Source organism: Hyperoodon ampullatus (assembly GCF_949752795.1).
Source record: "Hyperoodon ampullatus genome assembly, chromosome: 13".
Taxonomy (NCBI): domain Eukaryota; kingdom Metazoa; phylum Chordata; class Mammalia; order Artiodactyla; family Ziphiidae; genus Hyperoodon; species Hyperoodon ampullatus.
The window spans coordinates 16,836,430-16,970,747 of record NC_136926.1 but is presented as its reverse complement, the minus strand read 5'-3'; the positions used below and the strand labels follow the sequence as shown (position 1 = coordinate 16,970,747).

Below are 134,318 nucleotides of genomic sequence, written 5' to 3'. Positions count from 1 at the left end.
AGAGACGCAAGTGTTTCTGGGCTGTTTCCCTGGTCACGATATGGAACAAACTTCTATCAAAATTTCTGGTCAGAGCTGTAAAAGGAAGAAAAATTAAACATGGTGGTCGCAAACTCGCTTTATAAAGGGCCTGAAGTGCTATACCAAAAACAAGGCTTTGCTTATTAATGATGCAGCAGAGATAGAAAGTAGCCTTGTGACTCAGCACTTCTGATGAATAAGACAAGGTGACCTCTGAGATAATTGCTTTCTATGCCTGAGCTGTATATGTCACAGGACTTCCTACTTTCTTGCAGCAGACACGGTCTCATCAGGCTCACTGTAAATGTAGAATCCCAGGGCTGGAAGGGACCTTGAGAGGTCAGCTGAGCTGATCCCCATAGCCAAGGCAGTCAATGGTTACAGCTCTTGGTAGCCATGGTAACTGTTCTCTGCTTCTGGGATTCAGATGGTCATCAGCATCCTCCCAGCTCCCTGGGGCATATGTCCAGCAAGCTGTCTGCATACGCAGTCACCTCTGCCGGTTAGCTGTGGGGAGGCAGATGAAGTTCCTATGTGAGGGGGCGTGGCCTGGGAGACCTCTTTTAAGCCCCTGAGGTAAGTCTTCAGTGTTTCCTCTAGAATCTTTAAAGGCTTATGTCCACCTCTGGTGTTCAGTCCCCAGTCTGAAGTTGGGAGGGGAGCCTGATGTACTTAGAGGTGGAAGACACTCAGTAAGCAAAATCCAAAGGAAAAACACCAGTTCCAGTTCCAGAAACTGGAGGAGGATGAGATCTCTCTGTTCAGGATAGACGGATAAGGTTGATTTACAGACGGAGATGACTCAGAGGCTCCCTGAGCATACTGAATTGTATTTCCTGAGTCTGGAAGGAGGGTGTGAGCTCCCAGGAAACGAGCTGTGAAGGGCTGTCACAGCCATGATGGTGGAGCAGGCAAAGGGCACCCCGTCAGGCCAGAGTCATAGCAGTCCTGAAAACAGCTGCCCAGACTGAACGAACATCCTGGAGGAAATGGAGCTTGGCTGCAGAGAACAAAGCTGTTTGCCCTGGTGGTTGGTTTAGCCTTGGACGAGTCACCCAACATTTCTAGGCCAATTTGCTCATCTGTATAATGAGGAATTTGGGGTAGAAGCTCTCAGTATGTCTTAACGTTATCTTTTGGGCGTGAATAGTAATTATAACATGCCATTTGGCATTTTTTTCACTTAATCCACTCAACCTATAGAGTAGTTTCTCATTGTTTTCCTGAGGAGGAAATTGAGGCACAGAGAAGTCGCAAGGCTAATAAGTGGCGGTCTGTCCCCAGAGCCATTCATAGCCTTTCTCTTACTCCTACTGAACTGGCTAGTTGGGCACAAGCACCTGCCACTCTTTAGACTGGCGCCTGCAGGCCTCTCATATCCTGCAGCACATGAGGTAAAGTGCTGAGGCGGCTCCAGGTGACTGGCCCGGGGCCTGAGCCACCCCAGGCCTCCCCCAGCAGCTCTGCGGGCTGATCCATACCTCGCCCCACGTACGGGACCCTTGCTGTCTTTAGAAAAGACATTTCTAAGACTTCCATGATCCTCTAGAGAGGGCACTCCCGTATTTCTCTGCCATGTGTTTGAAAGGCAGTGACAAAATGGTGTGCCTTTAGCTAATCCAGGGAAAACTAAACTGAGCATTCTCAACCCTTCAACTCTAGGAGCCTCTGGAATCATGGGCGTCAAGACTATTTTAAAATGTGGGGGAGTGTGACATGGTTCACGTCCTTTCTAGGAACCAAAGGTGAGTTCCCTTTGTCCCACTGCTGTGATGCCGGAGGGCTTGGGACCTGCAGGGTCAACACTACTTTACTGGCAGGGATCTGGGGATGTTATTTTACTGAGAGCTGATCTCAAAGCAAGACAGTTGGGAATGTTTTTCTTCTAAATACAGTTCTGTGCAGACTGGTCTTTAACTGCTACAAGCCTTTCTAAATAAGAACAATAAGAAAAACAGGAATCAGCCTAACTTAAAGATCTAGGTTCTAAAATGTTTTTAAGGAAATGCAGCTATTGCTTTAAAAGTCTAGTACAGGGACTTCCCTGGTGGCGCAGTGGTTAAGAACCCGCCTGCCAATGCACGGGACACGGGTTCGAGCCCTGGTCTGGGAAGATCCCCCATGATGCGGAGCAACTAAGCCTGTGCGCCACAACTACTGAGCCTGCGCTCTAGAGCCTGCTTGCCCCAACTAGAGAAAGACAGCGTGCAGCAACGAAGACCCAACGCAGCCAAAAATAAATAAGTTAAAAAAAAAAAAGTCTAGTACAGAGCGCCCTAGTGGAGCTGCACAGACTTGGAAGTCAGGTTTAAACCTTGACCACTTCATATTAAGCCAGAGCATGTCCCCTAACCTCTCAGAGCCCATGTCCTCATCTGTACAGTGACAGTACAGTGACAAGCCCCACAGGCTTGTCTGGAGTGAATGAGGTAATGCCCTCCATACATGGCTGGGTATGCGGGAGGTGCTGCATATGTGGATGATGTGATTAAAGTGAGGTATACTGACAAAAAGGGACTGAACAGTGGGCACGTAGTACCATTTAAGGTGCGTCGCAAGTGCAGTGCTCTTATCCAGGGGGTAATTGCTGGACCCAGAATTAACAGATGTTAATTTTTTGAGTCTGAAGTTTGAAAAGCTATTAACTTAAAATCAGATTCTTCTTGCAGAGTGATTACTGCGTTTGAATATCTAAAACACTGAAAAAGAGGTGTGTAAGCACACAGTTGGGGCTTCACTGTGCCTGGGCTGGAAAGCACTCCCCTGTCATTGCTGGAGCAGTGCTTCCGACAGGAGAGGCCAGGAGCCTATCCCTGTTTTATGAGTACAGTTGAGGTATGGAAGGAAAGGAGCATCTCTGAGGTTGTGTGGCCAGTTGGCTGCAGAACTGGAAAAAACACACATTTCTTGATAACTCTGGTCACCACGTCCCAGGGCCATACTGTAAAAATACTTTTGGAAGGTGAATTTAACAAAGGAAACAGTCAAGTTCTTAGCGTGTGGCTCTCTGGAGTGACTAGGTTTCACCTTTCAGAAGAGGTGGAGCTCAGTTATTTCACTGGGTGGTTCTGAGCTGCTAGGAGGGTTCCCTGCAGGCTGCCTTGGTGGAAGGGTAGTGTTGATATTAACAAAGCTTAGGAAACTAGAAAAACTGGTCCAAGGATTATTAGCTCAGTGGGATTTCTGGGTGAGACTCCTGAGTGTGTCTGCATGGAAACACCGGTCACTGTGATGCTGCTCTGAGCTCTCTGGTTGAGATGGCAGCCTGGTCATAAGCTACGTTAGATCTTTCTTACCACTTAGGTTCCCATAGAAAAGGGAGGTGGGAAGCTGGGCGCAGCAGTATATAACCCAGCGTTGCTCAAACATTTTTGCTTCAAGACTCCTTCACACTGTGAAAGATGATGGAGGACCCAAAGAGCTCTGGCTTATATGTAATTTGCCTACTGATACTTACCATCTTAGACATCAAAACTGGTCAACTTTAAAAGCTTTATTCATTTAAAAAGAATAAATCCATTACATATTAGCATAAATAACCATAACATATCTTTTCCAAAACAAGCCATTTTATTTATTTATATTTTAAAATTAAAAAATTTATTTTTGGCTGTGTTGGGTCTTTTTTTTTTTTTTAACATCTTTATTAGAGTATAATTGCTTTACAATGGTGTGTCCGTTTCTGCTTTAAAACAAAGTGAATCAGTTATACATAGGTCCCCATATGTCTTCCCTCTTGCATTTCCCAAAAGCCCTTTTTTTTTTTTTTTGCGGTATGCGGGCCTCTCACTGTTGTGGCCTCTCCCGTTGCGGAGCACAGGCTCAGCGGCCATGGCTCACGGGCCCAGCCGCTCTGCGGCACGTGGGATCTTCCCAGACCGGGGCACGAACCTGTGTCTCCTGCATCGGCAGGCGGACTCTCAACCACTGTGCCACCAGGGAAGCCCCCAAAAGCCATTTTAATGAGAGTGGCATTGCTCTTCATTTTTGCAAGCCTCTTCACTTCTGGATTCTCATGTCTCCTGTATTGTCTGTTGCAATGTCACATATGCAGGCGCTGGAAAACTCCACTGTACACTTGTAAGGAATGAGTGGGAAAGGCAAATGACATCTCAGTATTGTGAAAATGTTTCAACTTTACAGATCCTTTGAAAGGGTCATAGGGAGTCCCGGTGTCCCCAGCCCATACTTTGAAAACCGTGATCTAATCTCGAAGATGGGAGAAAAATCCTACTGAAGGGTTTAGTGGAAGGGGGTTTGACCCTGATAACGTGAGAGACCCCAAATTTGGCCCACACCTCACAGAAAGCAAATTCCAAGAGAGTTCAACCAGATTCTTTTTTCTTTTGTTTTTAACTGGATTATTTCTGATGTTCCTTCTAACTCTTTAAATTCTGTGTGTGGCTTCAGTTTAACTGAACAGAAACCAAGCGCCTACCATGTGCTAGTCCCCAGTGGACATCAGGATGGTCCCTGCAATCAAGGAACTTCATGGTCACTTGATTTGAGGGGGCTGCCAAAGCGCAGGGCAAGGCGATTGCCAAGTCTCTTGATACGGCCTCAGGCATGCAGGTGAGGGGTAAAGGGCCAATTCCCAGTCCCATCAAAGGGAGAGACCAGATGGTTCCCTTTAGTCCTTCCCTCTTGGACCAGCATGTTGGACGGTGCCCCATCCCACTCCTCATTTGAAGTCCGACATTCAGTGTACCTGCCCTCTCAATTCTCGTTTACACCCAATTCCCCCATTACACGATTGCAGCATATACTTTCTCCTTCGATACCTATTTCAGCAACTTTAGAATCCATTGCTGACCAGTCTGAATTGTGGATTTCACAGGTTCCCTCCAGGCCTCTGCCACACTGGCCCTCATCTCTCCTACTGCTACCCTGAGGCACCTCAGGCATGAGGGTCCCTCTCCTTTACCCTCAGCCTCTGACACCACACCTCTTTACTCTCCTCTTTGCCAGTTGAGCTTCTTAAAGTGCTGTTAACCCATCTTCCTTCCACCCTTACTGCTCAGTCCTTACTGTTCACTGGCTGCCAACCCTCTACCTACGCTATCCTGAAAAATATTTTATTCACCCCACTGTTCTCACCAGCCACTCCATTTCTCTTCATTCACAACCAAACTTACTGAATGAACAGTATATACCCACCCCTCCACGGCGTCACTTTCTGTTCTGTAAACCTGTGTACACTCCTGTCCCCCTTACTCCTTGGTTTTTCCTTTTAACACATATTTATCTGCATTCGCAGAATGTAAGCTCCACAGAAGCAGGGATTTTAAAGCTTTATTTACTGCGCCAGCTCCAGCTCCTCCATCAGTGCCTGGCACACAGTAAGCCCTCAAATGCACGTTGACTCATCTTCCCCAATTGTACCATAACCTCCCCGAGGGCGGGGCTTTGTTTTGCTCCTGTTACATCCTCGGTGCCGGGCACCTAGTAGGCACACAGTACCTACTGAATCAGCAAAGGAATCCAGTTGTCAGGTAAATTTTGTTATTTTTATTTTATTTTTGGCTGTGCCATGTGGCTTGTGGGATCTTAATTCCCTGACCAGGGATCAAACCCGGGCCCCTGCAGTGGGAGTGCAGAGTCCTAACCACTGGACCGCCAGGGCAGTCCCTATGTGATCTTTTAAAAACACTGATTTGGTAGATAGCGTTGGCACCTGTCCCTTCCTGCTGTTACCTCACACCTGGGCTTCGGCAGTAACCCTTAAAGCGCTGCAGCTGAAATCCGTCCTGCATGCTTGCACCAGATAACCTTCCCCAAAGATTCTGATACTGCTGCTCTGCTCAAGAACTTTCAATGCCTCCCTAGTGTAGTTTCTACTGTATGAACAGGTGGTACTGCAAAGCTCATCTGTAAGCTGGCTGTTCAGAACAGTGGAACAAAGTTTCCCATCAGTGGCACATACTGCTACTTACCTCAGATCACAAAAGTTTGTCTATTTCTAGATATAGACTTTATAATCTAGCTACCATAACATAGCTCGTCATTGAATTGTAGTTTAGATAATTTAAAACAATGTTTCTAGAGGGAAATGTGCTCACAGTTTCATTTTTGGGAGCCAGGCACACATCCTGGCCTGCAGGGGTTTCTCCCTCAAAGCTAAAATAGATGATCCTTACGGCTGTGACAGCAGCTATCTAAATACACCCGCCATCCACAGCTCTCTAAATTCCAATTCCATCATGACATTTTTATGATGAAATCCTTTCCCCATCATTCTAGCTGAAAGTGATAGCTCTCCTCTGAAGTCTAGGCTGCTTGACAGCTATTTTCTCTCTTATATTGTCATGTATATTTTATTTCTCATGAGTGTGTCTTATCTCTGATGAGACTGAAAGCTCCTGGATGGGAAAAGCTCTATCCTATAGTCTGTGGCACATAATAAATAGTGAGTACTCATTAAATGGCTACTTGAATAAATGAAGGAATTAATGCCTATTGCTTTCCAGAAGGCAGGCAAGTCAGGAGTCTGGTCTTCATAATGGCCAATTCTGTTGTACTTCTTCAAAGTATCCTATAGCCCTGATATCAGGAGGCTGCCTTGGGCATATGTGCTTGAGTCTGCAACAGGAAATGGCCGAAAGCATGAATGAGTCAGTGGAAAATGACCTTGGTTTAACAGCATTAGTTACTGTTTATCACATGCCTATATGAGCCAGGTAATTTGCAAACATATCTCTAATCTTTACAACTATTCTGAAGAAACTGGGGCTCTGAGACATTGTGATGTGACTTTTCCAAAATCTCGAAGCTTTTAAGAGATGGAGCCAGGATTCCAAAGTCTCTCTGATTCCAGAGCACGTTGAGAAGATGATCTAGAGTGACTTCCTGCCTCACTGGCTGGTCAGGGGAGGATGTGCTTGCCTGGGGAATACTCTGAGGCTTCTTTCTTCCCTTATATTTCCTAAAACTGTTGGATCAAAGGCGATCCCACTAACCTTTCCCAGACCACGAAGAACCATTTTTTCAGTGATCATATGAATAGCTCCCCTCCCAGCTAGCACCTGTGGATCCCAAGTCCATGTTCTTTTGTCATCGCCAGGCTGATTCTCAGCTCCTGGAAGAACAACTCAAAGCTTGAGTCAGACACTCCATGTGCTGTTCAAGGATCTTCCCTGCAACAATGTTTATAATAACAAGAAATTAGAAACATGAATGCCTATCAACAGCAGAGTGGTTAAATACCACCGTATGATGGAGTGCCAGTACCCCGCAGCTGTGAAATGACAGAAGGTTTAAGTATGTTGTTAAAGAGAAAAGGCAACTTACATACACATGTGATTGCACAAAGAAAATTCATTGAAGGACATTTATGCATTCAGAAAATATTTGTTAAGCATTTTAAGGTATCCAAGAAACTTATTAACAGGGGTTACCTGTGAGGAGTGGGTCTGAGGGAAAAACAGTAACTTGTGCTTTTTGGTAAGCTTCTGTACATTTAAAAAAACTCCACAAGCACTATTTTGTATAAAGTCAAGATAAAAAGAAGTTTGAGAAAACAAGTAGAAATATCCAACAGGTACTTGACTAGAAAGGGACAGGGCTGTACAGAACTTGTAAGTAACAAATCTTTTCCCTACAGTTCTACAAATGATGGCGGTAGGCGCGTCCTACTTTTAGTGCAGGTAGGAACTTACTCTAAAACGGGGGAAGAAAAAAACTAGGGCTAATGATAAACCGAATACCGCTTAACTTCTGCGGCCCAGGTCTTCCTACCACGCGATCCGGAGAAGTATTATCTGTAGATGCTGTGCAACTGAAGCCGCGGGAGCTGCTGCTGTCGATCCCAGGGGTGCATCTTACACGCCGGGTCATTCATCTCCCAAGCTCTGCGTCAAGCTGGAAGAGACGCTGAATCTGGAACCACCCATCCCGCTTTACCAACGGGGTAACTTAGGCTTCAAGAGGTCACAGGGCTGGGATGTGACTTCGCCCCGGCGCTGACGTCAAAGGCCACACTCCTAACACGCTACGTCCCGGCTCCTGTCCTGTAAAACTCCGCAGCCTCCAGCCGCCTAGGCGTCCTGTCCACAGCCCCGGGACACGGTGGAGGGCCCGGAGTCAGCACCCCGGAGGCAGCGTCCAGACAGAAGGGAGCGAAGTGTCCGAGTCCCCAGTCCCGAGAAACCGGGAGCTCGGCCTAAGAGCCGCCCCGCCGGTCACTGCCTGCCAGTCTTTCTCTCTCCGCAGCGCTTGCGAGTCTTGAAGATGAAGAAGCGAGTCCGTCCCGGGCCACGGCCGGGCTTCTCCGGCACTCTCGGCTTCTTGCAGTTAGGTTTCGACCGTAGCTCCGCTCTCCGAGACTTCCGGGCAGGGGGCTGCGGAGGTCTGGCGGCAGCGACGTTCACAGACGGGACGCGGGGAAGACCGCTCAGCGCCCGCGAGACCCTGCCAGGGCGCATGCGCAGTGCGTGAGCGCGGAGAGGGCGCGGCTGGCCGCGACCGCGGCTGCGCAGAGGCGGTGCCAGGAGCTGCGCCTGCGCAGTGGCGGGGCGGGGCGGGAAGGAGGGAGGTGGTGGCAGCGGCCGCGGCTGCTGAAGAGGAGGAGGAGGAGGGGGAGCGGAGGGAGGTGTTTCTGTCAGTTCCGGCTGTTTGTTCGGGAAGTGGATCCGCCGCTGCCGGAGCACCCCGGAGGGAGCTGCGGATCGCGAGGCCAGCACCGACCCCGCCCGCTAGCGCTCGCCTCCCCCGCCCGCCATGGCCCGGGACTACGACCACCTCTTCAAGCTGCTCATCATCGGCGACAGCGGTAAGGGCCGCAGCGGCCGGAGGCGGCGTGGGCCCTGCCGGGCGCGGCCCGCAAGAGCCTCGGGGAGGACAGGCGGGCGGGGAGGTGCCGGCCCGCGCGGGGCGGGCGGGGCGGCCGGCGGCCCCAGGGGCGCGCGGAGGGGCTCCGGGCCGCGCCGAGGTGAGGCTGGGGTGCCGGGCTGCGGAGCCGGGTGCGCGGGGCTTGGGGCTGGGCGCCCGGTCCACTCGCCGCGCCGGTCCCTGCCTCACGTATGACCTTGGTCAAGTCGCGCGATCTCTGGAGTTGGAGGGACCTGGGTTCGAGTCCTAGGACTACCAGCTTCCTCACTCTGACCTTGGGCGAGTTGTTTCGCCTTTCTGAGCCTCAGTTCCCTCATCTGAGAAGTGGGGACTTGCCTCGCTGGGTGGTGTGAGTATTGGATGAGATACAGCTGGGAAAGTGCTTAGTACTCGACCTGGCAGAAAGTGAGCTCCAGATAGATGTTAGCTGTTGATGTGTTATCAGTAGCCTTTGTAAGCCTCGGTTTCTTCCTCTGTAAAATGGGCATATTCCCAGAACCTGCCTCATGGGATTCCTGTGAGGTTTAAATGATGTAAGATGGGTAAAGCACTTTGTGCAGGGCCTGGTACATTCCTGCTGCATTATTACCTCTGTATGGTTCCATTTCCTCATCTGTAAAATGGAATAGTAATAGGATCTGCCTCACTGGGCTGATTGAGTATTCAGTGAAATAATGCACACACAGTGTTCAGAACAGAGCCGGGCACATAGTGAGTGCTCAGTGTGTGTTTGCTGTTACATACTGTCTGCTAGACGGGTGTTGGAGGTGGGTTGGCCAACATTACAAAAGTGCTTTGACCATTTATACACTCCTGTAGAGCTCCTAGCTCCCTCTCCAGTGCCTAGTGCAGTGCCTCACACCCAGTAGATGCCTAATGTATACTTATTGAATGAATGAATGAATATCAAGTGTCTTAAGAAAAGATAGGCTGGTTTCTGAGAAAGGGTGGAGGATTTTTTAAAAACATTTATTTATTTATTTAGGCTGTGTCAGGTCTTTGTTGCGGCAGATGGGCTCCTTAGTTGCAGCATGCGAACTCTTAGTTGAGACGTGTGTGGGCTCTAGTTCCCCGACCAGGGATCGAACCCCGGCCCCCTGCATTGGGAGCATGGAGTCTTACCCACTGGACCACCAGGGAAGTCCCAGGGTGGAGGGTTTTAGAAGTGTTTGGAGTGTGGCAGGTAAACAGGTTTACGGGGTGACCAATGGGTCAGGGAGGCAGGCCCCAGGAGGTTTATGGGAGCATAGCAGAGGTGCTGGGATTTTATGATGGGGAGGGAGGCTTGGGAACGTGCCAGACTTATAGACCAGACCTGAGTTGAGTGTTGGCAGCAGTGTCATGTTACTGGAGGCAGGGGCCAGGTTGGTGGTGGAACCCATGGATTGTTAAGGAAAGAGGGGACCAAATCAAAGGGGTTGTCAGACCCTGATGTGGGAGTGCTGTGACAGTGTCATAGCTGGACCAGGAAGGTGGGTGGGTCGTGGTCTCACCGTGGAGCTGAATTGGGACGTGGCTGGTGGTTTGGATCAGGTGAAGGGTGGCTGAGGCTTCTGAGGCTGCTGGTGGAAGGGAGAAAAGTTAGGGGCTAACTAGGGAGATGAAGAGTAGCTGTGGCTGGGGGAGGAGTTAGAAAGGTGGAGGATGGATTTATTGTGGTTTGAATGAAAGAAAACCAGACAAGCTGTGTAGCCTCGTTCTTGGAGATGGCCTCGGGCATTTCATGGGGTCCTGAGGCTTATGCCTTTCAGGTTTTGATTTCAGCCCTCACCTTGGTTCTGAGGGGCTGGCACCAGGGTGATTTCTCTCCTTTTGGAGTTAAAGTCAGGCTACCATGGTCAGGGTCCCTATCTCTCTGCAAGACATCTGGGGCCTGTGTGTTGATATACAAAAATGAAAAGCATAAGCTTAGCCAGAAGATGCACCCTATTGGCTTTTCTCCCTGGTGAAACCCAGGAGATGGTCTTGGCCCCTTTCTCACTGTACATTTTGCATGGTGTATTGATTTTTCACTCAGAAGTTAGGTGTGGAAGAAGACTCACTGGGTCAAGATTTATGTGACCTGGTTCCTTGTTCAGTCCGAGCGTGTAGGACTACGTTGTGTAGAGGAGACGGATGTTTTACAGTTTAATTTCTCCTGACAGTGAGCTGATACTCAAAGCCCAATGCTTATGAGGCTGGGAGATGGTAGCCATGGAAGTTCAAACTAAGCTTTGGCAACTGAGCAAGGAGACTAACATCACGCCCTCCCCTGAACCTGGCTCCTTATGTGATGCTTCCTTAAGGTTTTTCAAACGATTTCATAGATACTCTCTCATTTGATCCTTACACGTTGCCTGTGTGGTTTGTCAAATAAGGAAACTAAGGCTCAGAGTAGCTGACTGTCTTGCCCCAAGTCACACAGCTCTTCAGAGGCAAAGCCAGGAGTTAATGCACATGATGCTTTGTGAGCAGCTGGTGTGGGGCCTGGCAAACAGTAGGCCCTCAATGAGTGTTAGTTTCTTTCTGTATAAACCTAGAGCTCTTCTTCCCACTCTGCCACATTGTACACGCTTCTGGAATACAACCCCTCAGCTTTTGCAGCTCTTGTTTGTGCCTAAGGTTGTATACTTTCTCTTATGCTCTTCTGACATTGGCTCTGATTTGTGACAGCATTACATCTGATCCATGGGGCCAGCCAGACTCATCCTTAGAACCTGGAGGCCGCAGTGGCTGTTGAAGGTCTAGTTGAAGCTTTCGACCTCACAGATGAGTGAACTGAGGCTCGGAGTGGGGGTGACCTGTCTGAGCCTATACAGGGAATTAGTTCCTGAGCCAGGATTAAACCTGAGAACACTTTACTCAAAGGTCTAAGGGTCTCCAGCAGTCTAGAACCGAAGCAAAGGGGGATGAGGGAAGTAGAGCCCAAGGGAGGAGCACGGCCAAGGGTGGGGGCTTCTGTGGAGGCATTTTGAGGACCAGAGCATCTGTGTAGGGCAAGAGGCAGAAGGCAGGGGCAAGAAGGAGTTTGATGCAGGGAGAGCAGTGGTGACTGAGAGTGGTGGGTAAGCTTTTTGCAGAGAGAATCTGTCTCCCCGCTACCAAGAGGCATCAAGGGCCAGGGCCTGTGCTCTCTGCAGGGTCGAGGATGATGGGGCTGGCCTGTCGGGGTGCGTGCTGGACATGGCCCCTGGAAAGCTGCTGACTTCGGCTGTGGTGAAGGCAGATTGGTACCCGTCACTTCCTCCCCTGGGCGGGTGCTGCAGGGTGAATGGTAGCAGCGTGTGTTCCCAAGGTGGCTTCTTCAGGGATATTTAGGAAACGGTGTTTCTCTGGGTGGGTGTCCCTTCCTTTCGGGGGGAAGAGCGAGGCCAGAGGTGGCTGCTGGCCTGAAGAAGCCGTTGACGTGGTGACTGTAGTGGTTTTGAGCGGCTCTGCAAACGATCTTGGGGTGAATGAAGGGCCCCTGGAGAGGCCAGGCTGGGGGGACGCTGCTGCTTCCCTGCTTCACGCAGAGAGCACCCCCCGCCCTTAGAGGTATGCGAGTCAGATACCATGTAACTTAAAAAAAGGATTCTGCCGCCCCCCGAAAGTTTCACCACCACTGCTTGGGCTCCTTTTACTGCTGCAGCCGTAGCGTTGGGTAGCATGGCTGTCTGTGATTGGCATTGGCTTAGTCATAAATTCACTAAAGTGTTTTGTTGGCCCCTACTGAGCGCTAGGCCCAGCTTCCAGCCCCGTGAACGTGCAGGGCAAGTGAAGCGAGACCTCCTTCCTAGAGGAACTCATGGCCCAGTGGCCCAGACACAAGGTTTTTGCTGAGTAAGCGGGCCAGGAGTCTCCAGGAGGAAGCAAGGAGCCGGCGGGGCCGATGGGGTGTGGGCGCTGGGCAGAGCGCCGTGAGGGACTAGCCCAGGACTGGGGCTCTCCTCAGGCTGGGCAGGAAGCCTCGCAGAGGAAGTGGCCCCAGCGCGGCAGGCTGCGGCTGAGCGGCGGGGACCGGGGCTGCGGCACCTGTCTGCTCAGAGCTGCGCCCAGCCTGTCTTCAGGATGGTCAGACCCTGGTTCACTCCATGAGACAAGTTCTTCTGGGCATCGCTGGGCGACTCACCCACTTGGAGAGGTCCCCAGAGGAGATCGTCAGAGAGGACGCCTGGGTCCACTGGGAATGGGGCAGCGGCAGCGCCCTCTGAGTATCTGGTGAGCGCGCGGGTTCCTCCCCACAGCCAGGCACACGCACTCAAAGTTCGCTCTTAGCTGGGGGCGTAGGCGTGGGGCCTGAGACCCTGGGTTAAGGTCTCCTCTTGTCTAGCTTTGATAGCACTGCTGCTAAGACTCTGACAGGCATGGGACACAGGAGCCACTTTGGGTTTTTTTGTTCCACTTCCCAAAGCAGATGCAAGAAGACCTCCCAAGCAGCATGTATTGGCAAGAGCCATGGAGCTCCAGGGTGGACAGCCCTGGATTCAGATCCAGCTCCATGCTCCTGCCGAGGCCCCTAGACCAGCCGTGTAGCTTCTTGGAGCCTCTGATACCTCATCTTAAGAGATGCAGCTGGACTTGCAGGAACATCCAAGTGCCGGCCACACGCAGTGCACTGTGTGTGCTAGTGCTTTCCTTCTGTGCTCAGTTGACCCAGCTGGCTTGGGGGGTGGGGGCAGGGGCAGGGACAGGAGGACACAGGGCGTAGGACAGGTGCACCTGGAAGCTAAAGCTGCCATGTGTTGAAGTAAAGGGAAGCCACCCTTACGACGGTTCTGCCTGTTCTTGGAACAGGAGAGACTGTGGGAAGTGAAATGGTCTGAGCACCCTGAGCTGTCGGGCTGGGGGGTGTCAGGCGGACGTCGCCCTCGCCGCCCATGTAGCCACCCGTGGCATCAGCCGGGGTGAAGGTGGCCGACAGTCGGTTCAAGTTGTCTGCGCCTCACTTACTTCGTGTGCAGAATAGCCCTGAGGATCTCCAGGGTGCTTTGCAGCCATGCAGCCCCTTGTCTCTCACCAAACCGAAGCTCCACATGTGATGTGCGTTTTCCAGGGACTACGTCCTAGACACACCTTGGGACCAGTATCCCTTGGTCGGCCTTCCCCTGCTTCGTGTCCGTCGTTGGGTCTCTTCCTTGGGGTTGCTGGGCCTGGCCCTCACACGGGCCCAGCTCGTGTCTTACACTGAGATGGAGGAAGAGGTCAGAGATCCAAGGGGAGACGTGTTCTGGTGCAGGCTGGTTGGGGAGGGAGATGGGTGCTGCTCTGCCTCTGAAGAGTTAGGACTCGGGACCATCTCCCTGAAGAGGGGCAGGGGTTGGAGTGGGGACCCGGGCCTCCTCTCATCTCCTGCTTTCCTCCCCTGCAGGTGTCGGCAAGAGCAGTTTACTGTTACGTTTTGCAGACAACACTTTCTCAGGTGAGTGTGTCCCTGGGATGCTGCCGGGTGTTTTGGTTTTAACATCCCTTCTCCTGGCGCCAGAACACCCTGGCCTCTGCCTAATGTCAGAAAAGTCCTCATTCTGATCGCCAGACAGGGAAGGAGGAGGAGGGGGCGTGGGTTAGAAGCCTCTGTGGTCGGTCTTCATCTCTCTTGTTCAAAACAATCCTTCTGCAGGCCCATCCTTTTTCTACTCAGGGTCTTTTTTGTGTCCTAACATTTAAAAAAGAAAGAAAAAACGACAAGTTAGGACATGCCTGTATAAAGTGTCAAACAGGAAGGCTCAATACAGTGAAAGCGGAGCGCTGCTCCCCAACCCCCGCCCCGCCCCCACCTCGGGTGCCCTGGTAGCCTCTGCTCGGTGTGATGTGTCTCTCACTCGACTCCACACGCTGTGGGCCGGCCACTTGCCTTCCCCTCGGCATATCAGGGATCATCCTTGCACGTCTACATGCAGACTTGTGGTACTTTTGAATGGCTGTGCAGCTTCCTGGGCTGTTCAGGGATGCACGTCGTTCATAAACAGTGTTCTTGATGCGTGCATGCTTTCTGGTTGCCTCTATTTTAAGTGGTGCTGTATTTCTTGGGACACACTGTGTGTTTATTCTTGAATAGAAGTGGAGTTACTAGGTCAGGGGGTATGTGCTTTTAAATTTTTCACAGGTACTGCCAGTTCGCCTTTCACAGAAGCTGTACTAAGTTGAAGGGGTCTAAAGAGCCCCTTGTCAATGCTGATCGGTACTAGGTCTTAGTGGTGTTCATTTTTGCTCAGCTGATAGGCAAAAAGTGCTGCTCGTTCAATCTTGTGTTTCCCTGATCACTGGTGAAGTGGGGCACATTTTCATTGGTCGAGCACATCAGGTTCAGTGCAGAGGCTTCGGGGCTGTCTTGGCCTCTCTGATCGAGGACTGATGCGTGACTACCTCTGGGAATTCCCGTGATGCAATTGAGGGGCGAGCCTCACTTAGGAAGTGATTACGTGGTGGACGCCTCTCTCTTGAGGAAGGGAGACGTGGGTTTCTCCTGACAGTGGCCCTGCACACCCCTGGTGGCGTGACATTGGAAAGAGTTGTCTTCTCTATGTGACCATGAGTGTGACCGAGTCTCAGCTCATCTTTAAAAGTGGGACCGATCCCCATCCCTCCCACGTAGGGTTACTGCAAGGATTCCCCAGGACTACGTAATCTCTCAGTAAACACCAGGGGTTTGTCGTTGCTGTTGTCTCCTGTTCGAGAATGGTGACTAGTGGGCACTTCTCACTGTGCTGGAAAACATTCCTCTTCCTCCTTATGCCCCTCCGATTCCCCCTCCTGTCAGCTCTCAACCCTTGGAGGGTTCTCTTTTGCAACCTCTCTCCTTTCCATTTCTACTACCAGTTCAGACTGCTGTTGGTTGTAGCCTGAAGCATTACAGCAGCTCCTGCCCATCCCGTACCAGACTGCTGAGTTCATCTTGCTCATGCATGTCTCTGGCAGGGTTTCCTCTGTTTAAAAACCTCAGCGGTCCTCTCTTAAGTGAGCAGAGTTCACAGCAAGGTTTCTCCACTGTAGCACCACTGAAGCTCTGGGCCCTGTAGTTCTTTGCTGTGGGGACTGTCCTGTGCATTGAAGGATGCTGAGTGCATCCCTGGGCTCCACCCACTAGATGCCAGCACCCTTCCCCCTCCCAGTTGTGACAACCGAAAATGTCTCCAGACATTGCCAAGTGTCTTCTGGCGGGGGTGACTCAACAATCCTCTGTTGAAAACGACTGGCCTTCATAATCTATCTATCTTCAGTTCACCTTTCCAGCTTCCTGCCTCATGCTGTCTGTTCATGCTTTTTTTTTTTTTTTTTTTTTTTTTGCGGTACGCGGGCCTCTCACTGTTGTGGCCACTCCCGTTGCAGAGCACAGGCTCCGGACGCGCAGGCTCAGCGGCCATGGCTCACGGGCCCAGCCGCTCCGCGGCATGTGGGATCTTCCCAGACCGGGGCACGAACCCGTATCCCCTGCATCGGCAGGCGGACTCTCAACCACTGCGCCACCAGGGAAGCCCTGTTCATGCTTTTTTGTGTTTTCACTAGCTCGCTCACTTATTCAGCCATCAGCTGTGTATCAAGTGCCCACAGCACTAGGTGCTGGGCTGCTCTCCTTGGTGTAATCCAGTCCCTGCAGAGAGCCAGATGCCGCCTTGTCCTCTGTGCTGCCTCAGTTCTTTTCTTCTGGGTGGGATGTCTTTCCCCCAGCTAATCTCAGCCTTTGAAATCATACCTATTCTCTCAAGCCAGGTCTAAATGTGACTTGCGCCCAAGAGCCTTCCTTGATCTCCACCCCACTTTGAACTTTGACCTTTCCTATCCACTCTACACACTTGATAGAGTCAGTTGTGTGTGTGTCATGGCTGCGGCACCGGGTCACACTGTCAGCTCCAAATGGAGTGAGAACATGGGCTCTTGTAGCATTCGGGCCTTTGTAAGCCTGGACAGGACTATCCTGTTGCCAAAAATTCTCTTTAACTCCATCTTTCACACAGATGCCCCAAGAGAGCTATTTACAATGCAGCTCATGCTTGGATGAAACCCTTCAGTGCCTCCCTGTCACACACTGAGGAGAAAGTCCAAGCTCTTGAAAATGGCACCAAGGCCAAGACCTGGCCTTTGGCCTTGCTCACCGCCCCCCGCAACCCGCCTCCCTCCGTGCGCCTGACCTCAGGCCACTCCCCCCTCCCCCCACCACTGCTACGTTTGCTGCCGTCTCCTCTGCCTGGAGCAGTGTTTTTCAAATTGCAGGTGGGGACTTAGTTTTATTGTTTTAGTTTTTATTGGAGTATAGCTGATTTACACTGTTGTGTTACTTTCTGCTGTACAGCAAAGTGAATCAGTTATACAAATACATATATCCACTCTTTTCTGGATTCTTTTCCCATACAGAATATTACAGAGTATCGAGTAGTTTCCTGTTTTATATATATAATAGGTCCTTATTCGTGATCTATTTTATTTGTATATAGATATATATTTTTTACATACAGTAGTGTGCATATGACTTGTTTATGTTTTAGGAAGTTAATTTTGTGGGTCATTTAAAATGTTTGGACTAGAAAAGAGAAACCCGGAATGCATCATAGGCTCCCACCGTTCCCAGGCCACAGTGAACGTGTCCATGCCCCGGCCACTCTAGTAGAGGGGCGTGTCCCCTCCCCCAAGTCACGTCCCGTTTCATTTCCTCTGTGGCACTCATTGCTCTTGAAGTTGTCTTCTTTATCACTTTGTTTCATTGTATCCTGTCTGTTGCCCTCACCTTGGGGCTCGGACTTTGTCTTTTTTGTTCAGGGCGGTGTCCACCAGGCACTTGGAGTGAGCGGGGCGGGACGGGACGGTGGAGCCCAGGGTCACCTGTGCCATTTAGGGCGTGGTCTGACCAGGGCGGCCTGTGGGCCCTGCTAACATCTGTGTGTGTGCAGGCAGTTACATCACCACGATCGGAGTGGATTTTAAGATTCGGACTGTGGAGATCAACGGGGAGAAAGTGAAGCTGCAGATCTGGGACACGGCCGGGCAGGAGCGCTTCCGCACCATCACCTCCACGTGAGTCAGGCCAGCCCCGCTCCCACTCAGACCCCTTGCCACCGACATTCAGACACAGTTGAGCCACTAGTGCCGGGTCACGATAGAAATGCCACTGGGGCGGGCCCCCGCGACTGTTGGGAGGTGAGCTCCTTGCTGGCTGCAGTGGGTGGTGTCGAGTGGGGCCCTTCCTCTTCCTGAGGCTGCAAGAGGAGGAGGGGGCGTGGTGGGACAGCACGCGCCAGTCTGCTGACCCTCTGGCCTTTGGTTCCTTTGTCTTTAAAATGGGGTAGCAGTGGTGATGTTGGCTTCGCCAGGTGGTGAAACACTTAGGCAATGACAGTGCTCTTGTTAGGTGTCAGCTGTGACAGCCGGGGTCATGGGGTCAGCCGTGTAGGCTCCCGTCACCACCCTGACTTCCGGGAGGGGGCTTCCCTCTGCTGGGAGGCCTGGAAGGAGCACTGGTAGGTAGGAGGCCGTTGGGTGGCCCCTCCTCTGCCTCCCCAAAGCTGTCGACTGGGAACCCAGCTCACGCTGAGGGTTGTCCTCCTTTGCTGCTGCAGTACCTTTGTGATTCTTAGCTGTAAACAGGAGGAAAACCTAGCTGGAGCTCCAGACAGCAGGGGTCCTGTGGAGTGGCTGTTGGTTAATGGAACAGGTTCCAGGAAAGAGCAGGGCTATGAAGGCAGACACTTGGGAATTTACATTTTTGCTCTGCTGTGTGACCTTGGGCAAGTTGCCTCAACTCCCTATGCTTTAGTTTCCCAGAGGGCTTGTCTTTGGGATTTGCTTTAATGCTGGGTCCCGTATGCTTGAGGACATGCACGTGTGAACACGGATGATTCCACTGAGCTCCCTGCAGCTGGTGCTCTCATCATCCCTGTTTTACAAACGAGGGAGCTTCCAAGGGGGTCCTGCTCCCTGTGATGGGCAGCGCCTGGGCTCCACACTGGGGTGTGTGCAGAGCAGGAGCCAGCGCCTGGCCTGGAGGGGTCGCTTCTTCCATCGGCCTCTCCTTTGCCTCCCCCAGCAGAGCCTATGTGAGTGGGGCTCTTGGGAAGGCATGAAGAAGTTTCGTCTCCTCCTGGCAGGGTGAAAATGGGGCAGACCCCCGGCTGGCCACCCATCCAGAGGCAGCTCAGGATCTGAGGGGTGGGAAGTGTGAGGGCCGAAGAGCCCCCACGGTGGTGGCTGGGAGTGTTGGGGTGTCCAGGGGTGCTGGCTGGGTTGGTGGGTGGCCCTGGTCAAGGGGCTTCAAGGGGCCAGAGCCTGAGCAGGCCTGGAGCCGGGCGGGGGGGCTTCTGTCACAGGGCCAGCCCTGTGGTGAGCACATGTGCCGGGATCTGTGACTCCCCGAGACCCCGGGGGTCCCCAGTCCTGGGGGCTGCCCAAGGCAGGTCTCTGCAACTACTTCCCGATGAGCTGCCTGAGCCCCCTTGTGTCTCGGCAGCTGCCAGTGAGGCCTCAGCTAAGGAGGGCAGCTGGGGTCAGGGGGTCCTTGGGGTAGGACAGATATCATGAGCTTTGGGCAGCCCAAGCATCGAGGCCTGAATAAGACCAAGACCTCTTGTCGGGTTCGGGAGGAACGGGCACTGACCCCAGATATCCTTACTCTGGGCCGGGACTGTCGCCAAGGACTTTACCTGCTTCATTTCATTTAATCCTGATAAAAAGTCCCGTGATTATCTCCAATTTACAGACAAGAAAACTGAGGCCCAGAGAGGGTGAAGTAACCTAGCTTGCTTGGTTAGGAGTTGAACTGAGGTCTGGCTGATGCCAAAGCTCTTGCCTTTAACTGGTCCACAGCCCTGCTCTCTGCTGGCCCTCCACCACCAAGGGACTGGGGCTGAGACAGACGGCAGATGCTCTGGTGCCTCCTGTGGGTTAAAACCAGTCAGGGAATTCAGGGCAGCTGAGGATACTGGGCCTATGGCCACAAGAAATGCTCCAGGCAGGGCAGTGTGGCGGGGGAGCCTGAGCCCTTTCAGCAGAGAAGCACAGCCCTGCCCGGCCGGCCATCCTCCTTCCAGGGCATTGGGAAGAGGGTGAACTGCCTCCCTCATCCTCTGGGGGAGAACTCTGCCGCCTGCAGGCAATCTGGGTTTGCACGGGAAGGGGGAGTGCCGAACGCTGTCGGCCTGCCTGGGGGCTGAGGGAAGGAGTCTGGAGTTTGTTTCAGGAGTTTGTTCTCTTCCAAGGATTGGGGCAATCTGGGGGCAATAACGTGGCCTTTTCTGACTCAGGGCATTAAAAGAGAAACTAAAATTGCATCCTGTTAGCCTGCCGAGAACGCCCTGTTGTCCCCCTCACTGTTTCTTGCCTCCTGGTGGCCGGGGTTCACTGACCCTGAGCTGCGGCTGGGGGGTACGGGCTGGGGTGGGGTGCTGAGGGCAGAGGGCGAGGCGGAGGCAGGGAAGCCCCTTGCGTACCTGGCCCTGGGCTCAGGCCCAGGCTGTGACTTGCAGCAGTTCACTCCACTCAGGCTTACGTCCTCACTGGTGACGTGGTGACCCTCCTGTCTTGTACCAGGTGTGGCAAAGATCAGTAAGGTCATGGGTGTGAAGCACCGGCGCTGTGCTGGCATAGAGCCAAGTTGTGGCACGTGGCCGTGATGACTGATGCAGGAGGAGGTGGAAGCCCAGCACACGGTGCCCTCCTCGCCCGAGCTCTGAGCTCCGGACTGGTTCTCTCGGGTGACACCCCCTTGCCTGGGTCCCAGAGAAGGCGGAGGGTCCTGGGGAGCAGTGGGGGCTTGTGCTGGGGCCGCGGCTGTAGGTATTTCTTGGCATCTTCAACTGTCTTCAGCAAAGGAGGGTCTGGAAACACAGTCCACTGCTCGCATGTCCTTTGCTGGTGGGGGACAATCATATGTCCTCACCGGTTCCCGGCATGCTCTCCTGCACGTGCTCAGGTGGGTGTCCACCAGGTGGACACAGGTGATGACCTGGTGCTCTAGAGGGGGCAGGGAGGGGCAGGGCCTGGATGGCTTGATTGTTCGGGCTCCCCAGGGCAGGGCGCTGTGTCCCCAGGAAGGCAGAGCTGCGGGCAGATGAAGCTCCTGGGGGACGTCAGCGGGTGTCTGAGGGTGGAGAGCCGGGGTCGCGAGAGAGGCTGGGCTTTTCTCACTGCCTTGGTGGCCGGCCTGGGGAAGCTGCTGTCACTGCTGCCTGCCATGCTGTCCCTTGGTTTTCTTCAGTCTGCGTTGGGGGCCCAGATTGTCACTGAAGGAATAGTAATAGTGATAATAAAGAGCTGGCCCTTGTGGAAATATGTATTATCTCCTTAGTCCTCACAACCACCCCAAGAGTTAAGACCTAGTACCCCCATTTTATAGTTGAGGAAACCGAGGTGCCATGAGGTGCACGCAGTAACCTTCCCAGGGCACCACAGCCTTTCGTAGATGGAGCTCGTTTGACCTGTGTCCTGTGATCGGGCCTCGACTGTGAGGAGTCGGCCAGAGTGCTGACGGGCAGGCAGGTGAGAGCACAGCTGCACCTGCCAGCCTGGCCGGCCCCGTCCTCGTGCAGCCTGTGGTGCCTCAGAACCGCCACCTGGGAGGGGCTGCTTTCCTATGGGCTTGGGGCCCTGATGAGCCCTGGGAGGGCAGAGGCGCTATGGGCTGGGTCAGGGGGGAGTCCCCATCTACCCGTGAGCACGGCCTGTTGCAGGCAGTGGTTCTTACCCTCGTTGTTCTCAGAAGCCCCTGGTGAGTGAGGATCTCTGCAGCGCTGGGTGATGTGACGTGTCAGGGCAGGGGCTGTCGCCTGGCCGCTGGGTCAGTGAAGGCTCTGGAGAAGTGCGAGGCTCTGTCCTCCTCTTCCTTCCAGGGCTGATGTCCTCCATCTGTCCTCCTGAGCCACGTGAGTGAAGGGGGGTGTGGCGCCTGGAGAGGAATGTTCACATCCTCCTGCCTTGCAGACCTTCCAGCTGACCTTAGGCGCCGGGGTCTGTGCTTTTGGATGCGTCCTGATGCCCAGGTCATTTCCAGGCCCTACCTGCCCCCCGGCCTGGATGAGCCTGGAGTGGCAGGAGGGGAGGTGCCCACCTGCCCCCAGGGGAGTGAGAACAGACCTTGGCAGGCTTCACAAGTGGTGCGTGTTCTTGGAATGGCATTTTACTATGACAGATTTGAGGACAGAAAAAAGTTTTGAATGTTAAAAAGAGGACAGTGGTAATATGATGTCAAATGCAAACATTGCCTGAATTTTAAAAATAAAACAACTTCAAAGAAGTTTCATGCTGTTGGCAGCCTCTGAACAATTTGGCTGGCCACCGCAGGGCCGAGCGCTTCCTACTTACCGTGCCTGGGGAGCAGCATGAGCAGCAGTGCTGCCGGCATCCTACCTGCTGGCTGGGCTCTGGATGTCCAGCCGAGGCCGGAGGGAGAGGAGACACCGGGCGTGTTGGGGGAAAGCACTCGCCCCTTGCCGTTTCCCAGCCGCTGTCTGGATGCGGGCAGGCGGGTCCTGCGAAGGGGCTACTCTTGTTTAGGCTGAAGCTCTGACGCAGACCCTGGTCCTACAGATATTATCGGGGGACCCATGGGGTCATCGTGGTCTATGATGTCACCAGTGCCGAATCCTTTGTCAACGTCAAGCGGTGGCTTCACGAAATCAACCAGAACTGTGATGACGTGTGCCGGATACTAGGTGAGGCTGGACCCAGCAGGGTAGACAGTGGGATGGAGGGTGGCAGGGCATTCCCACGGGGCTGGGCTGACCCTGCTTTGCCTTGAAGTGGGGAATAAGAATGACGACCCTGAGCGGAAGGTGGTGGAGACAGAAGACGCCTACAAATTCGCCGGGCAGATGGGGATCCAGTTGTTTGAGACCAGCGCCAAGGAGAATGTCAACGTGGAAGAGGTGAGGCCTGCGCCGGAGGGGCGGGGCGGGGGGCGGGGCGAGCGCGGCCCGGTTCTGCTCCACCACCGCGGCCTCCCTGCCCCCCCCCCGGCCTGCGCGGGGCATCCAGGTGGCCGACAGAAAACGTCACAGTAAAGGCCGTTGATTGAGTGCCTCCTGTGTGTGCCAGGCCTTGTGCTAGGCTCTCTACAGGTGCCACCTCATATCTCAACGGTCCTCTGAGGTAAATCAGTCCCATGTTTCAAATGGGAAACAGGTTCCAGCTCGTGAGAAGCTGAGTCAAACTATGACGTGCTCCACACCACAGCCGTGCACGGTGTCCACTCGGTCCTCTGCCTCCCCATCCCTCCCCTGCCCTCCCCACTGTCACCTCTTCCTGCTCTCTGGCTTTCCTTGGGGCCTTGGCCTCCTGCAGAGACCAGCTAGCTTTCCTGTGGCCTCCAGAGCTTGCTTGGGTGGGTGTCCGGGCGAGCCCCCCGAGGCTTCTGCGGAGGCACATCCCCTCAGACTGGCTAGGCCTCTGGACCAGGGCAGCCTCCTGTCACTTAATGCTGCAGCTGCTGGAAAGCGCTTGTGAGTCTTTGGAGAAAAGCAGGACCTTTTGCCACAAGCCCAGGCTGGCTGCCCTCGTGGCTTTGGGAGGGTCCTGCCCGTGGGGTGTGGAGCCCAGGGGCGCCAGAGCCCACTGCATCCTGGGCTCGGGCTGCCTGATGGCAGGGACCCCGGGCGCCTGCGTCAGGCTAGGGTCACAGTGTGGGCTTTTCCACTTAGGGGCCTGTGGCGGGGCCCTGAGTCCTCTCCACGCTCCACTGTTCCTTGTGTAGATTGAGGCGGGGTGAGAGCTTCTGCCTCCCGGGTTGCGGGAATGAGTGAAGCGACTTATGTCACGTACTTGCTACCTTTCCCGGGAGTGGGGGAGAGCTGTGGGGTGATCCGGGGAAGGTTCTAGGCAGGGTGTGTAGGGAGGTAGCGTGGAGTGGGCAGGCTCTGGGTGCTTCTGGTCCATCGCAGGGGCACCTTTATCTGTGTTGTCCAGAGTCCAAATGAAGGAAAGGAGTTCTTTCTCCTTTAAGAGAAAGACTGGAAAACCCCTTCCCTGAGACGTAGCTCAAAGGTCTTTGATGATGTTCCTCCTTGACCTTTATAATTCACCACCTCCTTCTAGATAGGGTTTGAAGATACACATACAAAAAAACTCACCAGTAGAACTAGAAAGCTGGGCCCGGGGAGGCAGGGAGGTGGCCACGCTGTGATGGGGCCTCCACGTTGGTCTGAGGCCGCCCTGCCTCCTTCACCCTCACAGATGTTCAACTGCATCACAGAGCTGGTCCTCCGAGCAAAGAAAGACAACTTAGCGAAACAGCAGCAGCAACAACAGAACGATGTGGTGAAGCTCACGAAGAACAGTAAACGAAAGAAACGCTGCTGCTAATGCCCCCAGCCCACTGCAGAGACTGCACTGCGGCCACTCCCCCTGCCCCAGGCCAGGGGGCTCCTCTCCTCGGGGGACACTGTTTCGTGCCGTTATTTAAAGAATTCTCTCCACGTTTTTGTACCGGGAGGCGCCATCGGCACTTCCTCCCCTCCCCCCTCGAGTGCCAAGAAGGTGTTGGACAGCCTGCCCTTCCCTTCTGGCGCCCCTGCCCCCTGGCCAAGGCGCCTGGGCCCGGCGAGGACGCTGCCAGCCGAGCGGACTGATTAACCGGAGTTTGTACATAATGTATATTGCTTTAACCAGCGCATCACCCTTGTCCTGCTCTGGCTCTTGCCTCCCTGATGCCAGCCTGCTGCGACACCCCCTCCCCACCCGACCCCAACTTACTGCCAGCAGCTTCCTGAGGGGACAGGATTACATTCTAGACATACCTTTTGCCAACCTGGGCTGGTGAAGTGGGCTCCACATGACTCGTTCTCTCTTGCAGGCTGTCGGTGTCTGTCCCTGGCAGGTAGGGGCTCACCCCTGTCCAGGGCCTCTGCTGGCCCAGCTCCCTCCCCTCCCCATCCCGTCCTGTAACCATTCTGGCAGCTGGGGAAACCTGGCCTTGCAGTGGGCCTGGGGTTCCCATCAGAGGCCTGGCTCTTCGTTTCCACGGAAGGAGTCACTCCTGCCCTTTGGCCAACGGATTTCTTGTCCTGCCTTCCAGATGCCTCTGAGCTACAAACCCAGGGGAGCCGTGGCTTCTAATTTATATACCAACCTGTTTTGGTTCCAACAGAAAGGTAGGGGTGTGTTTGTGCAGGGATGGGCTTGCAAGGGGACTAAGGAGCATCATTTTAACAAAGAAAAATGAAGCCAAATCAAATGAATTCAGTTCCTCATACTCTTTTTCTCTTACTGAGGTTTGGTTGGCACAGCAGCGAAAGTTGTGGCCGCCCCACTTTGGGTCCAGTGTTTTTAGAAAAAGTGAATGGCTTCCTATCGTCGTGGAGCCAGGCTCTTGGCCGAGCGGCTCTGCCTTCCCGGTGGTTTGTTGGTGGGAAAGGAGGGGCCTCCCACCTCGGTCTCTGTCGGCCCAGGGCCTCCTGCTGAGTCCTGGGTCTCCGATGCAGCCCCAGGCACCTTTGAGTGTGAGGAGTGGGTGCCAGGGGCCGCTGGGCTGTGGGGACGATGTCTCTGAGCTGCACGCAGGCAGCCTTGGATCACTGACAGGACTGTTTTAGTACAAAGGTAGCATGAGGATTTCTTAGTGAATGGGAAGGAATGGCCACTGGGGCTGGGAGCCGGCTCTGACCCACTGTGGTGCCCTGGAGGAGAAACCAGGGTCGTCTGCACTTGATGACTGTCACTCCCACCCCCACCCCCTTGAGACGCTTCATTCACCTTTCCCCTAAAAGGATCACGTAACCTGGGAATAATTTATTTCAACACCATGATGTGTTTTACTAGATTTCCTTTCCTAGGTGATTTCCAGGCCAAGCCCTGATTGGACAATCACATCACAGATCTCACTGCACATTTTCCATGTCACTGTTGATGGGTTTTCAATCAATAAAAACTGGGGGTTTCTTCTGACCTGTCTCTCCACTTCCCCAAAACTGCCAAAAAGCCCATAGTTCTGTGTAACAGGCCTTCACTTTGGAGCCACAGGATTAGGTGGGAGCGCTGGACCTGGGAAGGCGGTGCTGTGGGGTGACAGCAGGTAGCCCTGTCTGGTTGGGGTGCTGGGAGCCACAGCGTGGTCTCCATCCTCCGGACCATCCTGGCGACCACAGGTCCCATGGAGGGTGTGGAGAGCTCAGGCCTCCTGGGTGGGCCACAGCTCGGCTCTGAGGTGACACTGGTGTGGCAGTGCTTGCAAATTCAAGCGGCAAGAGGAGGGGGTCCTGGAAGTTTCCAGCCTAGGCTAGAAGCCACCGTGGCTTCTGGCAACTGGACATCCAGACCCAGGTGGTGGGGTGATTTGGTGATGACAGCGTGCCTGTCCCGCTGAGTGTCACACACATGAATGGGGGGTGGGGGAGGGGGAATTCAGGGCTGGACTGGCGTCCTGGTGGACCTGATGTGAAATTCCTGTTGAACAACAAAACTTTTAAATGGTTTGCTAGGATTATTTCTGTATTGAAAGTTTCTAATTATGCTTTTTAAAAAAATACTAAAAATAAAGGTTCAAGCTGCCAGATTTTCTTCCAGGGTCTGTTTCCTCTCCTCCAGCTGTGCTCTGGGTGGGCCTGGCTGCTTCCCACTCATTGTGTCCAGCTCTTGTTTGTTCTGGTCTGAGTCCTGCACAGGTGCCCATCAAGGCTCAGGGATGCTTTCAGAAGCCAAGTTTGTTTTCTCCATGAAAGGTGGGTCCGGGTTGAGCTTCCCCTCTGGCTGGGAGCACATGTGGTAAGATGCCAGGGGAAATGCCATGTTTATTCTCCGTGTGCCCAGAAGGATGCAGCGGAAGCTTTGCCTACAGTGATTTCTTTCTGCCTCAGAGTTTCTGCCAAGCTGTTGGATCTGCTCACGGCTTGGTAAGCGGTGCTGGCAGGGCCTGCCTGTAGCTGGGCAGCTGTGGCGCTGGCAGGGAGCCCAGGGCCAGGGTGGGTGTAGACACGGTGCCTTGGGTCACTGCTCACAAAACAGCCGTCACTGATGGGCTGCCTCCACTCTCCAGTGGAGGTGCCTTTTCCTGGCTGAATCCACTGATTTTGCACCAGCGCATGAGGTGACCTCCCAGGTGCATGGGTGACTCACTATCACTGCCTTTTCACAGCCAGCCAGCCAGCCAGCAGTTCGAAAACGTAAAGCTGCATTCTGCCCAAACACCCCCCTTTAGGTACCCAGTGACTGAGGCGGGAAGCTCTGTAGAAATTCATTTTATTCTTGAGACTATTTTCAAAAGAAGCAGTGGTGCGCTGTTTTTCTAAAAATATGCCTTTATAGATTCATATATAATATGTATATTATAAAATCCATACATGTATTTACATGATTGCTACATACAAAATTACAGCACTGTGGTATGTACATATCTATAGGTACATTCTTTCCACTCATCCCTGCTGTGCTTTTCCCGTGTAAGGGAGGGAGACGAGCCTTTGTAAAGCGGCTTGCAGGCTGGCTCAGTCCGGGCGCCTCTGAGTTGGGGCCTCAGCAGAGAAGGTGAAGTGGTCGCTGAGGAAGGATCAGGAGTCAGGTCGCCGGGTTGGTCCTTCTGTGGGCCTGGTGGACAGCATCTGGAGGCGTCCACCCCGTGGTGCCAACACGGCCCTTGAGGTGGAGTGGCTGACCACAGACCCCTCCGGAGCCATTCTGTGGCCTGGACTTGCTTGGCCGAGCCAAGAACTTGTATAGGTAAGAGGTGCCAGGGGCCTGTGGGAGGAGCAGACCCCTCTCAGCCCTGGAGCCAGGAAGGGGAGAGGGCTGAGGGCTAAGCCTGCAGAGGGCCCCGTTGAGGAAGGCCTGCACTGGAGGGGGTGAGGGAGGGCGGGCAGCAGTGGCGGGGGCTGGGGCAGGCCCTTCTTCCTCTTAGGCTCGGGGTGGCCTCAGCCAAGCCCCGGCAGGGCCCGCTGTGGCCGAGTGCGAGAGTAGCCCCAGCCGTCAGGCCCCGCAGGCTGGGGCTCCTGGCCCGTAGGTGCTCCAGCAGAGGTGCATGCACGCAGGTGAGGGGCCGCTTCCTCCCTGGGCCAGGGGTTGCTGGAGGGTGGGGTTCAGGCTGGGGCCTGGTGCCCTGCACAACTAGGCCCCGTGGCTCAGACCAGCTGGGGGCAGCCAGGGCCTCCTGAGGCATGCAGAAAGGGCCTCCATTTCTTCTGTTCCCCGTATTCCAAAGCAGAAGGGCAACGGTGCTTGGGGCTGGGCACGGGAGTCACTGAGGGGTAGGCGGGGTGGGCTGTGATCCATCAGGTCTGAGCAGCAGAGCCCAACCAAGGGGCCACTCTGGAGGCAGCCTGAGCCCTGCTCAACAGCAGCGGATCCCAGGGAAGCCCAGGCTGGGTGTGGCCAGGCAGTGGGGACAAGGCTCCTGCCTGTCCCTCTGTTGAGAGCAGCCTTCAGAGGCCGAGTGGGCCCTCCTGGACGACTTGGCCCCTGTGCGGGTGGGCAGTGCGGCCGCTGAGCCTGGCCCGGGGGTGGGGTCTGGCGTGTACACGTGGTGCGCTGGGCCCCAGCCCATGTCCCCTTTTCAGTCGTCTCCAGTGCACCCATCCTTGCTGGCCTGACTCCTCCCAGTTTAAATTTTCCTGAAGAATGAGAAGAGCCGTTTGCCTTCAGCGGTGCTGGGCTCATTGCCACGCCCCGAGCCGTGGGCCCTGGAGAGGGCAGCAGCAGGCCGGCTCTGTTCCTTCAGGTGCGTGTCCATCAGCTGTCGGTCAATGACCCTGTGCATGTCATCCTGCAGAGGGCAGAGCGGAGGGGGCTGAGCAGCTCTGACCCGGCGCTGGGGGTGGGCGGGGAGGTGGCAAATGTAGGAAGCACGAGAGATGAGGATGAGGGATGAGATGAGTGAGCGGCTGCAGCCACGGTTGCCCCGACGCGACCAAGCAAGCAGCAAGTGTGGACGCAGTGTGGGGACACAACAGTAGCCACGCGGCACCTCCGGCCTCCTCAGGGCTTGGGCTGGCTTCTCACTAGTATTACTCCCTCGGCTGACCCCACAGACCAGGTGTGTCTCTATGGGCCCAGAGGATGGCCGCCGCTGATACTTGCCTGTCTGCCTCTCCACCCAGCCTGCCAGCCCACACCAGTGCTCAGCCTTGCCTGTGACCGGCCCTCTCTGTCCTGCTTCCTGTGTCCCTTTGGGTCTGGGTGGGCACCTCTCACTTGGTACCCACCCCCCACCAAACCCTGGGGCGGCCTCAGCTTGCCAGCTCTCCAGCCTAACGTCCTGGCCTCAGGGGGCTTTTCCTCCCCTTCATCCCCTTCAAACTACTACCAGCCTGAACTGCTGATGCCCATGCACCCCTGGCAGGCCCACGTGTGAGGTCACAGGCTCCCTGGTGCCGTCCTCGCTGACCACCAACCACGCGCTTGGCCCCCACTGGCAGAGGCCAGGGGGCATCACCATCTTCGCGGCTTGTCTTGCTCCAACTTATGCGCACTACCTTGGCTTCCTCAATGGGGTAGCACCTTTCCCCTCTGGTGTGTTAAAGTTGCACAGAAAACGCCCCCTTCTCCCTGACTTCACCTTACAGAACATCAGCTTTTATGCCATGGAGTGGCTAACAGACTGAGCAGCTCCACTCTCCATTCTACTTGCTAGATTCTGAGTCTGTGCAAGATTCCATTTGATAAAGGCGTTCCGCCACTAACACACTATGAAAACTATTGGTTTAGAATCAAAAGCAGCCCTGTCTAGTAACATCAGCTGGAAACACAAGCATCTGCCTGATTCCTTCACTCTAAACCCGATGGGCTCTGGGATGTCCTGGTGAAAAGACCGAGCCTTGGGCCGAATGCTGGAGTGAATCAGCTGCTCGTGTCTGTTCGTGCACAGGACTGTGAGGCCTGCTTTCGGGCTGGGTGTTTCCTGAGGTCGGGGCAGATGACCTCAGCAGCCCAGAGCAGCTGCTCACTTGGTGAGCACAGGAAGTGGGCTGGCTGCGCCCCTCTCCCAGCTTGACCAGCTTGTCCACCACTCCTACACACTCACCTAAGCTCTCACCAGTCACTCAGATGTCTTTGCAAGTTTCAGTGTGAAACAAAGGTACTTTCCTGACCAGGTCACCAGGTGGCGGCGGGTGTGGACCCCTTGCTCACGTCCTGCTCTCCTGCCTTCCTCCCCTCCCTTCTTCATATTTAACTTCCTACCTACACCTCTCCTCCTCCTCCTCACAAAAATGAGATATAGTCCCTACTTTGACGGTCCCCATGTCAAATCCTCAGCACAGTGCCCTGTACTTGGGAAGTGTTCCATAAAAATCTTTGCTGTTAGGTGTTTTCTGGTACATTGCAAACTGCATTTTTTTTCCTTTTTTTTTGCGGTACGCGGGCCTCTCACTGCTGTGGCCTCTCCCGTTGCGGAGCACAGGCTCCGGACGCGCAGGCTCAGCAGCCATGGCTCACGGGCCCAGCCGCTCCGCGGCACGAAGGGATCCTCCCAGACCAGAGCACGAACCCACGTCCCCTGCATCGGCAGGCGGACTCTCAACCACGGCACCACCAGGGAAGCCCCCTGCATTTTTTTTATACTTTAAGATTTATATCAAGATAATTCCGTGAAATATATCAGTTCAAAACTTCATACACACACACACATGAGCTGCTCATAATTCCATGCCGGCCGTTACTTCTATAAAACAACCCATAATTATGAGGAGGTGGAACCAAGAAATCAGGGTCAGACGGGTCAGCCTGTCAGTATTGGGCCACCTGCTGCCGCGCTCACCGGATGTGACAGAGGAAGGAGGAGGGAGGCTGGGGCTCGATCGATGGCATGGCACGCTGTACGGAGATGACGCCGGCACCGACACACAACACAGTGGACCACAAGGGAGGCGGCAGGGGCAGGACTGCGATGGTGGCAGGGAAGAGGGTGGGGGGATGAGGGCTCAATCTCACCTCAAAGGCAGGAGGGGTGTACAACTAAAGCTGTTGATACGGGAACTGAGAAAGGCCACTAGATCAGAAACCAAAGGAGCCAGATAGTAAAAAGCCCTGAGGAAGCAAACTGTAGCCAAGAGAAAAGAGAGAAGAACAGGGTGGGTGAGCCAGGAAACAGCAGCTGGCTTTGGGGCAGGAGGCAGGGAGCCAGGGAGCAGCTCTCTAGGGGGGAAGCCGGTGCACCTGCAGCCTGCCCAGCAGGGCCCTGGAGGAACAGTCACTTCTAACCTGCCCTCCATGTGGGGCTTGCCTGGGAAAGCCGCAGGGGACTTTTCATCTATCTGGTTAGGATTTCTTGGGGAGAAACAAGAATGGTTACACCACGTTCTGAAATTGTACTACCCTAACCTCATTAACAAAAAGCAAGTATGGCCCTGGCCCAGTGGGCAGCCACGTTGGCTGAGTGGACTCTGACAACTGTGGTCCTAGAGATGGACACACTGACTCATTTTCCCCAGACCTGTGCCAGGATGGTGCTCTTTGGAAAAAAGGAAGCTAGCCTTTGAGAAAGGGAAGAGCATCAGCTGCTGGTAACCCAAGGATGGCTGAACTACAAACATCCAGTTGTGAATTTTCAGTCAGTCACATAGGGCTTCCTGGGCCTTCCACGTTAACGGCCATTTCTTTCTGGCTAATTTAAACAAAGCCATGACGACTAGCTTGAAGGAGGCCCCTGTTCCAAGCCTAGAGGCCGGCACAGCCTGGGGTTCCTTGCTCTCGAGAGCATCTTCCTTTAGGCGTTCTTCCCCAGGGACTGGGGAACCACGAGCCCTGAATTTCATCAGGTTAAGACTGGGATTACTGCTCACCCCACACGCATGGGACCCTCCAGTAACAAGCTCTCATTCTTACACTCAGCCTGGGTTCAGAGACTCTCCCTTACCTGCCAAGCCTCAAGCTGCTGTGAGAGGTTCAGTTTCTGCTGAATGGCATCCAGTAGCTGGCTGTTCAGAGACATCATGTCCATCTTGCACTTGGCCAGTTCCAGCTCCACAGCGTTCTTCCTGAAAACAGAAAAGCCAGGGTGAGCGTGGACACGTTGTGCCAGAGGCATCAGGTTCTTTGCCTGGGGCACCTGGAGTCCTCAGGATGAGGAAACAGCCTCTGACCCCAAACTCACAACAAACAGTAACTGTAACTATGATGTTACTTGTGGAGGGTTGGAAAGTTTTGCATCATGCTTTCATATACATTTTCTCAATTTTCATAACCAACCTGTAGGTGAAGGAATAATCTGTCATCCCATCTCAAACAAGAAGTGATTAAAAAAGAATGACACTTAAATCAGGACTGGAACCCAGAGATCAAAGGCCTCACAGCACTAAGGAACTGCTAATTTTTCCCCCAAAAGGCCAGTCCCCTTGCAAGTTGGACTTAACCTCCTAGTGCTCTCCTTTTCACTAACAATCCCCCCTTTAAGGGTATGTGCAAAGGCAGCCACACAGTGGTGATCATCACAGCTTAGCTAATTGTTGCAGCCAACAGTTAGGGTAAATTATATGATGGAATACTATCACCAGTAACAACCACGACATTGAATATTTACTGACAGTGGGGCAATACTCCTGATGTATGCTGAGCGGAGAAAAAAAACAAGAAACAAGGTCACATACGATACAAGCATTGTAAAAGAAAAATTGCTTGTGTGTATTTGAAGGTCATACACAAAAATGTCTACTTGGTTATCTCTGGATGAGGATCTTTGATGGGTAATTGCTCCCACACTTTTGCATTTTGTATTTTCACATTTTCATATGTTTTACATATTATTTTGTTCACCTTCCCCAACATTCCTAAATCATGGTTGTTCAACACAAAGGACAATTTTTGGGGAGCTGGGAATGGGAATAAAAAATGCAAGAGACTAGCTGGGCAGCTTCTGCTAGGTGGCACTGGTTGCCCAGCTGCCAAAATGAGCATTATTTAGCCCTTATCTTCATCAACCGTTACTTTTTTTAACAAATAAATTTATTTATTTATTTGGCTGCGTTGGGTCTTTGTTGCTGTGCGCGGGCCTTCTCTAGTTGCAGCGAGTGGGGGCTACTCTTCGTTGTGGAGCGCGAACTTCGCATTGCGGTGGCTTCTCTTGTTGCAGAGCACAGGCTCTAGGTGAACGGGCTCAGTAGTTGTGGTTCGTGGGCTCTAGAGCGCAGGCTCAGTAGTTGTGGCGCATGGGCTTAGTTGCTCCGCGATGTGGGATCTTCCCAGACCAGGGCTCGAACCTGTGGCCCCTGTATTGGCAGGTGGATTCTTAACCACTGTACCACCAGGGAAGCCCATCAACCGTTACCTTTCACATTCAAAAGGGCAAAACCAACAAAACTTCAAGTCGCACAGGGCCAGCGACTAATGTGCATGGCCTTGACAGGACCCACCGCAGAAGCTGCCCAGCTCACATCAAAGCTAAGCACGGCCGGAAGGCAGAGCAGTTGGGGTAACCCGCTCGGGCCACCGCGCGACCAGCACTTCCTCTCTGGCCTCAAGTCCACCGAGCAATCGGTCACTTCCCCCGACACTCCAAGGTCCCAGAACGGCTCCCCGCCCACCCTTCCTAGAGAAGCCGCTCCAGACCTCTCACACCAGGACCGCCCACCCGCACTGCAGCTGCGGGGACAGGAGCCGAGCCTGTCCAATCAGCTCCGGCATCTCAAATGAGCCTGTCCAATCAGCTCCGGCATCTCAAATGCCGCACGCTGCTCCCGTCACGCCCGCTGCCATTGGCTGGCCGCAAACTGCGGAAATCCTTGCAAGGCGCGGGTTGTCATGGACGCCCGGCTGGCCAACCCCGCGGTCCTGGAACGTCAACGCAAACCCCTAGCGCCCCGCGGCAGGGCAGCCTCTTGAGCTTACAGGCGTCTCCCGGCAGGTGTCGCCACGAACAGCCTGTAGACCCCAGAATGTGCTGAGTAATGCTGCTGGCGGAGGGTGCAGAGGTCCAGCAGCAGCTGCGGCCCGCCAGGCACCGAGGGGTCCCCTTCCTTCCTGAGAGCCCCCCCGAGCTGGGCCCACCTTGCGGACCTAGGTGTCACAGCCTTGGACTGCACCCTCCGGAACGTTTGCTCACTAGGGAATCTTGGTGCTTCTCGTTCATGGGAAACCCCAGACAAGGAAAGCAATGCTGCAGAAGTCCCTGATCAATAATGTTTTTTAAAAAAACATTTTTATTTCAGAGGCATTTCCTACTTTTTTTTTTTAATGTGTCTTTTTTTTTCTTTTAAATACTTTATTTATTTTGGCTGCACCGGATCCCAGTTGCGTCATGCAGGCTCTTAGTTGCAGCATGCATGCAGGATCTAGTTCCCAAGACCAGGGATCCAACCCGGGCCCCCTGCACTGGGAGCACGGAGTCTTACCCACTGGACCACCAGGGAAGTCCCTAAATCAGTTTTAAAAAGGAATATTTCAAAGGGCTAGAAGAATTCCTTATTTAAATGAAACCACTAGCAACTGACTCCTTTTTGTTTTTGTAAGGCAGACTGCTAGCCCTGGATTTTTTTCACTGAGGACCTTTCACCTGCAAGGAGGTAAAATTGTTACTTAACTTAGCTGAAACTCATCTATTGTATAGGATAAGGAACACCTTAAGGTTGTTGCTGTCCAGTGAAGAGAGGGAAGTTATTTTTCTTGGGGGGTTCTCACCCCTGTCTGCACATTAGAATAATGGGGTGGGCGCAAGGGGAAGCTTTTAAGAAGTTGCCCCAAACTCAGAGATTCAGATTGAATTGTTCTGGAGAGGGCTCTGGCAGGGGGAGACTTCCCCAGAGGATGCTAAAGTGCAGCCAGGATCGGAGATGATGTACATGAAAGGATCTTGTAAAATTCTTAATGGTCCTATACAAATGTGTGATTCCCCCACATTGAATGATTCCTTAGGTCTCTTGTCTGAATTTCTGTATACCCAGAATTTCATTTCTAAGGGACAGAAAAAGAACTATCCTGGAGTGATCCAACACCCTCCCTAAGGCCAGCCCTGTTTTACAGGGTCCAGGAAGGACAGGGGCTTCACTCCAGAATTCTCCCTACTCAGGGAGGAGAGTGTGCAGATCTGCTCAGTCAGACCCCAGGAGGTTAACTGGGCCTCCTTTGGCAGCAGGAAAGGACATGCATTTCAAGGTAGACTTGGTGATTTCCTCTGTCACCCAGGTGTCAGACCTAGGTGCACTTATTTTAACGGAGGGGACTGGACAACTGTTTTTTCTGCTCTCCTGCATCCTGGAACTTTCTCTGACTGTATCTCCCACCTCCCATGCTGATGACAGAGTATGGTCAGAGCTTGATGGTCAGCTCTCCTCCGCTTGTCTAGCTGAGAGGTGACCAACTAGACTCTACTTCTAACTTATTTTGCTTCTTATTCCCATTGGGCTTCTACAATTAGTACCCTAATTTTACCATTTTATTCCCTAATTGTTTGGCACAATCTCACCCTTTGTTATTCATAAAAGTACGGTCTCACTCCAAAATATCACACTGCTATTCAAGTACTCAGTAACTAAATCCACCAGGAATGGCAGAGATAACACAGGTTTGTGAGCCTCACTAAGGATAATTCCAAAATGAACTGGAAATTGAAAGACAACCTGATATGAGATTCTGACCAGATAGACAAGGGGACCCAAAGGTAAAACTATGAAACGGAGATGATGGAAACGATTAAAGAGAACAGAAGAGAGGGGAGGGGACAATTGTATATGGAAGTGAAAAGTGGGAAGGTGTGAATTCTAAAGTCAGAAATGAAAATGTCATATTACTTTTTAAAAAGGCAAATAATATCTATTTACAAATTGTTTTAAATAACCTCATTTTAGCTTCCTGACAAGCACCCTTGAGGTAAGGGGAAAGGATGTGGAACAGGAGTCAGAGACCTGAGGTGGAGGCCAGTGATCAGCACTGGCTGTGATCCCGGGGGGAGCTTCCTCATCTGTAAAAGTGGGATTAAAAAGTATTACTTCTTGCTGTGGCTGGGATGATGAAAGGATGAAATGTTTTGTAAGTAGTAAAGTGATGCACAAATGTTGTTATTAATGTGTTGTAAAGCCCCCAAAGCAGGTGCATTTTTAGTACCTTTTACCTCCTCACACTCAGCGTATACGGCAGATTGGGTGTGTGATAAATAATTTTCAGGGGAGTGGGGAATATGTAAATGGTTTTTGCCTATGTACCGCCACATATTTTGAATGTAAAAGAATGCATTTATGCATTTCTTCTCTGCCAGAGAAAGCCCAAAACATTATTTAAAAATGACCTAGGGACTTCCCTGGTGGCGCAGTGGTTAAGAATCCACCTGCCAATGCAGGGGACATGGGTTCGAGCCCTGGTCTGGGAAGATCCCATATGCCGTGGAGCAACTAAGCCTGTGCGCTACAACTACTGAGTCTGCACTCTAGATCTCGAGAGCCACAACTACTGAGCCCGCGTGCCACAACTACTGAAGCCCACGCGCCTAGAGCCTGTGCTCTGCAACAAGAGAAGCCACTGCAATGAGAAACCTGTGCACTGCAACAAAGAGCAGCCCCTGCTCGCCGCAACTAGAGAAAGCCCACGTGCAGCAACGAAGACCCACCACAGCCAAAAATAAATAATTAAAAACAAAAAGAAACAGTGAAATTACAATGTTAAAAAAAATGACCCAGTTTACTACAAATATAAAGGACAAAGAAAAATGTTAAATGACACTCTGGGGATGCAATCGAACTTAGAATGCAGAAAAACTATGAGATAAAAGATTCAGTTTCTTCAATAAATGCAAATTGGAAAAAAAAAAGATGGAAGGGGAAGTGTTACAGACTTTTGGGACATAACAAGTAAACAGAGTATGTGGACTTTGGAGTCTGATACTTATCCATTATAAAAAGACATTTATTGGACTTCCCTGGTGGTCCAGTGGCTAAGACTCCACATTCCCAATGCAGGGGGCCTGGATTCGATCCCTGGTCAGGGAACTAGATCCCACATGCTGCAACTAAAGATCCCACATGCCACAACTAAAGATCCCACATGCCGCAACTGAAGATCCCGCACATGGCAACGAAGATCCCTAGTGCCACAACTAAGACCTGGCACAGCCAAATAAATAAATATTTTTAAAAAAGACATTTATGGGACAACGGAAAATTTGAACACTGGATACTAGATGATATTAAGAAATTGTTTTAAGCTTTTTTTTTTTTTTTTTTTTTTTTTCGGTACGCGGGCCTCTCACTGTTGTGGCCTCTCCCGTTGCGGAGCACAGACTCCGGACACGCAGGCTCAGCGGCCATGGCTCACGGGCCTAGCCACTCCACGGCATGTGGGATCCTCCCGGACCGGGGCACGAACCCGTGTCCCCTGCATCGGCAGGCAGATTCTCAACCACTGCGCCACCAGGGAAGCCCTAAGCTTTTTTACATGTGATAATTCTGGTGTGTGTTTTACAAAAAGAATCTTTTTCTGATAGAGATTTATGTGAAAGTGTTTATGTTTAAGTGTTTATGGATGAGATGACATGATGTCTTGTGATCTGCCTTAACGTGGTCCAGAGGGGAGGTGGAAGAAGTGGGTGGCTATAGATGAAACAACACTGGCCATATGGTGGTTAGTGTTGAAACTCAGAGGTACATAGGTCGGAATTCATCTTATGTTTTTCACTTCTGTGTATGCTTGAAGATGTCTATAATGATAAATAAAACAAACAAAAACAACCAAAAAACTAACCTAAAAATTAAAAAGTTAAGGTATATATATGATATTGGAAAGCTCTCTAAGATATAAGTGGAAACAAAAAAACAAGACATGTGGAGCAACATCTCACTGATGTTTTTATTTTTATTTTTTTTGCGGTACGCGGGCCTCTCACTGTTGTGGCCTCTCCCGTTGCGGAGCACAGGCTCCGGACGTGCAGGCTCAGCGGCCATGGCTCACAGGCCCAGCCGCTCCGCGGCATATGGGATCCTCCCGGCCTGGGGCACGAACCCGTGTCCCCTGCATCGGCAGGCGGACTCTCAACCACTGCGCCACCAGGGAAGCCCCTCACTGATGTTTTTAAAGAAATCTGCAAAAACTATATTGTACACCTGTATATGCATAGGTAAAAAAGCTGCAAAAAATGCATACCTGACTTTTAACAGTAGTGTCTGAAGAAGAATGGGATTGGGAGTGAGGGCGGGTAGTGGGGAAACTCTCACTTTCAGTTTTGTATTCTTCTGTATGATTTAACTTTTAAAACTGAGCACATACTCATGTTACTTTCAGTTAAACAAGTGGTGCCCACTCACTTTGCGATGGCCTCATCCCGGTCCCTGATGGCCTTCTGAAGCTGCTCCTTTGGTTCCTTGTCCTCAGATGTCATTCTGAGTCGGTCTCTCTCCTCCTTCAACGCAGTCATCTCCACACTCAGCAGTGTCACCTAATGAGAGACGAAGGGGATAAACGTGATGATACCACTGCTGCCAGCCTGGGGTGTTTCCCTTCAAGAGGGAGGAAAGAACAAGGCCCAGGCAGGCTCAGGGCCTATGTGCAGGGCAGGCTGGTGACTTCCTGCTGTCCCCTGCTCCAGGAGAGAGGAGGCCTCACGCTAGGGTGGAGCTCAGTGGCCAGGGAAGAGCTCAGCCCTGGACTGCAGCCCTGGGGCCAGATCCCGGCAGTACAGAGCACAGCACCTCCTTCATTTCAAGGCACTCTCAGGGACCTAATGAGTGAAGGCCACACACGCATCAGGGCACTGAAACACATTTTTGGGGGTAGGGACTCAAGTTTTGTTTCTAGCCATCTTCCACTCAACATGGAACACTGCCCTGTGTTTCACAGGGCCCTGGCTGGTCCCAAAGCCTGGAACCTGGCTCCCATTTCTGTGACAGCACTTAACGCAACCTGGCTCTTCCACCTTCTTCCTTCAGCTCCCCAGGTCAAAGCTACATGGAATTTAGACAGAAAAATGATGTCATCACCTTTCACTTCAAGCCTGTTACCTTTTCTGTCATCCATGCCTCATCCATGGCACCAGAGCCCATTCACTGGCAGTCAACCTTCGGTGGTGAGGTGCCCCTCCTAGGGGCTCCCTCAGTGACCACAGCTTAACCCACCCACTGTACAGAGTAACCCCTTGAATACCTTGAGCTCTGCCATGTGAGAAGTGTGTCCTATCTATCTATGTGTCTCAGAGCCTAAGTGCATACAATGCTTAATCCCAAATGCTTGTGCAGTAGACAGTTGTCATTTTGGGGCTAGTCAGCATCCAAAATCCCTTCCTATCTGGGGCATTCCTGGCTGCATGGACCTTGGTAGGAGGCAGAGAATGCCCTCCCACTAAGGGAGCCAAAAAAAGAGACATCCTTTCCTAGGTACCTGGGCCCCCCACCTGGGGCTGCAGCTCTTGAGGGTACAGCAAAGCCATCGGCCAGTGGGAAATTAGTACATGGACAACAAATGGATTTGTTGCCCCACTCCCCATGGCTTCCTGTTTTGGAGCTCAGTTCTCCAGCCTTCCTGTTGATTCTGTAAGATTTCAGATTTAATTCCAATATATTCTCTTTCTGCTTAAGTTAAGCAAAGCGAGTTTCAGTTGTCTGCGACCAGAAACCCTGCCTGGTAGAGCTTTCAATAAATATCTGTTGAATGAATGGAAGGCGGGGAGCCCTTCTTCTCAGTTGATAGGATCAGACTAGAGTCAGGATGCCTGACCCTGCCCTCTTATTAAATATTACACATACTTTTACATCTTCCCAAGGGAAGATCCATACATACAGGTCTGTCCCTCCCACAAGGGGACAGACATCACCTACTGTACACTCCTCTGCTCTTCAAGGCCCAGGTCTAATCATCTTTAGACAATGAAGCTGAGCAAAGGCCCCAGGACTAAGGCTGAAGAGCAAGTTTCCCTGGAGGTACTTTGGACCCCCCAAGCTGAGGCAACACAGTTGCCAGCTCCTGGGGTAGCAGCCACTGAGGAGCAAATCAGAGGACACCCAATAACGAAGAGGTATACAGGACAATTTGTTGTCGCTATGGGCAATGGATTTTGTACTCTCAGGTGCGTGGTAGGGAAGGTCAGCTGCTCTGTGCTTTCATGGTAGGGACAGCTCCAGTGAGCAGGGTGAGAAGCCTTAGGGAAGAACGGGCTGGGCAACTACACAGGCCAGGGCATGCAGGTGCAATGAGCCTTGAGGCAGATGAGGCAACAGGTGAGAAGCCCAGCCTCACCCTATTCTTAGCAGGTTCCACAGCCTGGTAGGCCAGACCTCAAGACCCAGAAAGCACCTGGCAGAAACAGCCAGCCCTCCTCAGACCAAATGAGCCCTGACGTGGCCTCAGGCCAGCTGTGGGCCAGCCAGGTGTTCTGCCAGCTGAGTGAGTGACAGATAGAACTACATGCTAGGCAGGAAATGCAAACATTTAATATGCTCCAGACAAAACTCCACAAGAACTTTTTGCTTTGGCCTGGAAAACCTGATCAAGGTAGAGACTGCCAGCTTAGGAGTGACAAAGGACTTATCCTCTCTGAGCTGCACATAAGTTCCATAAAAAGCAGGAAGAAAAAGAACTATTCCGGGCTTCCCTGGTGGCGCAGTGGTTGAGAGTCCACCTGCCGATGCAGGGGACGCGGGTTCGTGCCCCGGTCCGGGAAGATCCCACATGCCACGGAGCGGCTAGGCCCGTGAGCCATGGCCGCTGAGCCTGCGCGTCCGGAGCCTGTGCTCCACAACGGGAGAGGCCACAACAGTGAGAGGCCCGCGTACCGCAAAAAAAAGAAAAAAAAAAAGAACTATTCCCCACCATTAAGTTGTTGTGAGGATCAAACAAAATAAATAACATCAAGGGCCCCGCTCAGGGTGTAAGTGCCTCCCCGCCTCCCCCCCATATAGACCTTCCAGCTGACAGCTGTCATGAGGACCCACTGGGCTTTTTTATCTGCTGACTTACGTTACAGCCACCCCTAAATCCACTTTTCCCCATTAAGGTGGGTGTCCTCGAGATTGAATAGCATCAAAGGAAACATCCTGAAGTCATATATCCAGGGCTGACAATCAATTGCATGCCTGCTCTAAGAAAGGTGCTGCACTAGACGCTTTAGGAGAAGACAAAAGTACGTCAGACCTTGAGCTTGTTCTTGCGGGGGGTCTAAGGCTGGACTGGGAGGGTGAGATGGGAGTGAGGGTAACCATGACAAAGCAGGGCCAGGGGGCTCCCTGAGGAAGGGAAGCAAGAGAGTTCTGAGGAGGAAGTGAGACCTGATCAGGAACCTGAAGGGTGAGTAGGGCTGTATGTGCAGGTGATGGGGGAGAGTCTTCCAGGTAGAGGGAGCGGGAGAAGAGACCCAGATGTGGGAACACAGGGCAGCCTGTGCCACGCCCATCTGTAGCCTACATTCAATTCTGCTAAAGCTAAGGAGGTGAGATGGAAACAACAGGAATGGAGGCTGGATGGCTGGATGCAGCCAGACCGTGGTGCCAAGAGGGCTGGAGGCTTCCCATTACTCGATGATGGGAAGTCAATCTAGAACGTGCAAGCGGTGTCCCATGTTCAAGTTGTGCTTCAGAAAGATGGATCCATATCATATGGAGGGTGACTGGGCTGGGGTAAGGCAATCAGCTGGGAAGTGAGGACCAAAGGCAGGGTGTGAAAGAATGAAGGTCTGAAATGGGACAGTGGCTAGGAGGATGGAGGAGAGAGAACCTGCTGAGATTTTAGAGGAGGGGTCACCGAGATCTCATTAGTAAGGGCCTCAACTGCTCCCAGCACACACTCCCCGGAGTTTCCATGTCCCTGCAGTAACTGGCATGTGCTACAGTCAAGCATAAAGGAGCCAAATGACTGGGTTGGGGACTGTGTTTCTTACTGTGCCTCCCATGACCCGGCTTACTGGCCTGGGAATTGGCAAGGAGCCAAGAATAACTACTGTTCATATTGCTCTGCAGGTCCTCCCTGGCTCCCGGCAGCAGCTCCAGACCCCACGGGCAGTGCTCACTGGAGAGCTGCAGGGACGGGGGAGAAAAGGCTGAGTGGGTGGGCAGGGAGCTCTCCACGGCCATCACGAGGGCAGGAGGCAAGTCTTCAGGTCTGGCTATGGGTTTCTGCCTCAAACAAGTAATTATCAATTAAATTAAACCTCGGCTCTCTTTTATTTTAAAATTTGGGTAGGTCTCTGAGGGGGTGGGGTACTGCAGGCACTTCACCTTCCAGGCCCCATACCTTTTACCTCTGGCCTAGTTTCCAGGAGAGAAAAGAAAGCAGTGGGAGTGCAGGCTGGATCATGGGCGAGGTCAGACCACAGTCTAGGATCCGTTTTTGCTGGAACCTCGGTCACACGCCGCTTGTCTGGGCCCTGCTCCCCAAAGGGTACAAAATTGGCCTGACTCCCCTCAGGATAGCGAGAGGCCCTGGAGGGCAGGGGCCTTGTCACATCCACCCAGCGCCTCTCGGGGTCTAGGGCAGCACAGGCTTGCGCTGAGCTAACTGCACTAGGCACCTCTGCCCGCCATGATGTCTGCCATTTCCACTGTCCTGGCAACTCAACTCGCATCCCATCCACTGCCCTGGGAGGTCAATGTTACTCCCAAGGGACGGCTTGGCTGGGAGGTCTGCAGCTTTGACTAAGGAAGAGATGACCCCTGGCAGAGGCCCAATTCTATATCCTATTTGGGACCAAGCGTAACCATCTGCTTGATGAGGTTTTTTTGAAAGGGAATCCACAGGAATTGACCTAAACCAGTTATCAGTTGAACTTTTAAGGAAAATTCCCTGGTAGAGATGGCCTCCTAAATAGTTCCATAGCAGACTCTCAGCAACCTCCACCTTGCTAATGTTTCTGAACCAAATAATGCCCTCTTGGGTTTCTAGTTTTCTAATTCAGAGGAGCAACAAAGCAACTTTTATTAATCCAAAGAACTTTTATATCTGCTTTCTCTTGCATTTTATTCTTCGAGTTTGGAAGGTCTGACACTCCCCCACCCCGCCCCAGCCAAACGAACGACCACCTGAGGATCTTAGGTTTTAGGCACAAGAATGTCTTTGGCTGCCCAACCCTACTTCCCAGGGGTTGGCCAGGAACAAAATACAGCTTTCAGGAGCATCTTCCTGTCCTTATCTGGTCACTCACAAGAAGAAGAGAGAAGTAATGGCTGGGGGTGCAATATCTTCCAAGAGAATAATACTAGAAAGTCTAATGGGTACAACCCCAAAAAGGCAGGAGTTTATTTCTGTAAGTTCCTTTAAATTTAAGAAATACTGACTGAAGTGAAAGCCAGGCTTAAATTCCATCTCTCAGCAACCTCTTCCTGTAGCAGGAAGGGATGACTAGCTTTGGACAAGGAAAGAAGGGGGCAGGGTTTCAAATGGTACCTGTCTGGTGTCCCCCACAAGTGGGGCAGAACCTCCACACGTGACCCCAGTCAAAGGGAAGAGCGCTTATTTATCTCCTAGGATAGATTTTAGAAGCTCCTTTTTGGGTGGGGCTGCTCCTAAGCCCTTTAAAACTTTTCAGATCAGAATATAGATGTCCTTCTCCAGTGTTCTTGAGAGATGAGATCATGATCAAACAGGAGAGGAACACTGAGAGCAGCAGTAAGTGCCTCTAAAGCTGAAAAACAGGCTGGCAGAGGTGACGGCACTTACAAAGGGGAACAGGCCTGCAAAGATCAATCGTTCCTCGGTTTGCAAACTTCCCTGCTCAGAAGCTGCTGGAAAACCATCCATAAGCGTCCTGGGAGCTATGGCACTTTAAACTGCCAGAATCCACCCAATTATTTGGGCTCTGTAGAGGGCAGTGTGTCGCTGGAGGAAATGGAGGGTCAAGCTATTCTTATCCCTGACAATTTCACTTTGGCCTAAACCAGAGGACTGTCTTCTTCGTGGCCACGCAGCATGTGGGATGTTAGTTCCCTGACCAGGGATCGAACCCAGGCCCCCTGCAATGGAAGTGCGGAGTCTTAACCACTGGACCACCAGGGAAGTCCCAGGCTTCTTTTCTTGAAGACACCCAGTTCACCTCAACTTTAGGTCGCCGCCCCTGAGGATCTGTCAGAGGAGAACTGCTTCTCAAAGAGACGTGGGTGAGGGAAACTCACAAGGGTCCTGAGGGAGCTGGGGACACGTACACATCCTGTGCTGGGCTGAGGATGGGGGTGCTCACCTGACTGTGGAGCCGCTGCAGCTCTTCTAGGCTTTGCCTCAGTTTACCCCTCTCTCCCTCCATGAGTTCCCTTAGGGCTCTCGAATCCTCACTGGTCTGCCTTATTTGTTCTTCTAAGGAGTCATCATCAATTCTCCGGGAGCTCTGACAGCAAAAGAGAGAGAGCCGGCCAACCGGAGAGGTGGTGAGAGTGGAGGGGAGTGGAGAGATGGTTAATGGGAGAGATGCAGAAGGGAGAGAGAAAGAAGAAAGGGGAGCAATGGGGAGGGGAGCAGAGAGATGGTTCGGTTTGGGGAAACACAAGATAGTGGGGGGATGAGGAGGAGAGGGGGAGAGAGGAAAAAAGAGAGGCAGAAGAGGGAAGAAATAGAGGGTTAGAGGAGAGAGATTCTCTTGCTCAATTTCAACGTGCAAACAACAACTAGACATTTATTTTGTTTCAGGTTTCGGGGAAGGGAAATTGCGTGGAGCCAACAGCACACCTCACTCTGACAGCTCCCTCTCCCACACTGACCCGGCCTCCACACTACAGTACGTTCCACAAATCAACACAGCATGTTCAGGTAAGGACAACCACCCTTTCACCTTACTTCACCTCATATGGGTAGAGAGATGCAACCATTCTGTAGGAGGAGGAAACCTGAAGAAAAACAACAACCCGAGAGCTGGGGTGGTGAATGGAGAGTAAGTCTGGCAGAAATCTGACATGAAGCTGGAAGAAATGCCCGTGTGCCTGGGAAGCCTGTGGGAATGAATGTTCCTCTCCTCCACAAGAGGAGCCACGTCTGGAATTCTAAAAGGCCCTTGTTGTTGATCGTCCCAACTTTCTGTGCTCACTTCTAGCCTTCGAGCAGAGAAGCTTCAGATCTTTAAGTTTGCCTGTTCACAGCTAACTCCACCTCCAGGACCAAGGGGCTACAGAAAAGTAACTTGCAGTTTTTACCGGGATGCAAATTTCTACAGTCAAAGCCTCCCAGGAAAGCCCTCGCACTCGAGGTCCCCAAGGCCTGCACGTAACCACATGGAGGGAGGCCTCCTCTGCATCCTGTGCCTGCAGGAAGGGACTCTGGAGTCTTCCATCCCCGGCATCGGGCCCTCTGCCTGCTCCCCAGTGTTCAGTGCTCTCAGACGAGGGCTCAGAAGAAATTCTTGCAGACATTATAAGGTTCCAGTTCTAGGGTTAACCTTACCCTCTGCATTTGGTTTCAACCTCCCACCGGCCAGGTTCTGTGGAGCAAGGAGCTCTCAGCTTGGCCTCTTACCGTGGGCTCCATGCCATCCACAATGCTCTGTATCAGTCTCTTGAGCTCGCTGAGAGCAGTGCGCAAGCTGCCTGCTGGTACATCCTTGGCAGACGACGTTTCTGAAGACTCGTCCATGGAGGAGTCCGTGGAGACGGCCGAGTCAGCGCTGTCATTTCCTCGAAGGTGTGAGCAGAGATAGCGAACCTGGCAGTAGGCTTCCCAGAGCTGCAGTCTCAGCTGCCCCACAAAGAATTATTCCTGATTATGGATTCTAGAGAAGACTGCCACCAGCCATCTTCTTCTAGTGTATGAATCCAAGATACTAGTTATAGGGAAAGTTGTTTTTTTTTTTTTAATCACCTGTCCCAAGAAATACTGATACTTATTCTGGGCCCAGTACACCTATACAGAGTCCCAATTCTTATCTTCCCTGTCCTCAGGCCCCTCCCATTTGCACATAAAGCACATCTTTATATAGTCAGTTACTTTGGTGGAAGTCAGCGCATGATTGGGGGAATGAGTGGTTATGAGTAGTATGAAAAGAAGCTAATTGGATGGATCACGAATGTTCTAAAACCCTGTCAATACAAGAGGTATGAGGCTGATATTAGTCAACAAGCATTTCCTAAGAGGCACTGCTTCGTGACAGCTCCAGCCAGCAGGCCTAGGGGCTTGCACAAGTGCAGACCACGGGCCCCTGCCAGGCTGAAGCTAAACAGCAGGCATGGGGTGACAGGGATGGCCGACGGGCTCTCAAAGGCCAGGGTCTGCCCCAGGATCCCTGGGCAACCTCACGTGCCACAGCGGTGGCGATGCCACACCTGCTCTCTCTCCTGCTCCAGCTCCTCGGCCTCCATGCTCTGCTCTATTTCAGACAGGAGGGACGTGCTGGTGGCTGCAGAGCTCTGCAGACTCCTCTCCTCAGTGAGCTCCTCCACCTTCACCTGCAGCTGTCGGTAGGAGAGCCGTACCTCCTGGAGCTCCAGCTGGCTCTGATGCAGCTTTCAGAGAGACAGCAAACGGTGGTGAGGCGGGCTGAACCCAAACAGAAAAACTGACCCTGAACCCAATCATGCTTTTAGATCCTGCTACCAGTTTACAGAAAAATACAGAGGAGGGAAGAACTGGCTAGACTACATTAAGGGGATGCAGTCAACAAAATCCAGATTTGGGAAATTCTACAAGACAAATAGCTCAGTTTCTTCAACAAATAAATTTCAAGAAAAAAAGAAAGATAAAGGGGGAACCTATAGATTAAAAGAGACTTAAGAACATATCAGCCAACTGCCACATGTAGGCATATTTTAATTCGTATCTTGATTCAAATGAAAAATGTGAAAAACAATGACATTTATAAGACAACTGAAAATTTGAACACTGACTAGATATTTGATGATATTAAAGGAAATATTGCTGAAGTTTCTAGGTGTACTAGTCCTGTGGTTATATTTTTTTAAGTTCTTATTTAGATGTATTCTTTATTTACAGATGAAATTATAACAATTCTGGGATTTACTTCAAAATAACATGAGAGGGGAGCAAATGGATGTAATGAAGATAGGGCAGGACTGGCCAGGAATGGACAGTTTGTAGAGCTGGACAATGGGTTACATGGGATGTCACTGTCTTATTCTGTTTTTGAGTTCATCTGAAATTCTCCAGAATAAAATGTTGAACACGCAAACATACAGGCATACAAAGTAAGGCACCATTAGACTCTCACCAGAATGGCTAAAATAAATAATAGTAACAGAATAATAATATCAAGTTCTGGTGAGGATGTAAAATAACTGGGACTCTCATTTCTGGTGGAAATGGAAGATGAACCACCACTGTGGAAAACTGTTTGGCAGTTTCTAATGAGTGAAATACAGATCTGTCCTACTATTCTATGATCCAGCTGTTCTATCCTATGATCCAGCTGTTCCACTCTTAGGTACAGACCCAGTAATAAATGACTGAAAATGTAGATGAAAGACAAACAGGATGTTCACAGCAGCATTATTCATAAAAGCCACAGATGGGAAACAATCTAAACACCAATAAAGATAGAATGGATATATTCACATGCTGGAATACTACACAGCAGTGAAAAAAAGAACATACTGCTACTCTATGCCACAACATGGATGAATTTCTTAGACATGATGTTCAGCAAAAACCAGACACAAAACAATATATAATGCATGATTCTATTTATAAAAAGTTCCAAAACTTCATTGAGATAAAAGAGATGAAAGTCAGAATAGAAGTTTGCTTTTGAGGAAGTGGCACCGTATTGACTGGGAGGGGGCAGGAGGAAGACTTGTGGGTGCTGATAATGGGCTATGTCTTGACATGGGTGGTGTTCACACAGGTATATATAAAACTTCAATGGGCTATCCACTTATGATCTGTATGCTTTACTACATGCATGTTGTACTTTAATAAAAATATTAAAGAGGAAAAGGGTTGTTTGGAAAGGAGCTAGGGGTGGGATCTGGAATAACATCTGGGCAGTAATACCAAGAGTTCCCAAACCCATGGGAAAAGCAGTCTCTCCCTACTTTGTGTCATACCTCATGGTTTACAGATAAGGCCCTAGGCCTGGGAGGGGCCTTACATAGCACTAGAAGCTCAGAGGAGGACAGCGACACCAGTGGTAAAGAGGGGACAGCAATGCAGGCATCATGACCTACGGGCCAGGGCTCCTTCCCTCTCTTTCGCTGCCACTACTTCACCCTTCTCTACATTCTCTGTGGCTCCTTCCCTGTGGAGTCCAAACAGGGCACTGCTACCTGGTGAGGGTGTTACTGCTGAATGTAAGGGGAAACTCTACTGTGGCTGCTAAATGCCACACTCTTACTAATATACTCCATCACTACACTTACTTTTAGCACAACAGACCCTAATTGCAGAATCAATCTGTTTGCTAACTGCTATGCACATGTCCATATACTACACGTGCACAGGAGCAATGTTTCCTACTCTTGTATTTGTGGACTGCCCACCCTCCTTTTAATATATATTTTTGGGGGTGAGGATGGGAGAAGAACTTCTGGGGATTTAAATTTAATTATTTTATCCTTTTATAAAATAGCATTTCTGGGTCATTCCTGTTCATTAAAAAGAGTGAACACTGTATTGTCTTTTCCAGACTGTCATCCAGGTGGGCTGATGGCTCCTGCAGAGATGCAGAGACGAAGGGGCAGTGGGCAACTCAGAGCTCTGTGGTTCTCATGAATGGGGCAAGCTGCCTTGCAGAGCCCGCAGCCAATCATTCTGGTGCCCTGGGAGCCTCCCTTCTGCTGGCCCAGTATCAGAGAACATTTGCTAATGGCACCAGTGGTCTGGATGTGCCTTAACTAGGAAGAGTTTGGAGGCTGGCTGCTCGGAGAATGAAAAAGGAATTGGCAAGCCCGCTCTGCATGGTTCCAGTGGATCAGCAGTACCTGCTGGTCCAGTGGGAACTCCTCCAGCCTTGGTTTTGAGGAAACTCAGAAAGAAGAAATTAGGTTTTGTTTTTTTTAAAGATATGCCTAGGAAGCATTTGGCACAATTACAAACGGCATTTACTAAATTGACAAAATGCTTTTCAATTATTTTCTAGACAACTCCACATACATCTCAGCAGGAGAAGTTCAGCACAGACAAGTACAAGTTCTTAGTCACTGGACAACATTAGTTCAATTACTCATGCACACTCAAAGGTGCTTAATTAATTATAACAGCAAAAGAACAAAGACCAGGACAGGTCTGCCCTCCCTGGTCAATAATTGATCCACAGACAAACTCAGAAAAACCAAACCAAAGCAAGGAAGAGTCTATTAAATATAAGAACCCTCTAACATAAGAAATATCACCCTTTATAAAACAAAGATGAAACCAAATGTATTTATATGTAAGAACAAGGAAGACACCAAACGTCTTGTGATTGGAGAGTATACTAAGTTCAAGCTTACAATACTCATGCCCTTAAAGTTGGCAGAAGTGGGGGCACTCTCCCCATTTTATGTTGCGAGAACTGAGATGGTGTGATGTTAAGTGATTTCCCTAATGGTACACACCCGGAGTCAGAGTGAGGTCTAGACTCCAGGTCATTTGCTTCCTGGGTCCCTACAGTAAGCAGGGCCTGTATTCTCTGCTGATGAAAGCCACCCACTGATTGGAACAAGGCCCCTGCACACATTTATAAGATGCTCAGCTTGGTATGAAATAGGGCAGTTAAGTTGCCCTCAGAGGGACAAATCCTTTACTGGGTATTAAGAGTTCAGAAAAATGCCCGATTTTTAAATTTACTGGGTGCTCAATAAATAATAATTTTTATCCCTGCTCAGCCTGAAAAAAAAATCAGAGTTGGATTTGATCAGTGGTTTAAAAATCTGTGTTTGACAGCAGAACCCCAGTTACATAGTGAACCAGATTAAAGGGGGTTACTCTGCTTGTGGCAGGCCTGTTGCCCTGCCTGCTCAGCCTTCTTCTCATCCCTTGTCTGAGGAAAAGGATTAAAATCATGGGATTAGGTATATTCCAAGGCCACTAGCTCTACATTTTACAAGTCTGATTTAGGACCATTCACCTACTCCCTGAGTGAGCTGAAATTTCTATTTCTGTATCAGTACAGGCCATTTCATCAATAGAACTAATTAGCAACACCTTAAGGAGAGTTTTCTATGAATAGAAGGAAAAAAATTACAAATAGTTTGGAAAGATGAGACTTCAGCCCATAAATGCAGATTTTCCAAATCAAGGTGGGAACTCCCTGACTTGATGCAGGCCCTGCACCAGTGATACGCTCTTACTCTTGAAGAAGCCCAATCGGAAGACAGCGAGTGTGCAGATGGTGAGGATGTGAACATGGTGTGACTGGGGACTCTGGCTGCTAGAGAACACACAGCCCACTGTGCCGGCCAGGCACTGCATGGTCCACACTGGTCCTGGCTGTTCCCCATCTCCACGTCTCCCATTCTTGATATGAAATAAGGACTTTTCATTTGCGAATTCGTGCTGGACTAGGAGTCTGTTTTCGGCAGGGCCATTTTCCCATTTTTCTGTACTTCTTTTCCTTCTCCTCTCCATACTCTACCTCAGCAACCCTCAGGAGAGTGCTTGATGGGGTAATAAATGCTGGTGAAACACTGACTTGCAGAGGCAAGTGATACACTGGAAGCTATCACTGAGCACCAGGTAAAGCAGGTAGGAGGGTCCTCTTCTGGATTCTACCAAGGACTTACTACACTTCTTAGGATAAAGGATTCATCTTTCTAAGCCCCAGTTTTAGAATATATGCAAAAACACTCTGTTCTCTGTAAAGCGGCATACAGATGTTCATGGCTATTATCGTCATCAACCTTAAAATATGAGCAAACTCCTTTCCATTTTGAAAACTGCTGTGAGGCTTTAGCCAGCATCATTTTCTATTCAACATTTACTGAGGCCCCACTTTATACAAAGTTCTGAGCTGAAGGTATAAAAGCATGGGGAGAGAAAAACTGTTAATTTGCCCTTAAAGAGGTTAATTACTCAGATGGCCGTTTAACTGATGGTGTCAAGTGACCTTAGCCTAAGAGGTCTCCTTATCCCACAACCCAGGGCTTTCCTCAATAGCCACCTGCTGAGCCCAGTGGGGCCTTCTGAGGCCTGGTCTTTGGGTGGGGACACACCTGGCGCTCGAGTATACTTGGCTGACCACTTCCACACGAACGGCACCATTGCAATTTACTCCGCTCCCTGGCACACTCAGAGGACACCCAAGGGGAAGCAGCGCATTCTTAGCCACCGGCCCCAGTGGTCCTAGGCTAGCACAGCAAAGCTTTCTCGGCAGCAGATGCTACACTCTATTTCTGGGGAGGCTGAGTGATTATCTTTTTGTTTAGGGGGTTGTTTCCTGTCAAGTGTGAGCTTTGGGATTCAGCTGAGGCCTGGTGGCAGTTCCCAGATAAGTACAAATATAGCCATGAAGCAATTTCATTTAGGAAGAAAAAAGAGGCTAATTAGGCTCATAGAGGGGTCAGCCTGTGCCTTTGTTAACAACTGGCAGAATCAGGATATAAGTCTTGCTGTGTTCAGTGGGCAGCTTCTTGGTTTCTGTTCAGTGCCAGCCAACTAAATGCATCAGCCTGGGGAAGCAGCAGCAGAGAGCATTGTGAGGCAAGCACAGAGTCACAGGATCCCTCTGAAATCTCTGGCAGGTTTCACAAACCCCAGGAGGCAGAACAGCACTCCTGGTGTTCCAGTCATGTTAACAGCCCAGAAAGAACTCAGTGAAACTGCTCCTGGGGCCAGTGGCTCAGAACAAATTGGAAGGATGACCTGTGGTAGCAATACGCTTGTTCTCGGCAGAGAAAGACCAGCCCAGTTAGCAGAGCCTGAGGAGAACCATAACCGGGCCCAAAGAGAGACCTCAGCTTTACCCACTCCTGACCCCGGTGGTGGCACTGGCCTCCCAGCCTTTCCCTTTGGCTGGGCAGCTAAGCACTCCTTTGATCTGACCCTGGTCCTGTGTGACTGCTTCTCTGCCCCAGTACCTGGAGGTCTTTGTCATGGCCCTGCCTCTCCAGGATCAGCACCCGGTCCTGTAGCTCCTCCACAGTCCCTTGGAGCAGGTCATTCTCCTCTAAGGTGGCACTGAGACGGTGCTCCAGCTCCCGTTTCCGATCCGACAGCATCTTGATCTGAAAGGGTGGAGAGCCACAAGGGTGGTGTGGAGTTACACCCGGGCTGATGAGTAGGGAGGGAGGGACCAGCCCCGGAACACGAAGGCAGGTGTCTCTCCAAGTGCTCTGCACAGGGGCCTGGTGCCTCCACCTCTGAAGGAACAGCTGTGAACTCTTAAGCTGAGGCGAAAACCCCTCCCCTTTGGAAACCTGTCTGGGAAGGAGTAGGAGTTAAACTTTGGGGAAGCTGGAATGTGGGGTGCCAGGCAGAGGCAAGGAAGGTTAGTGCTCTCTGGAAATTCCACAGGTAAGACAGAGGAGGGCCCCACCTTGCTGCCTATAACTTTTTTTTGGCCCTGCCGCACGGCATGTGGGATCTTAGTTCCCTGACCAGGGATCGAACCTGTGCCCCCTGCAGTGGAAGCGCAGAGTCTTAACCACTGGACCACCAGGGAAGTCCCCTGCCTACAACTCTACTTCAACCCCACAGTTTATGGGGCAGTGGAACCTAATCTGCAGGACCATTCTTCTTTCTCAAGTCCTGAGCACAAGAAAATGCCCAAGACAGCCTCTGGAGCCACTGTATTCTCATATTCTATGTCTCTCCTTTGTCCTTCCCCCACTGCTGGCAGGTCTGGCTCTTGAGTCATGGTCCAGACCCCGGGTTAATGGGGGAGCCAGAAGGATACAGAAAACAGAGCAGTGCCTGCATCAGCCCGTGTCCTGGGAAGGAACACGACATGGACACAAGTAAATAACTGATTTTACTTAAAGTGCCTTTTGCTTGAGCAAGAAATTTGTGAATAGAAGCAATTTTTCTCTTTTTATTAAACAGGTTGATATGTTTGTACACTGAGTATCTAGCTAGTCTCAAGAAAGATACAGACCTTTTTTTTTTTTTTTTTTGCAGTACACAGGCCTCTCACTGTTGTGGCCTCTCCCGTTGCGGAGCACAGGCTCCGGATGCACAGGCTCAGCGGCCATGGCTCACGGGCCTAGCCACTGCACGGCATGTGGGATCTTCCCAGACTGGGGCACGAACCTGTGTCCCCTGCATCGGCAGGCGGACTCCCAACCACTGCGCCACCAGGGAAGGCCACAGACCTTTTTTTAGAAAGGTCTGTCTTGTCTCTTCCGTTTCAGTGAGAAAGCAGAGGAAAAGAGGAAAGAGATGCTGGGTAAGAAGCTGCCCAGCACTCCCTAAGGCCAGCGATGCTTCAGCCCAAGAACCCTGCCCTGCTCAGGGGCTATGAGAAGCCTTCCCAAATCCCTTCAATTGCTAGTGGCCTTGGGAACTTTTGGAGTCCTGCAGGTCCCCCAGCTCCTCCCATTTATCAGTTCCCTGCTAGACTGATCTCTCAACCAGTTTCTTGTGAATATTCTCCTGTTGTGTTTAAGATGTTCTCCACGCTCTCTAGTCTAGCATGACAACAATTCACTAAAAGGACCAACCTCAGACTGTTTCCAGGGGAGATTTGGAAATGAATGTCTAACTTGTCCCAAGCCCTCTGAAATCTTTACCTTCCCCCTGCTTTCTGGCTGTTCTCACTCTCTGAATTCTGTTCATAGGGCACAGATCTTCCCTGGCCACCCACCCATCAGATAGGATGCTGTCCTGGGGAAATGAAGTATGTGGCCTTTGTCCAGAGGGATCAGGTATCTGGCCAAACAAAGAAACACTGTCTCTCAAGTGTGCACCTGGGTAAGGGACCGAAAGGAGCAGGCCCTTTTGTGAATGGGTCCACTATTCCCCACACTGAAGCAGCGTTACCACATGAAGGGAACTCTTACTCTAGTTGGTTTTCGTTTAAATACCCTCTGACCTTTACATTTTCCTTCCCATGGATCACCTTTGTTGGGATCCCAAGTTCCACTCAGTGAAGTCATGAGGTAGTATGGTTCTGATACACAGCCCTACCCCTTAAAAAAACTTAGCAGTTCAGCTCTATGTGAAGTAACTTATTTGAAATAAACAATTTCATAGCTTGGCTTTTAAAAGTAGCAGTGTTATTGGATGAAGCAAGGAATTGGCATTAGGGAGCCAACTCCCTCACCCCATCCTACACACCCTGAAACTTGGGACCAAATCTGGCCATAAATATTCCTGGGAAAGACCCTGTGTCATGAGGGTCTAGCAACAGTGAATTGGGGGTGGTGGGGAAAGGAAAACAGGCAACTCGATGGAGTCAGACTTTGGCAGAGGTGGTTGAACAGCACATCATGCATACAAACCGTCACAGACAGGCATGCCAAACCCACCAGCACAAACTACTTACTTCAAGAACCTGCTGCTCAATACCAGTAGGAATTCCAAGGGAAGGGAAGAAGGAAGGGAGTGAGAGCCAGGAGAAAAGAGAAGATATTGACAGGCTTTAGGAAAAACATCTTCATGTCATTTATGAAGCAGGAGAGCAGCCACCTGGGCCTCTTGGGCCTGACCACGCTGGCTGGTTCCTTCACCACAGTTGGGGTGCACGATCATGTGGCGCTAGACCGTCCCTCAAAGCGTGACTCAGCCAAAGGGCTGCTGTTCGGACACTTGGCTGAGGGGTCCTGGGAGCAGATTGGGTGGAAGCCTCCTCAGGAGCCCCCATTGGGGCTGGTGATATGACCCCTCCCCTCTCCTCCCCACAACTGGATCCTCAAAGTATTGTCCCCTGAGTGCTACGTTTTTCCCCCTCTGGCCCACTCAGGCCATAGACCCTGACTGCCCTCTCATATACTTTTAATAACATTACTTTCTTTCAAACACCACACACAGTGCTTTCCACGTATTAACTCATCATATCCTCACAACCACCCTATGAAGTAGACACTTCTATTACTCTCAGTTTATAGGTGAAAATAATAGGCCCTATTAAGATGGACTGAACTGGGCCCAAATGGAATGGAGGAAGGGAGGATTCCCTTTCCAATCTTCTACTTAGGATTGGCATGGATGTTCTTTGAGGGATCAACATATTCAGTAAAAAGTAGGGCATTCATAATTTCAACACACTCAGCAGTAACTCTGAGCAACCTTATTTTTCTAGACAACAGGCTACCCGGAGGAACATGGTCAAGTGTTCCCCATTCAGTTTCTCACAGATATGTCTCCCTAGAGATTTTAGATAGAGCAGGTTTTTGTTCAGAGGGTTCCTTGTCTAAAAGACCTGGCACGGCACCTCCAATGAGAAAAGCACTTCCATCCAAGCACTGCTGCACGGGGAGGCTCACCTCAGCCTGAAGGCTTTCGAGTCGGATGATGTGCTGGTTGGTTGATGAGTTTTTCTCCCGAAAGTCTTCCCTGAGGGCATGGACTTGCATGGATAGCTGTCTCTCAACTTCTGATGCCTGCAAGCAGAAGAGACCACAGAGCTGATTTAGAGGTTGTACAAAAGAGGCCTGATTTGCCTTTCATTTCTCAAGCATCTCTTTGCAACTCTATTCTACAAGTACACGATGAGAAACTGGTCTCCCATCCCTGGTCCCTTTGTTCCCTCACACCCAAACAAGACTAACCCCTATCCCTACCTCCACCATGAATGACTCTGTCTAGGTCTAAGACCACTTTGCTGATCAGAGGAAACAGGCCTAGAAAATTGTAAGCTCTCAAATGTTAGTTATCATCATTATGATTCTGCACACAGCAGAAGCTCAGCAAACATCTAAATTGCGAGACATTCTCAGTATTTTACATGGAAGAATAAGACCAATATACCTAATACTTTAGAAATTCCTTTATTTCTCCCATGCGTTTCCTTAGTGGGGCCCAGGCAAATCATCTCTGTCTATCTTTTTTTTTTTTTTTTTTTTTTGCAGTACGCGGGCCTCTCACTGTTGTGGCCTCTCCTGTTGCGGAGCACAGGCTCCGGACGCGCAGGCTCAGCGGCCATGGCTCACGGGCCCAGCCGCTCCGCGGCATGTGGGATCTTCCCAAACCGGGGCACGAACCTGCATCCCCTGCATCGGCAGGCGGACTCTCAACCACTGCGCCACCAGGGAGGCCCTCTGTCTATCTCTTACTTCCAGTCAACATGGGTACTATTTAAAATACCCTGTCATGTCTGTTGAGACTTTTTCTGTTCATTCCTCAAGAAACTTTCGATTCTCTGTGGAGTGCTGGCTGAGGTGCTCATTTCCCACCCTAATCCATTTATTCTCTAATGCTGAAACACAGCAAACACCAAATACCATTCGGTGTGTCAGCACCTTCTCTTGAATATGCAGGAGAGTACTTTGAAAGAATTCACCCTTGGAAAGATATGAACTCAGTCATCCTCCGGAGGGTCCAGCCAAGCCCCCACTGAGGAAAGTCCTGGACCCTGCCCTGTGGAGGAGAGCCACAGGACAGGTTAAGTAACTGCCTCAGTGCTTTTCTGAGGCCAAATACGGTCAGTAAGCTTTATGCGTTCTCAGGAAAGATCATGGTGTGCAGGAATGGTTGGGAAAGGCTTTCAGAGGAGGTGGGATGGTAATAATGTTGAAATGGTAGGCTAGCTGTTCAATGAGGCTCTTACAGTAATGGTTATATGTTCAACAGTTCCTTTTATCTTCAAGTGCTGTATAATCAATTGTCCATCTTTTTTTGGCTCCATAGATTCAACAAATGTGCCCCCCGCCCCAGACTACAGCACCACAAGAATCAACCTATAGTGCTAAATTACAAAACATACAACAAAAGAAAATTAAACCATCTCTTTTTCTTCCTTATTCTAAATTTAATTTTAGACACTACCAGCTTGTTTCTTAATCACTCAGAAACACAATATTAGTCATCCTTGCCTAAAAATAAAATTAGTATTTACTGAGTACTTCACTATGTGCCAAGAACTGTGCTAAATGCTTTACCTCAATTGTCACAACCAAAGTAGGGCCTGTCACCCTCAATTTACTACCAAGGCAACAGGCTCAGGGAAGTCAGGGAACCTGCCCCACATTTTAGTGAATGACAGCATCAGAGTGGTAAACTTTGGGCTGTCTTACTCCGAAATTAGGACTGCAACACTGCCTTCTTACACAGTATCTTGAAATAGTTTTTCCTATTTCTATCAGTCACTATTGAAACTAACTTCATGAGTCCAATTTAGAAAGGCTTGTTTTCTTTCTTTTCTTTTTCTTCTTTTTTTAAATACTAAGCAATTTTATTTGACTCTTGAAATTTCTTCGAATAGAATTTAGGGCCCATAAGGAAAATTTCCTCTTATAAATGTTGCAGTTCGATTGCCTATACTGAATTCAGTTGACTATCAGGGTTTCAAATATGTTCAGATTACAAAGCACTGGGTAATTCAGGCAGCTGACCTCATTCTGAGCATCACTGCCTTGACATGAATCATGAGACAACCAAAGAGATGCACTGAGGGCTACAAATCTAGCCCAGGTGGTAACAGAAATGCTCCTGTAGACAGTCTCCTCTCAAAGTGATCTTCCTAGAAATAAAATTTGTCTCTTCCCTCCAGGAAGCATGACACCAAAGTCTCAGCTCCTAACCACTATGTTATAATGTTTCCTTTAATTGTCTGACTCCTCAGATGTGCCCAAGGATATACTGTTCACAAAGACTTCTAACCTACAGCTTTCATATGAATCTCCAACAGCCTTAAGAAGCAGGAATTGATGGCCTCATTTTGCAGACAAGGAGGTGGAGGCTGAGAGGAGTGGCACTGCCCTGGTCTTCAGCCTCCCGGTTCTGTGCTGTCCCACCACACCATGGCCACCTCCAGCCAGGTGGCCAGTCATTTGTCTGTGATGGTGATGGAGGGGAACGGATCAATCAGACATAAGTACCATCTGCAAGGAGCTAATGCACCTTCCAAAGTATATTATTTCCTTCTTTTTCAGAGATGAAAACTGGCTCAGATACTTAGACCTGACTACCAGAATGAATATTAGCTATTTCTGCACATAAATTAAATGATAATCTCTGAAGTTTGACATAACTCTAATGTTCTAAATGCTTTCTGAACAAAGTATCAGCAAGGTTACAAAGCCAATTTTAGTTCTATAGTGGATTTCAGAGCTTCTCTGAAGTTCTTCACGTAGGAGAGTAAGCCAGAATAACAGTGGTCTTTCTGAAGAGATCTGCCCTGCTCCTGAGAGGAGGGATGTATGATGAAAGGAAAAAAAAGTTAAGGGTCAGATGGTCAGGGTCAAGAGTTCCTGTCCTACCATAGGTATGGGTATGAGTTATATGAGTCATTTAACCTCTTTGAGTCTCACTTTCCCAATTTACAGACATATTCCTCCCTTACATTGTAACAGAAAAAGGGCAGGTTTGAAGGTATGCCCATTTCCCTATTTGTAATTCAGGACTTTGTGGGATTGAGTCTAATCACTGAAGTGTAAGGAAATAAAGAAAGGAAAGAAATATTGCATTGCTACAAGTTTAGGGCAACTAGGATCAGTTGTTTGCTTTTCAAAAAAACTCAGGTACTGAGAACACCATGTGTATGTTATAAGGAGCTGTCATACGCACAAGTCCACTGAGAACAGCCTGTTAGGTGACTTGGCCAACATCATGAAGGTAAGCTAAAAAATATAGGGAAATACAGAAATATTCGGCAGCCATACCTTTCAGTTCTGTTCTCCTGGTGGCCTTGCAAAGATAAGCTATTTAATATCCAGGAGCCATACCTCTCTTGGAGATAAAAAACTTTCTCCTTCTAGGTTTAGGGCAGCTAGTCATGGCCCTGGGACCTTTTTTGGTGGTGGTGGGGTTATATTACGATAATTCATTTTGAAAGCAGAAAATGACAGGCTTGGGACTTACAGTTTACTTCTCAAAATGATGAGTTTTGGCTACCGTGCCTGATTAAGCAGCCAGTAACAGCTGTGGCAAAACTGTGGCAGAGAATGACATCTATAATCATAGGTGAATATACAAAAAGATGGTATGCTTTTAGCTCAGGTATTCTTTTATTCTTAAACTCTTAAATTTTTTTAATAATAAGAGTAACAGGTGACTTCCCTGGTGGTCCAGTGGCTAAGACTCCACGCTCCCAGTGCAGGGAGCCTCAGTTCGATCCCTGGTCGGGGAACTAGATCCCACATGCATACCACAACTAAAGAGTCCGCATGCCGCAACTAAGAAGTCCACATACTGTAGCACAGGGAGTTCAGCTCGGTGCTTTGTGACCGCCTGGAGGGGTGCGATAGGGAGGGTGGGAGACGCAAGAGGGAAGGGATATGGGAACAGATGTGTATGTATAACTGACTCACTTTGTTATAAAGCAGAAACTAATAAAATAAATAAATAAAAATAAAAACCCTCGAAGTGACTAAAAAAAAAAAGAAGTCCACGTGCTGCAACTAAGACCCGGCGCAGCCTAAATAAATAAATAAATATTTTTTTAAAAAAAAAAGAGCAACAAATGTTTAGAGGAAAAAAAATTAAGATGAACTGAAGTACTAAAATGAAAGTTTAAGTCCCTACTTATTCCTAATCAGCAGTACCACTCTCCAGTGATATATCTAATATCAACCATATTAGAGATACTTCTTGTGAGTCTTTGTAGAAATTTTCTATTCATATCTATCTATCTATCTATCTATCTAAAACATTACTAAAATTTTGGCTTTAAAAATACATATAGTGGGCTTCCCTGGTGGCGCAGTGGTTGAGGGTCCGCCTGCTGATGCAGGGGACACGGGTTCGTGCCCCGGTCCGGAAGGATCCCACATGCCGCGGAGCGGCTGGGCCCGTGAGCCATGGCCGCTGAGCCTGTGCATCCGGAGCCTGTGCTCCACAATGGGAGAGGCCACAACAGTGAGAGGCCCGCGTACCGCAAAAAAAAAAAAAAAAAAAAAAAAATTCATATAGTGTTTTAACATCTTTCTATGTCAATATGTAGATCTACCTTATTCTTTTTAACAGTTATCTGGCATTTAGTTATAGGAATATACCATAATTTATTTAAGTAGTCCCTGCTTATGAACATTTATAGAGTATTTCAATTCTTTGCTATTATAAACAGTGCTTTCAAAAAATATCCTTGCTAATCAATCTTTGTACTTGTGGGAGAACACCCTGTAAGTGAATAAATTCCTATAAGTGGAATTACTAGATAAAAGGAATGCATATTCATTTTTATAGGCACTGCCAAGCTGTCCTCCAAAAATGCTGGATCAATTTACTGTACCCCTACTGACAGAGTGCAAATATGCCTGCTTCCTAATACCTTGCCACCACTGGGTATTATGAAATGTTTTAATCTTTAGATACTTATTTCTAATGTTCTGAAAAACATCTCTTTTACTTTCATTGCATAACGGTTGAATAAAGAAAACAAGAAATTCAAGAAATAACTCTAGTTCTGTTAAAGAATGCTGAAAAGTTTAACACATACATTTCTTGAACTATCTGAAATAAACTACTTTTATAATCTGAGTGCTCAGGTAATTATTTATTATTTAATTAATCCTCAAATTGGCAAAAAAAACTGACAGTGTGTTCCTTCTGCCCGATATGCTTGATTTGGTCAAGTACCATCTAGGACAGATTACTTTCTCTCCACTGAGCAGAGCTGTTCCATGATTACTTTTCCAATTGACATGATTAGCAATATAAGAATATATCACTAAACTATAACATATTAAATTTGTTTAAACTGGCCAAAGGAGAACTGTTAACTATATACTTTTTCTTAATTTTATTTTTATTTTTGGCTGAGTTGGGTCTTCATTGCTGTGTGTGGGCTTTCTCTAGTTGCGGCAAGAGGGAGCTACTCTTTGTTGTGGTGCGTGGGTTTCTCATTGCAGTGGCTTCTCTTGCTACAGAGCACGGGCTCTAGGTGTGTGGGCTTCAGTAGTTGCAGCATGTGGGCTCATTAGTTGCAGCACACGGGCTCAGTAGATGCAGGAGTGTGTGGGCTTCAGTAGTTGTGGTGCACAGGCTTAGTTGCTCCGTGGATCTTCCTGGAGCAGGGATCGAACCCGTGTCCCCTGCACTGGCAGGCAGATTCTTAACCACTGCGCCACCAGAGGAGTACCAACTATATACTTTCTTGTTAAATGGAGGCAAGGAAGTTGCATTAGTTACACATGAGCATCCATTTAACTTATTTGTGAAAAGAAAAAAAAATGAGCCAATTAACTTAGAAATTATAGTAGGAGAGATCTACCATTTTATTTTTTTTAATTGAAGTATGACTGATTTACAGTATGTGTTATTCAGTTGTACAGCAAAGAGATTCAGTTACACACACACACACACACACACACACACACACACACACACATTCTTTTTCAGATTCTTTTCCACTATAGGTTATTACAAGGTATTGAATATAGTTTCCTGTGCTATGCAGTAAGTCCTTGTTGTTTATTTTATATACAATAGTGTGGATCTATTAATCCCATAAGTTTGTCTTCTATGTCTGTGAATTTGTTTCTATTTTTGTAAATAAGTTCATTTGTATTATTTCTTTAGATTCCACATATAAGTGATATCATGTAATATTTGTTTTCCTCTTTCTTCACTTAGTAAGATAATCTCTAGGTCCATCCATGTTGCTGCAAATGACAATATTCCATTCATTTTTATGGTTGAGTAATATTCCATTTGTGTGTGTTTGTGTGTGTGTGTGTGTGTGTGTATTGCACAGTTTCTTTATCCATTCAGCTGTTGATGGACATTTAGGGTTGCTTCTATGACTTGGCTATTGTAAATAGTGCTGCTTTGAACACTGGGGTGCATGTATCTTTTTGAATTAGAGTTTTCATCTTTTCTGAATATAAGTCCAGGAGTGGGATTGCTGGATCATATGATAACTCTATTTTTAGTTTTTTATGGAACCTCCATATTGTTCTCCATAGTGGCTATCCCAATTTACATTCCCACCATCAGTACAGGAGGGTTCCCTTTTCTCCATACCCTCTCCAGCATTTACTATTTGTAGACATTTTGATGATGGCCATTCTGACTGGTGTTTGGTGGTACTTCATTATAGTTTTGATTTGCATTTCTCTAATAATTAGTGATGTTGCGCATCTTTTCAAGTGCCTGTTGCCCATTTGTATGTCTTCTTGGAGAAATGTTTATTTAGGTCTTCTGCCCATTTTTTGATTAGGTTGTTTGCTTTTTTTTTTTTTGGATATTGAGCTGTATGAGCTGTTTGTATATCTTGGAAATTAAGCCCTGTTAGTTGCATCATTTGCAAATATTTTCTCCCAGTCCGTAGGTTATCCTTTTTGTTTTTTGTTTCTTTTTGGGTCGCAGCACGCGGCACACAGGATCTTAGCTGCCTGACCAGGAATCGAACCTGCCGCACCCCCTGCAGTGGAAGCACATAGTTCTAACCACTGGACTGCCAGGGAAGTCCTTATTTTTCAATTTTCAGTTTCTGTAACAGAACCCCAGAATATGGGTTTGTTTTGAAAATACATTTTGTTGATTTTCCCCCAATCTTTCTACGTGTGTATGTATGTGTGTATGTACAATTACCCATGATCATATTACTCATATAGATTTTTTCATTTTTCACTTAGCATGGTAACAGAAACATTTCCATGTTATTTATTATTACACTTCTTAATCGTCACTTTAAGTGACTGCATAATATTCCATCAAGTAGATATGTTATGATTTCCTTTACCACTCCCTTATTGTTAGGCATCTGGGATTTTCCCATATTTTGCAATTATAATGAATACGTGTCACCCTGGTGGTGGTAGCAGAACTTTACTACTAGTAGAAGTGGAATAGAAAACCTAAGTTTTCCAGTAGAATGGAAAAACTGAGTCAAAAAAGTAGATGATTATACTTTAGAATAGAAAATCTACACCAATTTGAACCAAAAATGGGTTTATGATTAGCCTTTGCTTAACTGGAAAATTTAATTAACCTGAAGTCTGTATTTTCTTACTTCCAAGGTCTTACAGTTAAAAACTTTCAAATTTGGTAATAGATGTCATGAGCCTACTGATAGTAAAAAGGAGGCTTATCATGTAATATGCTATCTTGATTATTTATAGTAATAAAAGCAATAGCCATCTACTAGATAGTAAGTAAATGCAAAAATGTATGATAGCCTTTTGTTCTCACTAGGCTTTAGTATGCCAATTCCTCCCAAAGCCTTTCAAAAATAAAACTCAGAAGTTAAGTTTGTTTTGTATTTATATTTTACTTAATATATAAAGATAATAAGATTTTCACCAATACCTTTCCAAAGGGGAAGTTTCATTTCTGGTAATATGGTGGGATAGGTTATTTGGACTGACCTTCCTACTGAAAACAGCTAAAAATACTGGATAAAGTGGAAGAGATTTCTTAAAAGCATCAAAGAGCTGACAAGACAGTGACAGAGTCACATTAATATTTCACATATGTAAATTATTATAACCAACCAATGGAACACAAGCAGTAACAAATAAACCTAACTATACCACAAATAAATAGCATAACCACAACTGTAGGGGGCCAAGAAGAAAATAACTTACTTAAATAGCTTTGGAAAACAGTCTTTTGACTGTATACTGTAAGGTTCAGGGAAAAAAGAACTCTACAGAGCTACTGAACTGTAGTTAATAAACTTGCTTCTCACAGATGTATGGTTTAGCAATTCTAACATTACTGTATGTGTTTAATAGAATTGAACAAATAAGTAAATGTACCATGGATAATGAGAACTGGGTTCTCTTGTGGAAAAAAAAAAGTAACAAATAAGGAAAGAGGGAAGGCTAACATGAACTCTGTGGTACTGGATTAGAACTGGAGACATCAGAATGAACTTACGGTTTTTCATGCATATATAAATGGAGAGATTGAGAAATGATTATAGATATCTGTTTATGAACATGTTAGCATTTACACACTTATTTCCTAATTCTGTCTTCTGAGAGGGCCTAAAAGTAATGACATTCTACTGCTCACATTGGTTTCTATATACCAATCTCTAATAAATGAACTAAAGCTCCTTGGAGAAATGGCTTGTTCCAGGGTTGGGGAAGGAAAAATACAAGATGAGCCTGGAACATCTTGTGATGCCAGAAAGAAAGGAAGTGCTCAAAAAATGATGGAGGTACACTGAATGGACACAGGAGTCAACTCGAAGGAGCTCCCAATGGCTAAGGCTGGGACCATATGATCAATAAAACAAATACTGACAGCAATGGATTATAATGCATAGAATAAGATAAATATTCATGAATCCACAATGATAAGTAAATAATTGGATAAATTAATTAATAAGGGAAGAGAGGCAGCTCTTCCTTACAGAAGAATTCCAATTAATAAATGTAGAAGGACCATTGGAGACAGAAAATCACCATTAGGCAAGCATCACAGTAATAACTGTTTCAGGCAAGAGCTAGAGGATGAGGACTTCCCTGGTGGTCCAGTGGCTAAGACTCCATGCTCCCAATGCTGGGGGCCCGGGTTCAATCCCTAGTCAGGGAACTAGATCCCACATGCCGCAACTAAGAGTTCGCATGCTGCAACTGAGACCCCGCTCAGCCAAATAAATAAATAAATAAATACACAAAAAAAGAGCTAGAGGATGAATGCTAATAACTGGTGGGCAAAAGTCTGACAAGAAACAGGATATTTATATGGCCTAAAATTATCTCCCTCTAAGACTTATTAATTACAAAGAGGAAAACAGTAACTTCACAGTGGAGAAGCCTGGCAGATACTACCTTAGCCAAGTGGTAGAAGTTAATATCACCAGTAAAAAATATATATATATATCAACACCTCATGTCAATATGAAACACTGAAAAGGGCACAACTGCATTTCTGTGCTATTGCTGCAAAATTGCATAACCTAATTTAATCATGACAAAACATCAGACAAACCCAAATTGAGGGACCTTCTATAAAACAATTCATTACTTTTCAAAAGTACCAACTTCAGGAAAAACAAACCAACACTGAAGAACTGTCGGAGATTGCAGGAGACAAAATAAACATGACAACTAAATACAATATGGGAGGCTGAGCTGGATCCTGGGCCAAAAAAAGGATGCTGGTGGGAAAATTGGCAAAATTCCAGCAGGTATGTAGATTAGTTAATATTGCCTCAATGTTAATTTATTGGTTTTGATAACTGTACTACAGTTACGTAAGATGTTAGTATTAGGGGAAAATAGAAGAAGGGTAGATGAGAATCTCTATTTTTTTTCGTAACATCCTTATAAGGCTAACATTAAAAAAAAAAAAAAACCTCATTGGTAGTGCCACTAGACACTTGGCAGGAGAAAACAAGTCATCTCTGAAGGATGGTAACTTCATCCAAAGATCAAATAATTTCCATAAATAATTTTCTAATAAAAATAAGCAGATTATAGTAAAACAAAAACAAAAATATCCATAGAAACAAAGACTCATGAGCAAGAACCAGCACAAACAACAACAGAAACATTCATAATGACTTCAGATACTAGAATTATCAGATATAGACTGTAAGCCAACTGTGATTATGTTTAGATAAATAAAAGACATGATTAAAAATATCTCTGTGGAACAGGAAAATATAAAATACAACTGACCAGACTGAAAATGACACAAGATGTCTAGCAATAAAAAACAATCCTTTGAGTTCACATAGCACCCCGGACACACACCTCTAGCAGAGCACATATTACATTTTATTACAGTTATCCATTTGCATCCTTCTCCCTCACCACATTTTATGCTTTTTAAGGTGAGGGGTGACTGAGTCTAATTCATTTTTGTATTCCCAGTGGATAGCACAATGCCTGGCATATGATAAGTATGCAAAAAATGTCTGAACTGAACTAAGTATCTTTCATGGCTGACAGAAACTGCCCTTGAGCAATTAAAAGAATCAAGTCTAAATGTACAGTAGTATAGCTACTATAGGATGAAAAAAACAAAAGTAAAAATCTCCAAAGAACTAGAGTAGACACACAGACCCCCAAATTTAAGTCAAAATGTTAACAAAAGTTTATTAAGCTTTTACTGGGTGCCCAGATTTATGCTATGAACTAGGGATACAATAGTGAGGAAGACAGATCTGGGCTCTACTTTAGGTTCTAAATATGTAAGAGCTGGACCTTACTAGAAAAAACAAACCAGTTATTTGAACTCCCTCATTGCACAGATAAGGAAACTGAGGCCCAGAAGGGATGCATAAGGGTCACATAACGAGTAACTGAAAGGTAAACAAATGAGATACCAATTTAGGGAGAATGACTGAAAAGAATGGAAAAACAAATCACAAAAAACAGGGACTTAAAATTTTAATACCAATGCAGTTGATAGAGAAGGGTTAGAGAATAAGAAAACCAAACCAAACCTGAGACATAGTAAGTAGAGTATTGATGTTTGCAAATAGTCAAAGAAAAACATTTTCTTTTCCTGGTCTCTCATCTTGGGTTTCAACTAGATTAACTATTTTAATCTCTCTCCTGCTAGACTTTGAGCCCTAGTATCTACATTATTTAGTACATCACTGGTGCTTAAAACATATTTGGAGAATGAATGGTTTATGTTTTATCAGAAAATCAGTTTTCCTGTCAAGTTCTATTTTTCACTTTAGAATACAGAGTATCCTCTCTTTGCAAAGTAGACTTTGCAAAGTACTACTTTACTACCAAGCCAAAGTAAACACAGAAACAAACACCTAACAATTCTTTCAAGTGAAAAATTTAAGATTTTAACAAAATGAAGATAAGTTTCATATTGATCAAGCTTTTCATTTTATTTTAGCTTAATGGGATTATGTTTTTCTGAACAACCCAAAGTTCCATGCCTGTTACAGGTAGACATTTGCCCATCTAATCCATGTTGGGTTATTGGGTTCTTGTAAGTTTATGCTGTTACACGATAATGGTGTGGCTATGGACATCTGCTGTACTACTTTACTAATTAATACTATCTTAGTTCAGATATGTGATGCAGACAGATGAAACTCACTTTGTACCCAAGATTTATGTAGAAGGATGTTCACTGCATAATTGTTTGCAATAGTAAAAGGCTGGAGGCAACCAAAGTGTTCACTGTTAGCAGATTGGATGTATCAGTGCAATGGAATGCTATATACATCTACCTGCACTAATGACAGGTGAGAACTCTACCACTGAATCACCCATGCATTGCATTAATATGGAAAGATTTCAACAATGTAATATAAAGTGAAAAAACCCCAGCATATTTGACCCTATTTACCTAAGATTATGTGTATATGTTTAAGTGCACACACGCATAGAAGGCCTGGAAGGCTGTTCATCAAAATGCTATCAGTGATTATCTCTAGAGGAAGAGATTCCTAGTGATGTTCATTTAGGAAAAAAATTTGTCATAAAGTTTGAATATTCTATAGTAGTATGCATTATCTTAATAATTAGGGAAAATAAAGTTATTTTATTTAAAAATAGGTAAATTCATAAGATATCAACATAGGGAGAAAGGTGAAAGAAAAAAAATTAACATCTAATAAAGATCAGAAATTTTAGTAATAATGAGGCTGGGGAGAGTGATTCAACAATCACAACAAACCTCAGACAGCATAAGCTTAGAAAGATCGAGGGGGAAGAGAAGTTATTATTATTACTTTTTAAACTTTTGAAGTTCTAAAACTTACAGTTTCATGTCCCTATGAGGTATATAAAAAATACAAGACACAATCTCCATCCTCAAGTAGCTGAAGGAGAATGAGATGAACACTCTTGAAGAAGCCAATATAAAGTACAGAATATTTGTACATACTGACAGGTAGTAAGAGAAATGCACAAATAGCTCAACACAAAATATGGTAGATGTCTTAAGAGAAGAAACAACAAAGAATACAGCTGTGTGATCTTGAGAAAACTATACAATCACTGTACCTCAGTTTCCTCATCTGATAAATGGTGATTAAAAGATCTACCTTAACAGTTATGCCAGCATTAAAATGAAATAATGTTAAGGAACCGTAGACCGGAACCGTCTGCCCTGGCCAGGCATGAAAATAACTGCTTGCATAAGTTGTCTCACAAGAGAAGGTCCCAATAGGGAACAAGGAACTGACAAACTGCCGTCAACCAGAAGAATCACGAGGGGCCGAAAAGAGGGAGGAGATGCCAGCCCATAATATATCCTGCCAACCTCCCAGAAACACTCACGCTGGAATCCATATTGACTGAGAGATGTGCATGCCACCAGGAAAAGCTCTGACTCAGACCAAACATGGGCATGAGCAAAACGACCGGGCACAGACAACCCGGAAATTAACCTCTATCTCCACAAAACCCGAGACTTCGAGCCACGACGAGGCAGAGCAGTTCTCCTGGGTTCCCTCAGCCTGCTGCTCTCCGCTTGAGCGCCACTTTTCAATAAAGTCTTTTGCTTCAACAGCACGTATGGCTCCTCGGACAATTCATTTCTTTCTTTTTTTTTTTTTCTTGTGGTACGCGGGCCTCTCACTCTTGTGGCCTCTCCCGTTGCGGAGCACAGGCTCCGGATGCGTAGGCTCAGCGGCCATGGCTCACAGGTCCAGCCGCTCCACGGCGTGTGGGATCTTCCCAGACCGGGGCACAAACCCGTGTCCCCTGCATCGGCAGGCGGACTCTCAACCACTGCACCACCAGGGAAGCCCGACAATTCATTTCTGAGTGTTAGACAAGAGCCCCTCTTGGGCCCTTGAAGGGGTCCCTCTCTGGTAACAATAATGTAGATAAAATGTTTAGCACAGACTAAATATGTAATATGTTATAGCTATTACTATTATTTATGATAAAGTGAAAACTCCAAATAGAATACTGACATTTGCTCAAAGGAAAACATGCAATTTGAAAGTTGAAACCTCAGACACTATCGGCTCTAACCCCTAATTTGGTGGCTGATGAAACTGAGGCATGGGTCAACAAAGTGAGGCCTTTGATATGATTTGAGTGAGCGAAAGTAAGGTCCCGCCTAAGATCACACAGCTAGTTGGCACTTGACTACTATTTTCAGTTTCTTTCCATTTCAATACCATTATTTTTCTTTTAGACAAAAACAGAGTCACATATTGGATGATTTTCAGGGATGCCAAAAACTCATCCCCTAGAATAAGGAAAGCCCGATGCCACTAACAATGTTTATTATTCATGGGAGGGAATGCCTGCTTATATGAGATATGTGGAAAGCTGCTCTTTGACATTTAGAAAGTGCACCAGATAGGGGCCATGTCTAATTTTGTTTTATTTGAAAGAACTTTAAAATTAGAGTACAATAACAGTTTTATTATCATCCTTTTCATCATTATCACAAACGTAATCCCTCAGCATCAAAGACCTTAATTGAAAAAGAAAAAAAGGAGAAATGTTAATCCACTTTTGTTTCTGGATGAGGGCCATTATTCAATGTCAGATCCCTACTGCTAGTTAAAAAAAAGATATTTCAGAAGAAGAGAGAACAGATTTTTAAATTTTTATTTTTAAATGTTCTGTGAGGACTCATATAATAAAACAGGCCCTAGATATTGCCAATATACTGTATTCATAATCAAAACTTTTGATTCATGTAGTCTTTTTTTCTCTTTTAAACCAAAATGACACAATGTGTTCACTCGATGGCCTGGCACTTTGCACTAACTCCAACATGGATAAAACACTTGCTTTCTATGCTTTTAATTGAGGATACAGAGATGAATAAAACTCAACGCTTGTGGGAAAACTGTCTTCCAAATTCAGGCTCTGAAAAGAACACGGTCTTTCTTCTCTACCAGTTACGGCATTGTGCAACCTCAGGCAAAACTGCAGCACTCTTTGTGCCTTAGTTTCCTCACTTGTAAAATGAGGATAAAGTGGTAGCTGACTCAAAAGGCCATTGTGAGGATGAGATAAATTAATCTATGTAAAGTGCTGAGAAGAGTGCCTGGTGCACAGTAAGTACTGCATGTGCGAGCTGTTCTGTTGCTACTATTGTCTGTATCACTATTATAGCTCTAATAACCTCAAAGATCAACTGAATTGAAGACCTGATGTTCAAGTCATTGGCCCAGAAAGTCTAAAAGATTAAATACAAAAGAGGACAGATCTTAAAGAGCCTCAGAAAATTTGGCATAGAGATTGACTGGAGAGAATGACAGCCCTCACTGAGGCCGCGTTGCAGAGAATCTAGGCACTCTTTTATCCATGGATGTGGTGTGGTGACCATAGAGAAACCTTGAAAGGTCTCAGGGGTAAAAAAGGGGAGTGGATATGGAAATGTAGCCAAGCTAAAAGAATTACTCTCCAGCTAAACTGAGGAACTGCACTGTCTGCAAGAACATGTCTATATTGGAACAGGCCTCCCTGTTCCCTCAGGGTTGAAAATACCATGAGCACTGCAAACTTCCCAGAATTCGAAATGTTTATGCTTTCAAAAGATTGCATGGAGATACTTGGAAAAGAAACTGAGAACCTTTTCATAACAAACAGGAAGGCTGAGGGGGAAGATAGATACTCTGAATGACATTCTACTTAAATTTTAATTTAGGTCAGTGATGGGAATGGGCTGGGCTAAGTAGACACTTAGGAGTCCTTCACAAGAAGACAAATGGTGTTGTCCTAGGGACACACACAGGATTCCCTCAGAAAATAACTGTCACAGCTAATCCTAATAAAGAAAGAAAATTCAGTATTATTAATGTTTTTTATTTCTTTTGGTCACATGGCTCACCCGGGGACTCATCTAGACCTTAAAAAAGGTTGGAATGTTCAAATGTTCCTGTTTGGAGGTGGGAAAGGGTTAAGGAAATTTTGCTTTCCAAACTGGTGGTCACTTTCTCCTTCCCACCACCATAAAAACAAAGCTATTAATTAAATTATGCTTTTTTCTTTTTTCCCTGTACAAGACTGTGATTTTACTTATGGTGTGCTCCCTTCTTGGAATACCTTTCCCTGAAAATTTTCACCTGATAAATTCTTAACCTTAATGGCCCAGTTCAGAGGTGACACCTGTATCGCTTTTATAATCTCCTAGGGTAAAATGACTACATTATTTGCAGTCCTGTAATAATACTCTATTTTGAGTATTACATACTCTATTCTGTTTGTTTACTACACAGTCTGTTCTGTTTACTTGTTTACATGTGTGTTTTCTCTCTTACACTGTGAAGGATTTAAGAACAGGAATTGGAACTCATATTAATCTCTGTTTGCTTAAAAATGTATACAGCACATAGTAGGTGCTCAAATGTTTACTGTATGAGATAAAATCTGAACACCTTAAGTGAGTACTTTTTGAGACAGTCAAGCTAAGACTGGAGAAAATAGAAGTGGGATTAAGCTAAACCACAGGAGTGTCCCTTTAGCAAATTTCCAGCAGGATCATCAGGTAATTAATGAGATAATTCCCTTTGATTTAAATAGCCCATCCCCAGGAAAGGGCACTATTTCCTCCTATAGGTCATCACCAGGACTCAGGCGGATTTACTTACGCTTTGATGTAAATTACCTATGACTGATCTGATTTGCTGATTGGTACTTCTACATATACCTTCACTCTGCTTTTGCAATGTGGAATCTTTTAATACTCAGAACCCACAACTTCTTCCCCTGTGCCTTCTATAAACCTCACAGAAGTCTTTCTTGTATAAGGTCATTACTGATTGATAGAAAATAGATTTGAATGAAATCCTTTTTGGAGCTTGTCATTAAGTAGGCACCCCCAGAAGTATATATATGGAAGTAGGCTTTAAATTCAGATTTATTTGGGACTTCCCTGGTGGCCCAGTGGTTAAGAATCCACCTTTCAATGCAGGGGATGTGGGTTCAATCCCTGGTCACGGAACTAAGATCCCACATGCCGCCGCGGGGCAACTAAGCCCACACTCTAGAGCCCGTGCACCACAACCGGAGAGCCCTCGTGTCACAACTACTAAGCCCACACGCTCTGGAACCCACGTGCCACAACTAGAGAGAAGCCTGTGTGCTGCAACGAAGGATCCCGCATGCCGCAACTAAGACCCGATGCAGCCAAATAAATAAATATTTAAATTCACATTTATTTTATCCTGAAGAGAAGCCCATGTCCTTTTAATTTGGGTTGAATGTAACAAACTAAATCTGAGGAAAAGAAAGATAATGAATATTTATTAAGCACTTTCCATGTCCAAGCACTGCTCTAGGTAACACGTTATTTCATTTTATCTTAACAATGCTATAGGATATGTCCTGTTAACCTGTTTTAAGGATGAAGAAAGTGAAGCTAAATGAGATTAAGTCACATAGTTGAGGTCATTTAATCAGTAAATGATAGAGCTAGTATTCAAATGCAGGTCTGATCTGAAAGCCAATGAAAATGCCACTCTACAACCACAGCCACAGGAAAAGACTCCTCACACCTACCTCTGGTTAGGTTTACCAGCAACCACCAGACCTCCAGTGGGCACTTCTTCCTGAATGCTTTCAGACAGCTTTTGTAATTTATCTCCAGCCCTGACCTCTTCCCTAACTTCAGGCTCCTCTATCTAACTGCCTACTCAACACATCCAGTTGGATAGCTGATGTGCATCTCAAACTCAATGTGTATGAAAACCGAACTCCTCGTTCTAGGGCCCTCCACCCCAACACGCTTTTCCTGCATCTTCCCTTTCTCAGGAGATGGCAACTCCATTCTTAGAAGTTTCAGGCCCACACAAAGGAATTATCACAGATTCCTTTTTTTTTCCCCTTCTACCCACATCCAATCCATCTACAAATCCTGTGGGCTGTACCTCTGAAATTTACCTCAGAGGGTTGTTATGAGCATGAATGAGTTGATGTTTATAAAGCTGTTAGAACAGTGCTTGGCGTAAGCATTATGAATATTTATGAAGCAAAAGAAATATCCATCATCCTACCGCTACTCTCTGTCCCCACTTTCCCACCCTAGTTCTGGCCAGTATCATCGTTCACCTAGACCACTGACTGCAGTAAGTCATCACCTAAGTGGTCTCCCCCTGCTTCCAGCCTTGCTTGTCCTCCTAGAGTCTACTCTCCAAGCAGCAGAGCAATCCTTTAAAAACCCAGTCATATCATGTCACTGCTCAAAACAATCTAGAGATTTTCCATCTTACTCTGAATAAAATATAACAAAGTCCTTATCATGGCTTGTAAGACTCTTAAAGATTCCTGCCCTCACCCGCCCTCATCTATGATCTGCTCTTTTATCCACTGTGTTCTCTCTGTTCCACTCATCCTGGCCTCCCTGCTGTCCTCAGCCCTGTCGAACATACTCTTCATCACCATCCGTGCATTTGCTATCCCGCTGCCTGGAACGCTCTTCCCTCAGATATTCACAAGGCCTGTTCCCTCACTCACTCGTGTCTCTTCCCAAATGTCATCTCATCAGAGAGGCCTTTGTTCACCTGACCCCTACATGTGTCAATCTCTAGTACCTCCCTGTTTAATTTTAATCTAGAGCACTTATCACACCTGATACCTAGCTTGTTAATTGAGTTACTGCTTCTCTCTCTGCCCCTGACATCAGTTCCAAACGGGCAGGGGCAGGGCCTTTATTTCGTTTGTCACCATAACCCCAATACTCAGAACCATGCCAGACACATAGTAGACAAATTTGTTGAATACAGGGAAAACGTGTATATATTCATTCATTTTCAACTTACAGTTGTCTTAACACACTCCTAAAATGTCACAGAGAACAAAACAAATTCTATAAAATCCCCCGTATTACAGGATGAGTTCAGTTTTCAGTAGGAAAATTTTATTTTTAAACATTAAGAATTTTATTTTTAAATCTTTCATTTGAGTAAAACTGACAGAAGATGAGTCAAGCCAGTTTTACCTTTATACCTAATAACTTACCAGTAGTCACAAAACTCTATCAATACTTACAAAAATATCTATAACTGGGATATAAAAGCCTTTTGGCCCCCTCAGATTTACCTTATTGGTTATGTCCATTGTGCAAAAACTATTCAAACAGAATTCAAGCATAATGATATTCCCTTATGGAAAAAAATCCATGGCAAGATTTTTTTTCTTAAAAATATCTCCCAGGCTTCCCTGGTGGCGCAGTGGTTGAGAGTCCGTCTGCTGATGCAGGGGACGCGGTTTCGTGCCCCGGTCCGGGAAGATCCCACATGCCGCGGAGCGGCTGGGCCCGTGAGCCATGGCCGCTGAGCCTGCGCGTCTGGAGCCTGTGCTCCGCAACGGGAAGGCCACAACGGTGAGAGGCCCGCGTACAGCAAAAAAAAAAAAAAAAAAGAGTAAAAAATATCTCCCACAGGGGCTTCCCTGGTGGCACAGTGGTTGAGAGTCCGCCTGCCGATGCAGGGGACACGGGTTCGAGCCCTGGTCCGGGAAGATCCCACATGCCGCAGAGCAACTAATCCCGTGCGCCACAACTACTGAGCCTGTGCTCTAGAGCCTGTGAGCCACAACTACTGAGCCCGTGTGCCACAACTACTGAAGCCCACGCACTCTAGAGCCTGTGTTCCGCAACAAGAGAAGCCACTGCAATGAGAAGCCCGCGCACAACAGAGTAGCTCCAGCTTGCCACAACTAGAGAAAGCCCGTGCACAGAAACGAAGACCCAAAGCAGCCAAAAATAATCTAAATAAATAAATAAACAAACACATCTAAACTTTAAAAAAAAAGTAAGTTGTTCCAAGTGAATGTCCACTTCTCAGGAAGAGTTAAGAGATTAAAAGCATATCTCACTTTCTCAGCCATTAAGTACATAATGAAAATCCATTTCCGACTTCTCCAATGTGTTGGAAAATTGATTAGTTAATGTCTGCAAAGGCTTTCAAGTATAAAGTGCTATCTCACTGCTAAGCACTATTCTATTTAAACTTGTTTCTGCTTCCTTTCTGTCACCTCCCATGTCTTATCTGGGATGCGATGGTGGAGATTATTAATTAACTGCAGTTTTATAAACCTAAAACTTCTCGGGAGCAAGGAAGCTTAAAAAGATAGAAATAAAAATTTGCGCACTTTCAGACAGAGGCTCATTTAAATGTCAGAATAATTATTCCAAACCAAAAAGAATCCAAATAACCTGTCACCTCAGAGCTCCTAGGTACAGGAGAAGGTGCTGTAAAAATCAAAATGATCATTCATTAATAGACCTAACATATTAAGAGGAAGAGCAAAAATACAAAAAGCAACAATTCCAAATAACATGGTAATCCAATACTATTCCAACACACAGTTATTGAACATCCACCACAGGCAAGGAAAAATATTAGGCACTGATTAGGATGCAGCCTTGCTTTCAAGGAAGGACATGAAACAGGTAAATGAACACACACATTTTACATTTGCTAAAGTGAAAGCAACAACATAGAAGCATGCATATTAAAACATTCAATTGATAGAACTTAAGTTCTGGAAAGTGAATCCTCAAAGCATACTGAATCAATGTCTTTATTTATACATTTGATCATGGATAATTGCTATCTCTATACAATGAGAATCAACAGCTCTAAGCTTTCCCACCAATCAGCCATAATTACTACATAAACCCAAATGAATGGGTATTAGGAAGCATGAAAGAAGTACATTTCCAGATGGACCTAGAGTTTATCATACTAAGTGAAAAAAGTCAGACAGAGAAAGACAAATATTATATGACATCACTTATATGCTGAATCTAAAAAATAGTTCAAATGAAATTATTTATGAAACAAAAACAGGGACTTCCCTGGTGGTCCAGTGGTAAAGAATCCGCCTCCCAATGCAGGGGACATGGGTTTGATCCCGGTGGGGGAACTAAGATCCCACATGCTGCAGGGCAACTAAGCCTGAGTGCCTCAACTATAGAGCCTGTGTGCCGCAAACTACAGAGCCCACGCGTTCTGGAGCCTGTGTGACACAACTAGAGAGAGAAAACCTGCATGCCACAACTAGAGATAAGCCCGCGCACCACAAAGAAGAGCCCGCGCGCTGCAATGAAAGATCCTGCATGCCTCAACGAAGGTCCCACCTGCCGCAGCTAAGACCCAATGCAGCCAAAAAACAAAAACAAAAACAAAAAAACCCCAAAAAACAGACTCACAGACATAGAAAACAAATTTATGGTTACCAAAGGGGAAGTGGAGGAGGGGGGAGGGAGGGATACATTAGAAAGAAAAAAAAAGGAAAAGAAAAACATTTCCAGATGAATCTGAGGAAGAAAACAAGTCTGATGATCCCAATACAAGGAAATTGCTTACTGATTCTCTAGTTTGTTGCCACAATGAACAAAGTGTAGCTAGTTCACACTGTAGAAGAATTAAACTAGAATAAAGGCTATCCTTCTGATTATGGAGTAAATCCACAGAAGTCCTGAAATTATCTTCCATGGTTACACTTTCTGATCCATTAATTTTACTGCTAGGAATCTATCTTCAAGAATAATCAGAGAAGGGACTTCACTGGTGTTGCAGCGGTTAAGAATCCACCTGCCAATGCAGGGGACATGGGTTCAAGCCCTAGTCTGGGAAGATCCCACATGCTGCGGAGCAACTAAGCCCGTGCGCCACAACTACTGAGCCTATGTGCTGCAACTACTGAAGCCTGCGTGCCTAGAGCCCATGCTCCGCAACAAGAGAAGCCTCCACAATGAGAAGCCCGCGCACCGCAACAAAGAGTAGCCCCTGCCAGTCACAAAGGAAAGGATTGATTACCATAAAAGTCTAGAGAGTGGTTCCTCTAGAAGGAGGGGGTGTGCCTGTGGAGGGGCTTGTAAGACCTAGAGCACAGGGGCTCAGTTAAGCCAGGCTGACTCCTACCCACCAGCAATGGTGAGATAACAGAAGCAGATGAGGTTCGAGAGAGACCTGAGGCGCATCTGGCGGAAGGCGGGCCGGAAGGAAGCCCCCGCAGGCGGGCAGACCCCCAAGATCTACCTGAAGGGCAAATGAGTCTTGTGTGTCCCCCCCCCAGCCCTGTTACTGCTGATGACCCATTGTAATAAATATTCGGAGAACTTAGCCATCAAAAAACAAACAAACAGGGCTTCCCTGGTGGCGCAGTGGTTGGGAGTCCGCCTGCCGATGCAGGGGACGCGGGTTCGTGCCCCGGTCTGGGAGGATCCCACGTGCCGCGGAGCGGCTGGGCCCGTGAGCCATGGCCGCTGAGCCTGCGCGTCCGGAGACTGTGCTCCACAGGGGGAGAGGCCGCAGCGGTGAGAGGCCCGCGTACCGCAAACAAACAAACAAACAAACAACCCAATCAAAAAATGGGCAGAAGATCTACATAGACATTTCTCCAAAGAAGACACACAGATGGCCAAAAGGCACATGAAAAGATGCTCAACATCACTAATTATCTGAGAAATGCAAATCAAAACTACAATGAGGTATCACCTTATACTGGTCAGAATGGCCATCATCAAAAACTCTACAAACAATAAATGCTGGAGAGGGTGTGGAAAAAAGGGAACCCTCCTACACTGCTGGTGGGAATGTAAAATGGTACAACCACTATGGAGAACAGTAAGGAAGTTCCTTAAAAAACTAAAAATAGAACTACAATATGATCCAGCAATCCCATTCCTGGGCATATATCTGGACAAAACCATAATTTGAAAAGATACATTCACCCCAATGTTTACTACAGCACTATTTACAATATCCAAGACATGAATGCAACCTAAATATCCATCAACAGAGGAATGGATAAAGAAGATGTGGTACATATATACAATAGAATATTACTCAGCCATAAAAAAGAACAAAATAATGCCATTTGCAGCAACATGGATGGACCCAGAGATTATCATACTAAGTGAAGTAAGTCAGACATATATAAAGTCAAATATCATGATATCACTCATATGTGGAATCTAATTTTTAAAAAATGATATAAATGAACTTATTTACAAAACAGAAACAGACTCACAGATTTCAAAAACAAACTCATGGTTACCAAAGGGGAAACATGGGAGGGAGGGATAAATTAGGAGCTTGGGATTAACATACACACACTACTATATATAAAATAGATAAACAACAAGGACCTAATGTATAGCACAGGGAACTCTACTAAATATTCTGTAATAACCTATATTCATTCTTTTTCAGATTATTTTCCTGTATATGTATATGTATAACTGAACCATTTTGCTGTACACCTAAAATTAACACACCATTGTAAATCAACTACACTCCAATAAAATTTAAAAAAAAAATTTAAAAGAAGATGTAATACACACACACACACACACACACACACACACACACACACACACACACACACACACACAGGAATACTATTCAGCCATAAAAGAAGAATGAACGTTTGCCATTTTCAACAACATAGATGAACCTGGAGGGTATTATGCTTAGTGAAATAAAGTCAGAGAAAGACAAATACTGTATGTTATCACTTATACATGGAATTTAAAAAATAAAACAAACTAATGAATATAACAAAACAGAAACAGACTCACAGATATAGAGAACAAACTACTGGTTACCAGTGGGAAGAGGGAAGGGGAAGGGGCAGATTAGGGGTAGGGGATAAAGAGGTACAATCTACTATGTAAAAAATAAATAAGCGGGCCTTCCCTGGTGGCACAGTGGTTAAGAATCGGCCTGCCAATGCAGGGGACATGGGTTCGAGCCCTGGTCCAGGAAGATCCCACATGCCGCAGAGCAACTAAGCCCGTGTGCCACAGCTACTGAGCCTGTGCTCTAGAGCCCGTGAGCCACAACTACTGAGCCCACAAGCCGCAACTACTGAAGCCCACGCGCCTAGAGTCCGTGCTCCGCAACAAGAGAAGCCACCGCAATGAGAAGCCCGCGCGCTGCAACGAAGACGAGCCCCTGCTCACCCCAACTAGAGAAAGCCCGAGCGCAGCAACAAAGACCCAACGCAGCCAAAAATAAATAAATAAATCAATAAAATTATTTTAAAATAAAATAAAATAAGCTACGAGGATATATTATATGGCACAGGAAATACAGCCAATATTTTATAATAACTTTCAATGGCATACAATCTAAAAAATTTTGAATCACTAATGTAATATTGTAAATCAATTATACCTCAATAAAAAAATAAGTTAAAATAAAATCTCCACGGCAGTGAATAGTAAGTGCTAAGTCAGTGATAATGAGCTCAGAAAATGAAGCAATCACTGCTAGAATGGTGAGGGAAGTCTTCACGAAGGAGCTGAACTGCCAGCTGGTCCTGGAAAAATGGGCAGAATTTGGATAAGCAGAAACTGTTCATTCTTTAACCCATCAGTCAGCCTAAAAGTGCCAGGTCTGTATGGAGGACAGCCTGGCTAGGCCATGAGATACTGAGACCAAAAGCCCCCCCAAATAAGCAAGCAAGCAAGCAAACAAACAAACCTCCCTTTAAACCCTAATCAGCTGTTCCTCGTTTTTGTCATGGCTCATGCCCAGCGTGACCCCAGAGCCACAACCAGGAAGAGGAGCATCGACATATTCTGTCCTCATTTTCCTAAAAGATTCCCTCTTCCTGGCTTCTGAGAATGGAATGTTTTGCCTCTGAGAAACGAATATTCTAACACAGGTATGTGTGGGCCTTTGTATACATGTAATGGATTGAAGGGAAGATACGGTGGAAGGAATTTTATTTTGAGACTGTCAAGACAGCAGATACAAAATGCCCTTTGCAAACTGCATAGGGTTCTACCACTTTCATGAATGCACACACTCCAGTCTTCTTTCTCTTTTTGTGTTTTGATCTGACTCAGTCATTCATTTATTCAATAGACATTTGATAAGCACCTATCATGTGCCTGGCACACAAAGTTACAGACACAAATACAAAAAAAACTGTAAACAAATGCTGAACTCTAGTTAATGGTATACATCCTAAAGTATTAAGGAGTAAAGTGTACTGACGTCTCCAATTTCCTTTGAAATGCATCAGAAAATAAGATAAAGTGATAGATAACTTGATGCCTTGCCTGTAGCTGTTAGTTCTCAATAAATGTTTGCTGAATTTGTGAAAACCAAAACTAGAAAAACTTAAACAGAGTAGACTCTAAGTTCATATCTGGAAGCATATTCTATCTGAGAAATCTGAAATCTGTTCAAGTCTAAAGTTTTTGATCCTCTGGGAAATAGGACACCTAGAGACAAACTGGAATTTGTTATGTCCAGACTGCTGATCACTCAGGTGCTGTGGGAAGCAGCAGAGGCAAAAAAGAACTCATGGGACTTCCCTGGTGGTGCAGTGGTTAAGAATTCTCCTGCCAATGCAGGGGACACGGGTTCAATCCCTGGTCCGGGAAGATCCCACATGCCACAGAACAACTAAGCCCGTGCGCCACAACTACTGAGCCTGCACTCTAGAGCCCGCGAGCCACAACTAGAGCCTGCACGCCAAAACTACTGAAGCCTGCGCACCCTAGAGCCCGTGCTCCACAACAAGACAAGCCACTGCAATGAGAAGCCCGTGCACTGCAATTAAGAGTAGCTCCCACTCACCGCAACTAGAGAAAGCCCGCATGCAGCAACAAAGACCCAATGCAGTCAAAAATAAATAAATTTAAAAAAAAGACACTCGAAAAGATGTATACACTTCCATGTTCACTGCAGCATATTTACAACAGCCAAGATATGGAAACAACCTAAGTGTCTGCTGATGAATGAGCAGATAAAGAAAATATGGTGTATATATATACAATGGGATATTATTCAGCCATAAAAATAATGAAGTCTTGCCATCTGCAACAACATGTATGGACGTAGAGGGAATCTGCTAAGTGAAATAAGTCAGACAAAGAAAGACAAATACCATATGATCTCACTTATATGTGGAATCTAAAAAAAGCAAAAACAAAACCAAAAAAATACCCAAGGCTCATAGATACAGAGAACAGACTGGTAGTTGCCAGAGGCAAGGGTGGGTGAAATAGGTGAAGGAGGTCAAAAGGTACAAATTTCCAGTTATAAAATAAGTCATGGGGATGTAATATACAACATGTTGACTACAGCTAATAGAAGTTTTTATAAGGAAAAAATTTTCTAACTACGTATGGTCACAGATGTTAACCACATTTACTGTGGTTATCATTTTACAATATATTACCAGTATCAAGTTATTGTTGTACACCTGAAACTAATATAATGTTATGTATCAATTATACCTCAATTAAAAAAAAAAGTGAAGTGGAGAGAGCAGACATCCTTGCCTTGTTCCTAACCTCAGGAGTCTTTTGCCATTTAAGTACAACGTTACCTGTAGGTTTTTTGTAAATGACCCTTATCAAAAAGTTCTCTTTGATTCCTAGCCTGCTGAGAGTTTTCATCAGGAATGGATGTTGGATTTGGTCAAATGCTTTGTGTCTGAGATAATCATATGGTCTTTCTCTTTTAGTCTGTTAACAGGTGAATTATATTAATTAATATTTGAAGGTTAAATCAACCCTAAATTCCTAGGATAAACCTCACTTATTTTTCATTTATTTAGACTTTTACGGCCCATAATATGGTCTATCTTGGTAAGATGTGCACTTGAAAATAATGTACATCCTGCTATTGTTAAGTGGAGTATTCTATCAAGTCTAGGTCTAATCAGACCTGGCTGATAGTTGGTTCAAGTCTCCTATATCCTTATTTTCTGTTTACTTGTTCTATCAGTAATTGAGAGAGAGAAATTGAATTGTGAATTCATCTATTTTTGCTTGCACTTCTATCACTTTTTGCTACATGTATTTTGAAACTCTGTTATTAAAGGCATAAACATTTAGGACTGTTATGTCCTCTTGAGTGACCTCTTCATCATTATGAAATGGGCTTCTCTATTGCTGGTAATATTCTTTGCTCTGGAATGTACTTTATTTTATTACATTATTTGATATTAAATAATGTAGCCACTTCAGCTTTCTTTTGACTAGCAATAGTATGGTATAATTTTTCCATCCTTTTATTTTTAACCTATTAGTGCCTTACTTTTTTATCCAATCAGACAGATTCTGCTTTTTAACTGCTGGTGTTTTAACCATTTACATTTAATGTGACCTATTGATAAGTTTAGGTTTGAGACTATCACCTTCTATTTGTTTTCTATTTGTACTATATGTTCTTCTTTCTATTTTTCCTCTCATTCTGCCTTTAAAAAATTAATGAAATATTTTTATGATTCCATTTTATCTTGTTTGTTGGCTTATTAGCTACAATTCTTTGTTTTATTATTTTAGTGATTGCTTTAGGGTATATGATATTCATTTTAACTTATCACAGTCTACCATTAAGTGTTATCCTTCCACTTCACATATAGTATAATAATTTTATAATAGCATACTTCCATTTCTCCCTTTCTGGCCTTTAGGCTATTGTTGTAATGCATTTTATTTTTACAAATGTTATAAACCCCATAATACATTGTTATCATTTTTGTTTAAATAGTCAATTATGATTTAAAGACATTTCAATAATTTTAAAAAACTGTATTTACATATAATTACCATTTCTAGCTCTCTCCGTTCCTCCGTGTAGATCCAGATTTCCATCTGGTATCATTTTCCCTTTTGCCTGAAAAACTTCTTTTAACATTTTTTTGCAGTGTAAATCTGCTGATAAATTATTTCACCTTTTGTATGTCTGAAAATGTCTTTCACCTTAACTTAAAAAATATATTTTCACTGTGTGTAGAATTCTAGATTGAAAGATTTCTTTTCAGTTCTTTAAAGATGTGCTCCATTATATTCCCTCTTACATTATTTTTGATGAGAAATATGATGTCATTCATTTCTTTGTTCCTCTTTACATACTGTGTCTTTTTCTCTGGTTGCTTTTAAGATTTTCCCTCTATCACTAGTTTTAAGCAATTTGATTATTGTGTGCCTTGGTGCATGTAGCAGTTGGGTCCAACCAGGAGAAAGAAATCACATAGTAGATTAAGAGGGGAAATTTAAGATGAATGGATAAAGAAGATGTGGCACATATATACAACGGAATATTACTCAGCCATAAAAAGAAACGAAATTGAGTTATTTGTAGTGAGGTGGATGGACCTAGAGTCTGTCATAGAGTGAAGTAAGTCAGAAAGAGAAAAACAAATACCGTATGCTAACATATATATGGAATCTAAAAAAAAAAAAAAAAAAAAGGTCATGAAGAACCTAGGGGCAGGATGGGAATAAAGATGCAGACCTACTAAAGAATGGACTTGAGGACATGGGGAGGGGGAAGGGTAAGCTGGGACAAAGTGAGAGAGTGGTAGTGTATATATATGGACATATAAACACACCAAATGTAAAATAGATAGCTAGTGGGAAGCAGCTGCATAGCACAAGGGAGATCAGTTCAGTGCTTTGCAACCACCTAGAGTGGTGGGATAGGGAGGGTGGGAGGGAGGGAGACGCAAGAGGGAAGACCTATGAGGATATATGTATAAGTATAGCTGATTCACTTTGTTATAAAGCAGAAACTAACACACCATTGTAAAGCAATTATACTCCAATAAAGATGTAAAAAAAAAAGGAAGAGGGAATTTAATATAAAGGGTTATTAACCATGATAAAAGAGTAACTAAAAGAAATAAGGAAACCCTATATGGTACACTATAGCTGAATGAGAATATCCATAAAGGACAGATGTGGAAGGGTTCAGACCTCATTGGGAGGAGGTACGGTATAGCCCACTGGATAGCAGAGAAGTCTGCTAGTTTGGCCAGGTCAGAGGTGGTCTGGAGTTCCCAGGCAAACAATAAGCTATACTGTGGAGTGTGGATGGGGAGCAGGTAACTGGCAACCAATGACATGCAGGAGAGAGTCTGAGTGTTGATGGGGGAAGGAAACCTTCAGAGCACAGGATCACATGGAGGTTCTAGTTTATATGTTCAAAGAGCTGAAGAAAGGACAAGGGTGCAAACATTGCAAAAAGACCATGTTGTGGAAGGCTACACCAGATGTCCTCACACTGACACCTCTGACCCCCAACCTGCACCAGAAACAGCAGGAGAGCTTCTTTCTCCTAGTGTCCCTCTAGCACCAGAACCCTGTATTAAGAAAGCTTAACATCACGCTAACTTTAAAGAATTCCTTTGTTTATCTCAGAGTGTGTACTGAGGGTGCATCTGGAGCTGAAAGGCAATAAATTGTTAATTGACAGTGTAGTTTTCTTCCTGTTTTTTGTCTGGTGTTCCTTGAGCTTCTCAGATCTGTGGGTTTATACTTTCCATCAAGTTTGGATAATTTTCAGCAATTATTTCTTCAGATATTATTTCTGTACTTCCCTCTCTTTTGGGAATCCAATTACACTTGTATTAGGCCACTTGAAGTTGTCCTGCAGCTAACTGATGCTCTTCTCTTTTCCTTTTTGTGGTTCATTGTGGAGAATTTCTATTGCTATGCCTTCAAATTCCCTAATCTTTTCCTCTGCAATGTCTAATCTGCAATGAATCTTGCCAGTGTACTTTTCATCTCAGACATTGTAGTTTTCATTCCTAGAAGTTCTATTTGGATCTATTTTATATATTCTGTGTCTCTACTCAACTTCTGAACATACAGAGTACAAGTTATAATCACTCTCTTAATGTTCTTCTCTGCTAATTCTAATATCTGTGCCAGCTTTGGGTCAGCTTCAATGGATTGATTTTCCTCTTTATGGATCATGTCTTCTTGCCTCTTTGTTATTCCTATAATTCTTTTTGAGCTTTGTTCTGGGAAACAGTTAAGTTACTTGGACATGGTTTGATCCTTTTGAATCTTGCTTTTAAGGTTTGTTAGGCAGGTCCAGAGCAGTGCTCAGTCTAGAGGTAATTATTCCCTACTACAAAGGCAAGACCTTCCTGAGTACTCTACCCAATGTCTAATGAATTATGAAATTTTCCTGTCTAGCTGGTGGTAACAGTGCCTGTTGCCATCACTGTGTGAGCACTGGGCAACAGTGCTTCTAATTTCTTCAAATTCCCAGTCTTGACTAGTTTGCTCATGTCTTGTGCTAATCAGTCTCTGCTGAGTATTCAAGAGAGAACTTCTGCAGATCTCTGGTTCTCTCCATCTATCTTTTCTTTCTGGTACTCTGTCCTATGAACTGTTGCTACACTGGTCTCCCTAGACTCACAGCTCCATATTAACTCAGGGAATCTACTGGACTCTGCTCAGCTCCTGCTCCTGATGTCAGAGCCTGGAAACTCAAGGCAGGATGCAACAACTGTAGGGCTCATCTCTTTTGTTTGCCGTCCCTCAGGGATCACTATCCTTCATTGTTTGATGCCCAGTGTCCTGAAAACTATTGTTTCATATAGTTTTTTGGGTTTTTTTTTTAGGTAGGAAGGTAATCTGGTTCCTGTTATTCGAGCTTGTCTGGAAGGAGAAGTTCCCAATATACTTTTATATATTTTTTATTGAAGTATAGTTGATTTACAATATTATATTAGTTTCAGGTGATTCAATGATTTTTACAGATTATACTCCATTAAAAGTTATTACAAGATAGGGCTTCCCTGGTGGCACAGTGGTTGAGAATCTGCCTGCCAATGCAGGGAACACGGGTTCAAGCCCTGGTCTGGGAAGATCCCACATGCCGCAGAGCAACTAGGCCCGTGAGCCACAACTACTGAGCCTGTGTGTCTGGAGCCTGTGCCCCGCAACAAGAGAGGCCGTGACAGTGAAAGGCCCGTGCACTGGGATGAAGAGTGGCCTACACTTGCCGCAACTAGAGAAAGCCCTAGCACAGAAACGAAACCCAACACAGCCAAAAATAAATAAATAAATAAATGTTATTACAAGATAATGGCTATAATTCACTGGGCTATATAATATATCTTTGTTGCTTATCTATTTTATACACAGTAGTTTATATCTTTTAATTCCATACCCCTATATCTTGCCCCTCCCCTCTTCTCTCTCCCCAGTGGTAACCACTAGTTTAGTTTGCCTTCTATATCTGGGAGTCTGTTTCTGTTTTGCTATTTACATTCACTTGTTTTATTTTTTAGAATCCACATATAAGTGATATCATACAGTATTTGTCTTTGTCTGGCTTATTTCACTAAGTATAATATTCTCTAGGTCCAACCACATTGCTACAAATGGCAGAATTTCGTTCTTTTTTATGGCTGAGTAGTATTCCATTGTGTGTGTGTGTGTGTGTGTGTGTGTGTGTGTGTGTGTGTGTACACCACATCTTCTTAAGCCAATTGTCTGCTGATGGGCACTTGGGTTGTTCCCATGTCTTGGGTATTGTAAATAGTGCTGCTATAAACATTGGAGTGCATGTATCTTTTTGAATTAATGTTTCCATTTTTTCTGAATATGTACCCACGAGTGGAACTGCTAGATCATATGATAGTTCTAATTTCAGTTTTTTTTAGGAACTTCCATACTGCTTTCCATAGTGGATGTACCAATTTACATTCCCACCAACAGTGTATGAGGATTCCCTTTTCTCCACATCCTCGTCGACATTTGTTATTTGCAGACTTTTTTTTTTTTTACAAGAGATAGACTGACACCAAGCATTGTAAATGGATGACCACAACAAAAGCAACAACGATTGCAATTACCAAACACGAAACACCCTCATACTATGTCATAATATTGACATTCAGTCCAGTAATACTCCACTGTGACAGATCCTTTACTTTGCAGTGAAAATTGATTTGTATATTTTTTGCCTCTGAGTCCTTGTGGGATTTTTTTTTATTCAAACAAAGTCACAAAAATTATAATCATCCTCATCAGTTCACTCAGTCCCATGTTATCTGTAGACTTTTTGATGATAGCCATTCTGACAGGTGTGAAGTGCTATCTCATTGTTGTTTTGATTTGCATTTCTCTAATAATTAGCAATGTTGAGTATCTTCTCATGTGCCTATTAGCCATCTATCTGTATGTGTTCTTTAGAAAAATGTCTATGCAGGTGTTCTGCCCATTTTTTGTTTGGGTTCTTTGTGAGGTTTTTTTTTTTTTTTTGATACTGAGTTGTATGACCTGTTTATATATTTTGGATATTAACCCCTTATCAGTAATATTGTTTGCAAACATTTTCTCCCATTCAGTAGTCTGTCTTTTCATTTTGTCAATGGTTTCCTTTGCTGTGCAGAAGCTTTTAAGTTTAATTAGGTCCCTTTATTTTTGCTTTTGTTTCTTTTGCCTTACCAGACAGATCCCAAAATATATTGTTACAATTTATGTCAAAGGATGTTTTGCCTATGTTGTCTTCCAGGAGTTTTAAGGCTCCAGGTCTTACATTTAGGTCTTTAACCATTTTTTTTTAAATATGGTGTGAGAAAATGTTCTAATTTCACTGTTTTACATGTAGCTGCCCAGTTTTCCCAGCACCACTTACTGAAGAGTCTGTCTTTCCCTCATTGTATATTCTTGTCTGCTCTGCTGTAGATTAATTGACCATAGGTGCCTGGGTTTATCCCTGAGCTCTCTATTCTGTTCCATTGATCTATGTGTCTGGTTTTTTTTTTTTTTTTTTTTTGGCCAGTACCAGGCCATTTTGATTATTGTAGCTTTGTAGTATAGTCTAAAGTCTTGGAGGGTGATACCTCCAGCTTTGCTCTTCTTTCCCAAGATTGTTTTGGCAACTCAGGGTCTTCTGTGGTTTCAAATGAATTTTAGGATTATTTGCTCTAGTTCTGTGAAAAATGTCATGGGTATTTTGATAGGGATTGCAATAAATCTGTAGATTGCTTTGGGCAGTATGGTCATTTTAACAATATTAATTCTCAAGTCTTTTAATCTTTTTTGCTTTTTTCTCATGCTATTTTATTATTTTATTTTATTTTTAGTTTTTATTGGGGGTATAGTTGATTTACAAAGTTGTGTTAGTTTCAGGTGTACAGCAAAGTGAATCAGATATACATATATCCTTTTTTTAGATTCTTTTCCCATATAGGTCATTACAGAGTATTGAGTAGAGTTCCCTGTGCTGTACAAGAGGTTCTTATTAGTTATCTTTTTTTTTTTTTTTTTTTTTTTTTTGCGGTATGCAGGCTTCCCACTGCTGTGGCCTCTCCCGTTGCGGAGCACAGGCTCCGGACACGCAGGCCCAGTGGCCATGGCTCACGGGCCCAGCCGCTCCGTGGCATGTGGGATCCTCCCAGAACGGGGCACGAACCCACGTCCCCCGCATCAGCAGGCGGACTCTCAACCACTGCGCCACCAGGGAAGCCCCTAGTTATCTATTTTATATATAGTAGTGTGTATATGTCAATCCCAATCTCCCAATTTATCCCTCCACCCTCTTATCCCCTGGTAACCATAAGTTTGTTTTCTACATCTGTAAGACTCTTTTAATCTTGAATAAATTCCCACCCCTTATCTTTTCGTTTTCTATGACATTGAATAGACCCAGCCAGTTTTCCTATGGGATGCCCACTTTCCAGATTTGTCTAATTGCTTCCTTGTAGCAATTAGACTTGTTCCTCTAAAATAGGGTTGGCAAATTTTCCTTAAAGGTCCAGAAAACAAATATTTTAGGCTTTGTGGGCCACATACTATCTCTCTCACATATTCTTTTTTGTTTCTTGGTTTATTTCTGTCTTATTCTAACAATCCTTTAAAAATGTAAAAACCATTCTTAGCTCAAGGGCTACAGGCTGGATTTGGCCTAAGGGCCATAGTTTGCTCCTGCTCTAACCTCTGTATTTTCTGTAAACTGAAAGTCAATCTAAAAGCCTTGAACAGATTCAAGGTTAAACAATTTTTACAAAACCCTTCACAGGTGATGCTGTTTACCTCAAGCTGCACCCCAACAAGAAGCACATAATGCCTGGTTATTCCACTTTCTGTGATGCCAAGATAGACCACTAGGTTAAGGTAATCCTTCTATTGTAAAGTTGTGTTTTTCCCCTTGAAATAACCAAATAATCTGTGGGGTAATATTTCCAATTCTCCATCTGCCTCTCACCTAATAATTTTTATCATCTGTAGATGGTTTTTGCCTGAATCAGGTATTTTATTAGGAGTTGAAATGGTGATTCCTAATTACACCATTACTTCTACAAATATTAGCTGGCATTCTTACATAAAAAAGAACATACCCTCATTACCTAGAGTTATTTTGTTACGTTAAAACAGTTGCTACTAGAAAAAAGGTCAATTATTTCCTTTCATTGGTGTTTAGAGTAAGGAGTTGATATTAATTTTTAAACTGTGGGGTAGGGGAAGCTTCTCTTTTCTGAGTATTATCATGGACTCATGGATTTTTATATATTTACGTGTATAAATCAACTGCAGCCATTATTCTGCCTAATGCTCCAACTGTCCCAACTTTAGCCAGTGGGGGGGTCCTTTCAAACTACCTTCTGTGTCCTTTGACACAACTCCATTAGCTTGTTTTCGCTTGAAGTACACATATAATTATTCCATTAGATTTTGAAAGCTTTCCTGCTTCTAGCACAAAATGATGTCTCAGGCTCACCCTGTTAAGTTCTTACTCCAGACTTGGAATTACTCTTTTCTCCAAGGAGCGCTGGTTCCTTTTAGTGGAGAATGATATTTAGGAAGTAAAATTTGTGCATTAGGGGTACTCATTACTACCAGTATATCATTGCTGCTAGGCCCTCTGCAGACACAGCTAGGAAAAAAAATACATGATGAACTGTACTTGTCTTACATGTTCTGATTTGCACTTATCTATCTGTCCTAAGCTCTTTGACTCTGATTTATCTGATATTGACTTCTTGCCTGAATATTTTTCATAGCTGTCCCTCATACCCATTCTCTTGCTTATATCACACCTGCTGTTAACTATTAAAGCATCTCTTGCTAAATACTGAAGTGCTACTATTCTTGTCCCTGGGTTATATGACACTGCATGACTTTGACCATGAATCTCATTAAACAAAAATGAAGGGATACTGCCATTACAATAATGTGTAGCAACATTCACTTGCTAAGCACTAATTTTATAGTGTTACATCTCAATTATTTACCTAGGAGAACAGTCAGATTGATTTAAAAAAATCAAATTTTGTTTTCTATATCATCACATTTTATAACCTTCTGAGCATTAGGGCACTGTGAATGGCACCGGAGATACAAACAAGTCAAAGACAGTCTTTAGCATTAGTAGTAGTATACATACAACTGCTATTTATTAAGCCAGCAAGTATGCTAAGAACTTTATATATAGTCTACAATGCTAACAACCTTGTAAGGTGTATAGTATGACTCTGGTTGTGTTTTTAGTAATCCCTATTTTTTTCCACATGAGAAAAATGTGTAGTTGCAAACTCTGAACTCAATCAACACAGCTAGTAATCAACAGAACCAAAATAAATCCAGATCCATCTAGTGCCAAAACCTGAATCCATCTCACTATGTCACATTGCCTCCTAGAAGGAGTGATGATGGATGAAATATGCCCTGACTTCAGCAAGGCTTAAAGTTTTTGCTTTCATTCCACACAACCTCCTTTCAGACACTGACTAGGCCACTTAGGTGGAACCTGAGAGGTTCCTCCAGCGGCTTGGTGTCATTCTAACAGGCTATCCCAGAGACTCTGTTTTGCTTAATGCCTCTATTAATGAAGGAATTAAGATACTTGTAACTCTGACTCCTGATACTAAAGTAGGCAAGAACAGCTGTCACTAATCCTGGTTTCATATTAGAATAGTTATTCTCATCCTTGGTCACACATTATAGCCACCTGCTTTAAAAAATAAAAAATAAATTAAAAAAAAACCTGATGTGCAGGTCACATCCCAGAGCAGTGAAATGAGAATCTCTGGGGGTGGGACCCAGGAATCAGTATTCAGTACAAAAGCTACCCAGGTGTGGGCTTCCCTGGTGGCGCAGTGGTTGAGAGTCCGCCTGCCGATGCAGGGGACACGGGTTCGTGCCCCGGTACGGGAAGATCCCACATGCCGCCGAGCAGCTAGGCCCGTGAGCCATGGCCACTGAGCCTGTGCTCCGCAACGGGAGAGGCCACAACAGTGAGAGGCCTGCATACTGCGGAAAAAAAAAAAAAGCTACCCAGGTGATTCTTAGGTGTAATCAGGGATGAGAATTAGCTTTAGAATACAGGAATAATACTTGCTAAGTGACTCTGATAAATTGAGGGTGGGGAGGAAAAGAAGGTTCCAATCCAAAAACGATGAGACCAAATGAAATGGATAGATACAAACAGCATTTTGAAGTTAGCAAGGAACAAGCATGAAAAGCAATGTTTCCAAGAATCCATACAGTCTCCATTCCAAGGCAGTTTGACTAAAGGAGAGACTGCTATTATTTTAGCCTGGTTCAGGAAAGTCAGAATTCTCACCTGTATGGCTCCAAAGCCTATACTCTATAGTCAAGTCACACTGATCCCTAGTATTAATAGCTGTCACTAATTGAGCACCTATTATGGGCCAAATGCTTTAGTTTCTAAACAACTTTATGAGGTAGGTCTCTATTTTATAGAAGATGGATAAAAAGATAGCTTATATTTATTTCTAAACAAGTCATCTGGACCAGTAGCTCCCAACCATGGATCCTTGGGGGACACTAAATTGCTAAAAGAGTGCACACAAAGCACTGCCTGTAGACTAAATATATGATGTCATTAAATGCTGTTGTGATTACAGGCTATAAATCCTTCTAGAAGTATTACTAATTCCCTAATGTCATTTTTATTCTTTTTTATCAACCTGCAGATACTAAAATGACATCTACTCTCAAGTGAGAGTATACAATTTTTTTCTTAATATTAAAAAGGGGTCCTCTTATGTTGAAACTGGAACTCTCAGACATCGACGGTGGGAATATAAAATGATAAAGCCTCTTTGAAAAAGCAGTTTGGCAGTTATTTAAAAAGTAACACAGAGACATACCAGACAGCAATTCCACTTAAGAGAAATTAAACAAACGTCCACACACAGACTTGTATATGAATCAAATGCATGATCATAGCAGCACTATTCATAATAGTCGAAAACTATAAACAAATCAAATGTCTATCAACCCGTGAGCTGATAAACAAAATACACTATATCCATGCAAGGGAATACTATTCAGAAATAAAAAGGAACTAACTACTGATATGTGCTACAATGTAAATGAACCTCACAAACACTATGCTAAAGAAGCCAGACACACAAAAAACTACCTGTTGTCTGATTCTACTTATACAAAATATCCAGGAAAGGTAAATCAATACAGATCAAAAGCAGATCAGCGTTTGCCTGGGGCTAAGGGTGGGGGGGTGCGGTGCAGGGGGTGGAAACTGACTGGAAAAGGTCACAGAAGAACTTTTGCGGGGGTAGGGGTACAGAAATGTTCTAAAACTGGATCACAGTGATGGTGGCACAAGTCTATAAATCTGCTAAAAATAACTGAATTGTACACTTACAATGGGTGAATTTTATAAAGTATAAATTATACCTCAATAAGGCTGTTCAAAAATATTGTAGGGCTTCCCTGGTGGCACAGTGGTTGAGAGTCCGCCTGCCGATGCAGGGGACACGGGTTCGTGCCTCGGTCCAGGAGGATCCCACATGCGGCGGAGCGGCTGGGTCTGTGAGCCATGGCCGCTAAGCCTGCGAGTCCGGAGGCTGTGCTCCGCAGCGGGAGAGGCCACAACAGTGAGAGGCCCGTGTACCGCAAAAAAAAAAAAAGTCACTGGATTAGATTTTTAAGAGGAGGGTCAGCATACTGAAAGACTGGGCTTAGTTGCATGGGCTTAGTTGCTCCGTGGCATGTGGGATCTTCCCAGTCCAGGGCTTGACCCCGTGTCCCCTGCATTGGCAGGCAGATTCTTAACCACTGCACCACCAGGGAAGCCCGTGAATGTTGTCTTATACTCACTCTATTTCAAACAAGGTGCTCAGCCCCCTGTGGGAGGTGCCCTGACTGCACAGCCCTTGACTCAACAGAATCAAGGACATGAACTAACCATAACAGATAACAGAACATAAATGACAAAAGAGAAGTACTGAAGTGCTCTTGGTAGTCAGCAGGAGAGATTAAAATAGGTGGGGAAAGGGACTTCCCTGGTGGCACAGTGGTTAAGAATCCACAAAGCAAAGCCACTGCAAAGAGAAGGCTGCGCACTGTAACAAAGAGTAGCCCCCCCTTGCCACCACTAGAGGAAGCCTGCGCACAGCAACGAAGACCCAAAGCAGCCATAAAAAAAAAAAAAAAAAAAAAAAAAAACAGGTGGGGAAAGAACAGCAAAGACCCATGAAGGAAGGAGCAAACAAACTTGGCCTTAAGGCCTGGGGAAGATTCCAACAGGTGGCAACAGGAGGAGACAATGTGAGGTGGGAAAGCACAGGGCAGTCTCGGGAAATAGGCTAATCTGGTTGAAGCATAGGGTACAAACAGAGAGGTAGTGGGAGACAAGGCTGGAAATCTGTGCTAGGTCCAAGATGGTACAGGGCGTTGAAGGCCATGCCAAGGAGCCTCAACTTTGTTTGGTTGTAAAGGGGAGTCCCCTGAAGGCAATCAGCTGTTCAGAACTCCTATGGAAGAAGGCTGACAAAGGGAAAAAATGAAGGGGCAGAGCATAAATACAGGAAGATACATGGATGATTACTGCATAAAGTTCAACAAAGGATGTGGCCGTGTGAAGAGAAAGGAGCGGGCAGATTCTGTGATTCTCTGGTCCCAGGAAGGAGGGGAGGTTCATGCTGAATTACAATTCATTTCTTGAAAGCTTCTGCTTTGTCACTTTCCCCAGTGTTCTTAGGATCTGTCTGTCTCTCTCACTGGCAGTTAAAGTCCATTACTGACACAGTTGGCAGTCTGCATTTCAGAAGACACATTTTTCATTCACTTTGTTTCTTCGCAAACAAAAGGACTGTGTTTGGTAAGTAAATTCCTTTCACTTTAAGGAAGTGCCATTGCCTGCAAGGAATAACTTTTTAATTCATTTCTGACTTTTTTTTTTTTTTTTTTTTTTTTTTTTGCGGTATGCGGGCCTCTCACTGTTGTGGCCTCTCCCGTTGTGGAGCACAGGCTCCGGACACGCAGGCCCAGCAGCCATGGCTCACGGGCCCAGCCGCTCCGCGGCATGTGGGATCTTCCCAGACTGGGGCACGAACCTGTGTCCCCTGCATCGGCAGGTGGACTCCCAACCACTGTGCCACCAGGGAAGCCCCATTTCTGACAGTTTTTAAATAGGATGTTAATTTTGAAAACTGTCCTCAATACTATGCTATGTTCAACTTCAATCTGGTTTTTGAGGAGTAAGTCAAATATTTAAATAGACTGCAAGGCTTTGAATTGACTCTAAATAAAAACTGGTATGCTTTTCTCCTTTTTTTAATAATATGTATCTATTTACTTATTTGGCTGCATTGGGTCTTAGTTGCGGCATGTGGGATCTTTTAGCTGTGGCATGTGAACTCTTAGTTGCAGAATGCGGAATCTAGTTCCCTGACCAGGGATCAAACCTGGGCCCCCTGCATTGGGAGGGCAGAGTCTTAGCCACTGGACCACCAGGGAAGTCCCCAAAATTGGTATGCTTTTCGTAGAGCTCCTGTTAAACACTGAAGTTCCTCTTCAATAATCTATGTCTGTACACACAGACTGCATAAAACAAAACACTTAAGAATTTTTTTTATTGCAAAGAGTTGTTTTTGGGGTTTTTTAAATAAATTTATTTATTTATTTATTTATTTATTTATTTTTTGGCTGCATTGGGTCTTCGTTGCTGCACGTGGGCTTTCTCTAGTTGAGGCAAGCGGGGGCTACTCTTCGTTGCGGTGCACAGGCTTCTCATTGTGGTGGCTTCTCTTGTGCAGCACGGGCTCTAGGCACGCGGGCTTCAGGAGTTGTGGCTCCCAGGCTCTAGAGTGCAAGCTCAGTAGTTGTGGCGCACGGGCTTAGTTGCTCTGCGGCATGTGGGATCTTCCCGGACCAGGGCTCGAACCCGTGTCCCCTGTATTGGCAGGCGGATTCTTAACCACTGCGCCACCAGGGAAGCCCCTTGCAAAGAGTTTAAACTCTTTTTTTTTTCAAACTTTTTATAACACACATTTACATAAACCACCGCTTTTCTTGCTCTGTGACCTTAGATGAGTCACATCCTCTTAAGGCCCTAGTTGTTTCCTCAAGTGTGAGATAAAAGAGTCAGACAGTAAAAGCTAAGTAACATGGGTTAAGCTTGACCCTCAAAATTGTAATATGAAGGGGTTCTCACCATCTTAAAACTTTATGCTAGAAATCTAAAGTCAAATTGGTAATTAACTACTCTTTCAGTCTTCAGATCAATAAGCCTTTTCTGGATTGCTGTCATGTGTGTGGCATAATACCAAGCATTGCTGGGATAAAAACCAGTTAAAGACACAGTCCCTGCCTTCATATTGTCTAAAACTCAGGAGGAAAACAAACATCATTATGTGTGATACTAAATGGCAATACAATATAGACCTCAGGCTTTATCATTTAGATAAACTGAGTTTGACAAAGAGCATCCTCAAGTGTCCCTAACCTTTAAGGACAAGGTCAAAGATAATGCTTATATTCCCTGGGTAGCCCTCCCTACAGGAGGAAAGATGCTGTCTGTGTGGTGCATGAGCTAGACACAGTATAGCAGGTCTCGTATTCACAGTTCATAACCTGTTAGGTTTATTTCTGTGAAATAATTATGGAATAAAGATCTTAAGTGATGAAGTATATCCAAGATTCAGTTAATACCTCATTTCCTTAATTTATATAATATTAGAAAACATGGAATTTACATCTATTACTTAGGTCTTATCATTAATATAGATGGAAAGCCGTATGCTAAAACATCTCTGACATCATGGTTACATCTTGCCTGTACGCTGACCCTGACCACAGCAGTGTCATAGGAGAAGAAATAACTGGTATCCATAGAAACATCACCAGACTGGGACCATGTAAAAAGATGTAACCTAGCAACTGATGACGACAGGTGTGTGTAGGGGGAATTCTTCCACTTCTGCAAATGCTAAATATACAGCACTGAATGTGACTAGTAAAATTAGGGTAATATGGAAAATCTGACTTATTCATAGAGAGTTGGGAATCTCAGGTTTGTAAAACCTTAATACTATGCTGCATAATTTTAAACAGGAAAAGCATGTAAACGCCTCCTCACTGCCTACATCATCAGTTGTGTGCAGGGAAAGTACCTTGTATGTCATGACCAGAATGGAAAATAAATTTTGTAATGGCACCAATCATCTCAACCTCTCTCTGTCTCTCATACAGAGGCAATGAATTTTGGTGAGATGAGAAACCACCCCTGGTCTCAGAGAAGGATGGATATGTTCTATATGTAAAGAAGGCAGAGTTACAAAGCAAACAGACTCCCAATATACCACATAACGTGAGAATGTTTCCCGTAAGAATTTTCTTTTTAATAGAGATCACATAAATATCTATATATATGTGGACATTTAGAGAGTGAAAGAACCATCTAATTCAATCCCCTTGTTTTACTGACACAAACTGAGACCCAGAGTGAGGATTTATTTAAGTTCAGAAAGTCAGTGACAGAGCATGGGCTAGAACTGAGGTCTTCCGCTTTCCAGGCCAATTCTTTCCATTAAAACAGGATGCCATTTTTTTCCTTCATGTCTAAAGAGGAACACTATTTGGACTTTATGGAAATGAGAAACAAAAGCCACTGAGATCTAAGGGTTAATCTGTTACAGCAGTTACTGTTAGCCTACCTAATATAAAAATGAATGTGTCTATACTACCCCAGGGCAATCTGAAAAACAGATTCTTTTTTTTTTTTTGGAAATTCTGCATCAGGTTACAGCTTCAAAGGAATTTACCCAATTTCTAGAGATATCACCTGAGTACAAAAAGACCAACAGCTTCTCTATTTGGAACAAAATGGTGCATGTGGTACTTTTACAACTACATCTGCCATCCTACTTAGAACTGGTAGAAACTTAGTGATCAGCCACTCCAACTCCTTAGAAAACTGAAGCACAGAAAATGAAAGTCCAAGGCTCTTTCTACTGATGGCATTATGGCTGAGACTGGCTAGCTGTTCACCCATCCACTTCTCCCTGGGCACAAAGCTGGCCTACACTTTCCAGCCTCTCTGGTAACTGAGTGCACCCTGAGACTGAATTGTGACCAGTGAATAAGTGGAAGCTATGTGCACGATTTCCAGGCATGGTCCCCAGAAAAGTTCCAGGCTCTTTCCCTCCTGCTATGACCTTGGAAGCCACCTGTTGAAGGTGGCATAGTCACAAGACGGAAGGAGATGGCTGGGTTACTGAATCACTGCCTGAAATGAGAACCACCCACCAATCTGGAATACCAGTTTTTAACTTACCAGTTAAGCTACTGAGATTTGGGGAATTATCTGTTACAGAAACTTCAGTGTTATTTAATAAAACTATAACTAGGGTTATCCCTCTGCAAATAGTGAACACCACTCCTTTGGTTTTTTTGTGAAAAATAATAATAATTTTTTTTATTGCAAATAATCAGTATATTATTTACTCCCAATGAGAGCCTTGTTTTATTTGTCAGTCAGAGCCCCACTGGAAGTAGCAAAGGACTAGGACTGCAGATCTGGCAAGTCACTTAACTTCCCTGGGCCTCAGCTTTCTTAACTATTTGTTAATGGATTAATGATTTACAAATCATGTTTTAATACACAGCTGAAAACCCATTTTTTCCAAATAAAAATTAAGCAGAACTTCAATATAAGAAACATAAAAATGCTCAGGTTGAAATGGAAATGGGGAAGGGGACAGGAATCCACCAGCTAAATGTCCCTTTCAGCTCTTCCTTCCTTGAAACTATTCTGAGGCACTTCTTGGAGACCTACGGCTCCTCAGACCATAGTTTGAGAACCACTGACCTAAACTAATGGCTTTCCAAGTTATGTGGGGTGAGGTTTTTCCCACTCCATATGCTTTCCCATATATAATCTTATCAGAAGGCTCAATAAATTGATGCAGATAAAGATTACCTTTTATTAACATTAAATGTATTATAAATTTAACTGGCTACGATTTATAAGCTCATTAAAAATAATCAGGTCTTTTAAAAACAATCTGAAGGGCTTCCCTTGTGGTGCAGTGGTTAAGAATACTCTTGCCAACGCAGGGGACACAGGTTTGAGCCCTGGTCTGGGAAGATCCCACATGCCGCGGAGCAACTAAGCCCATGGGCCACAACTACTGAAGCCTGCGCACCTAGAGCCCGTGCTTCACAACGAGAAGCAACCGCAATGAGAAGCCCGCGCACCACAACGAAGAGTAGCCCCCGCTCGCCTCAAGTTGAGAAAGCCTGCGCACAGCAACGAAGACCCAACACAGCCAAAAATAAATAAATTTAAAAAAAAACAATTTGAAATTGGAAATAAGGATGATAGTGGTAGCTTTACTCAATAATGATGTATTTGTGGATTTAGCTTTGATTTTAAAGTACTGAAATAAATTTTAAAATTCACCCAGTGAAGTAGTTACAAATGCCACCAGTTTTTACACAGCTCATCTTACAACAGTATAATACTGTTTGGTTCACGGAGAGGGCACAAAGGCAAGGTAAGCTAGCAGCACAACCTGAGGTACCAACGGTCTTTTACCTGTTTAATGTGACATTCATCTCAATAGAGCACATCATACGTATTCTGGTAATAGTTCTTCAAAGTGACAAAATTTTAAAAATGCAATCAAATATGTAGAACCTCTGAAAAGAAAACATTTTACATTTTCTAGTCTGGTCCAGCTAGACTAAAAGCTCTTTTTCAGTTCTAAAAATTATATTATAGCATTGGATCATTGTCCTGGACTCAAATGAAAAGCAATGGGGAAGATGCTATCAGAGTCAAAACACTACCTGCTTTTCTGCTGATTACGTTTACTCACTGAATACACATACTTTATTTTTCAAGGTAACAATATTTAGGGACCAGAACTATGGGTCACAGCCAGCACAGGTAACAAGAGTACACAATTTGCAGCCAATTTTTTTTCTCTGCCAGTAAACTCCAACCTTACTACCACCTGCAATTCACTTGCCAGGTACCAAATAGAGGCCTCATCTCACACCAGGCAGGGGAAGCTCAATTAACTCTGTTTTCATCACTCCAACACAATACACTAAGCTGTCTACAGAGACCAAGGGAATCCAGATTTCAATGTCAAAAAAAAGCTGACTGCCAATGTATTAAGTCAAATCTAGCAGCATTAAGAAGATCTACTCTCAGGATTTCCCAGGTGGTCCAGTGGGTTAAGAATCCGCCTTCCAATGCAGGCGACGCAGGTTTGATCCCTGGCTGGGGAACTAAGATCCCACATGCCACGGGGCAACTAAGCCCGCGTGCTCAAACTACTAACCCCAAGCCCTGCGACCAGAGAAGCCTGCGCACCACAACAAAAGATCCCATGTGCTGCAACTAAGACTTGACACAGCCAAATAAATAAATAAAATATTTTTAAAAAGAGAGAAGATCTATTCCCACAGTGATTTATCCGACTCTTGGGTCTTGCAACCCCCCAAATTTAGACTTAATATCCCAGAACCTTAGGCTCTCCTCTTTTGAAAAAGATAATCAGAACATGATATAGTTGTAACTAACAGAGCCAACCTGAAGACTCCTGAATCAGGAATGGCTCCCTCTCTGGGAAAATAATTAAGAGCAGGTTCAAATAATCAAGACATGAATCTACCAGAAAAACACCCATATGCTGAAGAACAAGCAATTAGCACCCTAATGTGTTTAACCTACTAAGTAGCATTAGTACCAATCTGGAAAAAGCTGAAAATGTCTTCACAGAGGAGAGCTCCTATATGCAAAAGCCCGTTTTCTCTTCTAGCTGAAGTGAGCCTCTCAACAAATCCTTCTCAATCCTTGCAGCACACCCTTGATATAACAAACAGAAGCTGCTAAAAGTGGACCTCAAGCCTTTGGATGCATTTTACTCAGTGACTCTGAAGTTAAGGGGCATCCAACACAATAACATTCAGCAAATATCAACTAAAAAGCCAGCCAATGAGATGGAAATACATGTGAGGAGGTTTTTGTTTCTGTCTGACTAGCCCTCCTTGAAAAGGTACAAAAACCAATCCTGAAACCCGTAACCAGCGCAAAGCCTTGAGCAAATGTCACTAAACTTCTGATGCTCAGTTTCCTCATCTGTCAAATAAAGAATAATTACTACCAGTTCCAGTAGTAATGAGACTAGAGGAGGTCCCATATGTGTCCTTTTGGAAATTTAAATTACTGTTATTTGGTTGGGAAATAATTTTGTCTTCAAAACTTCTTTCAAGGATAAGCTGACTAAAAACTGCCATGTCTTTTTTCTACAACACAACACCTGTAAATGAAACAGACTTTAAGAAATAAAATACAGCCCCCTGCCCCCAAAAGGAACACAAGCCCATTCAGCAATTAAAACTACTTTTGATGAACAGCTGTGGTTGTTCACTATAAAGTGTTTTAGAAACAAGGATGGTTGTGTGTCACCAGGCAGAGCAACCATGACACTAATGGTCATGATTTTAAAGCCTTTAACTTTGAGAAAGAAACCTGGGAGAAATTTGCTTCAAGAAGTATATGGATGCAGGGCTGCTAATCCCAAATGAGCTGTTTAAAGAACAGGGATCTGTTTACTCTTCAGGGGAAAATTAGCTTTTCAGGGAAGATTAGCTCCAGCTAGTATGCATCCTATCTTCTTTGTGTGTGGATAAGACATTAGAGGCAGACTGAGGAATACAGCTCCGAACAGGCAGGAAATAAAGCACCTGTTTGCACCAATGTCCTCCTACTCATGTCATCCCACAGACACCAGCTCAGAAGAGGGACTCTTCTAGGAGCTGAGAGTGTGGGGGACAAATGAGAAGGAGGGGGGATCACAGAGGATAGAAGTCAGGGTTGGGGGAGTGGGTATTCATCTGAATACAGCTTCAGTCACTCTGAATAAATTCCTGCTGACAACAAACAGAAGATGGTAAAACAGAGTCTCAGGCACTGAGAGCTCAGATGGCTGTGGGAAATTTAACTCAATATTTCACCTCAATACCACAGAATTCTCATTGTTCTACTTAAGTGAAACTAACATGGATGTTTAAAGGGTAGCTCAAACTTAGTCCAAAAATAATTATTCAATTTTTTTTTTTTTTGCGGTACACGGGCCTCCCACTGTTGTGGCCTCTCCCGTTGCAGAGCACAGGCTCCAGACGCACAGGCTCAGCGGCCATGGCTCACGGGCCCAGCCGCTCCGCGGCATGTGGGATCTTCCCAGACCGGGGCACAAACCCGTGTCCCCTGCATCGGCAGGCGGACCCTCAACCACTGCACCACCAGGGAAGCCCTAATTATTCGATTTTATATGCCAACCTACCCCTCTACTCTAGTCTTTGGTCTCTCAAGTTAATGATGCCACCATTCCTTCAGTAGCTCAAGACAAAAATCTAGGAGTCATTTCTTATTATTCTTTCCTTAACTCCCTTTCTCACATCCATCCATTCCATTAAAAAGTCCTGGTATGGGCTTCCCTGGTGGCACAGTGGTTGAGACTCCGCCTGCCGATGCAGGGGACGCGGGTTCGTGCCCCAGTCCGGGAAGATCCCACATGCCGCGGAGCGGCTGGGCCCGTGAGCCATGGCTGCTGGGCCTGCGCGTCGGAGCCTGTGCTCTGCAACGGGAGAGGCCACAACAGTGAAAGGTCCACGTACTGCAAAAAAAAAAAAAAAAAGTCCTGGTTGGCTCTATTATACCTTCAAAACATACACCCTATCGAACCCTTCTCACCACCTCTATAATCAAAGCTACTGCCAAATCTCCACTGGCGAGTGGATTCTTCCCTGACCTCTATTGCTTGCACCCCTGGCCCCTATAATCCATTCTCCTGTGATAGCTAGAGTAATCTGCCTTGGGTCTTCATTGCTACGCACGGGCTTTCTCTAGTTGCAGTAAGCAGGGGCTGCTCTTCATTGCGGTATGCGGGCTTCTCGTTGAGGTGGCTTCTCCTGTCGTGGAGCACGGGCTCTAGCCGCATGGGCTTCAGTAGTTGTAGCACGTAGGCTCAGTAGTTGTGGCTCGCGGGCTTAGCTGCTCCACGGCATGTGAGATCTTCCTGGACCAGGACTCGAACCCATGTCCCCTGCATTGGCAGGCGGATTCTTAACCACTGCACCACCAGGGAAGCCCTTGAGCAATCTTTTTTTTTTTTTTTTGCGGTACGTGGGCCTCTCACTGTTGTGGTCTCTCCTGTTGTGGAGCACAGGCTCCAGACGTGCAGGCTACGCGGCCATGGCTCAGGGGCCTAGCCGCTCCGTGGCATGTGGGATCTTCCCGGACCGGGGCACGAACCCATGTCCCCTGCATCGGCAGGCGGACTCTCAACCACTGCGCCACCAGGGAAGCCCTAGAGTAATCTTTTAAAAACAGTTACAGTCAGGTCATGATGCTCCCCTGCCAAAAACCCATCACTGGCCTTGAAGCACACTAAATAAAACCCCAAATCTGTGTCATGGTGGGAAAGGCCCTAAATCATCTGACCACTGACTACTTCCCTTTGACCTCATCTCCTAGGCTCTTCCTAAGCCGACTGCACCCTGGTCACATCAGCCTGCTTTCCATTCATTCCTAGGCTTTTAAAGGCTGTTCTCTTTGTTTGGAATGCTCTTCTATCAGGTGTCTCCTCAAATTTCACCTCTTTAAAGATTCTTTCCTGACAACTCTATCAAAAATTGAACTGTCCCCACAGCCACCACTTTCTCCCCCTTACCTGGCTTTATTTTACTCCTAGCTATTTATCACTACCTGATTTGCAGTTTTTATGTACTTTCCTTTTTCGTTGTTTTTTAAAGGTGAATCAACTTTAATAATTAATTCAATTAGGGTGAAAGTGAGTTAGAGCTACCTTGTACCAAATTCTCCTTCAACATCAGAGAATGTTGAATCTACACACTGGGTTCTGGTCCACACACTGAACCCTGATATGGGAGAGTCTCCTGGAGAGGCAGGAGGCAACTGGTGCTCACGCTGGGGATACAGACCTGTATATTCTTCTTTACTGTCAACCTCCTGCATTATTTTAGGACAGGAGATTTATCTTGTTCACTGAATTATCTCTGTTACCCAGAAGAGTGCCATCATACACAGTAGATGCACATTATTAACACTGGTTAAATGAGTAAGTGATTTTTTCTTTTTTTATATGATAATATGTTTTAGTTTTTATTTATCAAATTATAGGGTATAATTGCAACTATTATGATTATAAATACACAATTGCCTAGAGTATTTTTTCTGATTAAAAATAAATTATAGCATAATTGGATATCTCCATCTAACTTTTTTTTTTAATTTATTTTTGGTTGCATTGGGTCTTTGTTGCTGTATGTGGGCTTTCTCTAGTTGCCGCGAGTGGGGGCTACTCTTCGTTGCGGTGCGCGGGCTTCTACTTGCGGTGGCTTCTCTTGTGGAGCACAGGCTCTAGGTGCACGGGCTCAGTAGTTGTGGCTCACGGGCTCTAGAGCGCAGGCTCAGTAGTTGTGGTGCACGGGCTTAATTGCTCCGCAGCATGTGGGATCTTCCTGGACCAGGGCTCAAACCCATGTCCCCTGCGTTGGCAGGCAGGTTCTTAATCACTGTGCCACCAGGGAAGCTCCTCTCCATCTAACTTTTAATTTATTCTAGCTCAATTACATAGAGCAGAGGTTGGCAAACTTTGTTCTTAAAGGGCCATACAGTCTCTGTCACAACTTCTCATCTCTGCCATCGTAGCATGAAAGCAGCCACAGGCAGTATGAAAATGGGTGTGGCTGCATTCCAATAAAACTTCATTTACAAAAATAGGCAGCAGCTGAATTTGATCTGTGGGCCATAGTTTGTCAACCCTTCACATTTTAGCCTGGTTTTTTCTTTTTATTGCAAAATATAACACATATAAAGACAAATACATAAAACACATATGTACTGTTTAACAAATAATTGTAAAATAAACACCCATGTAATTATCACCAAGGTCAAGAAGTAGAACATACCAGAAGCCTCCTCCCCTAGCACCATTCCATGATGACAAACATCCTCTTCCACTCCTCCTCCCTGCCCCACTCCTCCTCCCCACCTCACTCCTCAGGGAACCAGTATCCTGACTTTTGTGATGCAAAACACCTGAGTTTTCTTTATAGTTTTACTACATATGCACGCAGAACGATAGGTTCTTCAGCCTTAACAAAGATAAATGTTAGGGTGAGTACAGACTACTGAAACATGTTTGGAGGGCAATATGGTAATATCTATTAAAATCTTAAATGTACGCATCTTTTGACCTAGACGTCCCACTTCTAGGAACCCATCATAGACAAATGATAATATGAGTGCAAAGACATATGAACAAGGATGTTCACTGCAACAGTGTTTGTAACAGTAAAATACTGTAACCAGTGCACATGCTCTTCAATAGGAAATGGTTACACTAATTATGGTACATCCATATGTACAAGCAATACTATATTCAAACATTAAAAATATGAAAAAAAAGTCTAAGATCTACTAAGTAAAAAAAATTAACAAAACCATTCTATTTGAGAAAAAAAGCAAAAATAAATAGAAAAATTATGCATGCGTGTGTGTGTGTGTGTGTGTAAAAATGCAAAAGAATTAACACCAAACTGTCATTAGCACTTTCTCTGATGGAGAATCAAGAATTTTCACTGTTTACATCAAACATTTCTGTATTGTCTGAATTTCATTTTACCATGAACATGATTTCTTTTTGCCGTTGGAAAAAAACAATGTATACACATATTTTCTTAATTTAAAAACCTGTAAGTGGAAATTTAAGGCAGAGGCAAAATTGAAATTCCTGAATATCTACTAAGGGATATTCAATAAGGCTTAGTTTCTTAAGAAGCCACCCCTCTCCTACACAGAAAAACCAAGTTTCACAAAAAGAATACCCTACTGAGTGCCAGGCTTTCAGAGACAGATTTCAAACTGCCTGGTTTCACCTGAGCTACAAGTGAATCTTTGTTCCTTCATTTCAACTTCTGCATCACCAATCTTCAGACTGTTCCTCCAGCTATTTCTTGGCCTAAGCCCTTCAAGTTTAAAAATGCAGGCTTTGGTTTCTCCTGGCCTTGGACCTAGGCCTAACTTCCTGTTGAACTCTTTTTATCTCCTTCCCTATCTCTGATTCTACAGTAACAACCTTTTTTTGGCTTCACGCAGACTTTGGAACAGTCCTTCTTGCATATTGCCCCCAATATTGCTTCTCCTATTGGCACAATTAGATAGTAAACCAAAGCCATAGTGACTAGGCATATGACCACAATTCTGGATGTAAGGAACCAGGGAGAGGTTTGTTAGAGACACTCGTAGAGCTGCAATGAAGGGGGAAAGAACTCATAGGGAGGGCCCTGGGAAAATAAAAAGTAAAAGAATATAGCACAGTACTAAAACAATAATAATAAGGGGAAAAATGGTCTTTAAGGTGAATTCTCAAGAGTTTTACATCCAGGGCTGTACACTGAGCAACTATACATCCTCGATGAGGCTCTGTTCAAGAGCGCTCACTATACAGCTTTCCAAAGGAAACCTCTGACTGCCTCCTTCTTCATACTTTGGACAATTTGGGGTTCTAAGAAAAGATGACAGACAGCTGGAGACAGTTTTGTCCAGATTATATGCACCCAGGAAAGGAGGGAAAGCCATAATGATACCCAAAATAATGGCCAACCATCCTATGAGACAAGAGAACTTTTTTTTTTTTTTTTTTGGCTGCGCCACACAGCTTGCAGGATCTCAGGTCCCCGACCAGGGATTGAACCTGGTCTGCAGCAGTGAAAGCCCAGAACCCTAACCACTAGGCAACCATGCAACTCCCCAAGAGAAATTTTTGGTAAAAGCGAAAATGCTCATTTCCCTCTCCACCAGCAAGGTCAGAGGACTACAGGGCCAGTCACTCAGTAACTGACCAACCTACAGACCACCGGAGAGACACAGCACAACGCCAAAGTACTTGCAGGTTTTACATCAATACACAAAAAAAGCTCTGTCCATTCCATAGTCACTCTTCTCAATTCATGGAAGATTGGGGTTTCATGCAATTACAGAAGGAGTATCTATGAAGACAACACTAGATTTCTAGGCAACTGGGTCACCATTATCTACAGCCTGCCCAACACAGCGATGACATGCATGGTTCCTTTGACCACTGGTTTTCACATAGCACACATATGGCATAACAGTAAGTCTGAAACAGTCAAGAGAGCTCTTCTATGGAGTGCATGGAGGGGTAGTGTAATCTTCAGAAAAAGAGAGTTCTAATTTCTTTATTAGGTACCCTAGATAGTCAAGAAAAAAAATAACAACCAACAATCTTTTATTGAATGCCCACTCTACTAGTTGCCTGTTTATAACGATAAACAATACAGATGTGGTCTCTATACTCAGAGAGTGTACAATCTAACAGGATCCATCAAAGAACCCTGTTCCCCTGACTCTTCTATGGCTGATTCCTCAGCCTGCAGGTCTCATCTCAAATGTTACCTCCTCAGAGAAGCCTTCCCTACCTATCCTTTCTAAAGTCATTCTCTTCTTTCCAGTCATTTGCCATCACATCACCCTTTATAGTACCTATTACAATCTATAATTATCTTGTGGATTTGTTTAGTTATTTAAATCTTTCTTCCTACTACCTTCACACAACAGAAGTCTTGTGTTTCCCACTATATCCCCTGTGCCTTGCTCAATTAAGTATTTGCCAAATGTTGAATTAAAGAAGACCTAGGGACTTCCCTGGCAGTCCAGTGGTTAAGACTCTGCACTTCCAATGCAGGGGGCGTGGGTTCGATCCCTGGTCAGGGAACTAGGATCCCACAGGCTACACAGTGTGGCCGGGAAAAAAAAAAATCTAAAAAAAAATGATAATAAAGGTTTCATTAGTCTACACAGAAGATCTGAATGCCAGTTAGTCATGAGAGGAAAAGTAGGAGGGAGGTGAATCTGGGACTTTTTCAAAGAATAAACTTAAGGTTCTAAATCTCTCCCCATTGGATTGGTCATGGTAGACCTTAGCTGTATGGTCACAGGCATAAGCATCCTTGGTGAGTAAACATGTTATTGAGTGTATGCAACCCACAAAGAAAGTGGCACCAGGGACTTCCCTGGTGGCACAGTGGTTAAGAATCCGCCTGCCAATGCAGGGGACATGGGTTCGATCCCTGGTCTGGGAAGATCCCACATGCTGTGGAGCAACTAAGCTGGTGCGCCACAACTACTAAGCCTGAGCTCTAGGTCCCGCGAGCCACAACTACTGAGCCCACACGTCACAACTACTGAGCCCACGTGCTGCAACTACTGAAGCAGCGTGCTGCGCAACAAGAGAAGCCACAGCAATGAGAAGCCCTTGCACCGCAACGAAGAGTAGCCCTTGCATCACAACGAAGAGTAGCCCCTGCTTGCCACAACTAGAGAAAGCCCACACGCAGCAACAAAGACCCAACACAGCCACAAAAAAAAACAAAAAAAAGAAAGTGGCACCACTGTGAACACTCCCTACACGGACAGTACTAAGATCCAAGAGTTGAACCTGTTGGCAAAAAAACACCCCAAAATGGTTGTTATGGGTTGAAATTCATATGTTGAAGTCCAAACCTCAATACCTCAGAATGGGACCTTACTTGTAGATACAGTCTTTTCAGAGGTAATCATATTAAAAAGAGGTCATTACAAGGGCTTAATTTCCAAAATATACAAACTGCTCATACAATTCAACAACAACAAAAAACCCAATCGAAAAATTGGCAGAGAACCTAAACAGACACTTCTCCAAAGAAGATATACAGATGGCCAATAGGCACATGAAAAGATGCTCAACATTCCCAATTATTACAGAAATGCACATCAAAACTGCAATGAGGGGGCTTCCCTGGTGGCGCAGTGGTTGAGAGTCCGCCTGCCGATGCAGGGGATACGGGTTCGTGCCCCGGTCTGGGAGGATCCCACATGCCGCGGAGCGGCTGGGCCCGTGAGCCATGGCCGCTGAGCCTGCGCGTCCGGAGCCTGTGCTCTGCAACGGGAGTGGCCACAACAGTGAGAGGCCCGTGTACCGCAAAAAAAAAAAAACAAAAAAACCTACAATGAGGGCTTCCCTGGTGGCGCAGTGGTTGAGAGTCTGCCTGCCGATGCAGGGGACACGGGTTCGTGCCCTGGTTCGGGAAGATCCCACATGCCGCGGAGCGGCTGGGCCCATGAGCCATGGCCGCTGAGCCTGCGCGTCCGGAGCCTGTGCTCCGCAACCAGAGAGGCCACAACAGTGAGAGGCCCGCGTACCGGTAAAAAAAAAAAAAAAAAAAAAAACTACAATGAGGTACCACCTCACACCAGTCAGAATGGCTATCATTAAAAAGTCTACAAATAACGACAAAAAAAGTCTACAAATAACAAATGCTGGAGAGGGTGTGGAGAAAAGGGAAACCTTCCTACACTGTTGGTGGGAACGTAAGTTGGTACAGCCACTGTGGAAAACAGTATGGAGATTCTTCAGAAAACCAAAAACAGAGTTACCATATGATCCAACAATCCCACTCCTGGGCCTATATCCAGACAAAACTATAATTCAAAAAGATACATGCACCCCTATGTTCATAGCAGCACTGTTCACAATAGCCAAGGCATGGTAACAACCTAAATGTTCACTGACAGATGAATGGGTAAAGAAGATGTGGTACATATATACAAGGAAATACTACTTGGCCATAAAAAAGAACAAAATAATGCCATTTGCAGCAACATGGATGCAACTAGAGATTATCATACTAAGTGAAGTAAGTCAGAAAGACAAACACCATATGATATCACTTACACATGGAATCTAAAATATGACACAAATGAACCTATCTATGAAACAGAAACAGAATCACGGACGTAGAGAACAGATTGGTGGCTGCCAAGAGGGACAGGGTTGGGGAAGGGATGGAGTGGGAGGTTGGGGTTAGGAGATGTTAAGCTTTTATATATAGAATGGATAAACAACAAGGTCCTACTGTATAGCACAGGGAACTACATTCAATATCTTATGATAAACCATAATGGAAAAGAATATAAAAAAAGAATGTATATATATGTATAACTGAATCACTTTGCTGTACAGCAGAAATTAACACAACATTGTAAATCAACTATACTTCAATTTAAAAAAATAGATGTGGTGTATATAGACGATGGAATACTACTCAGCCATAAAAAAGAATGAAATAACGCCATTTGTAGCAACGTGGATGAACCTAGAGATTATCATACTAAGTGAAGTCAGAAAGAGAAAGACCATATAACTTATATGTGAAATCTAAAATATGAGACAGATGAACTTATTTATGAAACAGAAACAGACTCACAGACATGGAAACAAACTTATGGTTACCAAAGGGGAAGGGGGGGTGGGGGAGGGATAAATTAGGAGTTTAGGATTAGCAGATGCAGACTACTGTATATAAAATAGATAAACAACAAGGTCCTACTGCACAGCGTAGTGAACTATACTTAATATCCTATAATAAACCAATATGAAAGAGAATATGAAACAGAATATGCATATATAACTGAATCACTTTGCTATACACCAGAAACTAACACAACATTGTAAATCAACTACACAACTATGTAATTACAACTATTTAATTAAAAATTAAAAAAAAAACAAACAGGTCATTAGGCTGGGCCCTAATCCAGTATGACTGGTGTTCTTATAAGGAGAAGAAATCTGGAAACAGACAGATATACAAGGAGGGAGGAGACACAGGGGGAAGACGGCCATCTATTACAAGGCAAGGAGAGCAACCTGGAGTGGATCCTTCCCTCATAGCCCTCAAAAGGAAACAATATTTACAACACCTTGATTTTGAACCTCCAGCCTCCAGAACTGTGAGACAGTAATTTCCTGGTGTTTAAGCCACTCAGTCTGTGGTACTTTGCTACAACAGCCCTAGCAAAATAATACAGTTTTATATAACCCTCTAAATTTTTTATTTTAAGTTACCTTGGCTCTTCAGTCAAGACTAAATGTTAGGATTTTTTTTTTCATTAAAAAATCCACACAGCATTAGAAATTCATGGGGATATAGACAGTGCTGAGACAATAAATCACATAGAAAACACAGCTGGACTCATGTCATATCATAGCAAAAAATAAATTCTAGACAGATTAAAGATCTAAATGTAAAAAACAAGGCTTAAATTTTTATAATTAATAAAATTATAATTAATACAGGAAAATATTGTCATGACCTGGAGGACAGGCTTAAGCAAAACACAAAAGTCAAATCATAAAGGGAATGATTAATAAACTTGACTTCACTAAAAGCACACACTTCTGTTTGGTAAAAGAGTCCATAAACAAAATGAAAATATAATACCATCAAGAATGTGTAAAAAAACCTCTTACACACCAATAATAGGTGAAGGATATAAACAGAACTTTCTATAGTGCCTAAACTGTGTTACAAACTGTAGTAGCTTAAATTAGTGAATAACCACTTCAAGACTCTAATACCGATCAGGACTCTGATATCTTAGCTGCTGCTGTTGGGGAGAAAAGCATCTGCGGGCTCTGGAAGTTTCTGCTAAAAACGCTGTTATATTTATGTATCAGAAGGATTCTAAAAAAACCTCCATGTTAAGCATTTATATCTCCTTCTTCTTAGGCAACAAGCATGGCCCATATCTCGCCTTTCCTCTTGAAAGTAAGGCCCACTGTATTCTTTCTACTTTTGATATAGTTAGGAGGATAAGTGTTAAACATGTCCTACACCCCCACTGTCAACGCTATCATAGTATGACTTTCTAACTTAAAAAGTGAATTATACTCTCTCCAGATATGTCAACCTGAGTTTCACAAAAATGAGTCTCACAGAAATTTAGGAGCTAGAAGAGAATTTAGAGGGCATTTTGTTCAAATGAGCAAATGAACTGGGAAAAGGGTATCCCCAGGATATATGCAGCAGTGTTGGTACTAGGTGCTATAGAATAATCCTGACTCAACTCCTAGGAGGGTCAATTTTACACAAATATTTTTGAGTACAGATTTGACTACTAAACAAAATGTTTTTACATGCCAATATGTGCTGGGGACACTTCAGATTCTTCCACTCTCTCAAATTAGAGAATCAACATTGGACAAGATGCAGAAATCTCATCTACATGATGAGGACATGATAATTATGATGGCTACCATTTATTGAGCACTCACTGTATGTCAGATATTGTGGTTAGAGCTTTACATACATTAACTCATTTAGTCCTCATAACAGCACCAGATAATAGTAATAGTGTAATTGTTTCCATTATACAGAGGAGGAAACTACGCTTTTAAAAAGTGGAAAAACTTTCCCATACTCACTCAGCTAGTAAATAGCAGAGATGGTGTCTGGTCCCAGGGCTGTCTGGGCTCCAAATTCTGTGACCTTAATTGCTGCCTCAGAAATTTGAAATTGAGGCACAGGAACCTTCATCAGTCTTGAACCGGAAGAGCCTTAATTAAGTCACATATCTTTCTGTCCCTCAAGTTTTCTCAGCTATAAAATTACAACAGTACCCATCCCTTCCTTCATCATAATGAGGATCCAGAAGCTTATGGGATACATATGCTCATAGCATCCTAATTTAGAGCTGAAAAGAACGTTGATCACACAAACACTTGAACATGAACGTGTATGGCAGTCTTATTCATAAAAGCCAAAAAGTGGAAACAACCCAAATGTCCATCATTTAATGAATCAATAAACAAAATGTGTTATATCCATACAATGGAATATTCTTCAGTCATAAAAATGAAGTATTGATATATGCTACAAAGTGGATGAACCTTGAAAACATTATGCTAAGGGAAAGAAGTCAGTCACAAAAAGTCACATATGTATGATTCTATTTACATGAAATGTCCAGAACAGACAAATCCATAGAGACAAAAAGTAGATTAGTGGTTGCCAGGGGTCAGGGTGTCAGATAGGGTGTTAGGCGGAACGAGGAGTGACTGCTAATGGGTACAGGCTTCTTTTTGGGGGGTGTGAAATGTTCTATTGTACACTTAGATAGTGGTGATGTACACTTTTAAAAAGTAAATGTTATGGTATATGAATTCTATCTCAATAAAGCAGTTATTTAAAAACAAAAACAAAAAAACATGGCAGCAAAGAAATATATTTAAAAATACTTTGGACAAATAAATCAACTATACTTCAATAAAAAAAATACTTTGGACAGGGGCTTCCCTGGTGGCGCAGTGGTTGAGAGTCCGCCTGCCGATGCAGGGGACACGGCTTCGTGTCCCGGTCCGGGAAGATCCCACATGCCGCAGAGCGGCTGGGCCCGTGGGCCATGGCCACTGAGCCTGCGCGTCCGGAGCCTGTGCTCCGCAACCAGAGAGGCCACAACAGTGAGAGGCCCGCGTACCGCAAAAAAAAAAAAAAAAAAAAACAAAAAAACTTTGGACAAAAGCATCACAGAAATATACTACATTTTAGATATTATACATTTCATGCTTATAAAAACACATTATATACATTGTTAGAAAAGCATGGCCTTCTACTACTTTTGCTGGTTGTTAACTTGTCCTAGGAGAATCTTATTTCACTTCAAAGTACCCAACTCCTCTAGTTCCTGAATACCCAGTTAATAAAATGATAATAAAATGCAATCTAAACTGGCTGCTGATGGAAACCCAAGGGGCTTGGCCTGCTTAACAAGAGAAAGGGAAAAAAAGCCACAAAACTCACCAAGGGCTTACATTCAAGGCCAGAGAGGATAACAAGAATCTAGATCTAGTGGAAATGTTATCCTCGTATATTCCTTTGGGAACAGCTTATCAGTATTTTCTACAGCGAAATTAGGCAGAGGAACCTCAACTATAAAGATACTGCCTTAGTAAAATAACCATCAACACGGAAACATATTAACTTCGTATTCTGCTTAACATAAACACATTACCTCATTTTCATTTCAACAGTACTTGCATGAGGTACAAATTTTTACCTCCATTTTATTTATTTATTTTTAAAATTTATTTATTTTATTTATTTATTTTTGGCTGCATTGGGTCTTCATTGCTGTGCACGGGCTTTCAATGGTTGCGGTGAGCGGGCGCTACTCTTCGTTGAGGCGCACGGCCTTCTCATTGCGGTGGCTTCTCTTGTTGCAGAGCACGGGCACTAGGTACGCGGGCTTCAGTACTTGTGGCTCGCGGGCTCTAGAGCACAGGCTCAGTAGCTGTGGCACATGGGCTTAGCTGCTCCACAGCATGTGGGATCTTCCCGGACCAGGGCTCGAACCCCTTTCCCCTGCATTGGCAGGCGGATTCTTAACCACTGTGCCACCAGGGAAGTCCCCAACCTCCATTTTAAGGATAAAGAAAGGGGGCTTCCCTGGTGGCGCAGTGGTTAAGAATCCGTCTGCCAATGCAAGGGAAAGGGGCTTGAGCCCTGTTCCGGGAAGATCCCACATGCCGCGGAGCAGCTAAGCCCGTGTTCCACAGATACCGAGCCTGTGCTCTAGAGCCTGCGAGCCACAACTACTGAAGCCCACACGCTCTAGGGCCCACATGCTGCATCTACTGAGCCCGCGTGCTGCAACTACTGAAGCCCGTGCACCTAGAGCCTGTACTCCACAAGAGAAGCCACCACAATGAGAAGCCCGTGCACTGCAACAAAGAGTAGCTCCCACTCACGGCAACTAAAGGAAGCACGTGTGCAGCAATGAAGACCCAACGCAGCCAAAAATAAATTTAAAAAAATAATTTAAAAAAATAAGGATAAGGAAAGGGGGACTTCCCTGGTGGTCCAGTGGCTAAGACTCCACGCTCCCAATGCAGGGGGTCCGGGTCTGATCCCTGGTCAGGGAACTAGATCCCACATGCCGCAACTAAGAATTCGCATGCCACAACTAAGAATTCGCATGCCACAACTAAAGATCCCGTGTGCCGCAACTAAAGATCCCACATGCTGCAACTAAGACCTGGTGCAGCCAAATAAATTTTTTTAAATAAAAAATAAAGATAAGGAAAGGGAAGCACAAACAAGGTCACCCAGTTAATGAGAAGCAGAGTCAAGATTCAACATTCATCCAAATTCCAAGCTCAGTGTTCTTGCTATGTCATATTAATATTTGCTTTCTCTGGCCACTTATCTTTCACCAGATCAGAAAGCGGAGTCGAGTCGGCTTCTGCTCACGTTATTTTGTAACATGAACTTAGTTCCCAAGAAATAATTTCCTCTTAAATTGTTCTGGTTTGTTGTATTCCTTTCATAAGTCTCCATAAGAAACACTAGTTCAGAATAATTATGAATTTTTTGGAAAAAATAAATCAATCTGGCCAGGTCTATTTGGTTAATCTTTCATGAATAATGAATAAAGCCTCAAAAACATATAAAATCTTGGAGTTCCCTGGTGGCGCAGTGGTTAAGAATCCACCCCAATGCAGGGGACATGGGTTCAAGCCCTGGTCTGGGAAGATCCCACATGCCGCGGAGCAACTAAGCCCGGGTGCCACAACTACTGAGGCTGCACTCTAGAGCCTGCGAGCCACACTACTGAAGCCCGTGCTCCACAAGAGAAGCCACCGCAATGAGAAGCCCACGCACTGCAACGAAGAGTAGCCCCCACTCGCCGAGGAGCCCCCGCTTGCTGCCTAGTAGAGAAAAATCCGCGCGCAGCAATGAAGACCTAACGCAGCCAAAAATAAATAAATTTATTTAAAAAACCCCCAAAAAACCTATAAAATCTTACAAGGATAGAGAATCCCTTCCCGGTTGCTAAAAAAGGTTATAGAACTGAGTCAGAAAGGCTACTGAGCTGGCCCTATAATGACTTCTTGAAGAACTTGTCCAGCTCTTCCTTTCCAGCCAAATGGTGATTTGATTCCCTAGATGAGAAACCTGCAGGCAAGATCTTTAGCTCCACCTACCACCTGAATTCTCACCTTCACATACTGATAGCTCCTGCAACTAGCTATTTTCCAAGTTATTAGGCATCTCTCTCCTTCTATCTCTCCCCTGCCCCCGCCCCCAATCTCCCTCGTGATACCCTGTTCCACTCACTCCTTCCGTACCTCTCCTTCTTCCTCTCCGTTTCTCTTGTGGTAGCATTTACTTTACACTTCCCTGTGAGGCATGAAGGTTTTGACCAGCCTCAGGGTCCCCATGGGAAGCAACTATGACACAAACTAGTGAAATAACTTCACATGCTGCCCTAGCTAAGCCTTTCCCAGAGACTTAAGCACCAAACACTAACCATGCAGACAAGGGCAGTGCTCTCCTGTGAACGTTTGTGCTTAGGGATTTTATCAGAGTAGTTCTTTTTCCTCTGGTAACTGAACTCGTTTTATTTTCAACTCGTAAGAAGGTCTGAGGTAAGATAGTAAATCCAGCTCTTAATTTTCAAAAGTAGGTGGCCTTAGAGACCAGGGCATAAACAACATTCCTGCATTTGTTAAAAAGTATGTTCTGTATTTAAATTAGATTTCCACCTACTCAGCCCTCAAACTCCTTCTCTGCAATGATTCTACAATCTTGACTTCGGTTAATTAATACTTCCATGACACCACCCTATAAAGGTACAAATAAAGAACTTTTACTTAATGTGGAAATAAAGAGAACAAATTTTATATACAGATACACATACCTCCCTTCATATTTAAATAATAAGAAGGGATGTACATTCGCAAATGTAGTACCAACGAAAATCATTTGCTCTAGAAATTTTCCCTAAACTTTTCAATTTAAAGATGGCACCATTTAACATTTGAACTAAATGCATTAACATAATTTTACCAGTGACAGACTTTCTCTAGGTAAAAGAATCACAGACTTGTAGAGATATAAGGAACATCGAATCACTAAGCAAACTCTTACATTTTAAAAATGAGAAAACTCCCAAGTTAAGTGACTGCCAACGTCCCACAGCTGACTAATGACAGGCAAGGGTCTTTGCTCCTGACACCTAGTTCACCACAGCTGAAATTCTTATAGGTGAAAAATACTTCATTTGTTGATATCAATACCAAAGGCAACAAAAATCAGAACTACCCTTACCTTATATATGGTTGACATTACGCAGAAGCTCTGTTTCAACTTTTAGTATTTTATACCATAAATTCTTAACTTGTGACTCACCCTGCTGAGTTGATCCAATAACCTTTGGTTCTGTTCTGATAATTCCTGGACAGCCCGTGTTTTTTCTCGATCTGCTTCCCGTAGATGAACCTGCTGCCTCTCCAACTCATCCTGAAGCTGTTTCACATCACTCTCCAGCTCGGACACACGCCCTTCCCACTCCCCTTCTCGGTTCTCAAATCGTCTTCTTAGTTCGTGTTTCTCTTGCTCTAAGTGCTGGGTGAAAAATGAAGAGGATTTTAGAACCGTTAAAAATTCCAGGGACTTCCCTGGTGGTCCAGTGGCTAAGACTCCGTGTTCCCAATGCAGGGGGCCCAGGTTCAATCCCTGGTCAGGCAACAAGACCCCACATGCCGCAACTAAGATCCCACATGCGGCAACGAAGACCCGGTGCAGCCAAATAAATAAATAAATAAATATTTTTTTAAAAATCCAGAGCCCTTCATTTTTTTTCCTCTTTTCACATTCTTCTAACTTTTCTTTTTCCTAGCCAGTCAGCACAACAAAACACTCTGCCACGCAGGAGAAGTTGCCCATTTCACAGCTGCAAAAATATTCCCTTCTTCCAGAGTAGGGAAGGCTGATTTCACCAACAGAATGCCATTCCTACTGAAAATACCTAATGTTTACTCTTATCCTTAGGAATGGCGGTTCTAGACTTAGGAACTCACTTGAAATTTAGTAAATCATCTGTTAATTGGTGAAATATACATTTAAACAACTTAAAATGAGTCCTTAAGAAAATTTCTTTTGCTGTCATCTATTATGCCTGGCATAATAGCAGGCACTTAGAATCACAGAATTTTCAGAGCTAGAAAGAACTCCAGAGATGCTTCGGATTAACCACCTTTTCTTACAAATGAAGCAGCAGAAGATAAGAGATTCAATAACAAGCTCAAGGGAGAGCTGGGACTTGTGTCTTAGTCACTTGACTTTGTTTAATGCTCTAAATCACAACTCAATATTTCTTGCTATATATAGCACTGTATTTCAAAATCATTAAGGCAAGTTCAGATTCAGGCCCACTTTTATTAAATCATGACTTATTAGCCTTGCATATTTATTTCTGATCTTTTCATTCATTCTTGAGTGCCTGTTATAGGCTAGCCACTGACATAATGGTCCTTACCTTTACGGAGTTTCCATTCTGGTGGGAGAGGTCTTGATAAAAGTATTAAATTGTACAGCATGACAAATGGTATGCAGGGAAAGTACAGATGGTTTGAGGTAGCAGCTCGACAGAAAAGAACTCTTTTGGATTGAAGGAAATAAGAACATCTTTTTATTTCTGTGAGATACATACAAATTCGTCTTTTCAGAGGAAAGTATGTTCTCCTACTTAAAAAGCATAGTATGTACAAAAAAGCCAAGCTATACCTCAGGGAATATATGAAATGTAAAGCAATGGTCCTCAACTTTTGCTGCTGTCAGAAAATCTCTGGTATAATTGTTCAAAATATATCCATCTAAATACTAATTCCAAAGATGTGATTCAGTTAAGAACGGGATGAGGCCTAGGCAGGCATCTATCTATCTATCTATCTATCTAACTATCTAGGTTCTATTGGAAATTCTGATGCACTGAAGGTTGATATCAAGCACTGAGATCGTCTCAACAAGCTAAGATGAGCATTTGAATCCTCACCTTCAGAGTACTCAAACATCTTTTCACCTTGGGAACCTACATTCTTATTCTACCCAAGTTCTCATCTTTCGAATGTTTTTTGGAATGCCTCTTTTGGAAAGCTTCAAGGGCCAGTGCATAGTTATACAAGAAAATCAGTCCCATTACTTCACATCTGAGATGTGTCTAAAAAGAGATTATCTCATTTCATCCTGCCATTTTATTCCCCTAATTTGCTCTGAGTGACTTGTAAATGTTTCTGAAAGTCTAATTTACCCCCAAAAGATGCAAATTTGCCATGACAGAGCAGTCAGAAAAATTAAAATTCTGAGAACATCAGCAAAGGCAGTTTTCACTGAAATAAGTGTATAGCCTCCAAAGTTGACCACTTCAAGGGAATAATTAATTTTGATATAGCCACTCTGGTATATTTGTTGAAAAAGTCACATTATAGTTATACTTTATACAGCCTCAGTTTGGAGCACAGGGGAAAAGGAATGACAAGAGAGGGACTTGTACTCCTCAGCATGAAAATTTTCTGCTCTACGCTTCCCTCACTTTGCTAAACTCCCCAAAAATGAGAATGTTTTAGTCACTATACAAATTTCAGAAAGATGAAATGCAGAAGTAAATGGTAATTACCAGCCTAAAATTGTGATACTTGGTTTTATTGAGTTTTTCCAAAATGGAAAAGATTGAGAAGGAAACAGCAAGAACTCAGTAATCACAGTGTTACTGAGAGGCCAGATAAATTAGGTTTGTGTTCTAAAAGAACAGAGAGACTTAAAAATATTCAGCAAACAGCTGTTAGTGAACAGCCCAACCAAGCAACTAAAACAATCTAATCCACTTGCAGGGGGTGGGGCAGGGTTGAGGACAGGTGGTGCCGATCAGTCTATTCTGTCCTTACATTTCTTTGCACACGTGACAAACTTCCTAATTCAGGTTTCCCAATACTTTAATTAAAAAAATCAAGACCTTCCTATTAATGAACATACAGAATTTAGCCTTTTGTCTACTCTGAGAAAAGGAAGGTTTCTCCTAGAATTATACTTTCAATTAAGTGCTAAATCAACCAGTAAACTCTAGGCAGAGTATCAGCAAGTGTGGAGGTCAGGCTCTGCCCATGCTATTCCCTGCTTCTTGGGGTTATATGGTATTTTAAAAGGTAATATCTACAGCTGAAACTAATATAATGATGTATGTCAATTATACCTCAATAAAAAAAGAAAAAAGTTGGGAAGGGGAAGGGTAAGCTGTGACAAAGGGAAAGAGAGGCATGGACATATATACACTACCAAACGTAAGGTAGATAGATAGTGGGAAGCAGCCGCAGAGCACAGGGAGATCAGCTCGGTGCTTTGTGACCGCCTGGAGGGGTGGGATGGGGAGGGTGGGAGGGAGGGAGATGCATGAGGGAGGGGATGTGGGAACAGATGTATATGTATGACTGATTCACTTTGTTATAAAGCAGAAACTAATAAAAAAAAAAAAAAAAAAGAAAAAAGTTAATGTCAAAACTATCAAGGTCATCAAAAACAAGGAAAGTCTAAGCAAGTGTTACAGGAAAGAGGAGACTAAGAAGATACACAAACTAAATGTAAGGTGGTACCCTGGAACAGAAAAAGACATTTGGCAAAGGCTAAAGAAATCCGAATAAACTAAGGATATTAGCTAACAATAATGTATTAGTATTGGTTCACTAATTATGGCAAGTACACCATGCTAATGTAGGATGTTAATAATAGAGGAACTGGGGGCAGGGCATATGGAAACTCACTGTACCATCTTTCCAATATTTCTGTAAATCTAAAACCCTTCTAAAAAAGTTTATTTAAAACTCTGAAAAAACAAAAGTTAATATCATTAGCCCACCTAAAATTGGTTGTTACAGAAATGGATTTCTGCAAAGAACCAAAAAAGCAGTACTATTCTCCTAGGTCCAGGATATGGTTCTTAAAAAATACAAAGAAAAATACTATTTTTTAAGTGGACCAAGCACTGAATGCAAATAAGGACCCCTGCGTTTGCTTACCTAAACGTACTACCCAATTATGAATCATTTTCACCTTACTTGTTTTGCCTCTTAAAAAAGAAAACAGTGCTAGAATCATTAGAATTGGCCTAGGGAAGGGGAAGAAAATGTAACTGAGGAAAGAGATTACCTCTGCAGTAAGAGATAATTCACTCTCAGCTAGAATGGGAAAAAAGGGAATCCTGGACTTTAAAAACATATATATATATATATATATATATATTTGTGTGTGTATGTGTGTGTGTGTGTGGTATGCGGGCCTCTCACTGTTGTGGCCTCTCCCGTTGCAGAGCACAGGCTCCGGGACGTGCAGGCTCAGCGACCATGGCTCATGGGCCTAGCCGCTCCGCGGCATGTGGGATCTTCCTGGACCGGGGCACGAACCCATGTCCCCTGCATCGGCAGGCAGACTCTCAATCACTGCGCCACCAGGGAAGCCCTAAAAACATATTTTTAAAAAACTAAACGATTTAATCTCTGAAGAAAAAAAGTGTATAAACCCAAGTTACTGTCTTAGTTCATATTCTGGGGAAAAAAAAAGAAACTACCAAGGACCTGGCTGGATATGTTTTAAAAGCAAAAGGGCTAACAGTAGATGCAGAAGAAATAAAATATCTAAAGGCATTAAAAAAAAATTAAGCATATGAGGGGCTTCCCTGGTGGCGCAGTGGTTAGGAATCCACCTGCCAATGCAGGCAACATGGGTTCGATCCCTGGTCCGGGAAGATCCCACATGCCACGGAGCAACGAAGCCCGTGCACCACAACTACTGAGCCTGTGCTCTAGAGCCCGCGAGCCACAACTAGCCCGTGTTCTGCAACAAGAGAAGCCACTGAAATGAGAAGCCTACACACCACAATGAAGAGTAGCCCCCGCTCACTGCAACTAGAGAAAGCATGAGCGCGGCAACGAAATAAACGATGCAGCCAAAAATAAACAAATAAATAAATTTATATTTAAAAATTAAGCATGTGAAAATCTGATTCAGGGAATGAATAAAATACAGGATAGTTAATTTAAGGGTGGAAAAAAAATGACCAAAACCTTACAATCTCTCAAATTAAAATGAATCTTCATTTTAACACTAAGAGATGCCTAATTAAAAAACTTCTATGTTAACCTTTAAAGACTTTAAAGAGTGTGCCTTTAATGAGAGAGCAGTGTAAGATCAAGTACTTTACGTTTTAAATGACAAAACACAATCTTGGGTTTGGCGCAAAGAACTGGAGAGGTATTTAATAATAGCTAATGAATAAGTAGAAAAGATCTTGAAAATGACTTGGTTCTGAAATTAGAAAGGTGCCAATTTTGAAGAAGTAAGCAGATGGGACTAAAACAAAACCAGTCTCAGGGCTTCCCTGGTGGCGCAGTGGTTGAAGAGTCCGCCTGCCAATGCAGGGGACACGGGTTCGTGCCCCGGTCTGGGAAGATCCTACATGCCGCAGAGCGGCTGGGCCCATGAGCCATGGCCACTGGGCCTGCGCGTCCGGAGCCTGTGCTCCGCAACGGGAAGAGGCCACAACAGTGAGAGGCCCGCGTACCAAAAAAAAAAAAAAAAATCAGTCTCATTATTTAATAGTCAAACCAACATTCAGAGTCCATTCGTGTTTATCTTTCAAACTAACCCATGAGAAAATGTGTTTGACTCCACTGTCTGATAGTTTGTAGAAAATTACAAATGTTTTTTAAAGTAATGGCTGGTTCTCTACTCCTAAATGTTGAATTTAATTGAAAATCTAGCAGAGTGGCTGTATTAAACTTTCAAAAGAATTTGTTCAAGCAGACATTCTAAAATCTAAGCTGCTTAAAAAATATACTTACAGGTGTAATTTGCAAGGGAAAATTCACTTGCAGGTATCAAATGAAATCGGCCCCTGTTAATGAGATTTGTCACTCTCATATTAATACTAAAAGAATTAACAAGAAACTAATGACAATACTTTGATAATTTTAAGTGTACTTTTTAAAAAAAACTAAAAATTTTTAATGATAATTTTCAGATATACCTAGAAGAAATTATATAACTGAACCCCCTCATCACTCATTAATATTGATCAATATTTCACTTTTTAAAAATGTTATTTTTCAAATTGTGGTAAGGCATACATAACATAGAATTTACCATATTAACCAGTTTTAAGTGTACTGTTGGTTTAGTAGTGCTAAGTACATTCATACTGTTGTGCAACCAACTGCCAGAAATTAAAAATAAACTTTTTTTTTTTTTGTGTGTGTGTGTGTGTGTGGTATGTGGGCCTCTCACTGCTGTGGCCTCTCCCGTTGCGGAGCACAGGCTCCGGACGCACAGGCCCAGCGGCCATGGCTCACGGGCCCAGCCGCTCCGCGGCATGTGGGATCTTCCCAGACCGGGGCACGAACCCGTTTCCCCTGCATCGGCAGGCGGACTCTCAACCACTGCGCCACCAGGGAAGCCCTAAAAATAAACTTTTAACACTATAGTTCATATGCTGACCTGAGAGGAGTGAAGATTTTTTTAAATACTTTAATAAGAGTTTTAAACTATTTTATTACTGTCTATCAAGTCAACAGCAAAAAGTCAAATGTAATTTACTTTTATAATAGAACCTTGCTTGTTACAGAATTTGAATACCTTTTTCCTTTGTTGAAGACATGTATAAAGGTTCCAAATGGAAACCAGGATGTGTATAACTGCACACTCAGGATTACCCTGAAATCTATCACTAATCAAACTGACTGATATGATGTTCCTTTCAAGTTAGCTGTCTCTTTCATCAAGTCCCTCACTGAAGGAATTTCAAATCACAAGCATAAATCTCTGCAGTAGTACTTTTATATAGAGCCTGTAATCAAATCTCTTAAAAAAAAAAAGACACTCTTTTATTCCTAGACCTCTACTTCAAGTGAAAATTAAACAATTCAATTCACTGGGTTGCTTTTTGGCAGTCTACCTATAGGTTTCACAAACCACTTTTCAGAGAGGTATCTCAGGAGTTCATCGACTGGCAGACCTAGTTAAGAGGCCAACTGAACTACAGGGTTACAGTGGTTTCCTTTTTTTCTTCCCTGATTTACTTTTGATATGTCGTTGGAATACAGACACACTTATTATAGAAAAGTTTCTGAATCTACATTCTGACTGTCTGGCCCGCAGCAGTGATATGGAACCAGACTATGGTCAATTTCAGACCTCATTCAGGGCTGTACTATTCTCTTCTAACTAAGAATAAAAAGAACTGGTTGCAACCAAACTGGGTAACAACAGTAAATGCACAGGCAGAAAAGGATAAGCTCATCCCCACTGCCATATATGCACCTCTCCTACCCCCACTTAAAAAAAAATCTAATTTTTATAAATGGTGGCAACCTGTACCACTTTCAAGGCCCTTTTCTAGTTAAGGTCAAGAAAACAAACAGGCATAGCTGCAAAAGACTTTGGTCCAGAGAAGTGGCAAAAATCTTACAGATACTTTAAGGGGTATTTATAACAATGGTTAAAGTTGTATGGTTCTCACAAGTTGCATGTGGCAATCCAATTGCATGTGTGAGACCCAGAACAGAAACAGCAAAGTACTGTTTAAATACATATAAATACTGAGGTCCAAATCAAATCCACAACCAGTGGTCACATGCGGAGCCCAGGCTCACCTGATTTCTGCAATGGAACGATACTTCCTAATCCTTCACTATTTGAAGGCTATATAAAGCTCCTTTAGGGGCACTTGTTTCCCACAACTCTGAGCTGCCGGGAAGTTAAGACAAGGGCATCTGGAGGCCTTAACTCCAAAGCTGAAACGCTTTAGGCTAACACCCTGATTAGCGATTAACAACTACTCTGAAAACATGGAGCATATTTTAAATGCTTCGCGACTTTCTAATTTCTCTGTGTGCGCATATCACCTCAGTGCTGTATAAATTAGTCATACTGTAAACTCTATTTTAGATGCTGTGTACAGTACGTATACAGAACGGCCCACAGTGTTTGGAGCCGTGCATAGACCCGTTTGCTGTGAGTAGGGTGGGAAAGCCAGGTGGGTTCAATAGGTGGGAAAGCCAGGTGGGTTCAATGAATGCCCTCGTCTGATAACCCCAAACCCTCCATGCTACCCCGCTTCCAGGTGGTTTTCTGTGAGGGAAGATGAGCAAGAAAGAGGTGGGATGGGATGGGATGGGGTGGGATGGGGTGGGGTGGGGTGGGGTGGGTGAGTGGCTCCCGAGGCTACCGAGGGCCGGCAGGCGGGTGCCTGGGCTCCCCCCCCACCCCCGCTTCCCACCCATCCCAGGAGGGACGTCCTCACCTCCAGCTTATCTGTCAGCTCCTTGTGCATCTGCTCGTACTGCCGGCTCATGTCCTGGTTCCTCTCGAGCAGTGCCTTGCCCAGTCGGGCTGCCAAGACCAGATCCTTCTCCTTCTGCCGGATCACCGACAGCAGTTCGGGATCCTGGGCGGGCGGCGGCTGCAGTTCGGCCCCCTCGGCTGGAGGCCCGGGCTCGGGCTGAGGATGCTCTCCGGGGTCGGACGGCCGTTCCCCGGCCGCCAGCAGCGCCAGCTCCTCCTCTAACGCCAGTTCCAGCTCCCCGGGGCCCCCGGGGAAGGAGACAAGGGCGGCGGCGGCGGCGGCTGGATTCCCGACTGCGTCCGCGGCCGCGGCGGGCAGCTCCATGCAGCAGGCGCTGTCCGGCTCGGCGGGTGCTGAAGCGCGGCCAGTCAAGCCCAGGCAAAAGGCGGACATGGCCCGCGCGCGCGGAGCCCGCAGCGGTGCGGCCCGGCCGGCGCGCGCCAGGCTGCAAGGGGGAGGGGCCCCGTCGCACCGCCCCGCGCCTCTCCTCACGCCGCGGCACGCGCCCCCCGGGTCTCCGAGAGCCCTGGGCGCGGCGCGCGCCGCCCCGTCCCTCCCCCGCGCCGGCGGCACGCGCCCCCTTCCCCCGCCCCCGGGCTCAGCTGCTCCGCGAGCGCTGGGAAGGAGGACAGGGTGGCAAAGGGAAGGCTGAGAAAGCGAAGACTGAGGGGAGGCGAAGCGGGAGGGGCGGTTGCGAGGAGGAAGGCCGCCGCCGGCTTTTCAACCACCCTGTTGCTGCTGCTCCCGCTGCCGCCGCCGGCCGGGCAGCGCCTCACGGGGCGGGCGGCGCTCCGCTGTCGCTGCGACGCTCGTTGCTGCTGCTGCCGGTGGCCGCTCTCTGCAGCCGCGCTCCATGTCCCTCGGCTCGGCGGCAGCCCCAGCAGCAGCGGCGGCGACAGCGGCTGCTGCAGGGGCCGAGGCGGCGGCTCCACATCGCGCGCCGCGCAGCCCGGCGAGCTCTTTCCTGACTGCCTCAGCTCCTCCAGTTCACCCGGACGGCCGCACCCGGCCCGGGGCTTCCGGCCGCGCCCCCTCTCCCCGCCCCTTGCCGGCGCCTGACGCGCACGGGCACCTGTTCGCCGCGCCAGCGCGCGATTCGCCGGTTCGTGGGTCTCCTCAGCGGCGCCCAGGTGGCGCCGACGGCCTTAACCCCTGCGCTGCCTCACGCCCGGGGGCGGCTGCGCGCGCCGCCCGTGGAGACAGCTGGCGCATCCCTCCCTGTCCGGGCGGCTCCCCGACGCGGCCACGCCCCCGGCCTCACGTCCACCGGGTGTGGCTCCGCCCCCAGCACGCTCACCTCGGGGTGTGGCCTCGCGCGCATCTCCGAGAACGGCCTCGCCCCTAGCCTTGTCCTCACCCCAGGGGACGGCCCCACCCCCGGCCTCACTCCCGCTTCTGGACTGGGGCGTTTCTCAGGGTCCAATGGGTCTCAGTCTTAGGTGATCACCAAGGGGACTGAGGACGTTTCTCCAAGACGGGTGGCCAAGCCCGACAGAGACTCGCAGCCACGGCTTGTGGGTCTGAGCCCCCGTGAGAGCTAAGCAGTCAAGAGAGGGAGCCCTAGAGAGCAGTAGGAGGGATGACTTCAGAAACCCAGCATCTCAATGATGATGACTCAGGGATATAAGGGACCAGATGCCTCAGAGATCAGCAGCCCCGAAAGAAAAGGGTTATGTTGAGAAATAACGGAAAAAACTGCTCACAGATGGGAATACGAAGCAAAGACGCTCCATGATAACTTCCGTTTATTAGGCGCTTAGTATGTGCCATGTCTTGTGTTAAGTGCTTTACATGCATTATCTTAAATAATCCTCCCAAGAATCTTAAAAGTCAGTACTATCACTCTTCTCATTTTACAGAGAAGGAAATTGAGGCCTTGAGAGATACAGGATCAGATCCAGACAGGCTGACTCCAGGGTTCACATATATATCGTTATTCTTTACTTTACTCACATATAAGTGTTGAGGAAGGTAAATAGTAATTTGTGATCAAGATGGCCTGTGTCGATATCCAAGGTGCTATCAGGAAAGCTTCCTGCAGTGATCAAACCAAGGACTGAAGAACCTACTGGGTGATTCCAGTCAGTTCTTGCTTTGACCTCATTGGTAATGCTCTGTCTTCTATTTTCAGAAACAATCCCATCTGAAGCTAGAATTGGTCACTATTCCCTTTCCTCTTGGACAACAACCCATTTTGGAGTTAGATCATATTTTGATTCTTTTCATCACAGTAAGATGGAATATTTCAGGACACGGAGAGGCTGAAATGAGTCATATGGTTTCTCATGGCTTTTTGTCCTTATTAAATTCAGAGCCTAAACAATACTCAGGTATATACATTACCTTCTACCCTCAGGCTGAAGGTCAGAATCCTAAAGGTCCTGAGCTTCAGGGCTGACTTTGTTCTCTTGTTGACTGAAAAGGAGACAGACCATAGAGGGGTTCCCACATCAATCTTAGAGCTAAATTTTGAAAGTTGACCGTGGTACCATTCCAACAATGCATTGTTCTCACACTTCTTATTATGCCCTCTTGAACAGAAATTGTGGGCCCATGGTGAGACCCAACTGAAGAATCCCTTTTGTATTTTTTGATCAGTAAGGGAGAAGTTACTCCTATAAATAGATTAGGGACACACATATCAAGAGCAAACAGAATTCCTAATCCAAAGTCATTTGTTTCAGCTATTTATTTTTCCTGATGCAGACTTGCAGCCTGTCTTTCCCTAAAGGTCTTTTTCTTGCCTTCCTTAAACTCGATGGTCCTACTCTATTAGACTTGCCTGTTACTGTGAGAATGAACTATTACAATGCTAACTCTAATTTCTGAGGATCCTTCTTCACAATGTTCCCCTGCCTAACCTGACTAGGAAGTGATCATTTTCTACTACAGGTTTGGCCCTAAGTACTATCTTCTTGTGAATAGTTAAAGGAGACCAGCCCAAGTTTGGAGAACTATTTAGAATAGTGGTTCTTATACTTTATGGCTCAGAACCTCTTTACACTCTTAAAAATCATCAAAGATCTCAAAAAACTTTAGTTTATATAGGTTTAGATATTGATATTTACTGTATTAAAAATTAAAACAGGGGCTTCCCTGGTGGCGCAGTGGTTGAGAGTCCGCCTGCCGATGTGGGGGACGCGGGTTCGTGCCCCGGTCCGGGAGGATCCCGCATGCCGCGGAGCGGTTGGGCCCGTGAGCCATGGCCGCTGAGCCTGTGCGTCCGGAGCCTGTGCTCCGCAGCGGGAGAGGCCGCAGCAGTGAGAGGCCCACGTACCGCAAAAAAAAAAAAAAAAAAAAAAAAAAATTAAAACAGAAAAAATTTTTATTTTTATTTTAAATACTTAAAATAAACCTATTAAATCTTAACATGATGTATTTAATGAAAAATATATATTCCCCTCCAAAAAAAATGAGCAAGAGGAAAGGCATTGTTTTTCATTTTTGTAAATCTCTTTAATGTTTGGCTTAACAGTAGAAAATGGACTTTTATGTCTGCCTCTCCATTCAATGTGGTGATGTTTTGTTTTGGTTGAAATATATGGAGAGAATCTGGTCTCACAAAGATGCAATTGGGAAAAGGAGGAATATTTTAGCAGCCTTTTCTGATTGTTGAAGGTATTTTTCTTTGATAATACACCAAAACTCGACATGTGATAGCTTCTTAAAGGTTAGTTGCAAGGTGGAATCTAAAACCACATCAAGGAAATCCACTGATCTACCTTTCATTTTGAATGGATCTTTTACTCATGTGTGATTGATTCTTTAAAAGTATGTATCAGTCATTGGGAAAATATTGATTCACTGAGTTATGCAGATCTTCCAAATATTGTCACATGTCATTATACTATATATATTTTAAAATACCATTCATTAATATAACCACTGATCTCATCAGAAAGGTCTTTATGTATTGGCAAGCTATCAAGCTCACTGAGGTGTGTATCAGTTTTCCAAAATTCTTATTTCTACTGGAAAGCTCCAATTTTATCATTGGTAACCATAGTGTCTATTGTTTTCCTTGAAGTGACAGACTTGGTACATTCTTTTTTTTTTTAATCCAAAATGTGTTTATTGGGATGGTTTCCCATTCATTTTGATTCAGGATGCTTTTAGTGCTGCTTCCGTCTAAAGGAGCATCTTTCTGTAAGCCTTACTATTCCTCCTGTAGGCTGGCAGAGGACAGTAAAGCAGCCAACACAAAAAACTACTGTTTGTGTATGGCTAAAGATGGTTGTGATTTTATAGCATCCTGGGTATTTCACATCTATGAAATAGGAATTGGGGCTTTGCACCAGGTGCTTCTTCTTGTGTTTCCTCTTCTCTGCTGGAGAGGGATGAAGGAGATCCTTTGCGAGAAGCACGTTCTTGTGGGGAGGTTGTCACTGCCAGAAAGCGTGGTACGTTCATTTTTGAGTAAATATCTGCCAAATACCCAAATCTGAATACCAAAGTCTCTCTGTCATTCGTTCAAGTAAAAACAGTGTTCCATGAAAAACGTGACTAGTTCAACTCCTAACCCAAATGATGGTACAAGGGCTTTCTCTCAAGACAACAACATACTTAGTTATGCAGCAGAAGTGCTTTATCGGTACTTTCCATTTCATCACATAGAATACTAAAAAGATGTGTACTCAAGCATTGGGATTTAATAAAAGTACTGCTTCATCAGGCACATTTTTAAATGAAACTAGCTTTTTTCTTCTTCTTCTTGTGAGCACATAGTAGTGAAGAATAACTCGCTTTGGTACCACTGTCATGAATCATGCTAAGGTATCAGTAGAGTTACTTACCCGCTATTCCTTTTGCACTACCAATGCCAATGTCAACACAGTGAAAAACAAAAATAGTATTAGACAATTAGTATTATGTCTACTAACATGAAATTATGAAATAAAATATGAGATTATGAAATTAGTTTTACTCTTATTAATAAAATTAGAATTACTATCATTGCAATTATTATGAAAATAGTGCTTCCTTCCTTGACCCTCTGAAAGGCTCTTTGGGACCTCAGGAATTGATGAAACACACTTCGAAAATTGCTGATTTAAAGCCATTCGAGACAGGTCAACCCTAAGCTAAGAAGAATGAACAAGTACCTCCCCACATGGAAATTAGTGGCAGGATTCAAAACTCGTCAAAGCAAAGATATAAAAACCCTCGGACTTCTAAGAAGCTTATTATTTAGTTTATTCTGCTTCATACTATAAAAATAGTGGCTAGAATATATTTAGCATTTAATTCCTTAAATCCTTTATGACATCTCATTTAATCCCCACAATGACCCTATAATGCTGGTATATAACACTAGTATATACTAGGACATGATACTATGATGCTGTCTAACTCTAAAGTGTTTGCTCTTAGTTATGAAGCCTCACATTTTTATCATTTTTATATTCCTTTATAATATATTTGCTTCAGTGTTGCTTTTGGTATGACCCATCTTAACGTGCAATGGAGGGATTTCCACATAAGTGTTGTCACATCACTAAGAGTAAAGCATGAAAAATTTTTTTGAAACCCTGATATTTCCAAATATGATAACACTCATCGAATTTCCTCAAATTGTTTATTTTTATTAACATCCTGATCTGCAAAAACTGGAAAGTGTAAAAGACAAAACATATTCCAGAAAATTTGTTTTTGAAAAGTTAAGTGTGGAAGAAACATGAGGAGCTGGCAAAACGTGATAAAGCAGTTCTACACTTGGTATTTTCATTCAGCAATTTTGTGTGTGTGCATTTTTTTAAGTTTTATATTTTACTTATGAACTAGTCGTGGGAACATAAAAGTCTCAAAAATTCCTAAAATGTTACCCAAAAGCTTTTTATATTTTTTGGAGATGAATTGACTCAACATTTTGCAAAATGTGGTGTGTGTACCTCTACTGATTCTCAACTTGATTTTTAAGGGAAAAACATTAACTTCAGTGGCTGATGCTCAGTAGCATCAGTCTTTAGCAGATACCCTGCCCTGCCTGGTGTAGGAGTGTGCTTTCTCTGCTACACATCATGGTGCCCCAGCATGCCCTGCTGGGACTCCTTCCCAGCCCCTCCCATCTCTAGGTTCTCACCTTGGCAGCCCCTCCCACCTTTCCCTTCATCCTCTCAGGGTCCCCTCAACCCCACCCCACACTCTCTTTTCCCTTTTACTTTTAGGTTGTTATTAAGATAAAAAGATTTCATGTATGTACAGCACTTAAAATGGTACCTGGCACATGGTAGGCACAGTGTGGGTGCTTGATAAATAAATACATAAAATAACTGAGCACAGAGAATCCCCTGGCGGTCCAGTGGTTAGGACTCCGAGCTTCCACTGCAGGGGCCTGGGTTTGATACCTGGTTGGGGAACTAAGATCCTACAGCTGCGAGGACTTAAAAAAAAAAAAAAAAAAGCACAGGTTTCTCCCTTTGACACTGTGATCTTTCATATCTTTTATGTCTGACTTCTTTTCCTTTATATGCCTGTTTCCTTTTTTTCTTTTAAATTGAAGTATAGTTGATTTACAATGTTGTGTTAGTTTTCTGGTATATAGCAAAGTGATTCAGTTATATATGTATTCTTTTTCAGGTTCTTTTCCACTATAGGCTATTACAAGGTATTGAATATAGTTCCCCATTTCCTCTTTTTTTTAATAAATTTATTTTATTTACTTATTTTTGGCTGTGTTGGGTCCTCGTTGCTGTGTGCGGGCTTTCTCTAGTTGCGGCAAGCGGGGGCTACTCTTCACTGCAGTGCGCGGGCTTCTTATTGTGCTGGCTTCTCTTGTTGTGGAGCACAGGCTCTAGGCATGCGGGCTTCAGTAGTTGTAGCATGCGGGCTCAGTAGTTGTGGCTTGCAGGCTCTAGAGCACAGGCTCAGTAGTTGTGGCGCGTGGGCTTAGATGCTCCACGGCATTTGGGATATTCCCAGACCAGGGCTCGAACCCGTGTCCCCTGAATTGGCGGGCGTGTTCTCAACCACTGTGCCACCAGGGAAGCCCCTCCATTTCCTTTTAAAATAAATTTATCAGGGCTTCCCTGGTGGCGCAGTGGTTGAGAATACGCCTGCCAATGTAGGGGACACGGGTTCGTGCCCCGGTCCGGGAAGATCCCGCATGCCGCAGAGCGGCTAGGCCCGTGAGCCATGGCCGCTGAGCCTGCGTGTCTGGAGCCTGTGCTCCGCAACGAGAGAGGCCACAACAGTGAGAGGCCCGCGTACCACAAAAATAAATAAATAAATAAATAAATAAAATTTATCAAGTCAAAAAATAGTCAACTTGGGGCTTCCCTGGTGGCGCAGTGGTTGAGAGTCCGCCTACCGATGCGGGGGACGCGGGTTCGTGCCCCGGTCCGGGAGGATCCCGCATGCCGCGGAGCGGCTGGGCCCGTGGGCCATGGCCACTGGGCCTGCGCGTCCGGAGCCTGTGCTCTGCAGCGGGAGAGGCCGCGGCGGTGAGAGGCCCACGTACCGCAAAAAAAAAAAAAAAAAAATAGTCAACTCAAATAAAAATAATAAATAATAATGTAAGTGTTATTGGGTAGAGCAAAATTATGACGGTGGTATGCAAATGACTAAGGTTGGCATACAGTGCAGTTACTGAGAGTGATGACCCGAGGCTCCTGCATTAGATCTGCGTTTAACCAGCTGTGTACATTTGAGAAAGGAATTCAGTGTGTTTGGGCTTTGGTTTCCTCATCCGTATGGTACAGGGTTGGGCTGGATGATCATCTCTGCATCCTCTAAACCACTGGTTCTCAACTGGGGGTGATTTTGCCCCCTGGGGACATTGGGCAATCTGGAGACATTTTTGGTTTTCACAACTGGGGATGGGGGTCGCTATTGGCATCTAGTGGGTAGAGGCCAGAGATGCTGCTAAACAGTCTGCAATGCATAAGACAGCACCACCCACCCCCAACAACAAGAATTATCTGTCCCTAAATGCCAGTAGCACCGAGGTTGAGAAATCCTGATCTAAAACAACAGGCTTCTACAATCTGACCATGGGATTTGTTGCCTGAGAAATATATAAATGGGTTATACACAAGAGAGGCCCTGTGATGTGAGCCTAAGGGTGCCTTTGGTTGCTCTTAAGAATTCGCATCTGGAAACCAGCCCATAATAGAGCCATACCACTTAGGCAAACAAACAAATAAACAAAAACAACAACAAAACCCTTCTGTTTTGGGCTGAATCGCTCCCAACATTGACTAAATTGCTCCCTACATTCCCTCTCTCTTCTGGTGATTTGGCAGTCTCCACTGCTCAAACTCATCAGAAAACAACTGCTTTATGCTCAAGAGTTGGGTATTTTCGGGTCTTCCAATGCCCAAATATAGAAAGATTTGTGATTTAATTTTCTGTGTTCACATTTTCATACTTCTTTTCAGTGATCTTGGCCCTAAACACACTACTGATGTGTTTTGTACATATATCGTTCATCTGAAGCTATTTTTAGACACTTCCTAGTTTTATTTCATTTCAAGAATTTGCCAAATATTTGTTATGTCTTATTCTTTCTGCATCACATTCTGATTTAATCTGTTGGCTGGCAAGTTATTTATACCTATTGATACTGATCATAGTAACACTGTTTCTTAAGTGAATTCCCCTCCCCCCATTTTCTCTTTATTTTTCTTTGTCATTTTCAGAGTAAACCGATTGTAGAAGTAGTATATCATCCAGTTGCCAGGACAACTGAAAACTTTTGCTGGTGGATAGGCAAAATGCCTTTAATCTATTTTTCATAGTTTGTGTTATCACTGCTACTACTACCCTTCTTGCTCTTAGTAAAAAGCCTAGATGGGCTTCTTGGTGCCTTTCTGTGATAAGAGGAAACATCATTACCTGAAGAGTCAAGGTTTAATTGCCTGTTCTGCAGAATGTAGTTTTGTTTGTGTCTGAGGTGTATATGTAGGCAAGTTAAGTGTTCTGGGAAGACAGTTGGAATAATGCACCAGTTAATATTGGTCATTTAATTTATACTTGACAGTCACTGGGAGAGATAAGCTTTTATTGGGGATTAATTTTTTACGGTGAATTTTGATATTCCCAAGTCATGAAGAAGTCCACTGGATTACATAGTTATCAAGGTAGTTGGCCAGTAAGTATTTATTAAGTAACCATCAGAAGTTGGTATGGGTTTGGTAGTAACATTATAAAAGCCCTTTAGGATTTATGAAAATACAAATTCTTATCCTTGAGAATGATTCCATCATTGCTTGTGTAAGAGAGTGTGGTCAAACTGGGCAATCACCAGTCTCCTATGGCTTCTCTATAGCTCACACCAGAGGAAATATAATATAGTGGTTAAGAACATGGTTGCTAGGGTAAGACCCAGTTTCCAACTGAGGCTCCCCCAGTTACTAGCTGAATAACCCTGGGTAAGTTAGTTAACCTCTCTGACCACCAGGCATTGTGTAAGTAAATATTTTGTTCACTAATGTCTTCTTAAGGCCTAGCACAGTGCTTAGGATAGAGTAGGAACTTGATACATTTATATAATGAATGATGTATGTAAAGCACTTAGCACATTGCCTAGCACAGAGTCAGTGCTCACACAATAAGACGTTAAAAAAAGCCACCTTGGGAATTCCCTGATGGTCCAGTGGTTAGGACTCCACACTTTCACAGCCAAGGGCGTGGGTTTGATCCCTGGCTGGGGAACTAAGATCCCACAAGCTGCTCAGTGGGGCCAGAAAAAGCCACCTTGATCTCAGAATGCCAGATGTGTTACATATTAACTCGGTCTGTATGGTTGATATTAACCTCTTCATTTATCCAGAACATTTATTGCATAGAAGCTGTTATATAGGAGAAACAAGGATGTATATGTTATGATACTTGCCCTCAAAAAGTTTACAGTTTAATAATGGATAGAAAACGTGAATAGAAATAACTATAATAATAACCAGTATTGAATTATATTAAACAGTATATTAAATACCTTATAAATGATGCTTTGCATTTTTTGGAATTCAGAGAAGGGAGATATTATTAGATACAGTAGCATAAAACTAAAAGTCTGTGTGCTTTTTATTATCACCATGAGCTGGCAATTCTAAACAATGTCAGTGGCAACACACTCTTACCTCCCTCCTTGGCATGCCACTGACAATATTTGACAAAATTGATCAAGGAACACTTCATGACTGTGGCCCTTAAAGGACATAGGGGATTTTATGGGCAAAGATGGAAGGCAAGGCAAGTAGAGAGAACAGCTTCTCCAAAGACCCCGGGGCAGGAAGTTGTGTTTGGAGAACAACCAAGGAAGAAGAATAAAGTTGTAAAGGTAAAGATAGGTTGGCATTGGCTCCCAGAAGAAGGAAAGATGCCATTTATTGAGTGCCAATTATGGGTGGCCAAAGGATTGGCTTACATTGTCTTGTTTAAAACTTACAATAATCTTTCCACTTGGGTATTATTACCCCCATTTTATAGATGTGGAAACAGGTTCTGAGAGGGTCAGGGTCTTGCCCAAAATCCTGCAACTAGTGAAGGACAGAGTTGGTATTAGAACAGAGATCAGATTGCTTCTAAAACCTGTGGTCTTTCCACCTATGTAGCTTTGAATGCTGAGCTGAAGACAATGGGGGGCCATTGGAGATTTTAAAATCGTGAAGTGATCTGAATAAAGCTGTAGTTCAGGGAGGAGAATCGTCTGGCACTGGTGTTAAGGATGAGCTCACGGTGGGAGTTTGGAATCAGGGAGTCCAGTTATGATGCTGCTGGAAGAGTCTAGATGAAAGGGATCATGGAAATGGAGAAAAGATGTCAGAGAGGCTGAAAAGAAAGAATTGCTAGGATTTTGAGACTGACTGGAGATTAGGGAGTGGAAATGAGGAAAAAGAAGGATGCAGAGATGCCTCTGAGGTTCTAACCTGGGAAACAG

The 134,318-nt window shown here is 45.3% G+C and overlaps 2 protein-coding genes across 4 annotated transcripts; one reads left to right on the top strand and one right to left on the bottom strand.

The window, feature by feature from the left end:
* Positions 1 to 8,736: 8,736 nt before the first annotated feature.
* RAB35 (RAB35, member RAS oncogene family) lies at positions 8,737 to 24,087 on the top strand (the record flags this gene model as incomplete). 2 transcript variants are annotated; one of them, XM_079718073.1, is made up of 6 exons in its annotated part: positions 8,737 to 8,788; positions 14,177 to 14,231; positions 17,695 to 17,814; positions 22,318 to 22,442; positions 22,531 to 22,655; positions 23,959 to 24,087. In XM_079718073.1, 6 exons carry the CDS (start codon positions 8,737 to 8,739, stop codon positions 24,085 to 24,087), a joined length of 606 nt encoding a protein of 201 aa, XP_079574199.1. The 2 variants fall into 2 exon arrangements, with proteins under 2 accessions (XP_079574199.1, XP_079574200.1); XM_079718074.1 differs by lacking the exon at positions 22,531 to 22,655 and having other exon boundaries at positions 23,959 to 24,065.
* Positions 24,088 to 28,312: 4,225 nt separating this feature from the next.
* Positions 28,313 to 123,835, bottom strand: BICDL1 (BICD family like cargo adaptor 1; the record flags this gene model as incomplete). 2 transcript variants are annotated; one of them, XM_079717592.1, is made up of 10 exons in its annotated part: positions 28,313 to 28,474; positions 31,565 to 31,685; positions 37,932 to 38,062; positions 43,784 to 43,927; positions 45,046 to 45,264; positions 45,849 to 46,028; positions 51,534 to 51,680; positions 54,879 to 54,995; positions 115,465 to 115,680; positions 123,401 to 123,835. In XM_079717592.1, 10 exons carry the CDS (start codon positions 123,833 to 123,835, stop codon positions 28,313 to 28,315), a joined length of 1,872 nt encoding a protein of 623 aa, XP_079573718.1. The 2 variants fall into 2 exon arrangements, with proteins under 2 accessions (XP_079573718.1, XP_079573719.1); XM_079717593.1 differs by lacking the exon at positions 43,784 to 43,927.
* Between the last annotated feature and the right edge of the window lie 10,483 nt (positions 123,836 to 134,318).